The sequence below is a fragment of the Camelus ferus genome, chromosome X (genome assembly GCF_009834535.1).
Source record: "Camelus ferus isolate YT-003-E chromosome X, BCGSAC_Cfer_1.0, whole genome shotgun sequence".
NCBI lineage: Eukaryota > Metazoa > Chordata > Mammalia > Artiodactyla > Camelidae > Camelus > Camelus ferus.
This window is the reverse complement of record NC_045732.1, coordinates 77,889,962-78,023,892: the sequence shown is the minus strand read 5'-3', so window position 1 is coordinate 78,023,892 and position 133,931 is coordinate 77,889,962. Positions and strand designations below refer to the sequence as shown.

The 133,931-nt window shown below is 55.4% G+C and overlaps 11 protein-coding genes, 1 long non-coding RNA gene and 1 pseudogene across 28 annotated transcripts in view; 5 read left to right on the top strand and 8 right to left on the bottom strand.

The window, feature by feature from the left end:
- Positions 1-10,776: 10,776 nt before the first annotated feature.
- Positions 10,777-12,306, bottom strand: LOC116662038 (EKC/KEOPS complex subunit LAGE3-like). The gene is made up of 3 exons (XM_032475213.1): positions 12,004-12,306; positions 11,310-11,438; positions 10,777-11,119 (listed from the first exon to the last, which is right to left on the bottom strand). Exons 1-3 carry the CDS (start codon positions 12,216-12,218, stop codon positions 10,981-10,983), a joined length of 483 nt encoding a protein of 160 aa, XP_032331104.1. The 5' UTR covers positions 12,219-12,306; the 3' UTR covers positions 10,777-10,980.
- Positions 12,307-24,516: 12,210 nt separating this feature from the next.
- LOC116662036 (cancer/testis antigen 1-like) lies at positions 24,517-26,020 on the bottom strand. The gene is made up of 3 exons (XM_032475209.1): positions 25,541-26,020; positions 25,056-25,181; positions 24,517-24,847 (listed from the first exon to the last, which is right to left on the bottom strand). Exons 1-3 carry the CDS (start codon positions 25,879-25,881, stop codon positions 24,709-24,711), a joined length of 606 nt encoding a protein of 201 aa, XP_032331100.1. The 5' UTR covers positions 25,882-26,020; the 3' UTR covers positions 24,517-24,708.
- A 2,662-nt stretch (positions 26,021-28,682) lies between these two features.
- Positions 28,683-55,941, bottom strand: IKBKG (inhibitor of nuclear factor kappa B kinase regulatory subunit gamma). Of its 5 annotated transcripts, none has more exons than XM_032475198.1 (10): positions 55,778-55,941; positions 47,465-47,666; positions 44,189-44,400; positions 40,565-40,683; positions 38,087-38,239; positions 37,411-37,507; positions 36,219-36,362; positions 35,790-35,932; positions 35,556-35,617; positions 28,683-35,306 (listed from the first exon to the last, which is right to left on the bottom strand). In XM_032475198.1, the coding sequence occupies exons 2-10, from the start codon at positions 47,649-47,651 to the stop codon at positions 35,164-35,166; spliced, it is 1,260 nt and encodes a 419-aa protein (XP_032331089.1). In that variant the 5' UTR covers positions 47,652-47,666; positions 55,778-55,941; the 3' UTR covers positions 28,683-35,163. The 5 variants fall into 5 exon arrangements, with proteins under 5 accessions (XP_032331089.1, XP_032331088.1, XP_032331091.1 ...); XM_032475197.1 differs by lacking the exon at positions 55,778-55,941 and adding an exon at positions 50,915-51,232; XM_032475200.1 differs by lacking the exon at positions 55,778-55,941 and adding an exon at positions 50,915-51,232 and having other exon boundaries at positions 37,432-37,507.
- On the top strand, positions 51,380-64,207 carry G6PD (glucose-6-phosphate dehydrogenase). 6 transcript variants are annotated; one of them, XM_032475190.1, is made up of 13 exons: positions 51,380-51,597; positions 52,471-52,601; positions 59,565-59,602; positions 59,681-59,789; positions 60,255-60,472; positions 61,405-61,563; positions 61,669-61,794; positions 62,150-62,243; positions 62,445-62,631; positions 62,800-63,035; positions 63,127-63,203; positions 63,281-63,373; positions 63,460-64,207. In XM_032475190.1, the coding sequence occupies exons 1-13, from the start codon at positions 51,489-51,491 to the stop codon at positions 63,548-63,550; spliced, it is 1,668 nt and encodes a 555-aa protein (XP_032331081.1). In that variant the 5' UTR covers positions 51,380-51,488; the 3' UTR covers positions 63,551-64,207. The 6 variants fall into 6 exon arrangements, with proteins under 6 accessions (XP_032331081.1, XP_032331082.1, XP_032331084.1 ...); XM_032475191.1 differs by having other exon boundaries at positions 51,381-51,597; positions 52,474-52,601; XM_032475193.1 differs by lacking the exon at positions 51,380-51,597 and adding an exon at positions 51,693-51,864 and having other exon boundaries at positions 52,474-52,601.
- Positions 64,208-68,958: 4,751 nt separating this feature from the next.
- On the top strand, positions 68,959-76,785 carry FAM3A (FAM3 metabolism regulating signaling molecule A). 5 transcript variants are annotated; one of them, XM_032475208.1, is made up of 10 exons: positions 68,966-69,390; positions 69,493-69,562; positions 71,029-71,142; positions 71,745-71,768; positions 74,075-74,198; positions 74,333-74,391; positions 74,750-74,800; positions 75,015-75,099; positions 75,176-75,302; positions 76,135-76,785. In XM_032475208.1, exons 2-10 carry the CDS (start codon positions 69,550-69,552, stop codon positions 76,228-76,230), a joined length of 693 nt encoding a protein of 230 aa, XP_032331099.1. In that variant the 5' UTR covers positions 68,966-69,390; positions 69,493-69,549; the 3' UTR covers positions 76,231-76,785. The 5 variants fall into 5 exon arrangements, with proteins under 5 accessions (XP_032331097.1, XP_032331099.1, XP_032331098.1 ...); XM_032475206.1 differs by lacking the exon at positions 76,135-76,785 and having other exon boundaries at positions 68,959-69,390; positions 75,176-75,531; XM_032475205.1 differs by lacking the exons at positions 68,966-69,390; positions 69,493-69,562 and adding an exon at positions 69,620-70,348 and having other exon boundaries at positions 74,037-74,198.
- LOC116662037 lies at positions 76,603-80,453 on the bottom strand. Of its 2 annotated transcripts, none has more exons than XR_004318016.1 (3): positions 80,338-80,453; positions 78,506-78,656; positions 76,603-77,053 (listed from the first exon to the last, which is right to left on the bottom strand). It is a non-coding gene; the product is annotated as an uncharacterized LOC116662037 (long non-coding RNA). The 2 variants fall into 2 exon arrangements; XR_004318017.1 differs by having other exon boundaries at positions 78,506-78,659; positions 80,338-80,452.
- Positions 80,454-80,575: 122 nt separating this feature from the next.
- SLC10A3 (solute carrier family 10 member 3) lies at positions 80,576-84,496 on the top strand. The gene is made up of 2 exons (XM_032475196.1): positions 80,576-80,988; positions 82,699-84,496. The coding sequence occupies exon 2, from the start codon at positions 82,834-82,836 to the stop codon at positions 84,265-84,267; it is 1,434 nt and encodes a 477-aa protein (XP_032331087.1). The 5' UTR covers positions 80,576-80,988; positions 82,699-82,833; the 3' UTR covers positions 84,268-84,496.
- Positions 84,497-85,099: 603 nt separating this feature from the next.
- UBL4A (ubiquitin like 4A) lies at positions 85,100-87,932 on the top strand. Of its 2 annotated transcripts, XM_032475210.1 has the most exons (5): positions 85,100-85,233; positions 85,393-85,498; positions 85,713-85,927; positions 86,040-86,146; positions 87,768-87,932. In XM_032475210.1, the coding sequence occupies exons 1-5, from the start codon at positions 85,186-85,188 to the stop codon at positions 87,877-87,879; spliced, it is 588 nt and encodes a 195-aa protein (XP_032331101.1). In that variant the 5' UTR covers positions 85,100-85,185; the 3' UTR covers positions 87,880-87,932. The 2 variants fall into 2 exon arrangements, with proteins under 2 accessions (XP_032331101.1, XP_032331102.1); XM_032475211.1 differs by lacking the exon at positions 87,768-87,932 and having other exon boundaries at positions 86,040-86,225.
- Positions 87,933-92,500: 4,568 nt separating this feature from the next.
- Positions 92,501-94,239, top strand: LAGE3 (L antigen family member 3). The gene is made up of 3 exons (XM_032475217.1): positions 92,501-92,809; positions 93,125-93,253; positions 93,504-94,239. Exons 1-3 carry the CDS (start codon positions 92,595-92,597, stop codon positions 93,616-93,618), a joined length of 459 nt encoding a protein of 152 aa, XP_032331108.1. The 5' UTR covers positions 92,501-92,594; the 3' UTR covers positions 93,619-94,239.
- A 2,310-nt stretch (positions 94,240-96,549) lies between these two features.
- On the bottom strand, positions 96,550-112,320 carry PLXNA3 (plexin A3). The gene is made up of 33 exons (XM_032474855.1): positions 111,918-112,320; positions 109,438-110,061; positions 108,578-109,117; positions 107,864-108,046; positions 106,694-106,822; positions 106,521-106,621; positions 106,115-106,238; positions 105,880-106,036; positions 105,701-105,800; positions 105,447-105,561; positions 105,070-105,270; positions 104,785-104,881; positions 104,442-104,632; positions 104,217-104,362; positions 104,029-104,149; positions 103,785-103,921; positions 103,504-103,674; positions 103,134-103,227; positions 102,809-103,048; positions 102,588-102,731; positions 102,274-102,508; positions 102,021-102,163; positions 101,689-101,960; positions 101,522-101,588; positions 101,282-101,428; positions 101,039-101,198; positions 100,794-100,897; positions 100,486-100,582; positions 100,041-100,231; positions 99,567-99,736; positions 98,776-98,988; positions 98,413-98,563; positions 96,550-97,614 (listed from the first exon to the last, which is right to left on the bottom strand). The coding sequence occupies exons 2-33, from the start codon at positions 110,032-110,034 to the stop codon at positions 97,519-97,521; spliced, it is 5,634 nt and encodes a 1,877-aa protein (XP_032330746.1). The 5' UTR covers positions 110,035-110,061; positions 111,918-112,320; the 3' UTR covers positions 96,550-97,518.
- A 2,375-nt stretch (positions 112,321-114,695) lies between these two features.
- LOC116662294 lies at positions 114,696-114,831 on the bottom strand (annotated as a pseudogene).
- Positions 114,832-122,051: 7,220 nt separating this feature from the next.
- FAM50A (family with sequence similarity 50 member A) lies at positions 122,052-128,672 on the bottom strand. Of its 2 annotated transcripts, none has more exons than XM_032474980.1 (13): positions 128,455-128,672; positions 127,164-127,248; positions 126,965-127,064; positions 126,583-126,728; positions 124,342-124,418; positions 124,148-124,229; positions 123,918-123,979; positions 123,551-123,627; positions 123,184-123,238; positions 122,960-123,008; positions 122,793-122,863; positions 122,572-122,682; positions 122,052-122,464 (listed from the first exon to the last, which is right to left on the bottom strand). In XM_032474980.1, the coding sequence occupies exons 1-13, from the start codon at positions 128,563-128,565 to the stop codon at positions 122,456-122,458; spliced, it is 1,035 nt and encodes a 344-aa protein (XP_032330871.1). In that variant the 5' UTR covers positions 128,566-128,672; the 3' UTR covers positions 122,052-122,455. The 2 variants fall into 2 exon arrangements, with proteins under 2 accessions (XP_032330871.1, XP_032330872.1); XM_032474981.1 differs by having other exon boundaries at positions 124,163-124,229; positions 128,455-128,670.
- Positions 128,673-129,437: 765 nt separating this feature from the next.
- The window catches only part of GDI1 (GDP dissociation inhibitor 1), a 5,868-nt gene continuing 1,374 nt past the window's right edge, over positions 129,438-133,931 (bottom strand). The window contains exons 2-11 of the mRNA XM_032475699.1: positions 133,892-133,931; positions 133,651-133,750; positions 133,388-133,522; positions 132,727-132,925; positions 132,329-132,460; positions 131,671-131,770; positions 131,166-131,337; positions 130,720-130,864; positions 130,560-130,614; positions 129,438-130,469 (exon numbers count right to left, since the gene is read on the bottom strand). The exon at positions 133,892-133,931 is cut by the window's right edge and continues 68 nt beyond it. Coding sequence (XP_032331590.1) covers positions 130,317-130,469; positions 130,560-130,614; positions 130,720-130,864; positions 131,166-131,337; positions 131,671-131,770; positions 132,329-132,460; positions 132,727-132,925; positions 133,388-133,522; positions 133,651-133,750; positions 133,892-133,931 — 1,231 coding nt within the window. The 3' untranslated portion in view covers positions 129,438-130,316. The remainder of the gene's footprint in view (positions 130,470-130,559; positions 130,615-130,719; positions 130,865-131,165; positions 131,338-131,670; positions 131,771-132,328; positions 132,461-132,726; positions 132,926-133,387; positions 133,523-133,650; positions 133,751-133,891) is intronic.

Sequence of the window (133,931 nt, the reverse complement as noted above, 5' to 3'; positions counted from 1 at the left end):
CAGCAGAAGTTGGGAGCTCCAAGGGCCTGTCCCTCCACAGAGACAGTGAAAAAGTTAGCAAAGATGGTCAGAGTCAATGCTGTCAGAACTCATAAAACTCGTCAAGTGTTCCCAGCAACCAAGCAAGAAAGGGTGACTTAAAAGCAGTAGAACTTCCCGGTGTCTTAACTTTAGCCTTCCCCCAACATCCCTTCCCAGTACAGCAGCAGTCTTGAAGACGGCAGCCTACGTTCCCAATGTGATACTTGGCTCAGGAGGCAGGAGCAAAGAGCAGACTTTGTTCCCAAGGAATTGTTTCTGTCTGTTTGGACCTATCTGGGGATTCGCTGAAGAACTGACTCAAGACACTGGCCTTGGTTCACCCAACTCAACTCTCTCAGGGCAGAAAAGCAGCTAAGAGAGTGTTTCTTGAAAACAACGAACACGCCACTGCCTCTTGGGGCAAAAGATTATAGCTGGGACAAACAAAAGACACAGCAAACCTTTGGAAGAAACATTGGGTAAAGTTACCTTCGGGAATATTGGCTTTGAAAAGCTCCTGCTTATAATGTGGAATCTAGAAAGTCATGTGCATGCCTAGGGCCGGATTCATGCTCAGAAGGGACTTGAGAGTACTGTAAGCTGTCACCTCCTCCAGTTGATATTTAGGCTCAGAAAAACATACATAAGAAATGGAGACAAAGGCAGAGTTGTAAACAGACTGGCTAAGCATTGAAGGAGTGCCCCAACACAGAGCCAATCTGCAGAGACCAGGAGAGTATTTTATTCTTCATTTCCGTTCCTTTTCCCCCTCTCCAGGTGTTTAAGGAAATCTCTGCCAATCCACCAGCTGACCAAAAGCTTAAGGAACAGATACTTCAGAGACCACACATGATAAAACATAGTTTTTGGAAGATAGTTTAGGAAAGTCACCCAACCAATACGCAACCACAACCCACAGAAAGCAACAAAACAGACTCTGAGGATGGGGAAGAATCCAATTTCCAGAGTTACTACATTGTAATACTCAAGATGTCCAGTTTTTAATGAAAAATTATGAGGCATGCAGAGAAACAAGTAAATATGGCCCATTCATAGGAGGAAAATAAATTAGCAGAAACTCGTCATGAAGAGACACAGACATTGGACTTACTAGAGAAAGGCTAAGTTGATTTTCTTAAATACGTTCAAAAAGCTAAAGGAAATGAGGAGAACACTGACTCAACAAGTAGAGAATATTAATAGAGTGACAGAAATTATAAACAGGAACCCAACAGAAGATGTGAAACTGAATAGTACAAAAACTGAAATGAATAATTCATGATAAGGCTTCAGTAGCAGATACGAGCAGGCAGAAGACAGAATCGGTAAACTGGACGATAGATAAAAAGTGAAATTACTTAGTCTGAGGAGCAGAAAGGGAAACAGAATGAAGAAAAATGAACGGAGCCTAAGAGCACTGTGGAACACTATCACGCAGGCCAACATATGCCTTGTGGGGGTCCCAGGAGAAGGAAAGAGAGAGAGGGCCCAAAACGCTATTTGAATAACCAATGGCCAAAAAATGCCCCAAACTGATGAGAGCGTGAATCTACGCATCGAAAAAGCTCAATGAGCCCAGGGGGCGGGGGGTGGGAAGGGACAGACTGGGAGTTCAAAATGTAGAATAGATAAACAAGACTATACTGTATAGCACAGGGAAATATGTACAAGATCTTGTGGTGGCTGGCAGAGAAAAAAATGTGACAATGAATATATGCATGTTCATGTATAACTGAAAAATTGTGCTCTACACTGGAATTTGACACAACATTGTAAAATGACTATAACTCAATTAAAAAAAAATGTTTAAAAAGAAAAAGAAAAAGCTCAATGAATCCCAAATATGATAAAAACCAAGAGATCCATGCCAAAACATATTATACTCAAACTCAAAAGACAAATAGAGAATCTTGAAAGCAGAAGAGAGGAGCACTTTGTTATGTACAAGGGATCCTCAGTCAGACTGACGATTTATCATCAAAATCCATGGAGATCAGAAGGCAGTGGGGTGACATATTGGGAGTTCTGAAAGAAAACAAAATTGTCAACCAAGGATTCTCTATCTGGCAAAACTTCCCTCCAGAAATGAAGAAGAACTTAGGGCATTCCCTGACAAACGAAATCTGAGAGAATTCACTGCTAGTAGATCAACCCTGCGAGCAGTGCTGAAGGGAGTGTTTCAGGCTGAAGTGACAGGACACTAGACAGTAACTTGAAGTCATACAAAGAAATAAAGACCGTAAGTAAGAGTAAACACAGAGGCGAATATAAGAGTCAATCTTAATGTATTTTGGGTTTTTAACTCCTCTCTTTTCATAAATGATTAAAAAACCAAAAGCATAAAACAATGCTAATGGGCACACAGTGTATCAAGATGTAAATTGCAACAATAAACACATAAGAGGGGGAGGTGGAGCTGTAGAGGAGCATACTTTTTGTATACTCTTGAAGCAAAGTCGGCACTGATTCAACCTAGATTGTATAAGTAAAAGATGTTCATTGTAATCCCCAGGGAAACCACTAAGAAAATATACAGTGAAATAAAAGAGAAGGGAATAAAGATGGTATCTGGAAACTACCTATCTAACCCAAATTAGGCACTAATGGAGGAACTGACAGACAAAAAAGATATGAGACACACGGGGGAAGCACAGTGGCAAAAGGAAGTGCTCTCTCATCAATGACTACTTTACATGTAGGTGGATCACATGCTCCAGATGAAAGCAGGCTGGCAAAATGCACCTACAAAACACAACCCAACTACAGGCTGTGTACAAGAGACTCACTTTAGAGCCAAAAGCACAGACAGGTCGAAAGTTAAGGGATGAAAAAAATATTCCATGCAAATAATAACCAAAAGGGAGCTGGGGCGACTACATTAATATCAGATAAAATAGACTTTAAGCCAAAAGCTGTCATGAGACAAAAATCATATAATGATTAAAAGGTCAATTTGTCAAGAAGATATAACTAGTGTAAACGTATACACACCTAACAATAAGTCCCAAAATACATGAAGCAAGCACTGACAGAGTTGAAGGGAGAGAGCCAGTTCCACAATAATAGTTGGTGACTTCAATACTCTACCTTCAATCACGGATAGAACACCCAGACAGCAGATCAGTGAAGAAACAGAGGACTTGAACAACATATAAACCAACCAAACCTAACACACGTGTACAGAATACACCACCCAACAGCAGCAGAATATGTGGAATGTTTTCCAGAACAGGCCACAAAGCAAGTCTCAGTAAAGCTTAAAAGACTGAAACCATACATAGCACGCTCCGCAGCCACAATAGAACGAGACTAGAAATCAGTCCCAGGAGGAGAACTGGCAAAGTCACAAACGCGTGAAAATTAAGTGACTCGCTCTCAAACAAACAAGGGGTCAAAGAAGAAACCACAGGTAAGTTGGAAAACACATTGGGATGAGTGAAAACGAGAGAAAAAATGACATACCAAAACTGACGGGAGGCAGTGAAAGCAGTGCTCAGAGGGAAATTTATGGCTGTAAACACCTGCCTTAAAAAAGACCAGGCAGAAGACAAGGATGCCCACTTTCCTCATTTCTATTCAACGTTGTACTGGAATTTCTAGCCAGAGCAATTAGGCAAGAATAAGTATCTAAATGGGAATGTCAGAAGCATGATTATCTCTATTCACAGATGATTTGCTCTTACCTATGAAACCCTAAAGAATACACACACACGCGCGCACACGCACACACACAACTACTAGACCTATTTATCTAATTCAGCAAAGTTGCAGGACATGAGATCAACACACAAAAATCAGTTGAAATTCTACATGCTAACAATGAACGCTTCAAAAATGAAATCGAGGAAATAATAGCATCTATAATAGCAACAAAAAGATGAAAACATTTAGAGTAAATGTAACCGAAGGGGTGCAAGACGTGTACACTGAAAACTACAAAACATTGTTCAAAGAAATTAAAGAAGATGGAAATTAAATGAAAAAACTTCCCATGTACATGGGTCGGAAGACTTCATACTGTTAACATGGCAATACTCACCACGTGGTCTACAGACTCAATGCCATCCTCAGGAGAATCTCAGCAGCACTTTTTGTGGAAATGGAAAAGCTGATCCAAAAATTCACAGGGAACTGCACAGGACCCCAAATAACCACAGGATCTTGAAAAAGCTAGAGCAGTTGTGCACGTCATTTACTTAGACACGTATGGCTAAGAGTGTAGCAGGCTTTGGCATTAAATATAATTCTGATTCTTGAATAAGTATACAGAACATTATTATATGAACCAGTCAGTAATTCTACTCCTAGGTATATAACTAAAAGAATGAAAAACAGGTGTTCAAATAAAAACTTGCACATGAATAGCAGCACTACTCATAATAGCCAGCACAAGTCACGAGTGCATCAGCTGAAGAACGGATAAACAAAATGTGGTATAGCCGTACAATGGAATGTTATTCAGGCACGAAAACTAATGGACTATTCACACATGCTGAAACACGGAAGCAAATGTTGGAAACATCATGCTCAGTGAAGGAAGCCAGACACAAGAGGCCATATCCATATACTGTATGATTCCACTGATGTGCAGAAGAGGCAAATCCAGCGACACAAAGCAGATTAGTGGCGGCCAGAGGCAAGGATGGGGGAATAGAGAGTGACTGCTTAATGGGTACAGGGTCTTCTTGGAACTGATGAAAACGTTTGGAACCATGCAGAGGAGGTAGTTGCCCAACACTGTACTAAATATCACTGCAATGTACACTTTAGAATGGTTAATTTACGTTATGTGAATTTCACTGCAGTAAAAAAACAAACTCATGGAAAAAATTAGAACACTCTGCCCACTGAGGCTCCTGTCCAGCCCCCTTGCTCATTGCTGTCTCAGAAACGAACCATTCTCCACTCTTGCATTTATGGGGACGCTGCTACAGGCTCTCAGTCCCTTCTCTGTCCCACTCCCACCTCATCCAGAGACTTTAGTGTCCCCGTGGCAGACCGCTAAGCCACTGTAATCCGTTGACCCCAACTCCTCTCTGGCGTCCTCCTCTGGTCCTCTCCCTGCAGCCTTGGGAAGGTCACCCACACTGCGCCCATCAGAGTCTCTCGGGGAGTTGGAAGTGGAGGCAGAGCCACACAGAGATGGAAAGTGGTTGGAGCTGAGTCTCTGAGAGCAGCTCCTTGCAGAGCCAGTCTGAGTTCCTGCCACGAGATGCCCCCAGGGGTGCTCTGGGTCCTGTCAGCCCCTCAGTCAATTCTGTGCGCCCCTCCCTGTCCCTGCAGTGAGCCCCCTCACCTAGTCCCAGCTGCGTTCCGTCTCTTAACAGCCAAGGTGCTCCAACTATGCAGACTAGCACAGGTGGGTTTCAAGCAACAGACTCGGGAAATGCAGGGTGATTTGGGTGACTTGCACTTATTACTGGGTCAGGTTGGGGAAGGCCGAGCGACTCCCCCGTGCACACTGGAGGGGAGGGGGCAGTGAAGCCCGCTGTTTCCAGTGGGCGATGGGGCAGCCTGTTCTCGGAGGGGAAACTCAGGGGTTTGGGTAGACGCTGCCATGAAGCCATTTGTAACTGTGACCCCAGTGGACAGGCACTTCTGATGGTCTCAGGTAACCTAGAGCCTGGGAGGCACAGCCCCAGTCTTGACTTTATTGCCTCCCGACCCAGAGGGAACCTTACAGCCTCCCCGCAAGCTGGCCAGTGGGGTCGCTTAGTGCATGGAGCCAGCGTGTGGCGATGCCAAGAAAACCCAACTTAGAAAAGAACCCTGAAACCACTCAATTACAGTGGTAGTCGGATTCCCGCCCCACCAAGGCTCTGTCATGAGTGTAAGACACCAGTTAGCAAGGAGTGGGTTCCTCACAGTTGTCATGGGGATATTGGAGATGATTTGGAAGGCCCAGAGGACCACAGACACATCCAAAATGTCACCCAGCTGACGGTCTGTGACCTTCCCTCCCAGCATTCCAGAAGGTTTCCTTTGCAACAGGCTCTCTGACTCTGTCTCTGACTCTCCCTCTGTCTCCCAACCCCGTTCCCTACCTTCCCTACAGGATTCTCCAGCTCATTTCCACAGAGGCCATCCTGGAATCACCCAACCCATATCCGCTGGTTGGACAAATGTGCAAGAATAACCCCAGATGGGGGTTTAGGATTTGGTGGGGAAATCTGGATTATCCACTAAGCGGTGCTGGGACAGCCGACTAGCACTTTGGAGGGAAAACAAAGTTAGATCCCAATGTCATTTCTCACCAAAATACATTCCCAGGAGATTAAACACTTAAAGCGGTACAAGATGCTGCAGATGAACATTTTCATAATTTTATAATGGGCAGAGGTTTTCATGGGAAACAAAATCCAGAAGTTATTAAAAAAATGATCATTTAATCATATTTAAAAATTTTAAACTTGTACATAGAGCAGGACCATGAACAAAGGTAAAATGAAGCAACGTGAAGGAAAATAAAAGTGTTTTCCAATTGTGACAAAGATTTGATATTCTATACATGTAGAGAACACAGATGTATTTATAAAAACATTTGACAAACGTACATGTAAGGTTTCTTCTCTGGTTTCTGTAGCTGTGTTGGGCTATTTCACTCGGTACTGTTATTACGTGGCTGAACGCTGCAGTGGAGGACCTCATCTTGACACATCTATTTCACATCCAAGTGGAGATGTCTGTCTGGCAGCGGGATATGAGTCTGGAGTGTGGGGACACGTCTGGGATGGAGGGAAGAACGTGTGAGTCAGGACAGGGCCCTGAAAACACTGAGCCCAGATGAGCGAACCAGGCTAGGGGTGGGGGCCATGGGCCACTGTAGAGGGAGAAGCGGCGCCAGCACTGAGAGCCCTGGGACACTCAGAGGGGGCAGAGAAGAGGGGCAGCCGGCAGCGGAGCGGAGTCCGAGGGGGTTGGGAGGGCCCCCAGGGCTGCGCTCGGGCTGTGGCCAGGAGGAGAAAGTGCTGCACTGGGGGAGGATTTGGGGTTGAGGAGCAGCGGGAGGATGTCTGCTGAGGCTTCAGAGAGGTTGCAGCCCCGCCCACGTGCCCAGGGCCCCGGTGGGGAGAGGGAGGCAGAGGGGGACAGCACTCCTGCTGGGGAGTGGGGGGGCTGGGCCGAGAGGGGCAACCCCTCCTCGAGAGCCCAGCTCGGGCCCTCCTCCCCCAGGTGCTCACCGCTCTGGACCGAGATGCCTCTTGTCGGAAGCATAAGTTGCGCCAGAAGCTGGAACAGATCATCAGCCTCGTGTCCGGCAACAGCTAAGGGTGGCGGAACCGGTGAGGAGGGGGCTTCTCAGTCCTGAGCCGTCTTCGCGTCCCTCCCGGGAAGGGGGCGTCCCACGCCTGGGTCTCGGGCTGAGCCCTGGGCCCGGGGCGCAGGAAAGGACATCGGGCCAAGATGCCCCCGGCGCCCCGGGTCCCCTTCATTAGTGCCTTGCCTTGGGCCCTGTGTGGGGAGGGGTGACAGGACTAAGCCCCCCACCCCGGCAGCAGCAATACCCCCCGCCCTCGTGCGCAGGCGTCGTGACGGCCCCTGACCCCTTTACTATTTATACCCCGACCACCTATTTATTTAATTTATCTCTCCTCACCATCTCCATCTGTGAATCCCCGCCCCCAACGCCCTCCCCGGGGATGCTCCAAGATACACGCACCTCCTCTCCGTGCGCCCCCTGGCTCCCCTGTGACAGTCAGCCTTGGCCTGGCCTCTGGCCCCTCACCCTGGCCGAGGCTGCCCCCACCCACTCCGAGAGGGGGCCTGGGCACCAGCAGCACTCCGGGTGGGTGATGACCCCGAAGCTGCCCTCCGACGGTGGCTGTGCCAAGGGGGGGGGGGGGCCGAGGAAGCCCCTCCGAGCCTCTCGGGGATGGGACTGGAAACTCCTCCCAGGGCCCTGTTCTCCCTGAGCGCCTCGGGAGCTGTAACCAGGCTCGTCCGTCCGGGGCCTGCCCCTCCTTCTCCGGGCCCTACCTCCACATCCCTCCGTGTGGTCTGCGCGCGCCCAGACCCTCCCCCTCCGCTGCCCTGTCCCGTCCTGGTCCTGGGCCTGCCCGAGGGGCCGGGGCCGAGGCAGCAGTGCCTTACTCCTTTGCTCTTCTGCCTCCTCTGAGGAAGCGGACCCCCGTCCCGCGGGCCTGGACACCCAATTTGCTCCTTTTTTCCTTCTTGCATGAGGATTTCTTTGTTCATGTAATTTTTTTTCCCCTCCAATTAAAGTTGCGAGAATGCAGCCGGTGCGCGCCTTTGTCGGGGGGTGGGGGGAGGTGGCTGTTCCAGGCACGTGGAAGCAGGTGGGGAGACGGTTGGACTCTGGCTCAGCTGGACCCGCTGTGCGGGAGGAAGGGTGACTCACTGCAGGGTTTCTGAGGATTTGAGGAGGTCCAGGGCCCTGCCACTCCATCAGCAAGTCCTGGTGGCTCCATCTTCCAGGTCCATTCAGTCTGTTTCTTTCTCCCCACCTCCACGGCCCCCAGACGGGTCCAGGCCGCCCTTGTCTCTTACCTGGAAGCCAGTGTCCCCGTTTCTGCCCCAGCCGCCCTCGGCCTATTCTCGACATGGGAGGCACTGGGCTCCTGGTAAGAAACAGAGTGTATCCTGTCCCCACGGGGCTCAAAACCGTCCAGTGGCTTCACAGCACCCAAACGCCTTCATATCTGTCAACTCTTTACTGTCCCAAGTGCATTGCAATGACTGTGCTCCCAGCTACCATTTATTCCCCATGTGTTAGGAAGGGTGAAAGGAGACTGGGGCCGTCCGGAAATGTTCTGGACCAAGAGTATGGTAATTGACAAGACCTGGGTTTGAGGTCACGACCTGGTCATGGAGAGATTGTGTTTGTGACCATTCTGTTCCAGGCAGGCACTGTTCCAAGAGCTGGGGGTACTGCAGGGGTAGTAAGTAACGCAGAGGGCGGGAAAGGCGGGATGCAATTTTTAGTGTCACCATGAAAGCTTCTGCTGAGATAGAAGTGTCTTTTGAGGACCTGAAGGAGATCAGGAAGTAAGCCAGCTGGAACCCAGGGGAAGAGAGTTCCTGACAGGAAAGAGCCAGGGCAAAGGCCCTGAGGCAAGAGTGGGCCTGGCATTTTTGAAAGGCTAAGGACGCCAGCGTGGCTGAACCAGAATGAGCATGTGACAGAGTGGGAGTGGGTGAGGTCAGAGGGGAAATGGGCTGGACCACACCTGGATTCTCAGTCCACTCTAAGGTCTTTGGCTTTGTCTCTGAGCAAGAGTCCCTTTTGGAGACTTTTTAACAGAAGAGTGATGCGATCTGACATGTTTTAAAGTATCCCAGCAGCTTTGGTTCATCTGTCAGGCCAAGGCAGTAGACTGATTCTAGGCTTTGCTGGGTGAGGGAGGGAGGATCACACTGAAATCAGGCCCTCAAGCCCGGCATGCTGTAGATCGAGAGCTGCAAGCCAAGAGGATGCTGGAGATCTGCAGAGGGTCCCCCTTGAGTCTTCAGGGGACACCGAGCAACAAAAGTGTGTGAGGAAACTACCCCAGGCCTGGGAGAGGGCTGCCAGAAAGGGTGAAAGGTAGCTTTGTGCAGTGTTCCAGCAGGACCTAGGTGACCCCTGTCCCCAGTGGCCAGAATGGGAACCTTGTCATTCAAGAGGCATGAGGAAGGGCACTCAGAAGGGTACTCAGAAGGGTCTTGCCTCCGTTGTCGGAAGATAATTCTACACTAAAAGCTGCCCTAGTACCACGTAGCAAATCTTAAAAGCAAGATTCTAAAGAATCAAGTTGTTTCCAAGCAACCACAGCACTTGAAGATGAAGTCCAAGAATATGTTTAGAAATCCAAAAATATATAGCACCCAAGGTAAACTATACAAGGTCTGTTATCCAATCAGAAAAACATTTGATATGCAAATATTAACTAAAACCCAACCCACTGTAAAGAGATCAGTCAATAAAAGGCATCCAGATTGGAAAGGAAGAAGTAAAACTTCCCTTTATTCCCAGATAACAAGATCATCTATGGAGAAAGTCAAACGGAATCTACAAAAGAGTGACTAGAACTAATTTGTGAGTTTAGCAAGACTGCAGGGTATTTTAGAGGGAGCTAACTCCCGTGCCCAAACACTTAAGCAATTGTCCCAGCCCTTTTCTTCGCTGATCTGAAACAAGGCCAGTCAGCCACAAAATTCCTATCTTCTCATGCACACTCAGTTTATTTGGGCAGGAAACTAACTCAATGGTGACACAGACATGGGGAAACCAGAATTCTGGCGGGAGAGTGCATTTTCTGAAGAGCCACTGTGTGCTGCAGATCAAGAGTTTAAAAAAAAATAAACAGAAAAATAAACTTCTATCTCAGTATGTCTACCTTTTGGAATCTATCTTGAGGAAATAACCATTCACGCAAAGACATGTACAAAGAGTCCATTGAATCGTTACCTATAGTGAGAAAAAAAGAGCAATTTGAACTGTCACCAATTACATTATAATGCCTCTTTTATGCATCCATTCAAAAACATGGTTTGGAAGGATTTTTAGAGAAAGGCTCGTATGTTAAATGAAAAGAATTTAAAACTAAGAAAATATTCCAAAACGTTGATAGTATTTAGTGCTGGGTGGCAAGACTTAATTAATTTTCATTTTCTCCCATTTCCTACATTGTCTTCAATGGCCTAGTACTACTTTAGTATCTGAATCCCAGACCTCCACTCCCTCCAATCTAAGGAGAAAAGAAAGTAAATAAGCAGTTTCTGTAGCTGAAAAAACACTCAGACACAGAACAGTAGTTCAGTTTGATTTTCTGCAGTAACAAACATTTAATCATCTCCCTTCCCCAGCAACAAGGAAACAAAACAAATGGGCCCTGAGCACCCATGGGCCCATATAGGCCAAAAAGAAAAAGCAGACTCCAAGAATAAAGTGGTATCTACTGCGGGAATCAATGCCTTGGGAAAGGAAGCACTGCCTGGCATGGGACACAAGGTTGGGCTTCAGCCCCCTTTTCCTGGCAGAGACTTAGGGGGAAACAGGGGTCCAAAGCGCTGCATGTTCTGCACCACCAGGGAAAGCTGGTCAAGAAAGGAAGTGAAGGAAAGTCCAAGGAGGCGAGTATCTCGAGCAGTCCATCTCCTAAAAGTGAGGGGAGAGGAAAATCAAGCTGGCAGTGAGAACTCTTGCCGAGACCCGGTCCAGCCCACCCTCCCTTTAGACCCCACACTGAGCGGTTTCGCATCTCCATTAAAACAGTCCCCGGTCTGAGGTGGGCTCTTAGCGTATCCCGCACCCCCACCCCCAGCCCAGGGGCCCTTCTAGAACTGACACGACCAGGAAGCTGCCTATCACTGCCAGTTCCTTCCGAATGGCATGCAGATGAGGTTCCACACGAGGAGCCAGGGACCTGCGGGCCACCTCTGCCTCCATGGGAGACAGGAACGGCACTCTCATGGTGCTGCAAAAGTGGTTAAGGTTCCATCTGTCAACAACAGACCAGTCATCTGCCTGTGCCTCTGGTCTCGAGCCTCCAGGCCTGCTTTCCCCCCAGGCAGCCCTCAGACCGCTCACAGCCCCCCACCCCCACCCCCTGTGCCCAGTCACAGGAGGCCCCGGGGGCCTGTTCATCTCCTCAGTCCAACCACGGCCCCGCCACTGTCTCCCCAGCCCAGTCTCCTCCTACCCCCTCCGGCCTTCTTCTCTGCCTCTTGCACCCTCAGGCCGTCCCCCACCCCCAACACACACTCACTCTCACACACACACACACACACACACACACTCACTCTCACACACACACACACACACACACACACACACACACACACACACACACACACACACACACACACACGCCTGCGCGCGCGCGCGCTGCTCTGACCTCTGACCTTCCTCCTGATGTCCGGCCTTTCCCTTCTAGCTGCTACCAATCCCTACTTGCGCCCCTTCCTGAACAGCCTCACCCCTCGTGCTCCCCCGGCCCACTCCACACTCCTTGGCCACAGTCCGTTCCTCCTAAAAGATACAATTGATGAACTAGGATCCTTGGCCGTCTGGCGGCAGGCGCGGGTTCTCCGCCTCGCCCTCTCCCGAGAGGTGCAGCACCAGCACCACCGCCTCCGCGCACACCACGCTGACCAGCAGGGCCACCAGGAACACCCCGCTCATAAGGATTTCCGCGGCCACCATGGCCTCCAGCACCGCCCGCCGCTCCGCCCGCGCCGTCGTGTGGGGCCTGCATGGCTGCCGCGCCGTCCCCCTCAGACACCCGACGCGGAGACACCGCTCTCTCCGCCCACTGCTGGCCGACTGAGGCTCCTCGCGAAGCTCCGCCCCTTCGTGCGCAAAGATACCCAGTGCGCCTGCGCAAACTCACCTCAGGCGCGCCTCCTGGCGTGTGATTGGTTGCCGCCCAGCCCGCCCCACCGCCCACGGGCCGCCCCGGAGGCCCCGTCGGCTCGGCGGCGCTGGAGAGGCTGCGCTCCCTCACGAAGCCGCGCTCCCCCGAGTGCGCCTGCGCAAACACAGCTTCGCGAGGAAGCCGAGGGGTGTGGGCGGGGGTACATGTCAAACGCGCGTCAGTGAAGTGGTTTAGAAAATAAAATAAAATAAATTCTAATAATGGCCGCATTGAACACTGCTCCCAGATTTCTGGCAACTTAACACTCAGCTCCCCAGAGCCCGCATGAGGCAGCTCCCGCTCAGCACTGCTGGTCGGGTCCCTTCCCCTCCTCGCACATCTCCAGACAGTCCTTTCGTTAAACGCCCCTCGGTTCAACACTTTTAATCTTCCTGCTGGTGCCCCGACTAGCACTCCAAGGGTAGATGCGGGCATCTGAGCATTACTTGGGGCACCTCGTGTATCAGTCAGGGCTCATTTGCAGATACCTCAAACCTGTCCGGCGGGTTTTACCCAGGGAATCGAACACCGAACCAGGCGCTGGCTTTACACGGGGAATTGAACACACAGAACCAGGTGCTTACAGAATCATTTAAAGAGCGCCAAGAATGGAATGTAGGCTGAGCTCTGGGGACGACCCAGAGCGCCACAGAACTGACCTCTCAAGGGAGCTGGTACCCAGGCCACAAGGAAGGAGGAGAATCGGCAAGCTGCTGACCCCACCCGTGGTTCTGGGAACCCCTGCCTCTGGCGATGGTCCAAGTCCCAGGACGTTGGCTGGCTTCCAGAGCCACACTGCGGCGGCTAGACCCGCACGGGCCACAAGGCAGGAAGCCTTGGACCCAGGGGCGTGCTGCCGAACCTCTAACAATGGGCTCCCCAGAGGCTTCACGGACCTCCGTGGTGTACACACTCCCACCGCGGCCGATTTCGGGCTACCAACGTGACGTCACCGAACGCCGAGCTGCAAAGAGATGCCACCCGTCGGCTGTCCGAGGTGGCGAAGCGCACCACTGCTCTCACCCTGCCTCTCACCCCACACAGACACTCTGATGCTCACACGGAAACCCACGTCTCCGTGACTCCCGGCAAGAGCACCCAGAAGCAGATTTCCGTCTCACGTGGCCTTCCAGACCACATGTGAGTGCGACGAGCTGGCCAAACTTGACCGCATCCAGAATGCCAGTTCCAAAAGGGCCCAGGGAGATGCAGCTTTTATTTCTCCAACGTGTGCAGCAGAAGGAGGCTCACCACACGAAGGCTGGACCAGAAGCTGAGGGGCCAGGCCACAGAATCCACCACAGTGCTCCCTTTGACTCCTCCACATCTATACCTCTGCTTTTAATACGTAGTAACAGCAAACACTCACTACGTTCCAGATGCTGTTTCAAGGGCTTTAACGTGTGTTAATCCATCATGCAAGCTTTCCGACAACAATGCCAAAGTCAGTCTCCTGTCTACCACGATGCGTCTCTCCTCCAAACAAACACAAACACACCCACTGTCTCCCCGACACCAGCGGCTCACAGTCTTACCCTTCTCAGTGGGGCGCGCCTGCCACCTCTAGTTCATTCATCGTATCGTGGGGACAGCCTATAGGCCGTGGATTGAACTATGAAGTTAACTTCCACCAACTCATCCGCTATAAAACAGCAGAGGGAAGTTAGGGAGAGGAGGAGGAGACCGGCTAACGCAAACTTTTATAACGTATGAAACAAGAAATAAAATGGGCACAAGCATTACAGTCCTCGTTTCTGCAATTAGGCATGAGGCCAGAGGTGGTATTTTTCCATTTCTGCCGTGGACTATCCATTCCCTTGTACCTATTGCCCTCAGCCAGCATCCAGCTGATCAGCATGGGGTGCGCCAAGCCGTCATTCCTGAGGGGCTGAGCCCTTGCGGGTCCCGTCCAGAAGGACTTGCCCCCACCTTCCGCCAAATGTTACTGTCCTACGTAGTGGTACTAGGAGGGACTCCCCCAAATTCTCTGGGTCCCAGGCACGCCTTTCCCCAGCCCTGCTCCGTAGCAGCAGGGCTCTCCTCTTGATCATCAGGCTCCGTCACCCCAGCCAACACCACGACGCCCTGGCTCGTTGGTTCAGTAGCGCACGGAGCCCCAGATGGCCAGGGAAATGCCTCAGATCTAGGTCTGTGGAGCCTCTGTGTGCAGACTGCGATGGTGACTAGGTCTTGAGTAGGTCCATGGACGGTAGCGTGCCGTGCTGGAAGCCATGGCGGGAGGGAGGGCAGGTCCATACACAGAAAAGGAGTCTATTCCAGAGAGAAACACTTGCCACCCCCCTGCATGAGGAAGGGGTCTAATATAAGCAAACTTCTTCCAGGTAGCTGGCTGATTTCTTTGAGGGATGACTCCATATATGGGACTCTACTTTTGGTAGGTTGGGCACGCAGTAGTAATAGTACCCAGGTCAGCCTTGCTGAGGTGAAGACCATGTTGTTGAGTCCATGCATAGCTTCCACTTGTGTCCTCCACGTCCTCTTTTTTCACGAGCCCACCAAACAAGAATTGGGCAGCTGGGAAAAGGAGGTGACTGACGTCCACAGAACAGATCATCTTATCTACCTGACTATTGAAAGACTCCCCTGCGGTGGCTACTGCTTGGTGAGCATTCCCAAGGGATGCACATTTCCTCACTCTGTGGGCCCATTCCTGGAAATCCAGTTGTACGTCTCTTTCCCAGCCCACCTTGCTGTCAATTTTCCGGTCCTCTTCCTTCAAAGTCCTGACCATTTTAACAAGCTATCACATACTCCTCAATGACCACAGTAGGTACACACTTTTATCCACCTCCTTCCAGGCAGAGTGAACAACAAGATGCACTCCTTGAACTTGTGCCCATAGAGAGAATTGTGAAAATGTGTTGAATGTGGCTTAAGCGGTCAGCCCGAACTGACTAACACACACAACACACGCAAATAAACACACACACACACACACACACACACACACACACACACACACACACACATTTTGCCTTTCAATCATACTTAAGTGTACAACTGATTAGCATCAATTATACTCACAAGGTGGTGTAACCACCACAACTATCTGTTTCCAAAACCTTTTTATCACCTCAAACAGAAGCTCTTTAGCCATTAAGCAATAACTTTTTATTAGCATAGTCCCCAGCTCCTGGTAACTTCTAATCTGCTTTCTCTCTATGAATTTGCCTATTTTATATATTTTATATAAGTGGAGTCATACAATATTTGGTCTTTTGTGCCTGATCTTTTACTGTCTCTATAGTTTTGTCTTTTTAATTTAACAACGATAGAGTCATACACTATGTTACCTTTTCAGACTGGCTTCTTTCACCTACCAACATCCATGCGCAGTTTCTCCATGTCTTTTCATAGCTTGGTAGCTCATTTCATTTTATGGCTCAATAATAGCCCATGGTAGAGATATAGTACAGTTTGTTTATTCATTCACCTACTGAAAAACATCTTCTTTGCTTCCAATTTTGGCACCTATGAGTAAAGCTGCTATAAACATTTGTGTGGAGGTTTCTGTGTGGATGTAAGCTTTCAAATTTGTTGCATAAATACCAACATGTAAAGGTCTTGTCTGACAGGTTAAGAGCTTGGAAGTTGTCACTCCTCTCCTGACAACAAATAAAAAGTTGAATAAACTGAAAAGCAACAACTCTTCTTAGATCCAGCAGAGAACAGAGGTTACCAGGGAAACTGCTGCTCCAAAATCTGAAGAGATGGATGGAGAGAGAATCACAGCTTCCTAGGAATCAAAGATGCTGCTGGATCCTGGTAGGAACACTGAGACGATAACTGAGAAGGACTTGTAAAAGGACATCCTAGAGACACAGGCTCACTCACTAATAGCAATCACTTTTCTTTTTATTCTCTAGAAGAACTATTCTGGATAATTTGTTTTTAAATATATTGAAATGGGTTTATTGATTCAATTGTCTTACTATTTTTGACTTTTTGCTGTACCCATAATTATGTCTTTTCATTCCTAACATTTTATTGGTAACTTACATCTTTTTTCTTTATTGATTTTCCAGCAGATTGCCTTGTTTGTTTCTATTTTCAAAGATGCTGGGTGAATCTTTTTTCCTTTAAAAAAAATTTCTTTATTAATTTCCTTAATTTCCGTCTTTTAAGCTCTCATCTACTTTTTTTTTTTTTTTTTTTGGCTTCACTCAGTTCATTTTTAAAACACATAGATTTGAAGGCTTAACTAATTAGGTTTTAGTCATTGTTATTTTTCCTACTGTGCACAAAGAATGCTGCCTGTCATTTCAGTAAACAAAGGATGTTGTAGCCATCAAGCCATCAAGCCATCAACCACTGCAGCCGCCTCCAACAGTGCCCTGTGAGGGGAATCTAGGATGGAGAAAAACAGGATACTGGCCCCAGATGCATATCAAAGGAATAGTTTCAATAAACCCAGACTCTTGCATTCTTCATACATAGAAAAGCAATAAAAATCTTAACTTGAGATGTCTGTTTTTGTGATTAGCAGTAATCTTTTGATGTTCTAATACTTCTTTAAGCAAAAACTCCTATATATCATGGCTCCTCCCTTACCTCTTTGAAACAGTTCCTCAGAACTATCCAAGGTTGTTTCCGGGCTATAGTCCTCAGTAAGGTCCTCGAATAAACGTAAGTCTCAACTTCTAGGCTGTGCATTTTTTCAGTTGACCTATAACATTGTGTAAGTTTACGGTGTGTAATGTGATGATTCGCTACACACATACATTATGAAATGATTACCACAATAAGGTTACTTAGCACAGGCATCACCTCGCATAATTACCATTTCTTTTTTGTGGTGAGAACATTTAAGATCTACTCTCTAAGCAACTTTCAAATATATAATACAGTATTGTTAACTATACTCAACATGCTCTACGTTAAATCCCCAGAACTTCTTCATCTTATAACCTCCTGGTTATAACCTTTATTATGACCTTTGTTCCTTTGACCAACATCTCCCTATTTCCCCCACACCCCAACCTTTGGCAACTACTATTCTATTCTCTATTGCTGTAGGTTCCACCTTTTAGAATGCACATATAAGTAAGATCATGCAGTACAGTACTTGTCCCTCTCTATCTGAACTTATTTCACTTAGTTTAATACCCTGAAGATTCATCCATGTTGTAGCAAATGGCAGGATTTCCTTCTTCCTCGTGGCTGAATAATATTCCTCTGTGTGTGTGTGTGTGTGTGTGTGTGTGTGTGTGTGTGTGTCTTATCACATCTTATTGATTCGGTCTCCTTACTGTTATTGGTCTGTTCATATTTTCTATTTCTTCGTGATTCAGTCTTGGTTAGTTGCCTGTTTCTAGGAATTTATTCATTTCCTCTAGATTATCCAATTTGTTGGCATACAGTTGTTCATTGCAGTCTCTTATGACCCTATGGACTTCTGTGGTATCAGCCGTAATGCCTCTTTCGTTTATAAAATTTCATTTATAATTTTATTTATTTGAGACTTATCTCTTTTCTTCTTGTTAGTCTAACCAAAAATTTGTCAGTTTTATCTTTTCAAAAACCAACTCTCTGTTTTGTTTATCTTTTCTATTATCTTTTTATCTTTTTCTAGTCTCTATTTCATTTATTTCTGCTCTGATCATTATTTCCTTCTTTCTGCTAATTCTGGTTTGCTTTGTTCTTCTTTTTCTAGTTCCTTGAAGTGTAGAGTTAAGATTTTTTCTTTGAAATTTTCCTTTTTCCTTATTTAGGCATTTATTGCTATAAATGTGCCTCTTGGACCTACTTTGCTGCATCCTATAAGTTTTGGTATGTTGTATTCCCATTTTCATTTGTTTTGAGATATTTATTTCCATTTCAATTTCTTCTTGACGCACAGGTTTTTCAGGAGTATAGTATTTAATTTCCACATATATGGGAACTTTCCAGTTTTTCCTCCTATTACAGATTTCTAGTTTCGTATCATTGTAGTTGAAAAAGTTACTCGGTGTGATTTCAATATTTTAAAATTTGCTTTCTTTTGTGACCTAACATATGATCTATCCTGGATAACGTGTTCTGTGCATTTGAGACGAACACACATTCTAGCGCTGTCGGATGGAATATTCTGTATATGTCTGTTAGGTCTATTTGGTCTAAGGTATAGTTCAAGTCCAATGTTTCCTTAATGATTTTCTATCTGGATGCTCCGTCCATTGTTGAAAGTGAGGTATTAGAGTCCCCTGCTATTGCTGTATTGTTGTCTATTTTTTCCCTCAGATCTCTTAGTACTTGCTTAATATATTTAGGTGATCCAATGTTGGGTGCATGTATATTTACAATTGTTATATCCTTTTGATGAGTTGACTCCTTTATCATTATAGGATGACCTTCTTTGTCTCTTGTTACAGGTTTTGACTTAAAGTCTATCTTGTCTGATATAAATGTAGCTGTCCTTGCTCTCTTTTGGTTTCCATTTGCATGGAATATATTTTTTCATACTTTCATTTGAGCCTGTGTGTGTCCTTAAAGCTGAAGTGAATCTCCTGTAGGCAATGTATAGGCGAATCTTTTTTTTTTTTTAATCCATTCAGCCACTCAATGTCTTTTGATTGAAGAACTCAATCCATTTATGTTTCAAGTAATTATTGATAGGTAAAGAGTTACTAATGCCATCTTACTTTTTTCTGGCTGTTTTGTAGCTCCCCTGCTTCTTTCTTTCTCTCTTGCTCCCTTCCTTTGTGCTTTGATGATTTCATGTGGTAGTATGCTTTGATTCACTTCTCTTTATCTTTTGTGTATCTACTACAGGCTTTTGCTTTACGGTTACCATGAGGTAACTTACTTAAAACATCTTATAAATATAACAGCCCACTTTAAGCTGATAACAAGTTAATTGCAATGCATACAAAAACACTACGTTTTACTTCTCCCTCCCACATTTATGTTTTTAATGTCATGATTTACATCATTTTATATTGTGTTTCTATAACAAATTATTGTAGCTATAGCTATTTTAATAGTTTTGTACTTTAACTTTTATACTAGAGTTAAGTATTTAACACACCACTTCATTACAGTATTAGAGTATTCTGAATTTGACTATACACGTACCTTTATCAGTATTTTAATAAACTTTTATTTTACTAATTAGCATCTTCTTATTTCAGACTGAAGAAATTATTTCAACATTTCTTGTAAGACAGATCTAATGGTGATGGACTCCCTTAACTTGTGTTTGTTTGAGGAAGTCTTTATCTCTCCTTCATTTCTGAAGGACAACTTTGCTAGGTACAGTAATCTTGATTGGCACTTTCCTTTGGTGCTTTGAATATATCATCCCACTCTCCTCTGGTCTGCAAGGTTTCTGCTAAGAAATCCACTGACAACCTTATGAAGGTTCCCTACTATGTACGGATGTTTTTCTCTTGCTACTTTTAATTTTTTTTTCTCTTTGTCTTTGATTTTAGATAGTTTTGTAATAATGTGTCTTGGAGAAGATTTTTTGAGTTGCAGTTTTGGGGGGACCTATGAGCTTCATGAACTTGGATGTCCAAATCTCTCCCCACATTTGGGGCATTCTCAGCCATTATTTCTTTAAATAAGTTTTCTGCTCCTTTCTCCTTCCCTTCAACTCCTGGGTATCCAATAATGCATAGGTTGTTTCTCTTAATGGTATCCCATATTTCATGCAGGCTTTCTTCACTCTTTTTCATTCTTTGTTTCTTTATTCTCTCCTGACTGGATAATTTCAAATGACCTGTCTTCTACTTCACAGATACTTCCTTCTGCTTGATCAAGTCTGATGTTGATGCTCTCTATTCCGTTTTTCATTTCATTCAATGTATTCTTCAGCTCCAGAATTTCTGTTTGGTTCTTTTTTATGATTTCTATCTCTCTGTTAAGCGTCTCATTTTGTTCATGTGTTGTTCTCCTGATTTTGTTGAATTTTCTTTCTGTGCTTTCTCGTAACTCATTGAGTTTCATGAAAACAACTATTTTGAATTCTTTATTGGGAAAATTGCAGGTCTCGATTCTTTGGAGTCAGTTACTGGAAAATTATTGTGTTCCTTTGGTGATGTCATGTTTCCTTGAGTTTTTATGTCTTGCATTGCTGTCTTCACATTTGAATAAGCAGTCACCCCCTCCAGTCTTTAATGACTGGCTTCAGGAGAGAAATACATTTTATCAGCCCTGTTAGGGGTTCTGAGGTTTTCTTAGAGCTTTTCTATGGATACTCCTGCTCCACACTTCTTGTTTCCTCTTGAGGGGGAATTATTCAGATTACATGCCTTCTCTCAAAAGCCACACCGAGGGCTGAGAGTCATCTGTTCGTCTTCCCTAAGGCAGTGACAAATGCTCACCTTTGCATGCTTTCTCCCAATCCACAAAGCCTGGACAGCTTTCTGCACATGCTCCCTAGCTGTCTACAAAGGCTCACACTTGCTGCCCTCAGGTGCACGCACAGAGAGCTGAACATGAGGTAGGATGTGTGTGGGCGAGGTCAGCAGAGCATTAGGGGTACCCACAGGTGAGGCATCCCCAGCGGCTCATGAGCTGGCTTCCTGATTGAGTCCTTGATGTGGTTAGTACGATCCACATCCCTATTATACCTTCCAAGAGCCCTGGGCACTGTTCTTCTAGCTGCTCCCTGCCCCCTGGTCATGCAGCACACTCAGTATTCTTGATGGAATCAGAAAGAAGTGGGTCTGTTTGGCTGTATCCCACACAGCTGGAGAAGCCAGGTGCTCACTCACATGTTCTCCCTTTCCCCTGTGGGAGAAATTGCTGGCTAAGACGGCACTGAGCTTTGCTGCCTTGGTGGAGGGATGACACAGGTAAAGTGAAAGTGCTCCTCTTATCATCATTAGTGCATCCAGTCGTGGGTTTCTTTTGCTCCAACAGCATGCTGGAACTTCTCTGCTGGACTCCTCGACTTCTGCATAGGCATTCTCGTCTTTGGATGGGTGTCAAAATTGGTGGTGTTAACAAGGAAGACGGTAGAAAGCTCCTATTTCACCATTTTGATGACATCACTCCCCTTGTTTCTGATCTTACAAGAAAAACATTGTATTTTTCACTATGATGCTAGCTATAGTGTTGGGAAAGGCAGTCTCATGCATGCAGCCTTTTGACCCCCACTCAGCCACATAAGAATGGGCCTTTGGTCTGGAACACTTCCTTACCAAGAAATAAAACACCTTCACAGCCTGTGCTGGACCCATTGCCTTGTGTGGGGATATCTTTCCCAGTTTCAGACTCAATGTGTACTCCTTTGTTCTGCTTAAGTATGTGCAACATATGGCAACTAGCCAACCCCATTGCTGTATCTGTGTCCTGAAGGGAGGGGACAAGGGCCTTCGTTTATTCTGCAGCACAAGGTAAGTGCAGTCAGGTCAGTGGCTCTGCACAGGCTGCCAGGAGGGACCTGCTGGCCGTGAGAGGCCAGCACCCACTACTGAAGCTATCTTGCCCCGTTTCTTCTCCATGTGAGCAAAGTCCCGCTCCCTCCAGTGCTTGACTGCTTTGTGTTACCTCGGCAGCTCTGACACCGAGAGGTAGCCCTTCTAGTCCTAGTTTGCTATTTTGTCTTAAATCATGATTGGGTGCTGAATTGTGTCGGTGTGCTGTTTTGCACTTACTGAGATGGACATGTGGATTTTCTCCTTTATTCTGTTAATATGATAGGTTACATAGATGATGTTAAACCAATCTTGCATTTCTAGAATAAGCCACGCTTGACCATAGTGTATTACCCTTTTAAAGCTTTAAATATATATATATATATATATATATTTTTTTTTTTTTAAAATACAAATAGCAGCTTAGACAAAGTGAGGCAGCAGAGGAACGTGTTCTAGATGAAAGAACAAGATAAAACCCCAGAACTAAGTGAAGTGGAGCTAGAAAGGCAGATCATGTCGCAGCTCGGTTCAAAACTCCTCAGTGGCTTCACTGCACCCAAACTCCTTAAAATCTGGAACACCTTGCTGGCCCAGCTGTACCTCCATTGTGATACATTTACCTACCTCTAACCTCCCCCAACACCTGGTAAGTAATGCAAGTGAGGAGAAAGCAGGACACAACTTCACATAGGGGGACATTTCAGTGATTCAGGTGCAACTCTGGGTGAAGAGAGTTCCAGACAAGAAAAAGCCAGTGCAAAGGCCCTGGGGGCACGAATGGGTCTAGTTTTGCAGAAGGGGAAAGGAGCCCTGTGTGGCTGGATCCAAACAGGCAAGGGCGAAAGGGGAAGGGATGAAGCCAGAGAGGTTGCAGGCACCATCACATAGGACTTTGGGAGCCACTGTAAGGCTTTGACTTCAACTCTGAGTGAGAGGGAGCCCGCTGGAGGATTTGGATCTGAGGAATTATAAGACCTGAGAGGTTTTAGAGCAAACCTAGCAGCTTCAGCAGTCCATCTATAGAGCCAGAGCAGCAAAATGATTCTGGGTTTTTCTGGGTGAGGGAAGGAGAATCAGACTAAGGTCTCATCCCCCAGGTGAATTAACTTCACAATTCTGGGGAAGTGTGGGGAGTACTCTCTGGAAAGGACTGAGTCTTGTGCCCCTTCTCCAGCTTTTGTCCTTTCCTCCAGCTGCCCCTTGAAGTCCCTCCCTCTCTTCTTTGGAGTCTTACCCACAAAAACTGATTTGTCCCCTTTCCTACCATATGGCTTGATGGTTTCTTAGCAAGGAGCCAATCCCTTAGGAAGAAAATAGGCTCATTTCTCTCCTGAAGTAATAAAGGAGGGCAAAGTCCTCTCACCGCAGTAGTTAAATAAAAAATAACATTATGATCCCTCAACTCAATAATAGTCAAGATTTTTCTATTGCAAGTAGAGAAAAGAAAGAAAAGAAAAAAGAAAAGAAAAGAATCAAAAATATCCACACTGGCTTAAACCAAAGGGAGAATTTCTCAGTCTGTGTAACTCAAAGGTCCAGAGGTAGTTCTGTCTTCAGGCATGGCTGGATCCAGGATTTGATTCTCTGAGATTTGCCTTCTTCTGGCTCTAGCTTCCCCTCTGTCCATTACCAGGCTACCCCCTGCAGCCCCGAAAGTGTCACTAGTTGGATGGGATCACCATGGCGGGAGGAAAGCAGTGCTCCGATGGGCCAGGCCTGAGCCACATGCCCACTCCTGGAATCAGAGGTGAAGTCAATTCCATCAGAAGCATAGCTCTTGTTAGTAGAATGTACATCAGCAGGGGAAATGATGCAACTCGTTTAATCTGTTTTCATATCTGTTTCTTGCTCTTCAACTGCCATATGCTATTGCTCCAGGACGGACTTACCATGACTTCCTAAACGTTTTCCCCATTGATGTACATTCGACCCATTTTTCACAATGACAAACAATGCTGTAATTCACATTGTGGTCAATTCTGCCTTGTTCGCATATACAAGAGGTTTTGTGTGTGTGTGTGTGTGTGTGTGTGTGTGTGTGTGTGTGTGTGTGTGTGTGTGTTTCTTTTTTCTTTAATGATAGATTCCCAAAGGTGGGTTAAAGGAAACGCACACCTTTAATTTTAATAGAAAATGCCAGTGAAATGTCCAGATAGATTTTACTGCCACCCTAAGTAATCATGGGTAAGAGTCTTTGTTTCTAACTATAGCCTTCCCTAGCATTGAAGACTGGAAGTTAATTAAATTAATCCTACATTAAGATCTTCTCTGGTCCCACATAGTAAATCTTAAGATTCAAGAGGATCAAACTGTTTCCAAGTAATTTAACAGGATCCCAGAACAAAGTTCAAGAATAACTTTAGGGATGGAAAAATATCCGGCACCCAAGGGAAAATTTATAACGCCTGGCATCCAATCTCAAATTACCAGGCATGCAAAAAAGCAGGAAAATCCAATCCATTATGACAGAAATCAATCAAATGGCATTGGCTGGAAAGAAAGAAAGAAAGAAAAGTGCCTTTATTTACCGACAGAATGACTGTGTACGTAGAAAGTCCAACGGGACTGTAAAAGAGCTATTACAATTAATTAGTGAGCTCAGCAAGGTTGCAGGATACAAGATATTTTAGAGGGAGCTAATCACGTTGAATGGCAGGCCACAATTTTCTTTTTATTCCATTTTTACATTGTCTTCAGTTACATTGTACTACTTGAATATCTGAACCCCAGAACCTCCCCTCCAACCTGAGGACAAACGCAAGACTACCAGGAGGTGCAGTAGAATAGCAGTAGCTCAGGTTTATTTTCTGTAATTAACAAACGTTTAATTGCCAAACAAAATACATGGGCCCTGAGTGCGCAAGGGCCAGAAGAGGCAAAAGATCAGAACCCAATAACAAAGCGGCAACTACTGCAGAGAGCAGTGCCCTGGGGAAGGGTGCTTAGAGCGGGACACATCAGTTAGGTTAGCCCCCCTTGCCCTGCTGAGGCTGAGCAAAACTCGGGGGCACAAAGCACTGCATGGCCTGCATCACCAGGAAAAGCTGGTCAAGGCAGGAGGCGATGGAAGTTCGGAGCTGGCCAGGGTCTTCAGCAGTCAATCGGCTAAAAGGGAGGGAAAAATAAAATTCGTTAGGAGGAGGGGAAGCACATTCCTCCCCCTGTCCCCTCACACCGACAATCCCAGAGCACCACAGCACCACGTTTCTTCCTTAGACTTCACCCCTCCCTGGCTCCATGACAGCTCCACCTGGGCGGAGACTGGCTCTGGCCACCTGCCACCAGCCCCTCCCCGGCCCACTGTAGAACTGACACAGCCAGGACGCTGCCATTCACACTGAACTCCTCCTGAACTGGCCCTTGCAGTTCCACATTTGGAGTCAGGAACCAGTGGGCGATCTCCGCCTCCACGGGCGACGGGAACGGCACAGTGAAGAAGCTGGTGGAGATATGGTTAAGGCACCATCCACACGACTGATTTTTGCCTGCGCCGCTGGCCTCCTCCTCGCTGAGACCCGCCTGCCTCCCAGGCCGCCCCTTGGGCCATCCCCAACCTCCCACCCTATACACTTAGGCCAGCCTGGACGTCACAGCCCCTACCCTCTGGTTCACGGCAGACTGGTTTGCCTCACCATTGCCACCCTCTGTCAGCCCAGACCACCCCTGGCCCATACCCCCCAGCAGCCAAGAGTACCCTCCTTTTACACTTCAGGCCCTACTCGCCTGCAAGACCCCCCCAAACCACCTCCAGCCCATCCCCCGGCCACCCAGCCCGCCAGGGCTCCTCAAATAGGATACAACTGAAGCAGCTGATTACCCGGACCTCCAGCCGCGGGTGCTGCATCTCCACCAGGCCCTGGTGCCTGGGGTGCCCGCTCAATCTGGGGAATGCCACCGGCTGCACCATCCGCCTCTCCTGCGACACCGGGGCCTCCGGGAGCACCTGGGCCGTCGAGGTCGCCAGGGTCGCCAGGGTCTCCAGGGTCACCAGGGTGGATGGGTTCACCGGGGCCACCTAGGTCGCCAGGGCCACCTGGCGCGCCCTGGCCACCACCGGCTGCCTCCACTGCAACAACCGCGGCACCTGCGCCTGCATCTGCTGCCCTCACGGCTCCTCCGCCATCCGCGTCAGACCCCATCTTGGATCCTCCCACCGTCGCTATGAGGAGTAGCTGAAGGACAACGTGCCCCGTCACAAAACTCAACCCCTTCGCAAGCAGTGCAACTCGGGATTCTCAGGGCGCCTGCGCAGACAGACCCCTGGCACCGCCTCCTGGCTCGTGATTGGTTCCCGCCAACAGACCCTGGAGACCCCGTAGGCTCTCTAGCCAATGGGCGCTCCCTTATGAAGCGCCAGCCCGTAGAGCGCTGTGTAACCCTAGTGAGCCTGCGCAAACAGACACCCACACGGTCTGGTCCCTTTAGACTGGCCCTGCCTCGGGCCCAGACACCCCATAAGCTGCTTAGCCAATGAGACCTCCGAACGACGCTCCTCCCCTTCACGTGGTGTGGCTCGAGCGCCCCAGTGCGCATGCCCAAACAGACGCGCGCCCAACAAGGTCTGTGGGCACGTGGCCGTTTCCCGCCAAGCCTGCGCACCCAGAGCGAGCCCCGTGCACCTCGGAGTCTCTGCCGTGGTGCCAGCCGGGCCACCCTCATGTCTGACCAGCCTGCCGACCGCCGGTCCCCTGTCATCGAGTTCTGGGAGTGAGTCAGGCGCCTCTGGGCCACGCCCGGCCTGTCCCTCTGGCCCCCCGCCCACAGCTCAAGTCTGCAGGGGCGGGGGTGGGGGCCCAGCCCCGGGGGGATGAGCCAGGGATGCGGCGCGGCTGTGCCTGCCGGCCTGGGGGAGCGAGGCTGCCGTTGCCGCTGCCGCTGCCGCGCGTGCCGGGGATGGCGTGGGGCCGGGCCGCCAGGGGCTCGTGGGCTCCAGGCACACGTGCTGCAGGGACACCGTCCAGGCTGCAGGCTTGGGCCCAGGTGCACAGGTCGGAGCAGCTGGACTCAAGGGCTGCAGGAGGGGGAGCACCACGCCCGGGCCAGCTCCGCGTCTCTTTGCCCTCGGCCAGCACAGCCCTCATGCGCTCTCCCTCCCCCAGGAACAAAGTCTTGCGGCTCTCTGGGGGGCTGGAGGTGCCAGGGGCCCTCAACTGGGAGGTGGCCCTGTGTCTGCTGGCCTGCTGGGTGCTGGTCTACTTCTGTGTCTGGAAGGGGGTCAAGTCAACAGGAAAGGTACAGCAGGCGGGGGGAGGGGATGGCTGGGCGGGGAGGAGAAGGGACCGCAGCATGAGGGGTGGAGTGTCTCCGCCGGGGACCACTGTTGCAGTGGGAAGTGACTGGACCAGGGCCGGAGCCCAGGGAGGGGGCAGGGGGCAGGTACTTCCATCCAGGCCACTTGATCCCCGCCCCATGGCCTTCCAAATCCAGGCCCAGCAGCCTTCCCTCCCCAGGGGCAGAGGCCCAGGCAGTAGCTGCCCCTTCCCTGGGTGGGACGTCCCCAACCCACTGTCCCTCCCTCCCAGTTCCTCTCTATCCCTCACTGGCTCTGTTTAGGCGGTCTCAGTAAGACCTGGTCTATGCCTGTTCCTCTCACCTGCCTGTCTGGCCCAGGGGATCCAGAGGGGAGCCTGGACACCTCCCTCCCTCAGGGGCTCCCTGGCAGGTTGCAGAGACATATATAAGAATAGTTGTGCAATAGAAGAAGGCTCACTGTACAAAGGTTGGAATAGACCCTCGCTCCTCGGTTCAGTAGTGCACGGAGCCCCAGATGGCCAGGGAAATGCCTCAAATCTAGGTCAGTGGAGCCTCTGTGTGCAGACTGCGATGGTGACTAGGTCTTGAGTAGGTCCATGGACGGTAGCGTGCCGTGCTGGAAGCCATGGCGGGAGGGAGGGCGGGTCCATACACGGAAAAGGAGTCTATTCCAGAGAGAAACACTTGCCGCCCCCTGCATCAGGGAAAAGGTCCAATTTATTAATTTTTCTGGAAGTATATTACAGTTTGTTTACAATATTATATTAGTTTTAAGTGCACAACGTAGTGATTCAGTGTTTTTATGCATTACACTCCACGTGAAGTTATAAAGTATTGGCCCTAGCTCCTGTGCTATACAATATATCCTTGTTGCTTATCACATACAACTCACCCATCTAAAGTGAACCGCTGACTGGGTTTTAGGATGTTAATAGATTTATGCGGCCATCACCACAACCAATTTCAGAACATTCTCATCATCTGTAAAAGAGATGTACCCGTGAGCAGTCACTCCCCAATTCTCCCGAACTCCTCCATCCTAAAAACCACCAGCTGACTTTCCTCAAACAAAACTTTAATTCACGTTCAGAATAGTTATAATAATGTATTGGAAAATCTAGTGTTTTGGCATGGCCTCAACTGGAATTGCTTTTCCAGCCTTCCCTGCTACATCGGGTTGGGCCCTGGCCTAGGTATGTTACATGCATCATCTCATTAGTAACTGTGCAGCACACAGACGGCATTCTACCCGTTTGACAGATGAGGAAACTACAGCTCAGAGAGATTACAGAAGGGGCACGGGCAGGACTTGTCCGGGTGAGCCCAGAGTCGGTGTTCCGGCCTGTGCATAGCCAACATGGTCTACTCCAGAAAAATAAGAGCTATAGATGCTTAAATTCCCTCCAAGTTAAGTCACACGGTCCCTAAAAGAGGTTTTCAGTGTCATCATCTCTACCACGTTAACACAGTCATTTCTGTCAAGGTCCATTTGGCAGGACGGGGTGATGTCTGCAGAAACACGGACACGGGAATCCTGATGGACCTTCTGTAAATACGCACTGAGCGGCGCTCTGTGCTGAGCACTGTTCCAGAGGATTCTGCCCCACTGATACGGACAAGGCCGCTGCTCTCCCTCTCGTGGAGGGAGATAGAAAACAAACCAAAAAAGATCTGGAATTCAAACAGGGCAATGGATTTACAATGGAGGCTTTATTATTTTTTTATTGAAGTGTAGTTGCTTTACAATGTTATGTTAGCTTCTGGTGTACAGCACAGTGATTCAGTCATACATGTGCATGGTCCTTTTCATACTCCTTTTCATTGTAGGTTACTACAAGGTATTGAATAGAGTTCCCTGTGCTGTGCAGTAGGTCCTTGTTTATCTCTTTTATACATAGTAGTTTGTATCTACAAATCCCAAACTTACAATGGAGACTTTAGATGAAGGAGGTGATGCTTCAGCTTCAGGCTGAACAACAGAAATCAGCCATGCAGAGACTGGGGACAGGGCACACTCTCCATAGGGGGGCCAACAGGGACAAAGGCCTTAAGACACACTCGAGGAAAGGGAAAGGAGGTGACGTCAAGAACTACAAGAACTCTTGGCAGGAACACTCCATTCAGCTCCTGGCTTTCAGGGATGGCCAACACTGAATGCCTTCGAGCAGCCTAAGGTCACATCCCTGGGATGGCCCAGCCCCCTTGCGAGTTCCTGCCTGAGGAGACAGGGCTGGCAAAAGAATTCACTATTAGTTCTAGCCAACCCCTGACACAGCCACCACCACCCCCCCCCTTAGAGCCTTTCTGCAGACGGCTCCCACCTGTGAATCCAGCCTCTGTCCCTCTGAGATGTCTCTGTACCTCCTACAACCCAGCAGAGTCTTTCCCGGGGACCTGAGAGCCATTCCTTTGAGATGGAATCCTTGGAAGGACGGGAGCCTCGGTCTCCCGGTCTCCGGGCCGGATGGAACCCCAGCTCCCATGACTGCCACCCACCTCGTCGCATGGACCCTGACCCACCCTCTGTGAGTTGTCGCCTGAGCCCCTGCTTGCTGTCCCCCACCTCACTGTCCCTTTGGAAGACCAGCGTGTCTGCGCAGATCAGATCTGCGCTCAGCACCTCCCCTGCTGTCACCAGTTGCCAGGTAAAACCTGCTTTAGGCCTTTCCCCGAAGTCCCGCTGTGCTTCTCGCTGACACTGGTGCTGTGCTGCTGGCCTGGGAGAGAGACGAGGATGGCAGGAGGGCGCTCGTGTCTAGCGGGGACAGAGGCTCCGTTTAGCAGAACGAAACAGTCGTGCAGACGGACAGTGGTGATGGTTGTACAATAGGAATGTGCTCAGTGCTGCTCAAGTGCACGCTTAAAATGGTTAAGATGGTAAACTTGATGTGATGTGTACTGTGCAATTTTTTTAAAAAACAAACACCCATACCACAGAGTGTTTGGAGAACAGCTTCGAAAATCAAATTTCTAACTCAGCTTTTAAAGACTGAATTGCTGGTTTGGAACTCTGCGCTTTTAGGTTCACAGAACCGGAATTTGCTTTGGGAGCACAAGTGGACGGCAGTCCGGACACCCTGACACAGCCTCCCGAGCAGTCAGCGGCCAGCGTGTGCGCGCGGTTTGCTTTGGGCGACATGGCACAGTCCCCGGGGATGTGCTCCTAGAAGCCAAGCTCTGAGGAACTTGAGTCGCCATCAGTGCTGGCCCATGACTTGGTAACACAAGCACTTCCAGGACCAACCCCCGGGTCTGCCCCAAACCCACGTGCTGTGCGAGCACACCGGAGAGTATGGCTCAGGGTGCAATGTCTCACTTCTTCCTGATTTCTTAAAGCAGGGGCTTCTCCTCCCTGAATGAAACATGGGGTCTGCCAACCCTGTGCTTAGCAGAGCAGCTAATCCAACCAAGAGCCCTGGAACCCACGTCACGGAGGACCGTGTTTAGAGTGCCCGCGTCAGCCCCCAAGTCTTGCTAGACGCTTACAAAGTCACCTTTGCTCTCCATCCGATGTTCAGTTGATTGCGCTCAGCTGCTCTCCAGTGTGAGGGTTAGTGGGGGAAGTACAAGCGCAGATCAGTGTGCAGCTGTCTGAGTATCTAGACACTGCTAACCTCGACGGGGCCAAAGAAGTGTTTGCAAATTAAATGAGACAAGTCAGCGAAGGCCCAGGATGGCACGCCCCGGGAGCACGCTCCCGACTCCACACGCCTGGAGTTCTGGACACCCCGCCTCATGCTGTAGCACGTGCTCTGACTGCAGGTTGAGATGTCTGCTCTGGAGGCTTGTGGTTTCTACCTCAGCGAGTGCATCCCAGCTCAACCTTGGGCAAGGTCACGAGAGAGCAGCCCTCGCCCACGGCTTCACCCCTACCAAAGACTGAGACACTCCGTGAAGTGGAGGGAAAATGTGCAAACTCTTGCCTGCTCTCAGGGACGACTCAAGCGGAAGTCCAAACTTTGAGGTTCCCATTTCCTGGATGAGGGGCCTGAGGCTCAGAAAGGAAAAGTCACTAGCCCCCCATCAAACTGCAGCCGGGAAGGCCTCCCCGGCGAGCCCCCCTCGCCGCCCCAGGGCCTCGGCAGCCCGCGCAGGGACACATCACTTCTTCTCGCGCAGGCCTGTCCCCTCTCTAACGTGTCCGTCGTCAGCTGCCGACGGAAGGCCTCCTGGTCATGACGTTGGCAGAGCTGCAGCTGCATTTCCCAACGGGAAGGAACAGACTCGCTGCCGCCTCAGGCCTCCTGTAAAACGGGGCTAGACTCCCCGTGGGTAATGGGTTGAAATGTGTCCCCCCCGAAGAAGAGACGTGGGAGTCCTCACCCCCACCGCCTCAGCATGTGACCATGTATGGGGACGGGGTCTTCACAGAAGTGGCCCAGTTCAGGTGAGGTTACTAGGGTGGACCCTGCTCCCGTAGGACTGGTGTCCGTATTCAAAAGGGAAACTTGGAGACGCAGCCAGGCACGGAAAGAAGATGAGAAGACACAGGGAGAAGACGGCGTCTGCAAGCCGAGGGGACAGGCCTGGAACAGGTCCAGCCCTCAGGGCCCTCCCAGGGAGCCGACCCTGCCTGCACCTCGATCCTGGACTCCGCCTCTGGAACTGGGAGACAAGACACCCCTGTGGTTTGCCCCCACCCCGTCCTGGGGTGCTCTGTCACCAGCCACTAGTGCAGACAAGGCCCCCGAGCCCACCTATGCCAGGCCGACTGCACTGGGACGTATCTTTTCTAGGTATCCAAGTGATACGTGTAAATTCCACGCATCTAGACAAGACATCAGCACACGAGGAAAACTTCCTCACAGGTGATCCGAGCACCCACAAGCGTCCCGAGGGTGGCCGTCTGGGCACCTGCAGCTTTTACGTTTTTATTGGGGTCACACTTTCTACGTGATTTTGTCTATTGGCTTTTTCACACCAACATGCTACAGAGTGTGTTGCAGGTGACGAGGTGTCCACAGCACTGGCCACACGTGCCCATGTCATCCAGAAGCACGGCCTCTGATGTCACCAGGGTCTTTGGCAGCTACAGACGAGGGTGTGGTGAGCACTGGCACGGGGCCGAAGTCACTGTGAGTCCCCGTCTGTCCCAGTTAAGGACACTGAGGAGGCTTCGAAGTGCCCAGTCCACCCCGCCCGGCCACTCTCATGGAACGGGCGACATCCCAGGCCTGTCCCTGCACCTTGCCGGCGGGGCACCGGAAGCCTTCGCTTCTTGCTATTTGGACATTACTTTCTCTCAGGGAGGGAGAAATGCTTTCTTACTGAGCTCATCTGATCAGTCATCTGGATTTCTCCTCCACACGGCCGTGAAGATCGAGGGACCACAGCTAGCGAGGCAGGCTGTTTCCCTCCTGGGAGGAATCCGACCTCTGGTTCCGGAAGGCCAGCCTAAGGACAGCCGGCAAGAAGGTGGAATCCCTCCCCTCTGGGCGAACGACCTGGTTTAACATCCTTGGTCTCTAATGCACCGTCGGCCCGCAGAAGGAAGGAGGCAGGTAGCAGGGGCGCCCAGCCTCCAGGAAGAGAAGGTTCAAAAGGATGGTGGTTCCCAGCCGACGCCTGCTCAGGTGGCCCGGGGCCCCGGCAGGGACCTTTGTCAAGCTCCCAGCTGCTTCCACCGGGCAGCCGCCACCAGCCAAAGCCCAAGGAAGCTCCTCAGGGAGAGAACGTCCACCTCTCTCGCCGCTCCCGGGCGTCAGCCCCCCTCCAGAAGGGGGGGGGGCTGGGCACCGAAGGGCGCCTACGTGCCTGTGCCCCCCCCCCAGAAGCACAGAACCCGTCCCTGCACAGCCAGTGGCCACTGCCCAGGGTGTGCGCGGTCCAACAGCTCTGTCGGGCCGCGGCCCACCCCCTGCTCCTGCCCACGTCCGCTGGCCCCAGCAGTGTTCAGCTGGAGATGAGATGTCTTAAGAACAGTCCCCCAGCTGGCCAGGGCCCTCCCCACGCCAAACTCCAGCTTTCCTCACCACAGAGCACCATGGGCCTCTGCAGCCCCGTAGCCACCGTCACTCCGGGGAACAGGCCCTCAAACCGAGCTGCAGCTCCTGGGGACACCTGCCTTCAACTGCATCTGTCCTAATCTGTCGCCCCAGAAGATACCCCTGCTCTGGGTTGAATGGCAGCCCAGGGAGATGCACCCATCCTGACCCGCGGCACTTGTGACGGTGAGCTTACTTGGGCAGGGGGTCTTTGTGGGTGTGAGGAAGGTGAGGATCTCGAGATGAGAGCATCCTGGACAACACAGGGGTCCTAAACCCAATGCCTGGTGTCCTTGTAAGAGACACAACAGAAGACACAGGCTTCTGTGAAGAAGAGAAAAGGCCACGTAACCATAGAGGCAGACGCTGGAGCAGCATAGCTGCCAGCCAAGGAACTCCAAGGACAAGCAGCAGGAGCTGGGGGAGAGGCCTGGGACTGACTCCTGCAGGGCCTCCAGACGGAGCCAAGCCCGCCCACACCCAGACTTCACGCTGCTGGCCTCCAAAACCTTGAAAAAAGGAATTCCTGATGTTTTAAGGCACCAAGTTTGTGGTCATGACAGCAGCCCTAGGGAAGAACTCCATTCCCCCCAGGTGGAAAGAGCTCTTGTAGAAAAGCTGCAGGGTCAGGATGGAAGCGCAGCGCGTGTGAGCAGAAAACCTGCCTGTGCTCTCCTGAAGGACACGGTGCGATTAGACACTTGGGCTTCCGGACACGGAACAGACCCTCCCGCCCCAACAGAGGCCAAGAAAGCCCCCAGCCCAGGCTTGTTTTCAGAACAGGCTGCTGGCTGGGCTGTCTTCCAGCCTGAGACTTGTAGCCTGACTCTAGTCCGCCCTCTCGCTGCCCCAGGGCAGGGAGCCCTGGAGAAAACCCAGGGCTGGATGGGCGACACCCGATCCCCAACCAGGGGAGCCTGCAGGCGTGCGGGGAGGCCAGGGCACCGAGGGGCAAATGTCCTCTCCTTACTACAGCTGCAAGGGTGATGCCCACGGCCCTGACAGCCTAGGAAGGATCAAGTCCTGTGAAACAACAAGGCCAGGTCCCCTGGTGTTGATAATCTGCCAGAGGTTGCCAAGTGGCTTGTGTTGGCAGGGCCAGGGCTCTGGCGGCCAGTGCGGGGCATGGGAGATGAACCCGCCACAGCGTGCGGAAAAGGAAAGGAAAAGGATGTGTGTGGGAAGCGTCCGTCCATCTGACCAAGAGGTGGCCGCGACAACTCCAGAGCCCAGGCCGTGGAGGAACAGTGGAGAAATGTGACCGCACGAAGACAACAAACTCGAGTCCAAAACACACCGGAACCAAGACAGTAGGAAAAGATCACCGCAACTTCGACCACATGCAGGAGCAGGTCCCACTAACAACCAAGAGCTCCTATAAACCGAGGAGAAAAGACTACAGCTCAGCAGAAAAATGGGCAGAAGAAACGGGCGAGCCGTTCATACCAGAAGAACTGGAAAAGACCCTGCAAGCTTGGAAAGATGCTCAAACTCACTCTTAACAGAGAGCAGGCCCCAGCCCCCAGGCGGGACACCCCTCACCTGGGGCAAGGCTCCGGGGAACCCCGGGGAGGAGAAACCCCGCCTGGGGTGGAGGAGACGCGGGCACCGCCTACTACTCCCTTTGCACTGGTGCCGCTTCTAAGAATCCGACCCAAAGGCGCACGTGATCGATGCACGAGGGTCTTCACTGCGGCGATGTTTATGACAGTGAAAAGACTGATTGGCAAGAGCCCAAATGTCCATTAGTGGCAGACAGGCTGTCCACCGCGGTGCCGCGGACGATGGAACAGCACACTGGCCGTAAGAGGGCTCAGCACAGGAGCCTGGGTGGGAGAAGGGTCCAAGGGTACTGGCCATCTCAGCCTGGGGAGCCGTTCATGCTGAGGGCCCTGGCCTTGGTTCTTGACTCCGTCAGTGCGGGGGGAGGGAGGAGTTCCAGAGGCGAGCAGTTCAAGCGGACAAAAAGAAGAAAAGGAGCCGAAGGTCAGGCCTGGCTCGGGCTCCAGGTACCCGGGAAAGGGCAGACCAGCGGAGAGGGGTGCTGAAGCGTGAGGCCCTGCAGCTAGCTCTTGGGGCTCAAAGAAGGGGGCCCCCTGTCTGTCGGCCGGCCCACGATGCAACAGCAGGCAGGCAGGTGGGGAGAGCGGCAGCCCGGGGCAGCACACAGCTCCCAGTAGAGCCCTAGTCGATGCACTCCATGACGTGTATCTGCAGGGTGTCTATGTCAGGGGCCTGATACTGGCACTTGGGGCAACAGAAGTTGAGTGGCTCCTCAGGGGGGCTTCTCCTCTGGCTGGGCAGGGCCAGTTGAAAGGAGTGGTGAGCTGGGGGAGAGAAGAGGTGCCAGTTGGGGTGGGCTGTGTGTGTGCCCCGTCACACAGACTGCACAGAGGAGAGGGGCAGAAAGTCCTGGAACTCAGTGGGACCTTGGGATCTCGCCACAGCTCCTCCTTCAGCCCCACCCCGGGATGCACAGCGCAGAGGAACTCTGGGGAGGCCAGACATGACTGCCCCTCACAGAATCCTTCTCCCAGCACCCGCCCTGCCCACCCCTCCTCTGGCAGCCCACTCACTCGAGGCAGGGGCTAAGGGGGCCTGGGAGACCTCTACGTGTCGCTTCCTCATGTCTTCAATCCTTTGAGAAGAGAAACAGTCCAATGAACACACAGGAGTCAGTCTCTGGCACCAGAGATACAAGCTGATGGCAGGCCAGCCACCGGGGCAGGAGGCGGGGCGAGGCCAGCTCACCCACCCGGACAGGCCCCAGGCCCCGCCCCACCCCTCATGGGCTCCACTCCGAGGCCCACCTGGCCGATTCCTGGCAGCTGGTCTTTAACCTGCTGTACTCCCTCTGCAGCTGCTCCAGCTGCTCCTGCAGGAACTCCTTCTTCTCAGCCAGCTTCTCCCGGGCCTGCCTCTCAGCCTGGAAGTCCGCCTTGTAGATATCCGCCTGGCAACGACAAGAGAGGGGCAGTGTCCACCGTCTGTTGGCCACATACAGGACACTCCATGCTGGACACAGGGGCAGTGGCAGGGAGTGGCGCAGAGCCCGCTCCTGCCCTCCCAGAACTCATGGCATGAAGTCACCCCAAGGGCATCGAGAGGTCGAGAAACATCGCAAGAGGTTCAAAGAGCTTCTGAGAAGCCGCTGCAAAACAGCAGCAGACACGCCAGGTCCCAGTGCCAGCAGGCCCAGTCTGGTCACCCACATGCCGGCCACTGGGCAGAGCCCTCACCTGGGCTTTCAGGACTGGAACCGTCTCCATCACGATCTTGTGCTGCTCAGCCTCTTCCTTCAGTTTGTCGATCAATTCCTGTTTGGCCACCAGGGCCTCCTCGGCCTGCTGGAGCTGCTGCTTGAGATCTTCCAGCTGCGATCCCTAGAGGTGGGCAAGGGGGAGCTGACGGAGCCCCCAGGCCAGCTGCTACTCCAGGCCAGAAGAACCAAGAGGAATGAAACATCGGCCCTGGCCGGCCTGTACTGGGGTGATGCTAGCCACAAGACGCCCCTGTGTCCAGGGCACAGGAGAGGTGGAGGCTGGAAGACGTCTGCGAGATCGTCTGGCACACGCTCCCCACAAGGCTGACGTTACCTGCCCAGCTGGACAGCCCTCCTCTAACCCTTCAAGGGACAGGGGTCAGACTGCCTCCTAAGGCTCCCTGCTCTACACTAGGCTGGTCTCCCACACTGATGCTCCACCATGTACCTGCTAAGCTGAGACCCACTGGTCCTTCCACTCTGCCACCTGGTCAAAGGTCTGCTGGTCCCCTACAGTTGCCCCCTGCTCCCCACACACACACAGACCCACTCACACACAGATGCACAGACATGCACCCACCGCCAAGCCTTCCCTCTACAGATCAAATGACCACAGTTTTATAAGCAACTCTTCCTCATGTGGCCCAATTTCACGCTGTACCCTTATATCTCTCCTGGGTCTAGTGAAGTTTGACTACATCCTTCTGAAAACATGACCAGTAGAACCTGCACCCAGTACAGGTCCGAAGAATACAAACTAGAAATAGGCTCCCAGCCAACTTCAACGTCGGTATGGAAGCCTTCCCAGGCAAAGTCAAGCCAGGAGCCCAGCTGGGGACGCCCGGCAGGACGCCGACTGACAGGAGCATGTTCCTGCCCATGCAGGGAGCATCCCAAGGCCCCGCCTGGGTCGCTGTTGGCGGCGAGCGGCACAGCCATTTCCCGGCTCTGAGCGGTCACTCTGTGGCCCTGACAAAGCTCTAGGATGAGCTGCGCGTCCCTCCCACAACCCGACTCCGTCAGGCCTACTAAGGTAGAGCCTTGCGGGCCGAGATCCCTGAACCGGGGGCAGTAGGCCCTGGGCTCTTCTCCGCCCCCGAGCCACGGGGAGGGGGGCGAGGGGGAGGGCAGGCAGCCCCGGTAGCTGCAGCGGTGCAGCCTGCACTCACTCTGCTCCGCTCGCTGCTCACCGCGCCGCTCTTGATGTGGCTGTCGTACTCCTGGAAGAGCTGGTGATAGGCCACCTGCAGCTGGGCCAGCTTCCGCCTAAGGAGAGGGAGGCACGGCTGGTCCTGATCCAGAGCTGCTGTTCCTGCTTCCAACGCCACCCTTTTTCTTCCTGCCACATCCCCAGACCAGAATGTGGTTTCCAGGGTGGCTTTGAGCCTTAAAGGCCGTCAGGCGTGAGGCAGGCTTTGCTAACTAGTTAATGTCATTTTCCTTCAACTGAGGTTTTTGAAAAGTATAAGAAAGGTTTATAATAAATGGAGCTGTCCGGTACTCTTCAGAAAAGTCACCTTCGGGGGTGAGTGTAGAGCTCAGGGGCAGAGCGTGTGCTTAGCCTGCACGAGGTCCTGGGTTCAATCCCCAGCGCCTCTGTTAAGGGGGAAAGAACAGTCAACTTCATGAAAAACATAGAAAAGCAGGGTGACCATTCGAAAGACAACTCGAAAGGCAGGCCAACAAAAAAAGGATCCCAGATCGGATGCTGTTAACGTGCGGGCCTGAGGCTGGAACGTGGCTACGGACTGGAGAATGGACAGTGTCACCCAGCAAAGATGCGCCATTTGGGGGTGACCATGGTGGGGGACACAGTTGGACCCCCAGAGGGCAGAAGGCACTCACTTCTCCTCCGAGGCAGCCTGGCGCTCCATGCGCAGGGCGGCCTCCATGCTCTGGTTCTGCATGCGCAGCTGGTCCACCTGCACGCTGTGCCGCTGCTGCAGCGCCTCCCGCTCACTCTCCAGTTGCCGGGCCTGCTCGCTGGCTGCCCGGGCCCTGGCGGGGGGGCGGGGGGGAGAGGTCACAGGATCCCTGCTGCACAGGCAGACTGCCAGCAGCAGTCAGAGCGCCAGAAGCCGGGAGCGGGGAGAAGTCAGAGTGGAGTGTGACCTAGAGGGGGAGACCTCCAGGTGTCACAATGGAGGCACTGTCACTGGAGACAGGGACAACGGCAGGGCACCTGGTTGGGGGTGGCACATATGTGTCAAGGCAGGGGCCCACAAGGCCACCAATTGTGGACTGCGAGGACACCCGGGCCTTGGGTTCGGGCTGATGACACCCATCAGGGAAGCCCTTTTGAAGGGCTTGGTCCCGGGGGAGAGGAGCCCAGGGAACTGCCCAAGGAGTGCTGACAGGGGACCAGAGCAAGCCCAGTAGAGGGGGCTGGGACAGACTGGAAGGAAAGGAAGTAAAGACAGCCAGCAAAGACGAGCCTTTCTAGAAGGTGGGGGTGGGGGAGGTGAGAAAGGGGATGGGGCAGGGGGAATGGCCCTTTCCCTCCCCATCACTGTTCTAGAAGAGGCAAGGAGGTGGCTGGTCCACCTCAGCGGCTCATCTGGAGTCCCAGAAGTCCACACCCACAAGCACAGCCTCCCCTTGCCCACCGGGGAGACAGCCAGGGCCTTGACAGAGAATTCCTCTTGCCATTGGCACTGCTCCAGTGGGTGTGGATGCCAAGATGCCCAGGCCCCCAGGCCCCTGTCTCCACACTTACACCCCACACAGCTCCCTAAATCTCTAGGTGCACCCTTTAACCACGTCACCATGCTGTCCCCAAGGCCTTCCTCAGTCCCCACTGTGGGGCAACACTGGCTGTTTCTGCATGGGAGGTGGTGTTTACTGAGAATCTCCACTGGTCTCACCTGCCAGGCGCCCTAGAACAAGGAAATGGGCCCTTCCAATGTGACAGGCCTGGGCTTCAAAGAGCCACCATGCATACGCAGTTTGAAGCTGTTAAAACGGCCATGCCAGCCAAACAGTGAGACAAGCAAGAGCCTGGCCTGAGAGGCCCAGCTCAGCACTTAAGTGCTCGAGCACGTGGCAGAGGACAGGACAGGACGGGACCCAAGAGCCTACATCCTGTAGGGTCATTAATGGACCAAAATCGGCTGCAAAACTGCACTCATGGCATCAGGCGTCCAGCAGCTTCTTTTATGTGCACAGAAAAAAAGATATGCAGCAGAGACACCAAACTGTCTTCAGAATTACACGTGTGCCTTTCAGAAAGCTGGGGGCACAGAAGAGGGAAGACAACAGAATGTGGTCGGCCAGCCTTCCGTGTGCTCCTCCGGTGCAGCGTTTCCCAGGGGGAAGCGGGCTCCCGCCTCTGGTGATGGGAGGGGCGTCTACACCCCCCCCCCCGCCCCGTGGAAAGAATAAAACCATATGAGCATCTCAACAGATGCAGAAAAAGCTTTGGATAAAGTTCAACACCCACTTACGGGAAGTTCCTGCCGGCTCCTCTAGCCTCCCTCAGGAAGGTGTCCCCGACCCTGCCCAATGCGCCCTGATCCCCCACAGCCCTGGGAGAGCTGGGGCCACCCCTGTCAGCTGCACCCAGCCTTCTGGAGGGCAGCAGCTGGGCGCCCTGACGATCACACAAACAGCCACGCCCTCTGACCCAAAGACCCCGCTTAGGGGAAGGCACTTTGCAGAAGAGAGCTAGCGGCAGGCCCAAGGCTGGCAGCTTGGGAAGGGCTGGCTGGTGAAGTTGGCCTCATGGTGGTGCCCAGGCTGCAGGCTGGTGCGAGTCCCCTATGCTGACATGACATGTTCCCGACTGATCAGGATGGTCCCCGGGCCTGGACCAGTCACACAACAGAGCGCATGCCTGGTCGTGATTGGCCCTCAATGAAACCCGGGGCACCCAGTCTCTGGGTTCCCTTGGAGGCCAAGGGATGCATCTGCCGCTGCTGGAGAAGGGAGAGTGCTCAGGGGGTCCCTCAACGGAGGGAGACAGGGAGCCAAGGCATGGGGCTCTCCACCCCAGACCCATGTCCTCTGTCCTCGGGCGTCCTGGTATGTGCCCTTTGCTGTGACAAACCTCAGCTGTGGGGGCACTGAGCACACTTCCCTGTGGATCACAGGGGTGCTCTTCCCCCCACCCCACGAAAATGCTCCCTAAGGGAATCATCCCAATTCCAGCAAAAGGTCACAGAGCCCACAAGTGCCGCTGGGACCCAGGTCCCAAACCCCCAGTCCCCAGCCCCACGACTTACCTACTCCAACGGCCCTGTGCACTCCAGTCCGTTCTGTCCCAGAGGAATTCTCTGGAGGCCCCTCAACTGTCTCATTCTCCTCAGGCCTTCCCTCCCCACTCACCTGCTCTCCAGAGCCTGCCGCTCCTTGGCGGCGGCCTCCAGGCGACTCTGGCTCTCCTGGAGCTCCCCCAGCAGGGACGTCACCTGCGCCTTCACTGAGGCCTTGTCCTCGGCCATCTGCTGCAGGGGAGAAGGCCGCCTTCTGTCAGCAGGGCTTTCCTGCTTGCCGCCCACCCCGGGCAGCCCCGAGCCCCAGGGCCACCTGGAAGCGCTGGGACGCGTCACCCTGAGGCTTCTCTCCTGTCCTCGGTGCCCCCACTTCCCTCACATCTCACCTGTGGAAGCTTCTCCACCGTGGCAAGGCAACTGAGGCAGCAGAGAGGGACCAAGTCCCAGGAGCCCACAGTCCCAAGCCCCTCCTCACCCCTGCAGATGAGGCCACTAGAGACCCAGGGACACAAGTGCACAGAGATGCCCCGAGTCTCCAAGGACCGAGCCCAGAAGGAATCTCCCTGCCTCTCTGAGACTTGGCATCAAGGGAGGTAAGACTCAAACACGGCCACAAAGACACGTACTCCAATGCCCTAGGCCACTAGAAGGTAAGATGGACTGACACTGTTTCCAAAAGACCTCCACTGGCGACAGAATTCAAGAGTTGTCCAAACTCCGCATCGCCCAGACTCCCTCATCAAACTGTCCAGACCCAGGTCCCCTGAGACCTCAGGCAGTTCAAGCCGAGGGTCAAGCCTCAGTCCCCGCATCCCCGGCCCCTCCGGAGGAACCCCTAGGTAGTGACCACCCCCCTGCCCTCCTCGTCCCCACCCTGGGTTCACGCACGCGGGCACGCGCACAACACACCTCCCCACCCACCACTCCTGCCCTCTCCTTTTCAAGTCCAGTCTCAGGACCACGCCTCTTCTCCATGTCCATGCACATGAGGGTGATCTGATCTGATCTCTCAAGGCTTCCAATACCCTCTACAGGCTGCTACCTTCCAAATTTGCACCTCCAGGACAGGTTCCTCTCCTGAACCCCAATGCAGCTATCCAACTGCCTGCCCCACCTCTCCACGCCAATGCCTGTCAGCAGGCCCTGTCAGCTAATGCACCCACTTCAACCCACCACCGCACCCACCCGGGCTCCGCGTTTCATTCCTGTGGCTGTCAGAGCCAGGGCTTAAGACAACAGAAATGTGCCGTCTCCCAGTTCAGGAGGCCAGAGGTCCAAGATCAAGGGTGGGCAGGGTTGGCTCGTCCCAGAGGCTCTCGGGGAAGAGTCCGTCCTGGGCCCCTAGCCTGGCTTCTGGAGGAGGCCAGCATCCCTGGCGTGTGGGGCAACATCTCCACTCGGATACCTAATTCTCTAGACAAAACCGTGGAGTCCTTCTCGAGTCCTGTCTCTCACAGCTCACACCTAATTCATGCAGGAATCCTGTCAAAATGTATGCTAGACGCTACCTGATGACACTAAGCGGCCGTCACTAATGAGTGTAGGTGGGATGGTGGTGCAGTGGTCATGCTCCTTTCGGAGGCATTTCTTAGAGATGCACAAGGGAATATTTACGAAGGAAATGAGGTGATGTCTGGAATGTGCTTCAAAACAATGGGGTAACTCCTGGGTATGCAGCCAAAATAAATGAAAACACACATCCACACAGGAATGCTCATAGCAGCATTACTCCTGACAGCCAAAGAGTGGAAACAACCCAGCTGTCCAGTAAATGACAACGGAGTAAAGAAAATGTGGTCCCTCCATCCACGGGAATATCGTTAGACCATAAGAAGGAGCCAGGGACTCGTACAGGCTACAACATGGATGAACCTCAAAAACACGGTGAGTGAAGGAAGGGTTAGAGACCCTGCATAACTCCACGCAACGCGACGCCTCGAGCAGGCGAAGGCAGAGACAGAAACCAGATTAGCAGGGGCCGCGGGAGGCATGGGACCAGAGAGGATTGCTGATGGGAATGGGCATTCTTCTAGGGGTGATGAAAATGTTTCAGAACTAGAGAGGGGTAATGGTTGTACAACTCTATGACTATACAAAAAAGTACTGAATTCTGCACTTTAAGAGGGTGAATTTTATGGCATGTGAGCTTTATCTCAGTAAAGCTGTTCCAAAAAATTCCACACTCTGGCTGCACCAGGCTCTGCAGGGATGCACATTAGGGTGCGCCCCAGCTCCTGCTGCGGGCAGCATCTGCCACCCCCGCCGGCTCGCACTGTCAGTGCACAAGAGTCCTCTTAGGTGAGACTGATGAGTTGGTGGTGACCTGGATTTTCAGCTTGAAGAGAAAATGCCAAATAGTTTTCCAGAGTAGTGGCACCAAGTGATGCTGCCACCAGCAACATAAAGCCATGTCCCCGCCAATACCCATCACTGTCCGACTCGTCACCTGGAAATAGGGCTTGGGCAGTGGCTCTGATCCGTACTGTGACACCAGCGTCACCCTGGAGGAGGATGGGCTCTGATCCATTGATTGCTGAGGACCAGAAAAGACTCAACTCTATCCACATCCCTGCACTCAAGAGACTGGAGCAAACTCTAACATGGATTCAAGCAGCCTAAGGTCACATCCCTGGGATGGCCCAGCCCCCTTGCGAGTTCCTGCCTGAGGAGACAGGGCTGGCAAAAGAATTCACTATTAGTTCTAGCCAACCCCTGACACAGCCACCCCCCCCCCCCTTAGAGCCTTTCTGCAGACGGCTCCCACCTGTGAATCCAGCCTCTGTCCCTCTGAGATGTCTCTGTACCTCCTACAACCCAGCAGAGTCTTTCCCGGGGACCTGAGAGCCATTCCTTTGAGATGGAATCCTTGGAAGGACGGGAGCCTCGGTCTCCCGGTCTCCGGGCCGGATGGAACCCCAGCTCCCATGACTGCCACCCACCTCGTCGCATGGACCCTGACCCACCCTCTGTGAGTTGTCACCTGAGCCCCTGCTTGCTGTCCCCCACCTCACTGTCCCTTTGGAAGACCAGCGTGTCTGCGCAGATCAGATCTGCGCTCAGCACCTCCCCTGCTGTCACCAGTTGCCAGGTAAAACCTGCTTTAGGCCTTTCCCCGAAGTCCTGCTGTGCTTCTCGCTGACACTGGTGTCTTTATAAGAAGACGAGGAGAGACAGAGACACAAGAAGAAGGCAATGTGTCAATGGGGAGAGAGGCTGGCACAGGTCCTGCCCTCGTGGCTCAGAAGGAACTGACCCTGCCCGCACCCTGGTCTTGGACTTCTGGTGATTCCTGGTGGGGCCTGAAGCCGCATGTCTCAGCTTGACCTCCTGAGTGCGGGGACCCAGGAACTCAGGTCAGCTGGGCAGGTGCTCTGGGCCTCCAGGACCGACCCCCATCAAATCCCCGGACAGCAGCGCTCAGGGAGCGTCCCTGGTGACAGCAGCCCATGTGTGTTGTCACCTGTCGCTGCCGGGAGAAAGGGCACTGTCCCACGACTTGGCTGGCGGGAGGCCCGGGAGCTCGCGCCTGGTGTCTCCCGGACCTGCCCTCCGCCCCTTTTATCTTGGCTGGTCTCACCCTGTGTCCTCCCCAGTCTCACCCGGAACCACGAGAACAGCTTTTCTCAACTCTGTGAGTCCTCCTGGTGACACAGAGAGCCCGAGGGAGCCCCTGGGGACCCCCGAGCACAGGTACCCCAGGTTCTGGGCATGCAGGCGGCTGGTGGCCCCCGGCTACCTGCTGGCACCGCTTCAGGTGCTCCACCTCATGCAGGGCCTGCTCCTTCTGCCGGCGCAGGTCCACCTTCTCCAGGCTCAGTCTCTCCACCAGCTTCCTGGCCTCCTGGAACTTCTGCATGAGGAATTCCTTCTCCTCCCGCTGGCTGCCCTGCAGACGCTGCAGCTCCTCACAGCGCTCCCGCAGCATCTGGTTGCTCTGCCTGATAGCATCTGGCAGCAGAGGACATTACAAAGGGGCGGTGAGCCCCGCACGGCACCCTCCCCGGACCACCGCAGCCGCCCTGCCCCCCAGAGACAGCTTCGAAACACTTCCTTTATTTCGTGAAGCACTTTCAAAATCAATTTCGCAAATGCTGTGCCCCGAAATTTCTCCAACGAGCTCCTAAAGCATGCGCCAAATGTCACTTTCCTTGTAAGTGACTCTGAAATTCAACTGAACTCTGCTCGAAGTGGGGGGAAGGTGTGCCTGCTCTGGGGCGCTGGGGCACTGTCCTCGGGATCAGAAGGTCCTAACCCACCCGCAGACTGGGGGGACGGCCACCAGTACAAAATTCCCTGCGGCATTGCTGGCCACAGACTAGAGGCCAGAAGCCTTGGAGTGGGCCAGTCACCCCTCCTCAAGCCTCACTATCATCTACAGGTTCAACGGGACAATCACACCCAGCTCACGGGCTAAAGAGGGTTAAATGAAAAAGCAGACCAAGTGCCGGGTGCACAACATAAACTCCAGAAACAGCCCGTCTGCACGCAGTCAGGAGAGGCTGGGGAAAGGAGCGCCACACACCAGGGGCACCCCAGGCAGCAGAAGACTGTTAGGGGTGACAAAACTGAGCAGTGACACACAAAGGTTCTAGCCACAACAGAGCTACACAAGACAGGGGCGGGCAGCAGCTTCAGGTCACCCCCAGCCAAGGCGCGCAGCGAGCTGCCGGAGCATTCCGTTGCTGGAACTGCAGTGGCTTCTGAGCCTGGCTGCAGAGCCACCTCTGCACTCCGCTGTCCCCATGGGCCTCCTTCCCTCAGGGGAGCCTGGGGCACATGTTCCCCCACCAACCTCCACCCACCATCCTGCTGCGCCCCCGCCTAAGGCTCAGCTCAGCTCACGGGTAATTTCTGTTTTTTAACTGAGGTAAAATGCACATAACGCCAAATTCACCATTTTAACTGGTTTAAAGCAGACAGTCATTCTGGGGCTTCAGAGTTTTTCACAAAGCTTTGGGTTCATAGCTATCTCTTTCCAGAACATTTCCACCACCCTCAAAAAAATACCCCATATCCACTGGCAGTCACTTCCCCGCTGCCCCTGGTCCCTGGTGCCCACTGGTCAGTTTCTGTCTGCACTCATCCCTCCTTGGACATGGCACCTCCATGGACTCCTTCACCAGGTACACACTACTTCTCCCACAAAGCTTCCCCAAAAACATCCCAAGCAAATTCTATGTCCTCCCCTCTGCCCCTGCCTCTGCTGACACAATCACGAGCATCGTCGGGGGCAGACACCCTCGGGCCCCAGGGGTCTGGCCCAGGGCCTGACACACAGCAGTCTTATAGCAGAAACATGCGGAGCCCAAACTCCCTGCAGGGCAGCTGGAGGGCCGTGGTCCCTGCACAGCCAGCAAGCCACATTCTCACCCCTGAGCCCCCTTTGGCAGAACAGAGCTCTGGAATGTGAGCTACTGCTCCATCCCCTAACCTGGCTGCCAGCTCTATGTGGTCCCAACACAGTAAGACATTTGAGACATCTGGGGGTATCACTGGTTGTCCTAGCTGGGAGGCTGCTATCAGCATCCAGCAGATAGAGGCCAAGGATGCTGCCCAGCGCCCTACAGTGCCCAGGACAGCCCCAGACATCTGAGCACTCAGGGGAAAACCTGCCCTAAACCAGGGAAGTCCTGGCCCTCCACGCTCAAATCAGGGCCATCTCCAAAGCAGGCCAGCCCACCAAGAGACCAAGCAGCCCCTTAGTGGCAAGCTGACTGCACTGGAAGCCTTCCATCCTGAAAAGGGGGGTGATTCACCTTGATAGGAAGAAGGGACACATTCCAGGCACAGGTTTGGCCCCTACCCACAGGGCCTCAGGCAGCACTGGTCTCTGAGGCCTCCAGAGCATGTGACTCGTCAGCCCAGGGTCCCATGTAACATCCCATCACATCAGGAGGTGGGGGAGTGGCCCCATGACCGTGGCCTCCACTGGCTGTGTCACATGCCAACCTGCCAGCCAGCCAGGACAGTGGAGGGCTGAGTGAAAACAACAGGAACCAGGAAGAAGCCAAAGGAGCCACAAACCACCATCACTCTCCGTGACCCATCTAGGGAGCCTGTGCCGCCCACCGCCTAGGTCCAGTCCCCATTGGGAAAACATAAGTCTCACTGACTCAGAAGCTAGGGGCACCATGTGGGCCCCTGGGATTACTCGAACCAAAGGAGCAGCAGGCCAGGACAGGAGCCCCAGGGCACGAGCAGAGAACAAGAGGGAGTGGTCCCACGAGGCGACCAGCAACGGGTCACACCCCCCAGGGCAGCCACACCACCTGGGGGGCACGGTGCCATGGCGTCTGGGACCTGGAGAAGTTGCCCCCATACAGGTGAGGACGGGGAGGTCGAGGGAGCGGGGCGGATGGGATGGAGAAGGGGGGAAAGAGGGGGAAGGGGAGGAAGTGGGGAGGAAGGAACCTACTCGAACCACAGCCACTTGGGGGAAGGTGCAGCTTTAAGACAACCTTCAGTCTCTTCAGAGAGCTGCCTGCCCGGGGTCACCCCCAACCCAGAGGGGCCTGGACCTCCCTTTCCTGAACCAGCCCACTGGGCCTTCCGAGGGTAGGCCACGCCCATTCCCAGAATAGACCATACCTCTTTCCGGAGCAGGTCACGCCCCCTCCCAGCACAACCAGTGCTTAATGACTGATCAGTATGAAGATACAGGGGCCTCAGAAGGGTCCTTCCAGCTCCAGAGCTCCTCGGAGGTGGGCCTGCGCTGCAGCCCAGCCTCCCCCTCCGTCCACCCCTGCTTCGCCACTGGCCTTCCCTTCCCTTCCCCTCCCTGATGCTGGTTCCGAGAGGACTCTAAATAAACGTCTGTATCTCAGAGTCCACTTCCAGGGAACCCCGCGTAAAATAAACAGGGAGGGTGACTGAGCTTGAATCACTAACTGGCCCTCAGGCGCACGTCCACCCCAGGCCTAGGAAATGCAGAGGTGCAGGGGTGGGGAATACGCCTTCCCCAAGCAGGGCCGGGTCCCCTGACGTTTTACTCCACACCCGCTGTCTTCCTCACCTCGGAGCTCTTGATTCTCCTCCAGACAGCGCTGGAAGGTCTCCGGGGTGCCCTGCTCTGAAGGCAGGTGGAGCATGGCCGGCTTCCCCAGAGAAGACTCTTCAGCCAGCACGTCTGGGTCCCCTGCTGGGCCGCTGCTAGGCTGCACCATCTCACTCGGCTGACTCTTCCAGGGCGGCCTGCTCATCCAACAAGGCAAGCTCTGAAAGACAAAGCCAGCGGGGACCTATGCAGGATTCTCCTACCCTGTTGGACAAGGACGAGTTCCAGGGCCACGCCAAGCAGAGTGAGCAGTACTTTCCCCAGTGGAACAGGGTGCTGAAGTGGGCTTTGGGGTCTAAGAGGTGGCACGTATTCCCACTCCAAAGGGAGGTGCGGGCCCTTAGGCGGGGCTGGAAAAGGCCATGGGCCAGCACTGGCTGTAACTGTGCCGAGCTATCTCCAGGCTACAAACTCAGGCTAAGAATTTGACCAGAGGGAAAATTATGGAGATTCTTTTCGGAGGGAGGTGTCAGTGTGTGGGAATCCTACCCTCTACACACACCTCCAGGCAGGAGCGGAGGGTGCTGGCCCCTCACCCAGCACAGTAAGTTGAATGATGGCCCCCAATAAGATATGTCCACGTCCTGACCCCCAGAACCTGTGAATGTGCCTGATTTGGAAAAAGAGTCTTTGCAGATATAAAGAAGTGAAGGGTCTGGAGATGAGATCTTCCTGGATTATCCAGGTGGGCCCTGAATCCAATGACAAATGTCCTTCTAAGAGACAGAAGAGGAGAGACATAGACACAGAGGAGAAGCCACATGAAGACATAGGCAGAGACAGGAGGGAGGCAGCCACAAGCCAAGGGATGTCTGGAGCCCCCAAAAGCTGGAAGAGGCAGGAAGGACCCTCCCCTGGAGCCTGCAGAAGCACAGCCCTGAGACACACTGATCTCAGACTTCTGGTCTCCAGAACTGGGAGAGGATGCATCTCTGTTGTTTGAAGCCGCCCTGCTTGTGGACATCTCTTACAGCAGTCCTCAGACGTTAATATTCCTAGTAAGAAGGGGTTCGCAGAGACCACTCACAACCTGATAACTGTTTCCTGGAATTGAGGGGCCGAAGGGGACATCTGGTATCTGACGTGGGGTAGGGGTGAGGGAGCAGAGCTCAGTGGTAGAGTGCGTGCTTGGCCTGCATGAGGTCCTGGGTTCAACACCCAGTCCCTCCATTAAAAAAAAAAGACTGACTACACGTAGGAGGAGGCTCATCTCAATAGAAGTTTCCAGGAGTAGGCCTGAGCTACAGCCCGAAACCTGAATGCCGGATAAGCTCGGATGTTTCACTATGACACTGATATTTCACTGAACATCCATCCTACTGACCCATCAGCAGTAACTGACCAACTGCTGATCCCTCCCTCAGCTCCCAGAACAGCCCACACTCCCCACACATGGTGGTGCCCCAGGGCTCTGTTCTGGGATGTTTTCACTAACTACAGTCACTCCACTACTAATTCCTAATTCCACGCAGACTCCCAGCTTTAACCCTCATTTTCATGCCGATGATGCTCAAAATTAGAACTCTTTCCTGGACTCCAAACTCACACATCAAACTCAACATCTCCCCTTGGATAGCTAGTCAGCCTCTCAAACCTAACCTCCCTAAAACTGCCCTCGTGACAGTCCCCAAAAGTCAGTTCCACCTACAGCCTTCCTTATTACCAGCTGAGGGCAAATCCACCCACCAGGTATCAGGACAAAACCCTGGAGTCCTTCTCAAGTCCTCTGTCTCTCACAGCTCACAACTCATCCATCTGTCAAAATGTATCCTAGACTCTGTCTGATGACACTAAGCAGCAGTGGTAGAGCACGTGCTTAGCCTGCACGAGGTCACAGTGATACTGTGGTTGTGTTTCTTTCAAAGTCATTTCTTAGAGATGCACACAGAAACATTTACAAATGGCATCTGAAATTTGGTTCAAAATAATGACAGAAGGCGGGAGGATATAGCTCAACTAGTAGAGAGCATGCTTAGCATGCACGAGGTCCTGAGTTCAATCCCCAGTACCCCCTCTAAAAATAAATAAACCTAACTACCTCCCCCCTAATTAATAAAAATAAATAATTTTTTTAATAATGGGGGAACGCCTAGGTATCCACCTGAAAGAAAACACATGTCCACACAGGAATGCTCATAGCAGCATTACTCCTGACAGCCAAAGAGTGAAAACAACCCAAATGTCCATCAACTGATGAATAAACAAAATCCAGTACTTTATGCTAAGAGAAAGAAACAACTCACAAGAGACCGCATATGATTCCATTTATGTGCAAACATACAGACACAGAAAGACTAGTGGCTACGTAGAGCTGGGAAAGATGGGGTGACGGGGATGATGGCTAAAGTGTATGGGGTTTCTTTTTGGAGTGATGAAAATGTTCTGGAACTAATGGTGATGACTGTGCAAGTCTGTGAATATACTGAAAACCAGTGAACTATACACCTGAAATCGGTGAATTGTGTGGCATGTGTATTATACGTCAATACAGCTGTTTTTGAAAGTAATGGGAGAGAATTGTGAGGGGTACAAATTATACAAAGGTAGCCACGAGTTGATCACTGTTGAAGCTGGGACGTGGGTACATTAGATTTACTATACTATTCTTTCTACTCTCATACATCCTTCAAATTTTTTATAATAAAATTATCAGAGCAGCAGCCTCTCTCACCTGGATTACTACAATAATCTCCTAACAGGTCACCCTGCTCCTACCCTTGCCCCCTACAGTCTGTTCTCCTGACCGCGCCATAACAATCAGCCTAAAAGTGATTCTGATCACGTCCCTCCTCTCCTCAGATCCATACCCTGGTTCCTCATTGCCCTCCGTATAAAAGCCAAAGTCCCTACAACAGCCTACAAGGTCCTGCACTATCTGGTCCCCTATCACTTCCTCTCTAAGTATTCTCCCCTCGCTCACTTTACTTCAAGTACACTGGCCTCCTTACTGTTCCTTGAACATGCCAGGATTGCCCATTCATCCTCAAGTCACAGAAGTGATAGGAGATCCGACAGACATTAATCATTTTGCAAAGTGAGCAAAGTGAGGAACATGAGGTAAGATAATTTGGCTGCCAAACTATATTTGAGATCTTTTTATAGAACTTAACCACCTCAAATGCAGTCAAGTTAGATGAACAGAAAATGTCTACGAACTAGAAGAGTCATCCACGAACTAGGGGTGTGGTCACACTCCGTGGTGGCACGGGACGGAGAGACGGAAACAGTCCCGTCTGCCACCAAAGTAACCTGGATCCTGCACCGGCCCGCCTCGGCCGATGCTCTAGAAGCGGGCGGCAGAAACGGGCCGGGGCCCAACAGGAGGGGGAAGCCTGGTCGTCCGGGGGGGTCTCGTAGGCGGCGGAAAGCCCACCGGTGGTACCCTGTCTTCCAAGAAGAGGACCACACCTGTCAGCAGAATCGATCCGACGTGAGAAGGGCAGGAGCGGCGGGCACCGAGCGCTCCTCGGACCCCGGCGCTCCGAGAAAGTCCGGGTTCCGCAGTCGCCCTTCCCTTGTCCCGCTGCCAAATTCCCAGTTCCGGCTTCCGGTGTCGTAGCTGTGGGATCCGGAAGTAAAACACTCAAGCCCCGCCCCCACCCTGGAAGCCGGCGAGAGGTTCGAGGGAGGCTGCCCCAGACTCAAGCCCGAGCCCGCCAGCCTCGGCTGGCCAGCAAGATGCTCCCCAATAATATGCGTCGCGACCCACACTCCTCCTTGTCTGCCCGGCGGTGGCATCCAAGCACCCGGTGCTTGGCCGCCCTGCCATCCCGCTAAGGGCGGAGCCACGACGAAGCTGTCTAATAGGGCCGCTTTGACCTGAACGGGCGACCCGTCTGGCGAGGAGGTGGGGCGCTGCAGAGGGCCCCGCCCACAAAGGGGGCGTGGCCACGCTGCCGGCGGAAGTGGGGCCCTTTGCGAGGTCTCAGGACCGCCCGGAGCCGGCGAGAAAGCCAGACTGTAGGGGCGGGGCCAGGCCGGGATGGGGACGCGAGCAACCGGCGGGGAACTGCACGCGGACTCGCGAAGCATCGGGGGCACGGCGCAGCGGCGGCGGGGACAGCAGGCAGCCCGCGCAGCGCCCGGCGCAGGTGCTCGAGGGGCGGGGCGGGACAAGGGCGGGGGCCTCGCACCGAGGCAGGCCTGGGATGCGCGCGCACCTTCCCGCGCCCTCGGCCCTGCCCGCCCTCGCGAGGGTGGGGCCCACGGAAGCCCCGCCCGCGGGCCTCGTCTGAGGCTGGTCAGCTCAGCCTAGGTGCCCGCCCCCGCCGGTTAAATGAGCTGGCGGGGCGCAGACCCCGGAAACTGCCGGGATCTCCGGGGCTGCGAGGGCAACGGGCTGCGGCGGTGAAGCACAGGTGACTGAGTGGGCGGGTGCCGCGTCTGCGGTAGGGCGTGCTGTGCTGCGAGTCACTTTGATTTGCCATACTTGGGGACTGAGCGAAATCGAGAATGTTTTAATCGATCTCACTGTCCCCTGCATTCCTCCATTGGACCCCTGAGGTGAGTGAGATCCTGAGAGGGACAGGGACTTGCCGAGGTCTCCCAGCATGGTAGGAGTAGGGCTGGAGTTACACTCCATCAGCTGCACGGTTTAACATACTCCAGCTCCTTCTGCAGTTTCCGCCCGAATCCCGAGTGAGATGATCCTAGGCAGGTCTTGCGCTACTCCAGCAGGCTTTTAGTTCAGTCCTCCAGAGCTGAGGCTCTAAGCTGGAATGCACTAATGTTTTAGGTGAGTTTGTAACATACACCGTGAAAGAAGGCAGCCTGGGGAGTATGGCCAGAGCCCAGAGCCAGCAGTTTCTAACTCCTCCTAACCATCCTGCTCCCCAGCTATTCACAGCAGCGTGGTGTCAGTAATCGGGTGTCAGCTGGGTGAGAGACCAAGGACCGCTCCAGAAAGGGGCCAGCTTCTCACTGCTCTTCTGTTCTCATGCCTTGTCAATGAGTTTTTCTTCCAGCAGGAAACAGCATGGCAGAGCAGGTGGCTCTGAGCCGGACCCAGGTGTGCGGGATCCTGCGGGAGGAGCTGTACCAGGGTGATGCCTTCCATCAGTCAGATACACACATCTTTATCATCATGGGTGCATCGGTGAGTCTCCCACAGGCCCCATGTCCTAAAAGCAGCAGACTTAGAGCATGACGTTGCTTAGTCTCTTCTCGGTGCCTGCGCTTTCCCAACTGACTGTGGTAGCACCCCTCGGGCTCTGCTCGGTTGGACTCTCCCTCTTGGTCCTATCTTCCCAGCGCAGCCCAGTGTACACACACAGTGAGGCAGTTCTGAAATCTGTGTGCGGCGATTGACTGTAGACCCGTGTCCTGGAGCTGGGAAGTCCGTAGGGACTGTCTGGTTGGACCTCCTCCTCCACGAGATGCAGACAGGGAAAGCCATTCATTCTGGGACTATGTTTTCCAAACCTATTTCTGACTTGACAAGTGTCACGCAGTCAGTTAGTGCCAGAGGTGGCATCTGAGGACGGATCTCCACCTTGTACCTCTACTACATCCAGTTTCCCGGGGACAGACTCTCACCCTTGCTTTGAACAGTAACCTCTCTGCCCCAACTTCCCAGGCCTGCCAAGGAGTGGGACCCAGCCCCCCATTTCTAGCCAGTGGAACTGCCTATCTTTTCTGGTAGGAAAGGCCAGAGAGTAGAAGCAAACGCAGAAATCGAGCATGTTGACAGTACATGACGGGGTGGGGCAAACAGGAGAGGGAGGGAGGGTCCTCGGAGAGCCATGACCCCCAGACTGAAGCACTCTCCCCGCCGGCCATGTGGAAACCAGGTTTCGCAGGTTGCAGGGGAGCTGTCAGGGTTTCATGTCCAAGTAAAAGTGGTTTCCTCTTCTCACTTTTAACCCTGGACATGACCAAGAATCTGCTACCCCTGATGTGACCATCTTGGCCAGTAACTTCTTATATAAACTTTCAGCAAGAGTTCTCCCCAGCTAGTTCACTTGGAAAAGGAGAACAAGAAGGCTGGGCAAGAGGCAGTGAGAGGGAAGAGAAGGCCACCCCAGATTCTCCGCTGACCCCCTGTAACCCCAAGACTAAGGGGTGTCCAGGAGGAGCATATGGGGCAGGCTTAGACTTCACCACGGCCCGAGCCTGGTCCCCTGAGAAGAACCCTACTTGTGTCGGCCACCTGGGTCTCTGACCCTTGGGACCTTCGTCCAAGAAATAGTTTGGGGGAGACAGTAACTCGGGGTTATTTTGCCTCCTTCCCCCATCCCCATAACAGCCTGTGTCACAGGGCACTCCCACAGAGGGTCCCAGGTCCCAGTAAATGGAATGTGACCCTCAGCCCACAACTCTTAGACACCTCACTGAGAGCATCTAAGCTTGCTGTGTGATCTGGGGCAGGTGTCTTCCCTTCTCTGAACCTCACTGTCTCCTCGGGGCAACTGAGGACTTTTGAAGCAAATGCCAAGGGTCCTTGGGCTCTGCCGAGCTGATTCTGTGACTCCCGGCTGCCTTCGCCTGGGGCTAGCTTGGGGTTAGGCAACTTTGTATCTTTGCAATCAGGCGGTTCCCCTTTGCTCTTGTCCGCTCTGGGAGCAACAACCGGAGGCTTCCAGAGCAGACATGGGAAGTGGGCCGGGTGGAGTGGGGGAGCAAGAGCCTCCTGGCTTGTTTGTCTCTCCTGCTCAGTGGGGCTGGCATGGGGTGGGGGCCTCCCGGGCTCAGGCAGCACCTCAAACAACTCCCACAACATGCCACCTGCCCCAATGCCCTCTGCTACTTCCTCCTTCCTCCTTCCTGTCCGAGGGAGACATGTGGTGCTGGGGCACACCCTCCCGGAACCAGCAGGTTCTCCATTCATTCACCCAAGAAACAGCAGGCGTGATGGAGCCCCGCCCTCCCACGGGTCCCATGTGCGGGGGTGGGGCTGGGCCCCAAGGGGAGCTGGCAGCCCAAAAAGAGTTCTGGGTGGCACACGTGACCAAAGCCACCACTGGGCCTTTGTGTCCCCAGGACTCATGAGGAGGCAAGGCCCGCAGAGCCATCCGGCGCCACAGGAGCGCTCCCCTGCAGCAGGAGGAACAGCCGCAGTGCCCCGGGGGCAGGCTGGGCCACCCTCTGCCCCTTCTCGCGCCTGCTTCCTCCCTGAGGCATCCTGGTGCTGGCTCAGGGGGTTACCTAACAGACTTTGGTGACCACTGTCTCCCTCTCAGGACTGCCCCCAGCCAGGAAGGGAGTGCAAGTACTTACTGTCCCAGTCCAGAAAGCTCTGGAATGACAGCGCTGGGAGAGGAACTTTGGGCCTGGAGGATCGTGGCCTCCCCCATCTGCTAGAGGCTCCTCTTCCCCCAAGGGAGTGGAGAGAGGAGTTGGAGTGAGAGAGAGACCGAGTCCCCTCGGGCAGGACTGGCTCACTGCGGGGTCCTCAACGAGCCCCTCCCTTCTCTGGGTCTCCATGTCCCCACCCAGAGCACAGGGGCCCTGGGCCGGACAGGCGCTCAGTCCCCATCCCAGGGATGGGCCCTGTGAGGGATGACCCGGCAGCCTCAGCCCCTCCCCTACCCCAGGGATGTTTCTGGGCCGCCTGCCCCTGAAGCTGATAAGATTCTTGCTGTGTCATGATGACACTGGCTCACCCCCAAAGGCTGAGTGGCTCACGAGCCCCGGGTGTGGGAGGGAGTCCCAGCCTACCACAGCAGCCCCCCAGTCCTCTCACCCCCATGGCTGGGATCCAGCCAAAGCAGCCCACGCTCCAACCTGGGAGGCTGGGCAGGTCCTTGGCCCAAGTGACCCGAGGGGGACAAGGATGGCCCACCCCTGCCAGGCCTCCAGCTAGCAGCCCACCTCAAAGGTTCTCTGCTGCACCCTCCACCCCGAAACCCTCAGAGACCGACTGAGGGTTCATAAAACCGGAGACTGAGGTCAAACCCGGGCAGTGACGGGTGGTGGCCCAGGGTCCCTTTGCCCCAGCTGGGCCAGATACTGGTGGCTGGAAATCTTAATCAGGTCCTGCTGCTCCTGCTAAGTCACCACGTGCCCCCAGGCGGCTCCCTCCCCCGCTGTGGTCCTCCGGCGCGAAATGACCAGGTGGGAAGAGATGTGAGGCTCGCCCTTCCCCCGCGCGGACGCCTGCTCCTTCCCACACTCGGTTCTCAGGAAGGAGTCAGCCCAGGCTAGTGCCGCAGGCAGGCGTCCCAGCCGCCCACCATCCTCCCACCCCACCGGGCCCAGAGAGCAGCGAGCCCTGCTTCCCAGTGGAAGGGAGTAGCCCCCAGGCCCCCTGCCCCACACTGGTTCAGGTCCTACCTCATCTTGCCCTTGGGTGACTTGGAGCCCAACAGGCCTCCGATTGCAGAAACTGAGCTGAACCAGGCGAGCAGGTTCTGCCAGTAGCTAATCCCAAAGGAAATCGCAAGAGCAGAAAGCTTGGGGTATAGGGCACGTGACTCGGGACAGGAGCCTGGTCCCAGTTCCTCGACATCTGCCTGCTGGAATTTGATCAGAAGCAAACATGACTGGCCACGAGGAAGGCCAGGGAGGTGGTGGCTGCCGGCTGTGGTTCTGATTGTTTCTCCCGGGGGCTGGGCCCCAGCCAGCCAGCCTTCTCTGGAGCATGCAGGGCCAGCTGACCTAAGGTAACATGGGCAGAGTGTCCCACTGATGGCAGAAGCCAGAGGCAGGCCCTGACCAGTCACTAGGAGAAGTGCCACCAGCGGGGGGCTGCTGGGCGCTGAGGGACACAGGGGCCCAGACTGGGGATCGGAGCCCCCTTGATCTAGTTGTCTCAGAGGTTCGTGTGAAAGGTGGCAGTTACGATCGGGACCCACTCCAGAATGCTCGGCAAATCAGTTGGCAGACGGGGGCAAGGAGCACCACCACAGGGAACCCTGGTTTGGGAACCACCCACTTTGGGTGCTCAGGGTCCCGGTGGAGCCTGGAGATAGCAGACACTGACTTGCCTGTGTGGGCTGGGCGTAGGGAAATCTGGGCTGGAAGAGACACTTGGAGTTGTCCCCGTGCAGAGGTCGGCTGGGGCCCAGGAGACCAGAGGCAAAGCAAAGAACAGGAAGAACGCGAACATTCAAGTATCAGAAATGGACTGCACATACACCCACCCAGAGCAGGGATCCCCACCCAGGAGCCTTCCTGCGTGCCTGTCTCCGGGGTCAGAATTGCTTTGGTCACACAGCTTCTGCTTTGCAGTTGTTCATAGAAATGAGCTCATCCAATGGTTACGTGGCTTCTGAGGGGTAATTTTGCACTGAATTTCAGGTCCTTATACTTGGAGGCGGTTTTTCTGCCCAGGACGCGCCTGGCTTAGCGTGGGTCCACCCGGCATCCCGCTCTGATTACAGGGTGGCCACATGAAAGAGGCTACACACACCACCTCTTCCACGTGGAGTGGATGGAGGGTTCCTTTGTCAGGTCACAGAATGGAAGCAGGTTGGGGCGGCTCCTGCGACTGAACTGGGGCTCGGAGAGAAGGGATTGGTGATTCCTTGTAGTGAGTCTTCTGTTGCTCGGAGTTGCTGTGTGCTCATACCCAGTCCCCACCCTCTACTGAAATTTTTTTTTCAGTATTTTTGTTTTGACATTTTCAGGGGAGTAGTTAGGTTTGTTTGTTTGTTTGAATGGAGGGACTGGGGATCAGACCGAGGACCTTGTGCATGCCCAGCACACGCTCTCCCGCTGACCTAGGCCCTCCCCCCAGTCTTCTTTTTTAAGGGAGAATTGGTACACACTGAAACGCACACGTCCTCACTAAACAATTGGTTATGCAGCTTTATCACCAAAGAGGACGTTTCCAGAAAGTTCTCAGATGACCAACCCACCTCACCTCCCACTGCAGACAACAGCGGATGTAATTTCTCTCACAGCAAATCTGTTTTGCCCATTCAAAATTTTTGTTTGTTTTTTTTTGTTTTGGGGGGGTAACTAGGTTTATTTATTTATTATTGTTATGTTCTATTTAGGTGATGTACTGGGGGATTGAACCCATGACCCAGTGCATGCTAGGCATACACTCTACCACTGAGCTAGACCCTCCCCTCCGTCCCGCTTTGCCTATTCTAAAGCCTCACATAAATGAACTCGGAGTATTTAGTCGCGCCTGGGTCTGGGGCGCAGCATGATGGTTTTGAGAGTCACCTGTGTTAGGTGGGTCATTCCTTGGCGTTGCTGAGCCGGTTCGCGTTGTGGTGGAGAGAGCTGCTGCTCCTCCCGTGGGTGGATCCGGGCAGTGGGGTGGTTCACAGCTTGGGCCCGTTGAGGCCGGAGGCTGCCGTGAACGTTCATGTACAAGCATCGGCCCCACATCCTCTCCGGCGCCTGGCATGTTCATCTCTGGGGTCCCAGCTGTTCCGGTGGGTGTGAAGTGGGATCTCACTGTGATTTAACTTCCATTGTGCTGACAACTGATGCCCTTGACCACTTTCTCAGGTGTTTATTAGCCACTCATTTCTCTTCCTTGTGAACTATCTGTTCAACTATTTTGCCCATTTTTAGTTGGATTCTTTCCTCTTTTGCTATAGGAGTGGCTTATATATTCTAGATACAGATGAATCTGGTGAATGTGTTCTCCCAGTCTGTTCATCTTCTTCATACTGTTTAATGATGACCAGGCGTTTCTAATTTTGATGAAGCCTTAATTTGTCAATCACTTTGTTTCTGGTGATAGCTTTCTGTGTCCCATCTAAGAAATCTGTGTCAACCCTCGTATATTGACTTTTTTAACTCTAGCAACCTTGCTAAAATCTCACTAACCAGAATAATTTATCTTTAGCTGGGTTTGAGGTGGTTTTGTTTTGATGGGCAAACTGTCACCTATAAATAATGCCAGTGTCGTCTCTTCCTTCTAACCCTTACGTCATTGGCTGGGCTTCTAGGTGAGCATTGACTGAAGAGGTCGTGGCAGGCGCTCTTTTCTTGTTACTGATTGTTCAGAGGGGATTCTTCCATCATCTCCTGGCAACATACGGTGTTTGTGAGGCTTTTTATAGGTGCTCTTTATCAACGTAAGTAAATCCTCTTTGATTCCTAATTTGATAAGAAGTTTGATCATAAGAGAGAGTTGAAATCCCTGGAACACTTTTCTACATCTGGTAAGCTTAGCAAGCTTGCTAGATTTTCAAAACATCAAAAGGAATAGACAAAGATTTCTTAGAGCCTTTTCCCCTTAATCTGGTGAGTTTCAATGATTTTTTTTTTTTTGGTGAGTCCAACTTGTTTCTGACATATGCCATTTTTCACATTGCAGAATGGGGTTTGCTGATATTTTCCACAGGATTTTTGCATCTGCGTCTGTGTACGTGGATGAGACGGGCTTGGGGCCCATGTGCCTTTCTCAGAGGGTCCAGAACCGGGGCTCTGGGGGCCCCACAGAGCGGCATAGCCCCTGCTCCCTAGGCCCCTGTTCACAGGCAGCCTCTGCCTGTGCAGGGCCCTTGCTCCATTTGGGTACGATGGCTTTTTCTCAAAATTTGTCCATTTCACCGAAGTTGTCGGACTTGGAATCAGGTCATTCATACGACCCTCTTTCTGTCTTTCCTGCCTGGAGTTTTGTGCTAATTATTGGTCCTTTTTCAAAAGCAGTCTTGCTTTGTTGTTTGTTTTTATTAGTCTTTTTCAAACACCAGCTTTTGAGCTCTGTTGATCTTTTCCTTTGGTTGGTTTTCCATTTTCTTCATTTCTGTTTTTCATTGGTTCCTGCCCCGTGACTTGTTTGCTTTAAAATTTCCCCATCCTCTTTCTAACTTCTGAAACTGATGCTCAGCTCATCTGCTTCGAGCTGTCCTTTCTTGCTGCTGTGAGCATATAAGGCTTTGCTGTGTGTTTCTTCCACTGCCATTTGGTTCTAGAGACTCCAGGTTTCTCTTCTGAACCCCCAGGAGCTCTTTAGAAGCAGGCATTTGTTTGGGGTTCAGTTCCACCTGCTGCCCCTGACACCAGGGCTTGTGGGTTGAGGATTGCAGGGCCAGCAGGTTGGCAGGTGCCCCAGGAAGGCGCACTGCTGTCAGCTCAGGGTTGGGGTGAAGGGCTGGGTCTCCAAGGGGGTGTTCTCACCTCCTGACCTCACCTGTGTTCTCTGCCACAGGGCGACCTGGCCAAGAAGAAGATCTATCCCACCATCTGGTAAGCCCGTGCCCTCACCGCCCCGCTGCCTGAGGCCTCCCTGCCCTCCCACCCTCACCAGGGCTCCTCTGCCCTCAGGTGGCTGTTCCGGGATGGCCTTCTGCCAGAAGACACCTACATTGTGGGCTACGCCCGCTCCCGCCTCACGGTGGCTGACATCCGCAAGCAGAGTGAGCCGTTTTTCAAAGTGAGTGGCTCCCGGTGTCTGCGCAGGTGTCAGCCCCCTCCATCCCAGATGCCCTTCCCTGCCCCCACCGTGCGGGGAGGGCCCAGTCTGTCCCTTCCCATCCTTGTCCTCCCCAAAGCCATCCACAGGCCCTACCCTGCCTGTTGCCACCACTTCCTTGATGATCGCTGTTTCCCAGCCCCCTACTCGGCCTCGCCACGTCCTGCCCACTGTGCTGGGCTTTTCTCAGCATGCCGTAGTTTGGTAAAGTGACTGTGGAGAGAGATCTTTCTCAGGTCAAAGTTTCCAAAATCTGACTTCTGTCCCAGGGGGTGCCTACCGCCCACCCCAGCCCTGCTGTGGATGTGTTGAGCTGATGAAATGGGAGTGAACCCATTGTGGGGCCAGGATGGCTGACTTCGGAGGGAGCCTGCCCTAAATGTGGGCTTGTGGAGGGACCGACATCCTTGTGTCCGCGTTTCCCAGGCCACCCCAGAGGAGAAGCCCAAGCTGGAGGAGTTCTTCGCCCGCAACTCCTACGTGGCCGGCCAGTATGATGACGCAGCCTCCTACGAGCGCCTCAACAGCCACATGAATGCCCTCCACCAGGGGCCACAGGCCAACCGCCTCTTTTATCTGGCCTTGCCCCCAACCGTGTACGAGGCTGTCACCAAGAACATCCGCGAGACCTGCATGAGCCAGACGTAAGGCTGGTCTTTCGCCCTCCCTTCCTGCCTCCTAGGGGTGCCCTGCCCTGGCCGCTGTCCAGAGCTCCCGGGGCAAACTGGTCTAGGAGTCTGAAAAAGACGAATGTCCCTTGTTCTTCCCGTGAATTAGCTCTCCAAAGAAGGGGATAGGAGTAACAAGAGTTTTCTAAGAGCCTTTTTTGAAAATAGTACCACAAGTACTTACCATCCAAATCCTCATGTCTCCCTGAGGGTCCACCTCACTGGAAATCCATTTGTCCCTGGCAGCAGTCCCCACCAGAACCACAAGATGGCAGTGTTGCTCCACAAAACTCTCTCTGCCGATGGCTTAATCTCTGGCTTTCAGCATTTCCAGAGGTCCCCGCTGTCGCCACGAGGTGGCAGTGTTGCTCCAATAGGATCCTCCTGCCTGTGTTGCGCAGCTCCTCTGGCTCTGCATTTTTCACAAAGGCAGAGCCATGCCTGTTTCACTTTGTCCGGTTTTGAACACAGAATGCCACACTAGCTCCCCAGGAGGAATAAGGGGCCTTTCCCCACGTTGAAACCCACGGAGTTAACTGTGCCTCTGACATCCCTTCTCTTTTCCATGTCTGCCCCCCACTCCCACCGCCCACCCCACTTCCTGCTAGCTCCGGGGCCACTCTTAACCCAGGAGAGGACCACAGCATACCAGGAGGCATCCAAGGAAGTTCTGAGTGTGGGCGTTGAGGGCTGGAAAGGACAGAAAGTGTCCTCTGGTTTGAGGGGGCTCTGCCGGGGCCCGGCGGTGGGCAGCCCAGCAGAGCTTCACCAGGGCATCTCAGAATGCAGCAGTGGGGAGGGGAGGCTCTGCCCTCGCTCCCTGGGGTAGGGGGCAGGAAGGGGGATGAGGTTCTGAACCCCAGCCCCCAGGGAGGGTATGGGGGTGATGCAGCTCTGGGTTCCCACAGAGGCTGGAATCGCATCATTGTGGAGAAGCCCTTTGGGAGGGACCTGCAGAGCTCTGACCAGCTATCCAACCACATTTCCTCCCTGTTCCGTGAGGACCAGATTTACCGCATCGACCACTACCTGGGCAAGGAGATGGTCCAGAACCTCATGGTGCTGAGGTGCGGCTGGGGCCAGGACGAGGTCAGGGTGGACACTGGGGGTCCCAGCCTGCCTGGCTGCTGCCCCTCAGATGCACACCAGCCTCCACCTGGCCCCTCCTGTAGGTTTGCCAACCGGATCTTTGGCCCCATCTGGAACCGGGACAACATCGCTTGCGTCATCCTCACCTTCAAGGAGCCTTTTGGCACTGAGGGCCGTGGGGGCTACTTCGATGAATTTGGGATCATCCGGTGAGAGCCTGTCTCCCCTTCCTGGGAGATCGGCACAGGTGTGGGGCACCATGTCACCCACCACCCTGCAGGGTCACCTCTCTTTGTTCTGGGCTCCTCCTCCCACCCCGAGGTTGAAATTTGACAGCAGGAGTGTCTGAAGGGAAAGGTCGCTGTCTTCTTCCTTCTCTCGGGGGCCGGGCAGACCCTGGGAATCAGGAAGCATGTCTCATAGCTCGTTGCCAGAAAGCCCAGCTCAAGGCCCTGAGCCCCCGGAACCTGGCCCACAGGGAGGGGAGCCAAGGCAAGCTAGCTCTCTACTCCAGCCTTGCAACCGAGAAGTCCCTGACCAAGTTCCACCCACTTCCGCCCCCAGGGACGTGATGCAGAATCACCTTCTGCAGATGCTGTGTCTGGTGGCCATGGAGAAGCCTGCCTCCACCAACTCAGATGATGTTCGTGATGAGAAGGTGGGTGGAGGTCCTGCAACCTGCCCCAGCCACCAGTCTTGAGCACAGAGAGCCCAAGGCTGGGAGTCAAAAGTTGAAAGCTATCTGTCTGGCCGCTCACCCCTCCAGGAAGGCCACCCTGCAGGGTCACATAGCTTCCTCGTGCGCGGGCCTCTCCACCTCATGACCCAAGGGACCCGTCTCTCCCTGGATGTCTTTCAGGTCAAGGTGTTGAAATGCATCTCAGAGGTGCAGGCGAGCAATGTGGTCTTGGGCCAGTATGTGGGGAACCCCAATGGGGAGGGTGAGGCCACCAAAGGGTACCTGGATGACCCCACGGTGCCCCGCGGCTCCATCACTGCCACCTTTGCGGCTGTCGTCCTCTACGTGGAGAACGAGAGATGGGACGGTAGGTGACATCTCAGGGCCCGGCAGGCAGGCCTGGACTGCGCAGAGTGCGGGAAGGGCCAGACCCTGTGGGGGTGGGACCCTGCCACTTCGCCACCCACCCCCTCCCTCGCTCCCTCCTATATGTACGCACAGCCAGGTCCTGAGGCTGGCCTTGCCCCCACCCTAGGGGTGCCCTTCATCCTGCGCTGCGGCAAAGCCCTGAATGAGCGCAAGGCCGAGGTGCGCCTGCAGTTCCGCGATGTGGCTGGGGACATCTTCCAGCAGCAGTGCAAGCGGAACGAGCTGGTGATCCGTGTGCAGCCCAACGAGGCCGTGTACACCAAGATGATGACCAAGAAGCCCGGCATGTTCTTCAACCCTGAGGAGTCAGAGTTGGACCTTACCTACGGCAACAGATACAAGGTGGGCACCGGCCAAGGGCAGGAAGCGAGGCCTCGGGGGCAGGGCTTGGTAGGGATGGGGCAGGCATCTCACGGAGCCCCGCCCCCGGCAGAATGTGAAGCTCCCAGACGCATACGAGCGACTCATCCTAGACGTCTTCTGTGGGAGCCAGATGCATTTCGTGCGCAGGTGAGAGCCCACCTTCTCCCACCCTCCCTCCCTCCCTGTCCCCACCACCCACCTAAAGCCTCATGGTGTCCCCACAGTGACGAGCTCCGCGAGGCCTGGCGCATCTTCACTCCGCTGCTGCACAAGATCGAACGCGAGAAGCTGCAGCCCATCCCCTACGTTTATGGCAGGTATAGAAGGTGGAGGTGCTGGGCCGGGCGGGAGGGATGGGGCTCCGGGGCTCCCTCACATCTCCCGTTTGCCTGTCACTCCCCAGCCGAGGCCCGGCCGAGGCAGATGAGCTGATGAAGAGAGTGGGCTTCCAGTACGAGGGGACCTACAAGTGGGTGAACCCCCACAAGCTCTGAGCCCTGAGCACTGCCCCACTGCACCCCACCCTCTCGGCCCTACCTCTCTCTGTCCTTCCTGCCTTCTCACCCTCTGACCCGCATCACATTGGGAGGACTTTGGGACCACAGACCTCAGCCTCACATTCCCGGCCCGGGTGCAGACCCCCCGCTGCCCAGCGCCCCTGCTGCCCATGGCCCAGGTACATTCCTCCAGCCCCGCGCCATGACCACCCCTGGCCACCACTGCCCTGCCTGACCAGCTTCTTTCCGCGGGACGGAGCCACATCGGAAGGAGGGAGAAGCGCGGCTCCTCCGGCCCAGCACCTGGGGGAGGACTGGAGTTACCAGCAACAGAGGGTCCGCGGCAGGCCTCCGTGGGCCAGCTCCTCGGGACTTGGGGAAAGTGGCCATCACGACCACACTAGCCTCAGTGCCACTCAACATCCCTGGTCCCCCATTGCAAGGGACTTCCATGTTGCCCAGCCATCCTCCATGTGTCAGCCCCCCCACAAGTGTCCCTCTGCTGCCCCCAGCTCCCCCACCACCCTAAGTGCACTCCACGGCCCACCCCATCTCACCCCACCCACAGGTGGTGCCCTCGCTACTGGAAAAGTGGAAGCGCAGGTGGGATGCCCCACCTCGGCCCCTGACATTAAATCTACAGACCCGCTGGTCTCCTGCTTGTTTCTTTCTTACCACCTGTGACCATGGGGACCAATCCCTCACCTCTCCCCATCACCAGGTGGGCCAGGAATGTGTGTGCCCCTCAGCCCTGACCCCACATCCAGTTATGACCAAGCTCAGTGTCCCCCTCTGCTCTACCTCGCCCCATAGGGTCTTGTCACAAGACCAGCTCGGATGCAGGAACGGGTCATGTTCAGTTTCAGTTTCCACCCAGATGCTCCCACCCAGGCAGTGCCCCTGCCCCGCACCCGGGCTGCTCTTGAGAAGCAGAGAACCGGCATCCTCGGCACTCTCCTCACGTGTGTTTCCGGGGCTCCTGTAACAGGGCACCACAGCGCTGGGAGGCTTCAGACCGCAGAAATGTCTCCTCTCCCAGAGCTGGAGGCCAGAGGCCTGAAATCAAGCAGTGGGCAGGGCCATGCTCCCCACCAAACCTCCCGGGGGAGGATTTTTCTTTGTCTCTTCCAGCTTCTGGTGGTGGCTGGTCTCCTTGGCCTTTCTTGGCTTGTAGACACAGCCCTCCAGTCTCAGTGTCCATCTTTATGTGTCCTTCTCCCTGTGTTTGTCTCCTGTTTCCTCTTTTTATAAGGACGCCAGTCACACTGGATTAGGGGCCACCCTACTCCAGCAGGACCTCATCTTAATCCCCCTCGATTACCTCTGAAAATGCCCTGTTTCTGAATTAAGACCACATCCCGAGGTTCCCGGGCACACTCCCAGCAAAGGCTGCACCCCCAAGTGTCTGTCCAGCCCCCCCTCTCAGGCTCCACTCCTGACTGAGCACTGGAGAGACAGCAGCAACTGAACGTGTGGTCCCTGCACTCATGGCCTGGATTCTGGTAGACGCAGCTGACCGGGAGCAGAGTGAACGGACCACATGGTCTGGTGGTGGTACATTTTCTGGAGGGGACAATCCAGCAGCCTGGCACGTGACCAGGGAAGGATGGCTCAGTGTCCCAGATGAAGGTGGGTGGCAATGGGGCCAGGCCCTCAAGCTGTTAGCGAGAGCTGGCCCACTGTGGGTCCTCCCTCCAGCTTGGTCTGCGGCCCTCTGTCCCCACCCATCCCTCTGAAGGCAGCTTCCCAAGGCTTTTAGCTCCAACCCTCGAGGCCTCTCCTCAGCCCGCCGCTGACAGCCAGCTGTCTGGAAGCCCTGCGCAGTGCCCTGGGCTGGGGTGCCAGCAGGTGGGGGCTGGGGCTGAGCCGTGAGCTGAGGCTACCCCTCAGGACTCTAGGGGAGCAGTACGTAGACGGAGAAGAAACCCGAATGGTAGGCTGGCCTGTTCTATCCCATGAGCTGGGATGGTGAGTCATGGCCCCAAGTTCACCTGGGCCTAGATTAGAACGGGAGGAAGGAGCTTGCTGGTACAGGGACAGGTCAGAGACCCTTAAGGGTTAACTCTTCCACTGGAATCTGGATGTCGCAGTCCCTCCAAGCCCAGATCTGCACAGAGCAGCTGAGAATGCTCCACTGCACAGGATTAGAGGCCAGGCTTCCGCTTGGAGGCGGTGGGAGGGCAATGGTCTTGGTCCTCCCTCCTGGTGCCTGTGGCCTCCTGGAGAAGGGGCGGTAGCAAAACTTCTTCGAGAGCTGACGGGGTTGGCCTAGGGATTCACAGTGTGGCTACAAGCTCTTGCCCTTGACTCTTTGTGGTGCAGCCATGTGCCTGTGAGGGGCAGATGAGGCTTTGCAAAAGGCCCAGGATGACACAAGAGCCGTGGGCCCCAAGATGGTGGCCGGAAATGGGTAGAGCCCATCTTTGGAGTTGCGGCCATGCCTTCTCCCTGATTACCACCGGGGAGCACCCGCTACCTGCCCTGGGGAAGAGACATCCAAGACCCCCGGCCTTGGAACTTCAAATGAATCCTCAAAATTTGGCCATCAAGCCCTCAGGAGAAAAATCACATGAAGGTGTAGGGACCCTCCGTGACCCCACTGGGGTTTTCGTGCTTAGAGCCCCCTTACAGAGCCTCAAGGATGTCTGCAGACTTTGGGGGACCTAGCAGAGCTGTGTGCCGGGGACAGTCCTTCCCGGTACTCAGGTCCCTTGGGGAGCCCACTGGCATGGCATCACTGAGGGGGCCACTCAGAAGCATGGAGCCCGAAGCGGAGAAGGGACCTGGCTCCTCCTGGGCCCCTAACACTTGATAATGGTGTGTGAGCGAGGGGGGGAAACGTGGGGACCTCCCAATCTGACCCTGCTCGGCATGTCCCCGCTGTGACAGACGCATGAGCCCAGGCCAGGGCAGTCAACCAACGACTCCAATCTGGGTGCTACACTGTGGCGAGATGTGAGGGCCCTGGTGAGGACGCATGGCTGTCACCCGACCTCTGGGTACCTGTGGTAACAGAGATCAGGGCCCTGACAAGGAGCTATGACCTCAGCTCTAGGAACCTGAAATGAGGGAGAAGCATGAGGGGCCGGGTGAAAGCAGTCACGGGTCACCTCACCCTGGGGAATACATCCTGACACAGTCCTTAGGGCCTCACTGAATTGAAACAAAGTTCACCTCAGCACTGGGGCCCTCCGGTGGGGCACAGGGATGACGGGCTGGTGAGGAGAGAGACCTGTCACCTCACATCAGTGTGCCTACTACCCTGGGGCAGATGTAACCCATCCCAGGCGAGCACAGACACCTGTCACCTAAGCTCTGGGCGACGACGGTGGCGCTGAGGTATAAGGCCTTTCACCTGGCACTGAATCTCGACCCAGGAGATTGGGCCCAGCAGGAAGGCCCAGGCGACAACACCCCACAGCCCCCTCAGCTCCAGGCGCCTGCACTGCAGCCAAGGCATGGGGCCCAGATCTCGAAGAGCAACTAACGGCTCACTCTTGGCGGCCTAGAGCAGGGTGACGCTTCAGCGCCCAGGTGTGGAGAGACACCTGTCACTTCAGCTCTAAGCGCCTGACCTTGGGTAACGGCATGACGACCAGGCCAGGCGAGGGGTTTCAGCTGTCACCCCAGATCTGGGTCCCTACTCTGAGACAGGACCTGCCACCCCAAGACGCTACACACAAGTCTGTGACGGGAGCCACGTGGGGCAGAGAGCACTCCAGTGCCGCTGCACCTCTGTGTGGCCCCGTGACTGGGAGAGCCGAGGGCCCAGGCGAGCAAGTCAACTGAACACACAAACTTCAGTACCTACGTTGAAATGGAAAATGAAGGACCCCTGAGGCCATTAAACTGTCACCTCAGCTCCAGGTGCAGAGGCAGGGTGCCTGCACAGGGGCATGAGCCCGCGGTGTAGACCCCACGGTGTCTACACTGTGAAAAGGGAGTGAGAATCAGTTTAGGGCACCAGCTCTGGGGTGCCTCCACTGGGGCAGGCCCATGAGGACCCGAGGAAACACAGTGACCTGGCAGCTCAGCTACAGGAGCTACCCTGGGGCACAGGTGCGACGGCCCAGAGGAGACATCATCAGCCACCATCCACTGGGTGCCAGCACCGGGGCATGGACATGAGGGTCTCATCCTCTCTTTGTCCCCATCGCAAAACAGTCCCAGAGGAACAAGGATGCCCCACAAGGCACAGAAGACCAGGAACTGAATCCCAGGCCTCCGGCCCATCACTGCTATGGTGTCCCTTGGGTTGGTGGAGGTGCCTCTGTCCCCTCGGGGGACTCATTAAAACAACCTTTCCAAAATGCCTGCTCTGAGTGAGATGTAAGCACTGCCCTCTAAGAACAGCCAGGCTGGCGGACGCCCTGCGCCTGGCTGGCAGCCCAAGAGCATGAGTAGTCAGGAGCTTCCTCCACTGGGCCCACAACTACAAGCATTGCTGGGAGGACCACAGAGGAGGACATGGTGCCCAGAGTTTGCTGCCCACAAATACCTGAGAGTTTGGCAAATGGTCAGCATCACCCCTGATCCTCCACTCCATGACAGATTCCAAACACTAACCCCAGGCCGGGGTCCTGAAACTTAGTGCCTTGATCTTGGTGGGGAAAATGAGGGAGCGCTGTGTCTGCCAGTGTAGGAACTACTACTGAATGCTGACCAGAGCGCTGTCACTGCCTGGCCCTGTCAGCCTTGTCTGTATTTGGGGCTCTTTCCTCAGGAAGGCTTCCCCTAAGCGGGGTCTTTGGGTCAGAGGGCGTGGCTGTTTGTGTGATCGTCAGGGCGCCCAGCTGCTGCCCTCCAGAAGGCTGGGTGCAGCTGACAGGGGTGGCCCCAGCTCTCCCAGGGCTGTGGGGGATCAGGGCGCATTGGGCAGGGTCGGGGACACCTTCCTGAGGGAGGCTAGAGGAGCCGGCAGGAACTTCCCGTAAGTGGGTGTTGAACTTTATCCAAAGCTTTTTCTGCATCTGTTGAGATGCTCATATGGTTTTATTCTTTCCACGGGGCGGGGGGGGGTGTGTAGACGCCCCTCCCATCACCAGAGGCGGGAGCCCGCTTCCCCCTGGGAAACGCCGCACCGGAGGAGGGCACGGAAGGCTGGCCGGCCACATTCTGTTGTCTTCCCCCGTACACTCTTCAGTACCTCCAGCTTTCTGAAAGGCACATGTGTTAACTTTGAAACAATTTCTAGTTACGCCCCCAGATCCATCCGCCCGTTCCTAGGCTTCAGAAACCCGACGGCAGGGAGCGAGCATGGCCCGAGCCCTCAGCGCCTGGGAAGGCGGGGATCTCCCACCGCAAAGGGGAGGCCTCTGGGGCGGGGCCGAGTGGGGCTCCGCCCACCCCGCCGCCAGGCAGCTCAGCCTCAGCGGGCGCACGTCAGGGCGGGGCCGGGGGCGGGGCCGACTCGGCCGCTCCCACTCGGTGGCCGGGCCGCTGTGCCCCAGCCGACGGATGGCGGGGGTGGCGCCTGCGGGCTGTGCTCCCGCCCCGGGCCGCCATTGCCGGGCCTCTCGGGCCGCGCTGCGCAGCTCCCTCGCTCCACCACGCCGAGCAAAGCGGGGCGGCAGGTTTGACAGGACGGCCCCCGAAGGAGCTCGCGTCTCCCCACGGTCAGGCAAGTCTCCGGCCGGCCCAGCCCTCGTCGCCGGTCCCCAGGCCGGAAGGGGCGACCTGGGCTCTGGGCCTCCCACCAGAGGGGCCCGCCTCCGGCAGAACCACTTCCACTTCCCAGCCCCAAAGGCTCCGGTGGGCACGATCCTGAGCCGACAGGTTCCCGAGGCCCCTCCTGTACCGGCAAAGCTTCTCTCCGCGTTCCCGAGGAGCCTGGCCAGGTAGTTGGACGAACAAGTCGGTGCACCAATCACGCCCGGCCGGCAGCGGGGGCCCAGCACAGGCTCATCACCCAAACCTGCTCTTCTGCTTTGTTACCCCAGAGTGCACGGTCCCCACACAGTGCACCTGCCGGCGGCCCCAATCCAGCAGAAGTGGACATGAGGTTGGCAGGTGGGTGGCTTCCACAGTGAACGGGAGGGAGTTGGAAAGGAGACCCGGCCGGACGTCCAGGTGTCCGGAACTCTGTCTGGAAGGGCAGGGGTGGACCACTGGGTTTGGTTTTAGAAATGGAGGACTCCGCAGAAAGACTCATTCTGTGACCTTGAGCAGATCCTTTCACCTCTGAGGACTTAAGCTTCCCAAGGTGTGAGATGAGGATTACAATAGTCGATTTCTCCCAACTGGGATTACTGGCTGCCGTTTCCAAAATGAGTTGTGGTGGAGAGACTCCAGGGAGCATGGCAGCAGTGGTCTTGGAGACGGAGCTGACTAAAGTGGCCCTGGGGTTGGATATGAACCCAGTGCCAGCCATGCTGTCACCTGGACAACTAAGAGCTCAGGGCTGGGGCAGGCAAATAGAGTCACTGGTCTGTGGAGGTTAATTCAAGCCAGGTAACAGATAAGCAAAGGTGTAAAGACAGTGAAAGGAGGAGAGTGGAGACAGAGAGAACAGCCTGGGACAGAAGCCTGGGAAAGTCCAGCTTTCCAGGGGAGCGTGGAGGAGGGGCATCTAAGCAAGAAGCATCGAGGAGTGTCCAGATGGGGTTCGCGTGTGCCGTCCTGAACGCTAGCAGGACACTGGAGAAGGGTTTCAGCAAGAGGGCCCACGCAGCCGACCAAGAGGACAAGGAAGATGAGGGCCAACAGGGAACCCAGGACACTGACACCAAGAAGGTCACAGGCGGTCTTGGCCACAAGCTGTCCTGGGGGGTGTGACGGAGGCAAGGCCAGACTGGAGTAAGTTGGGGGAAGGTGGGTAAGTCTACTGCAAGAGGCAGCGTTGATGACTTGGGAGGGGCCGCCATGGAAGAGAAGGGGAGGAGAGACAGGTCAGTGGCTGGCTAGGTATGCGATTCAGAAGGAGGCCTTCCTTCTGCATTTTCACGGGACAGAAGATGCTGAAAACGGGAAAGTAGACAAGATGATCGCTATTATAAGAAACCTGCGCAGGGGGATGGGGGGAGGGCTCAGAGTTCCAGCTCACAGCAGGTGAAGGGAGGACTGACTGATCTTCAAAAGGAGTAGGAACCTCCTTCTCCATCATAACGGGAGGAAAAGAGGACAAGATGGGGGGGGGGACCCAAAATCCTGGCAGCCTCAGAGGCAGGAAGTTAGGGGGCTTCTTGAGCCCTCTTGAACAGTGAATGCTGGAAGGCCCCTCCACACCGGCCTTCACACCTGCCGTGGAGACCCAAGCTGAGAGCCTTGCAGGTGGAACGCAGTTTCCTCCTTCCACCTGCCAGGAGCTCCAGGCCCCCTCTCACACCTGGAAATGGCTACAGGTCCCCACCCTTGTGGTCTCCAGTCACTCCATCCCAAGGGGACGGGTTGAGCCATCAGGAGAGGCTGTAGGGTCATTTGGGAGCTCCCTGGCATCTGAGGCGGTCTGGCCCGTGTCTGTCTTGCCCTGCCTCCAGGCCCGCTCCGCATCGTGGCCCTGGTCATCGCTGTGGGCCTCACCTGGATCGTCGTCAGCATCCTCCTGGGTGGGCCTGGCAGTGGCTTTCCTCGCATCCAGCAACTCTTCGCCAGTGAGTGTGGGACTCCCCCCCTGCCCCGCTACCAGGCCCGCCAGGGCGGCCACCTGGGCCTGCAGGCTGAGGCTCAGGGTGGGGTTGGGGGGCCTGGGTTTTCCGCGCCATCCGGCAGGCCACCTCCAGCTGCCCTCAGCCTGTCTCCTGGCACCCAGCACAGCCTTCCCCCTGCCACCCAGTTGCTTTGGCTCCAAACACCAATCCCTACTAATTAGAATCCTTTGCTCAGGTGGAATCAGTGGGACCTGAGTGAGGCACGGCGGGGCTTCTCCTGAACACTGGGCATGACACTCCCTGGTTGCCCCTGCGGGATTTGCACTGGGTTTTCATACGGGGAGGGGACTCTACGCCTTGTTACTGGTGATGCGTCATCTAAGTACTTTCTACAATTCCAATTTACCCTTTTCCCGGAGCAGAGAGCTTTGCATCTGAACATCATTTAGACTTGAGCAGGAACGAACGTGCCAAGGTCAGCCTGGCTTAGACCCTGGCCCCTGAGCCTGACCCTCCACCTTGACTTCATGGCATAGGGCCAGGCTGCCCTGCTGCGGGCCCTGGGGAGCCTCCACGCTAACAGACACAACTCTCTGTCCCCACAGGCCCAGAGAACTCGGTGACTGCAGGTAAGGTTCCTGTCACCTCCCCACTCTTCCCCTGTACCTGCCCCTCTTACTACTTTTGTGACACCCCTGCCTGTCCCCAGTCCTCCAGGGCTTCTATTCTCCATTCATCCCTCCTCAAATGTGCCATCACAGCCCACTGGAGCTGCATGCATGCTGTGAACCTAGAAAACAAGTTACCTGCTTCCAGAATGCACTAGTGGGATAGGCACAGGACAGACATTCCCATCCCAAAAGGGAGGAGATGGAAGGAGTTACAGGGGTCATCAGTGCCGAGCAAGTCCAAACCCAGCAGGGCAAATGTCATTAGGTTTCAAAGCATGAGAAGAATCCCTGGGCCTGCGGGGTGCAGGGGGAGGGGGCTCTGGAATGGAGGGGACGATCCTGCCCACCCCCCTGGGTCTGTGCCAACTCTGGCCTCTGTAGCCACTGATCTGCCTTTGGAATCATCCTTCCTCCTTCCATCCTTTCTCTGTCTCTTTCAGTCCAGGCTGGCAGTGTTTCTACTGGTATAAAATTCTCAAAAACCTTGTTGATCTCCTGTGCAGTTTATAAGGGTCTAAGCTGTAAGACACAAGGGTCCTCCAGATCTTTCCTAGATAACCTCATCTCTCTGCTCCCACTTCTGCTGACATGGCTGAGCGGATCCCCAGGTCACATGCCTCAGCCCTTTACAGACTGTCGTCCAACCTGGGTGTTCTCTCCAGAGCATGCTTTCTTGTTTCCTGAAATAAGAGAAGGCTGAGAATTTTCCAGATCTTCACGTTCTGGTTCCTTTATGCTTAACAATTCCTGTCTCAATTTCTCTCTCTTCCCTCACACGTCACTGTGAGCAGCAAGGAGAAACCAGACTATACCCTCAACATTTGGCTTGAAAATTTCCTCCGGTAAATATCCCAGTTCAGCATTTACAAGTCCCACCTTCACAAAACACAAGAACACAATTCGGCCAAGTTCTTTGCCACTTTATGACAAGGACTGCCTTTCCTCCAGTGTCAATAACATGGTCCTCATTTCTGTCTGAGAGCTCCCCAGAACTTCAGGATTCACATTTCTAGAGCCATTTCAGTCACGATGGTGTATGTGTTTTCCCAGATGATAAAAACTTTCTGTACTGCTCCTCTCTCTTCATAAGCCCTCACCAGAATCACCTCCGATGTCCATATTTCTACCGACAGTCTCTTCAGGGCCTTTTCTAATATGCACATGGAAATCTACAGCCCCTACCCATTACCCAGTTCCAAGGCCATGTCTACATTTTTAGGGATTTGTTACAGCAGCTCCCTGCTTCCCAATATCAAAATCTGTGTCAATGTCCTGGGGTGGCCATAACAAAATACCACAAACTGGGTGGCTTAAACAACAGAAATGTATTCTCTCACAGTTCCAGAAGCTCCAAGTCTGAAATCTAGGTATGGAAGGCCACACTCCCTCTGAAGTCTCCAGGGGAGGACCCTTCCTGCCTCTCCCAGCTTCTGGGAGGTGCTCCAGGCTGGTGGCCACATCTCTCCAGCCTCTGCCTCCATCTTCACATGGAGTTCTCCTCTGTGTCTGTCTCCTCCCCTATCTCTTTTGTGTTTGTGTGATTTAAAAAAATGTTGTATTTATTATTGTATTATTTAATTATTTTATTGGGGGGTGAGGTAATCAGGTTTACTTATTTTTAGAGGAGGTGCTGGGGATTGAACCCAGGACCTCATGCATGCTAAGCACGTGCTCTACCACTTGAGCTATAACCTCCCCCCTCCTTCTGTCTCTTATAAGGACACTGGCCATTAGATTTAGGGCCTACCCTATTCCAGGATGAGCTCATCTTAACAAATTATATCTTCAAGGACTCTTATTTCCAAATAGGGTCACTTTTGAGGTACTGGGAGTTAGGATTTCAGCACATTGTTTGTGGGGACACAATTCACCCCATCACAGAGACCATCCTCCCCGCCCTCCCACCTCTGCCTGAGGGGACCCCGTGCTCTCCAGGGCTCCTGCACTGCCCTCGCTGCCTGCGCTCTGCTTCTGGCAGGGCCATAGCCCTGGCCAGCCCTCCTGCCTCCTTACTCTTCTCCCACCAGTGGCAGCAAAGCCTCCCTGGGGTCCTTATCACCTTGCCCTTGGCCAGCCCCAGTGGGATGCAGCATGTCCATGGAAGTGTCCGGGCCTTGGCCTGAGCCACGTCCCTTCCACTGACCAGTGCCTGCCTGCTCTGTGCTCTCTCGTTCCTCCCTATGGGCTGGTCCTGACCTCCCCCTCTCAGATCTCGGGTTCCCCCAGGGCCAGACCCATGGGTCACCCCTGCTGTCCCCACCCAGAGCCGCGGGCCAGGAGGTACAAATGTGGCCTGCCTCAGCCGTGTCCCGAGGAGCACCTAGCCTTCCGCATGGTCAGCGGGGCTGCCAACGTCATTGGACCCAAGATCTGTCTGGAGGACAAGATGTGAGCTCCTTGGGGTAGATGGCAGGGCAGGGCGGGAGGGGAGCGGTTACCAGAAGCTGGGTCTGCAAGGCCCCAGGGCCGTTCCAGGGAAGGCAGAGCAGACACGCCACTTGAAGTTTCTGTCCCCCTACTAGGCTCATGAGCAGCGTCAAGGACAATGTGGGCCGTGGACTAAACATCGCCCTGGTGAACGGTGAGCTCCCCGTGATGTGAGGTCAGACTTTGGACAAGAAACCAAAGCCGGGCCGCGACCTGCCGCCCTCCTCCAGGGTTCCCAGGAGGCCTGGGAAGAGGTCTGTTCGAGTTGAAGGCTCCGCAGAAGTGACCCAGTGAACAAAAGCATGTGACCTGGAGGGTCACAGCTGTCTGAACAAGGGACATGGTGGACACGAATATGGGGGGGGGGGCCTTTGAAAAGCTTCCAGATGGGCTGCACCCAGTGGCCCCTGCTGTGTCCTGAGCCTGGTCTGGGGGTGTCAGGGTGGTTGGGTGGAATCAGAGTCGCTCTGGCAGCTCACCCAGCTGCACCCCATCTCTCCATCTCAACCCAGGGGTGAGTGGAGAGCTCATCGAGGCCCGGGCCTTCGACATGTGGGCAGGAGGTGAGTCTCCAGCCTTCTTGGGTTCAGAAAAGGTGGGAGGAGGGACCCTGGCTTCTTATACCACTTTGTCCTATGCTCACCTGGAGACCCTTGCTGGGATGTGTCCCTGGCCCGATCCCTACTTTGGTGTCCTCATCTGGAGAGCAGGGGCTGGTGGGGGAGGGGTGCTCAGTGGTGCCTGATGCATCATGTCCCATGGTACCTGTGCCCCCAGATGTCAATGATCTGCTGAAGTTTATTCGGCCACTGCATGAAGGCACTCTGGTATTTGTGGCTTCCTACGATGACCCAGCCACCAAGTAAGTGATTGCCAAGGACGGCCTCAGCCTGGCCCTTCTTCGGCGATGGCTCACATCTCTTCCTTCTGTGTGGCAGGATGAATGAAGAGACCAGGAAGCTTTTCAGCGATCTGGGCAGCAAGAATGTCAAGGATCTGGCCTTCCGGGACAGCTGGGTGTTTGTAGGGGCCAAGGGTGTGCAGAACAAGAGCCCCTTTGAGCAGGTACCTGAGGAAAGCCTGGCCCCTCTGCTTCCCGGCCCAGGGTGGTCTGCCCGCCCCTTCTGCCTGCATTCTCTGAGCCCCCCTTCTGTTCCTGCCTCAGCCTTCCCTGAATTCCACCAGCACCCCCAGGGGCAGCCCTGGCCCCCTCGCTGTCTGTACAGGAAGGGCAGTAACTTTCATCTTCCCTGTTCTGTGTGGATTTCACCATAAAGAATCTTTGAATGGCAAAGCTTTTGCACTGGCAAGACTCACAGCTAAGGAACCCTCCTCCTGTACATCTTCAAGATGCTCAGGCCCATCCCATCTCCCGACACCCAGGACCCCAGTTCACACTGCACAGCCACCTCCCTGGCTGCCCTCTTGCCAGCTGTTCCCCATGCACCATCCTCACCTTTGGGAGGTTCCCAGCCCAGTGAAAGGCATGGTGCCTCCAAGCCCTGCTCCCCACAGCAGGCCAAGGCAAACAGGCCAATCCAGTGGTTTCTGGAAGGCTCTGGCTGCAAAAAGAGCAGCTCAGTCCCCAGAGAAGAGACACCCCTCTGGCCTTGCTCTCCCTGTGGGCCGGACGAGGGCAGGGACACACACGCTCCCTCCCTACCATCTCGGTGCGTGCCAGGCCCATAAGTTCAAAGAAGTTGACCCCCCCCCCCCCCCGCTGCCACTAGTGAAGCTATTGGCATTTTGAGATGAGAAAGTTGAGACACTGGGACAGACAGAGGGGGTCAACGCCCTGAGAGCGCTGATTGCCAGCAGCACAAGGGGACTGGAAGCTCTGTCTGTCTGCCGCGCCCAAGGGCTGAGACGGTGACTTCCTGCTCCCGCCAACCCACAGCACGTGAGGAACAGCAAGCACAACAATAAGTATGAAGGCTGGCCCGAGGCGCTGGAGATGGAGGGCTGCATCCCGAGGAGGACCACAGCCAGCTAGGCGGCCAAGCTCACAGATGGGACTAGGGAGGCTGCATGCTCCCAGCCTGGTCCCCGGGGCCAGCCAGGAACGTTCTCTTGCCCCAGCACATCGGGGCTCTGAGGCAGCGACCAGTGACCAGACCGTGAGCAGTGGTGTGGGCTGCACGGCCAGCCCTGTGGCAATTTGTCAGGAGACCCCAGGTACCTGTCTTCTTTTCCTGCAGTTGCTCCCCTGCTCATCCCCGACCCAGTTCCCAGGCACCTGCAGCCCCAAGTCTGGTGGCAGCTGCCCAGCCACTCGGGGCATCTTCCAGAACCTCTTCAGCCCAGAGTGGCTCACTGCTCTGTGACCTAAAGTGATTCGTTCTGGTGAGCCACACCTGGTGGCTGCTTGGGGAACCTGGCTGCCTCCAGCCTCACTCTCTGTGGGAAGGGGTGGCTGCCTTGGGGCCAGGCCAGCAGGGTGGTGAGTTGGCAAGCCTGATCACGGTCCCTGGCACAGCAGGTGGCAGCTCCTGTGGTTTGTCAGAGGGCCCACCTTCTAGATGACCTTTTAATAAATCAGTGGCCCCAACAGAATGAAGTGCATTCAGTGGGGAGTCAGGGGGGGTGTCCTTGGGGGAGGGAAACGTCCCAGAGGCTCAGCTGGCCTCCCCCCACCCCTATAGCAGGCAGCCTTTGTCTCCAGGGTTCCTGCTACTGACAGGCCCCACTGTGGCCGAGATGTGATTCAGGCGGTGAGTTGAGAGGCTCCCCAGCTGGTATCTGAGTCACCTTGCCCAGGGAAAGACGGTTCTGCCCTTTGCAGGAAAGTTGCTGACTCCCTCGGACACAGCACCGGCCTGCAGGGACAGGGATGGGGTTTAAAACCAATCCAGGTGCCTTCTTCTGATTCCCAGCCTCCCTCCAGAGCTAGCGGATCTCCTCATAGCACTCCACTTCAGATGCCTTTGAAATCCGGTCTGCAAAAGGCCAAGTCACGTGGGCTCTTTCACATTTCTCGCATTTCCCCTCATTGGGTGTGAACCAGCAAGAAACTATATGGAGTTTTGCTGGAAAAGTACATGGGAGCACAGAAGTGGTCTGGGGTCAGAAACAGGAGTGAGAGGCCCATGGATGCCCAGGAGGACAAGGGACAGGAAGGGGAGACGTGTGGAGGGCCTACATCACTCACCAGGGACTGGTGATCACAGCAGCTGAAACCCAGCCTGGCTCTGTGGCAGGAGCTTCATGTGTGTTCATTTTTTAATAATAAACTTACTTTTTTAGAGTAGTTTTAGGCTCACATCAAAGTTAAGCAGAGAGTACACAGCTCCCACAGACCCAACCCTCACTGACACATCCTCACCCAAAGCCCAGGGTAGATATTAGGGTTCTCGTTTGGTGTTGTACAGTCTGTGGGTCTGACAAAGCAATGATGAGTACATTATAATGTCATACGTGTATTCATTTTTTTCTACCTTTCATTATCGAAAATTTTCAATGTCCCCCCAAAGTAGAGAGAATAGTCTAATGAATCTCAATGTACCCATCAGGGCTGCCATAGAGATGGACACGTGTTTCATCTGCACGTGTTACCTGCACAGTCCTCACAGCAACCCCAGCAAACTGCCATCACCCTCGTTTACAGAAGAGAAATGGCCCCTGGTGCGCAGAGGGAAGTTTCCCTGGAGCTGGGAGATTAGAAGCCAGATAAGTAAGGCCCCACAAGGTTAGTAGCTTGCCCCAAATGAAACTGGCCTCAGCCCTTGGCTGCAGGCTGCAAGGTGCATGAGGTGCCTCTTTTAAACAGCTGCTGTGACCACTGACCTGCCCCAGACATTCATCACCTGCGCCCTGGGCCTAGCAATACATCACATGCTGGCGGTTGTCAGAGCCACACAGATGGAAACAGCAGGCCAGCTGCGGCCCCCTCTTGGCCCAACACAGGCTAGGACTTGACACTGCTGTGCAGCACAGCCCGCCCAACCTTCCAAAGCAGAGGCACATCTTTCTGGGTCCTGCAGTCCTCCCCTGCCAGGGTTTCTCCATATTTCCTTCCTTTTCTTTCTTTTCTTCTTTTTTAAATTAATTTTTAAATTTATTTTTGCTTTTTTTAAAAATTAAGAAAAATTTTTGAATTTTCTATTTGCTTCCTTTTCAAGCACATCATTTTCCCCAGGTAGGGGAGCAATAGTAGACGTCCCAGTTCAGCAACTCCAGCAAAAAAGAGCCCCCAACTTCCCAGTAGTTCCAGCCCAAGTTCCAGGGACTAACTCACCTTGGTCCACATTGGATTATGCATTTATCCTTACCTCATTCTGTGTAGCTCTGATTGGCCACATTCAGGCCTGTGCCCGCCCCAGAGGCCAGCGTTGGGGTCATAAACATGCAAACCATGTGTCCCGAGAGTGGATGAGAGATGGTGGACAGTTCCTCCAAAGAAAACTAAGGTGCTGTGACCTGCTGCTGGGTATGAAAAAACACGTCATCGTGACATTTCCCGGTAAACACCAAAGGCATCCCATCCTTGTGCTCAGAGATGCCTTCCGTGCACGCTTATTTATCACAGAGTGTTCCTGGAGGCCCCTGCCTGGAGAGCAGGAGGTAGGCACACCTGTCAGCATCATCGCTGTGACCCTGTTAATAATATGGTGGCAGGTCTCCCATCTGAAGTGCATTTCTGTAGTTTGGGCTGTCACTATCATTTGTTTCGTCTGTTCTCTCAGTCCAGATGACATCTCTTTTGGAACTGGATATCCTTGACTGGTTCCTAGACAACCCTTCCGGCTTATGGGGGTAAATTATTAATCCCCTAAACTAACTACAAACATTCTCTTGCCTTTGTTTTAGCCATGCCTTTTCCCTGCAGAGGCCTCTAAATTCCCTCATGTCAGACACCCCACCAGCCCACTCAGGCTTCTCAGAGGGCTGAAGGGAATGAGATAATGGGGAGCAGTCTTCTAATTACATTTGCTCTCCTTGACCTCTCACACCAATTCCTGTTCAGCTGGAATATAAAAATACAGGTTTCCTCAAGGGAGAAGACATCTTTTAGGTTTTCCATCCTCCGCTCTTGGGGCTGACCCATCTCCCTTCTCCCTCTGGCCAGTTTTACCCCGTCCTCGGACAGCACCACCCCCACTGCTCTTTTCCAATCTTCCGTCTTCAACGCAGCAGGTGCTAAGCTCCAACCTCATACCTGTGCCAGCCTGCTTCCATCAGGACCCCTCAACCCCATTAGAGAGGAACAGTATAAACTTTCCAGGACATCAAGTCCACACACACAAATGGCTTACACCTCACTGAGGATCAAGAACAGCCTACAGCTATGGCCTCTGAATGTTTTTGATAACTGACATAAACCCTCCTGAATGTGCACCCCCACCATATATGGCTGCTTACATACCATATGTGCCTAATAATATAAACTTTATAACACATACAATATTGCAATAAGTAAAATGTATTTAAATAAGTTTAAATTAATTACAATTTTTATTTGAATAATTAAATAAAACTAAAGATGCTATGGGTCTTTTGGAACATTCTCAATGATGTCTTGTGCCCCTCCTGGGGACAAGTACCTGTAACTTTGGGCACCACTGGCCTCCATCACAGCCCTTGACAAGAGGCTCTTCCAGAGCAGTGAGGAGCGACTGACCCGCTGCCTGACCAACTGCAGTTGCCCAGCAGCCTTTGGGAACATGCAAATGCCCCTCAATTCTACACTTGCTTACTGACTTCCCATGTCCATGTTCTACACCCTCACCACCTTTTCGCCCTTCCTTACGCCATCTGTTTGCATTCCTTTTTCGTGAAGCCTCCGGACCTTGCTAGTGGCCCCAAACAGTTTTGAAAGGTGGATAAGTCCACTAATATTACAGTGTGCAAATAGGCGCTCGGTCAATGCTTGAACGAAGTAAGCTGGAACCAGGCCAAGCACGGGCTCTGGAGTCCGACTCGGTCGGGCTCGGCCCTCGGGCCACAAGGCTGGGCGCTCTGAGCAGGAACGAGGCCGAAACACTGACCCTGGACTCCCACCACTAGCAGCAGTCCCCTGGCGTCCTAGCTCGGCTAACGGCTAAGCCTGTGTCCCGCTGCCCCCAGAGGTCGCAACGTGTCTGGGAATGACTGAGGTCCCTACCCGGAGCGGGCCCCCCTGGCGGCGACCACAGAAGACTCGAACCGGCGGCTCAGCAGCCACACGAGAACCTGCCAGATGCAAACCAACCCGAACCCGGAAAGCTTCCTGGCCCGCACGCGCACGCGCACAAGCTCGTCGCTCCCATATACGTCACATCCGGTTGGGACCGGCCCAAGCCGCAGGAGGTGAGCCAGCCGACGCTGGTGGGCGGAGCAGGTGCGAGGGGCGGGGCCTCGCCGGGTTGGGGCGGGGCCCTGGCGGGCCTTGCTTACAGGCGTCCGCCGGCCCGCCAGGCGCTGGCTGCAGCCCCGAGCTTCTGGGCCGCGGAGGCAGGTGAGGGCCTCGGGCCGGGAAAGGCAGCCGGAAGGAGGCTTCTAGCCCCGGCTGGGCTCGGCGCTGGCCTGCTCGGGCGGCCGGGACCCTGGGGAAGGGCCGCCGCCGCGCGTTCTTGAGGCCTGGCGTAGCCGCCAGGCTTAGGAGTAGCCTGAGGGACCCTGGGACCCCGCGACCCCGGGACCGTCGTGGCCGGTCGCCGACCTGCGGGTTTTGGGGCGGCAGCGCAAACCTGGCGGCGGCGCGCTCCTCGTTCTCCCTTCCCGATTCACGCCCGAGCTCTGATCGTGCCTGATCCGACAACTTCCGGACTCCCAGGTAAGGGAGGAGCCCCGGGTCAGCACTGCCAACTGACCTGACACCGCACACTCGGCCAGTGCGCAAAAAGAGGCCGGCCCGGTGTTCCCTCCCCTGCCTTGGGGTGCATCTGCTCAAACTTCCGGCACCTCAGGCAGAAATGGTGAGCATCTGGGCCAGACCCCTCACGCAGTGACTCAGTGACTCAAAGCCACCAGCAGTACTAGAAGGACAGGGTGGATGGCCCTTAGCCCCCTCTCCCTTCTGAACGGGTTCGCACCACCGCGGTGGTTTCAGTTCCGGGTGCCTTCGTCTTTTCCATGCGACTCCCCTCCACTTTAGTTATCTTACTCCCCCTGGTTTTCCTGCCTCCCTCTTCAGCGGTGGGACACAAGGCTGGATCATGGCATCCAGGATAAGTGACCCGAACTCCAAACCAGGAGAGGCCATGGCATCCCAAGGGGGTGGAAGGGGACTGTCCCAGGATGAGCCTTTTGCTTACCGGGCCCTCCACCACCTCCTTGCCTCTGCTTCCCAGTCTCAGATGAGGGGTGGGGTCAGGGCCAAACACTGATAGGATCTAGAGAAGCAGGAGCCTCTTCCAGGACTGGGACAATGCAAGGCATGAGTCAATCAGTAGTGACGAAAACCCACTGTGTCCCCACCCTGGCTGCCCCAGTTCCTGCAGGTGATGTGACAATAGGGTGCTGGCTGCCCGCATTGAGAAGTGGAAGGAGACAAACCTCCTCCTTTCCCCCTGAGGCACCCTGCCCCCCTAGAAACACTCATAGTCTCACTGGTAGTTCTAGGCTCTGGTAGGGGTGCATATGGGCATTGGGAAGGAGACCCTGGACTCTGAGCAGAGCCTCTCAGATGTGGCACAGCAGCTCTAGGAGCTCAAGTTCTGGGACTCCTCCTTCTGCCAGAGGGGTGGGAGCTCTGACAGAAGGGGGAGAGTCCCCCCAGGGAACATGTGGCCATACCTGATCCCTTCTTGCTGCCCCTTCTGACAACTTCCCAGGGGAGAGGGGATCTGGTCCCTCCCAGAACCCCCATCTCACCACTATCAGCAGGTAGGTTGAGCCAGATAGCCACGAACGACATTACCATTCACAACTCCATGTTAGTGGTGGACATCAACCCCTGGGGCCTGGCCACCCACTGCCCACACCACTTTACCAGCTGCTCTCTGCCTGGCAGATGACACTCAAATGCCCCAGCCTGCTCTCTGATGGCCTCTCAGACTTGACCCAAGCCAGTGTTTCCCATCAGCACGCTTTGCTCTCATTAGGCTTGTTTCCTTGTTATCCTGGGTCACCAAGGATTTCTTCCCGGTTGTGGTATTGCTGCAGCCCTGGGGTAGCTGCATCTCAGAGCTGGTGGGGAACAGGCTCGTGGTAACAGGATTGGGGGTGGCACTCCCAAATCCCTTGGTATCAGGACATCTCTGAATGGTCACCATGCTGGGCAACCCCAGGGAAACCAGCAGGTATCTATCCGCAGGCTGAACAAGAACTCCTATCTGTAGGTGGCCCCTCTGGGTGAGGGATGGTAAGCTAAGGCTGTGGTGATTGGGGAGGGGACAGCCAAATGGCACTCAAGAGCTAGCACTAGGCATTCCCTTTCCTTCCCCAGGCTGAGTCTCCTAGCACTGGGCTTCCAGATCCCCATGCTCCTGGGCTCACAGCTGCAGGCCCTCACCAGCCACCTCTCTGTGTCCCTTCTCCTCAGGAAGAGCTCTGCCATCAAGAGAGGCAGCACAGAGCCAGGCCCCACCCATGGACCCTCCTCAGGACCACTCAACAGCACCAGCAGGGCTGCTCTCCTAAGCTGCAGGGGGCCTGGGCTCACCGTCCTGGAGGAGCCATGGTATTTAGGAGGAGCAGGGCCAACTACCCATGGTGGCCTGGCCGGGGAAGGGGTGGTGGTTGCACAGGCCCCTTAGGTGTGCTCAGGGCCACCCTGCTGCTTGTCAGCTTGCTGTGGGAAGCCCGGGGAACAGCCAGTGCCAACCTCAGCACCGCTCTGGGCCACACTGTGCCCCTGCCCAGGGGCCGCTACTTGAGCATTGGGGATGGCTCTGTGATGGAGTTTGAGTTCCCGGAGGAGAGTGAGGGCATCATCGTAATTTCAAGCAAGTACCCAGGCCAGGGCCACGGGACCGGGCCTGGCCCCATGCTGAGGGTCACCTCCCTGGACACAGAGGTGCTGATCATCAAGAATGTGAGTGCCATAACCTGGGGCAGTGGGGGCAGCTTCGTGGTGAGCATCCACTCAGGGCTGCCCGGGCTAGCCCCACTCCACATCCAGCTTGTGGACCCCCGGGAGGCCCCGCCCACCCTGATTGAGGAGCGGAGAGATTTCTGCATCAAGGTCTCACCTGCGGAAGACACCCCCGCCACCCTGGGCACTGACCTGGTCCACTTCTCAGAGAACCCGATACTCTACTTGCTCCTGCCTCTTATCTTTGTCAATAAGTGTTCATTTGGGTGTAAAGTGGAGCTGGAGGTTCTGAAGGGGCTCCTGCAGAGCCCACAGCCCATGCTGCTAGGCCTCCTGGGCCAGTTTCTGGTCATGCCCTTCTATGCTTTTCTGATGGCCAAGGTCTTCATGCTGCCCAAGGCCCTGGCTCTGGGCCTCATCATCACTTGCTCGTCACCTGGCGGCGGGGGGAGCTACCTCTTCAGCCTCCTCCTCGGAGGGGATGTCACCCTGGCCATTTCCATGACTTTCATCTCAACGGTGGCCGCCACTGGTTTCCTGCCACTGTCTTCAGCCATCTACAGCCACCTGCTCAGCATCCACGAAACACTCCACGTGCCCATTTCCAAGATCCTGGGGACCCTGCTGTTCATCGCCATCCCCATAGCAGCAGGCGTGGTGATCAAGTCCAAGCTCCCCAAATTCTCCCAGCTGCTGCTACAGGTCATCAAGCCCTTCAGCTTCGTGCTGCTCCTGGGTGGCCTCTTCCTGGCCTACCGCATGGGGGTCTTCATCCTGGCGGGCATCAGGCTGCCCATTGTGCTGGTGGGCCTCACGGTGCCCCTGGTTGGCCTCCTGGTGGGCTACTGCCTAGCCACATGCCTGAAGCTGCCAGTGGCCCAGCGGCGGACAGTCAGCATTGAGGTAGGGGTGCAGAACAGCCTGCTGGCCTTGGCCATGCTGCAGCTATCCCTCCGCCGCCTTCAAGCCGACTACGCCTCCCAGGCCCCCTTCATTGTGGCACTGAGTGGCACCTCGGAGATGCTGGCCTTAGTTATTGGCCACTTCATCTACAGCAGTGTCTGCCCACTCCCCTGAGGCCCCCGGGTCAAGCTTTCGCCAGCCCCAGCCCCCAGCCTCTGCTCAGTCCCCACAGTTCTTGTGTACCAAAGGCCTTTAGTTCTCATGCACTATGCACTCAGAAAAATCCAGGCTTATTTTTTTTACCGGTTTTTTATTCTCCAGCTTTCAGTGCCAAAGAGGCCATGCTGAGTTAGGTAGGTGGGCACTGCCCAGAAAATATATTTCAATAAAAGAGAGAAGCAAGCTTGAGTCCCTTCCAGTCTTTGCCCTTTGAGGCAGGCGGGTGGGGAAGGAAGGGTGTGGCTGGGCAAGGGTGGGCCAGGGTGGAGGACTTGCTTGGGTGACACGGTGACCCCTGCACAGACTTCCTCTCGCAGCCCTCCTTTCCCCTCTCTAAGAGGTGGGCCTCTGCTCTAGAATGAGCGGTGTGCTGATAAGAGCAGAGGCCTGGCTCCCCTGCCCGCTCCCAAGCTGAGCTGCTTTTCTGCAGGTCGACCAGAAAGGAGGCGGTAGGAGGCCCGCGGGCAGTGGGACAAGCTTCGCAGGGCTGGGCCCTCTGTGGACTCCCTGGAGTCACAGAATCAGACAGGGAATCGGCGTCGGCGCTGACCTGCTCCGCCAGCACCCAGGCCCGCCCTCTTCGCGAGTCTCAGCTCCCAGCGTCTGGTTCCTCCGCCCCATCCGGGAGGGCTTCCCGGCACCGCCGCCGCGGGGAGCTGCAGCCGGGACGGACCCCTCGCGTCCGCGAGGCGCGCGGCGGAGGGCACTCCTCGGGGGCAGGGGGAAGGGGCGGGGCGGGGCGGTGGCGCCGGGCGCGCCCCTCTAGCGGCTTCCGGCGGCGGCGGGCGGTTCCGGCGCGCGCCCGGGGCGGCGGCGCGCGGCGGGGGGCGGTTAGGGTGCGCGCCGGCCGGAGTGGACGCCGCCGTGGCCGCCATGCAGCTGACGGTGAAGGCGCTCCAGGGCCGCGAGTGCAGCCTGCAGGTAGCGTCGCCGGGCCCCCGCCGCAGGGCCGGCTCGCGTAGTCGGGCCCCGGGCGCCCGGCCGGGCCAAGGGCGGGGACGGGGCGGGCCGCGCCAGGGAGGCCGGGAGAGCTGCCCCCTGCCGGCTCAACCTCTGCCTCCCCCTCCTCGGCCTGGCCAGGTGTCGGAGGACGAGCTGGTGTCCACGCTGAAACATCTAGTGTCCGAGAAGCTGAACGTCCCCGTGCGCCAGCAGCGGCTGCTGTTCAAGGGCAAGGCCCTGGCAGGTAACCGGGGAGAGGAGACGCCCGGGGAGCCACGTAGAAAGTCAGGGACGGGGCGTCCAGGCCGAGCCTGGGCAGCAGTGTAGTGGATGGGGCTCTGGCCACTTGACCCTCGGGGAGCCGGCATCCTCAGCCAGATGCTGCAGCGCTCGGCCTGGGCTCCTGGAGGTCATTCCCACCGCTGTGGGCCACAACGCCGTCAATCTCCCTTGGGCAGATGGGAAAAGACTCTCCGATTACAGCATTGGGCCCAATTCCAAGCTCAACCTAGTGGTCAAACCTCTGGAGAAGGTGTTACTGGAAGAAAGCACCGCCCGGAGACTTGCCGAGGCCCCGCCCCCAACCCCGGCCGCCTGGCAGCTCATCTCCAAAGTCTTGGCCCACCACTTCAGTGCTGCAGATGCCAGCAGAGTCCTGGACCAACTACAGAGGGTGAGAAGGGTGGCCCGGGACTAACACTTCCGGCCCAGCTGCTCTTGGCCCCTGCCTCTCACCGTGGACCCCCTGCTCGCACCTCTAAATCCTTCTGGCCTTCTCTCCTCAGGATTATGAGAGGTCCCTGAGCCGCCTGACGCTGGATGACATCGAACGCTTGGCTGGCCGCTTTCTACACCCCGAAGTGACAGCAGCTATGGAGAAGGGGTTCTCCAAGTAGGATTCTCAGAGTGTGGGGAGGAGCCTGGCCAGGCCACAAGCTGCATGTAGCATTAAATGTGTTCTCATGTTGCAATTTGGCTCATAATAATAATAGCTGGTGGGTACCCTGGTACCCGGCCCCAGCTCTTGTTAGGTGCCAGGCACCGCTCAAATCACTTGACCTGGGTTTGCGCCCACACTTTGCACAAAAGGTGAGACAGCCGAGGCCCCTAGCGGTGAAGTGGGGGAGCCAGAATCTAAGTGCAGCCAGCTTTTAGAAGTGCCTCAGGGGAAGCAGGAGTAAGGGGCTGTTTGGAAGGGTTCTGAGGAATGGGCATGGCATTTCCCATTTAGCCCACTGAGAAGAAACCCTCCCTTGAGCAATACTTTTCCAGGCCTGAAAGGGGAAGCAACTGGCCCCTGCTGCCCCTCCTGTCACCTGACCTCTGGCAGGTCCAGCATGGGCAGGAGGCCAAGTGACAGCCAGCCGCGGGGTCCCCTCAGCTACTGCAACCAGTGTGCACCCGACGAAGGAAAAGCAGGTGGGGGAGTCTGAGACGTCACCCAGCTCTGTGGTGTGGCCTTAGGCAAGTCCCTGTGCTGTGTTGGTCCCCAGCCGTTGACTCTGCACAGTGAGGGCCACTCCTTAAACCTCAGTCAGTTTCCTTTATCCCTCCCCCCGGGGAAAGAGTCTGCAGCGATCCTCCCCCTTGTGTCCTATAAACACGCTAAGGCCAGAAGCTGAGCGATGGCCAAGCGTGGCCCAGAATTGGGGTGTCCTGGCCCTTAATGTCACAGCTTTTCTCTGGCCACTCCTGCTTATCTCCTCCTGGACACAGGCAGGTCTCGACCCTTAGGGGTGACATGTGACTGGCTCCAGGTTATTTCAGCAAGGCAGTGCCAGAGCTAGGCCTCCGCCAGGCACCCACACCCTGTGCTCCCCTACAGCTCGGAGATGGCCCTGCCTCCACTCATGTGTACAGGAACTTTCCCTGGCACGCCAGTCGCTGCCTGAGAGGGGACCAGGGGACCTCAGGGTGCCAGGGAAGGGGCAGGAACACGGGCTGGTGCCACTGGTCCTCCCACCCTGCCTGGCAGGTGGGCACTAGAGACCATCTAAGCACCTACTCCTTGGAAGAGGGCACCCAGGGTCAGTTGAGGCTTGAAGGAAGCCGCGCTCCTGCCTGGGGCTCATGGGGTGAACGCTGGGTCCCTGGACTGGGAAGATGGACCGAAGCCTGATGGGCAAAGGCTTTGAAGGGCAGATGGAAGCCCCTGGCCCCACCCGAGAGCTGGGAATGTCCAACTGCAGGGCCCCTTAGGAGCCTTTGGGCTCTGGCACCTCACTCAGTAGACCTTCCTGCATGCACTCTCATTCATTTCCAGTCAGGAAACTTACATTGAAATTTTCAGTCACGCTAAAGGTGAATGTGAGGCTTTGACTTTGACCTGAAAGGAACTGTATTAGCTGGGCTGCTTTTGGTTTCCAATCCTTGATTTAACCGTAATGGCAATTGGTTTAAACAAGAAAGGAAACATGTCAGTTTACAAAACTGAGAAGTCCAGGGGTGTTGGCAGCAGATAAACAATTTCACCAAATACCCAGTTTCTTCCTACCTCCCTCTGCACTCTGCAGCGTCTGCTTCATCCCAGGCCTCCGCCTCAGGATCAGAAGATGGTTGCCTGCAGCCTCCACCAAATCCCTCGATCCCAGCCAGCAAGGAGCACCTTCACGCCCCATAGTGTAGCTTCTTTCTCAGATGCACCCAGCAAATAAACGCTGTCCTTTCACTGGTCAGAACCGGCAGTGCCTCCATCATTTGGCTGGGGCTGGGATGGGCTGTGGGAGGGAGAGGGAGATTCTCAACAAAAGCCGGGTCCTCAGGGAGGGCTGACTGGCCCAGTGCAGGGGAGTGACATGGACAGATATGCCTTTTGGACAGACCCTAGAGATAGATGGTTGAGTCCCTCGTGCTGGTGCCTCCTGGCTTGGGAGTGACAAAGCCATCTGATGGTGGGGAGCCATCTGCTGAGCAGCTGGACACGGGGGTCAGGGACTCTGGACATGGAGTGGGCTCTTCAGAGTGTGTGGTAGGAACCTCACCGGCCAAACTGACTATGAGCTAGGCCCACGCTGATTCAGCAGCCTTCTGTGAGGTTCAGGAGTTACCTGTGGACGCGACGTCCCAGGAGCTGTAAGGACAGATAAGATGGCTTCATGAAAAGAGGGGAGAGGGCTGGGCCTTAAGCAACTTCACCAGCTGCAGACACTGTAGAGGCCAAGGAGCATCCCTAGCACAAGGCGACAGGGAGAGCTTGTGTCAGAAGCCAAGAAGCCCCTCCAGGAGGGCAGGGATTGTCTAGTGCTGCCCAGAAGCAAAATGAGGGCAGGACAGAGCCTCCCCTGGTGCTGGTGACAAGAAGGTCATTGGTAATGTGGGGCAAGAAGCTGCTGTGAGGTGGGGAGGGGGAGAGGCCATGGCAGTGACTGGGGACCCCTCCTGCCAGAAGCTTGTCTGCTAAGGCAGGGCAGGGATGGGCAGGCCAGGCCAGGGGACAGAAGACAGGAGAGGGGGAAATGCTGCAGGGTGAGAGATGGGAGGGCCTAGGTAGGAAGGGGCCCGGGAGGAAAGGAAACTGGGCACTCCTGTGAAGATGGAATGGGCACGGGATGACCCTGCCTTTGCCCTTGGATGCTGGGGGTGGCCCAGAGGCACCTGCAGGCCCGAGGTGCTGAGACCTTTCAACGGTGGCTGGAATGGTTCCCTCAGGCACTCCGCTTCTTGAGCCCATTGTCTGCCTCGGGGGTGGATGCCGACCCACCCATTACCTCCTGTCCCCTGGCCCCTGTCTGCCCCTTGTGGAGGGGCCTCGAGACAGTTCCCCAGGGATATGGTGTGGCTTGCAGTGCCCACTGTAATCATAGTGCCACTGGGAGACAGCGAGATGAGTGAAGGGCCCAGCTCTCACAAACGGTCTGGCACCTGGAACTAAGATGCTTCTGCTGTCACTTCCCAGGGGCAGAGGGGAAGGGGTGGACTCCACCGAGAGCAGGGTTTCCTTTGGGGTGGGGATCGTTGAGTTGGAATTGCCTAGGTGACAGATGAGCTGTGCCCACAATTTGCTGGCATCTTGCAGGTTTTTATGCAGCCTGGGTGAAACTGGGCCATACCAACTCCAGTAGGTCCCGCAGGACCGATGCTCAGCCAGGCTGGGCCCCACCAGGAGCAGATGCGACAGCTGTGGCGAGCCTCAAGTATCTGGGCCTCGAAAAGCCTGCAGGAGAGGCAATAACCCCCAGCCCCCTCCAGGGTGCAGCCTGAGTGGCCTCCCCCATCCACACAGCCCTCTTGGGGTGACCAAGTGCCTCTGGAGTTCCTCATCTCTTGTCCTCTTCTGCCCTCACTTGCCTGCTTTTTCTCCCACTTCATTGCTCACGCCTTCTCTGGTTCCTTTGCTTGTTCTTCCCCACCATGCCCCACCTCTTAGTGTTAGGGGCTCCAAGGCTTCCCTCAGACCCTTTCTGGCTTGACATCACTCCGTAGGGCAGCTTGTCCCGCTTCATTTCACTTCTGGGCTTCACTCCTAGAAACTCTCTCAGGAGTCTCAGGGCACATCTTGGTGATGTGACTCTGAGATAGCTCCCGGCTGCCGTGCAGACACCTCATTTCCATCCTTTTATCACACATGCATTGAGCATCTGGAACAGATGCTGGCAGCAACGGGACTGGAAGATACAGTGCCTTCCCTCTCAGCACTCACGTCCACACCAAGCAGCCCCTCAGCAACCACATTTCCCCTGGACAAATGGCAACAGCACGTGGCCAGGCTTTCAACGACAGGAAGTGGGAGGCGACCTTTGCCTTTCCCAACCTAGGATCCTCCATTTCTCCAAGGAGCTGTGGTTCCTTTCAGTGGAGAACGGTGTTGAGAACCAAGGTCTGGTACGGGGTGCGTTCATTGCTACTGGGGTGTCGTTGTTTCTAGACTCTTGCACTGGACAAAACTCGCAAACATTTTCTGAGTTCATACTGCAACCCCCAGTTCCAACCCAGCTTCACACTTCTTTGTCACCTCCCCTCATCCCACAGCCATGTTCCCCACAGCTCGATCTGTCGGTGTACTTGCTCCCTTCCTCTACCGGATAGAGTCGACCTTAAAGTGCACCCCGGACAGCTTCACAGTCATCTCAGCACTGTCACCGCCACCAACAGACACACTGAGAGTAAAGCCAATGCTGTCTGTCCCTGGAATATACCCCGTGAAGGGAGCACAGAGGGCTGAGTTTAAAAGGTACCAGACTTATTTTCTCTCTGTGGTTCTGTTATCGATTGGACATGCAGTTAGGCTCATTGGCTTTTGTTTTTATTCAGTGTAAGCACTTGATTTTTTTCACTCTTTCAAATATACTTTTGAACATATAAATCATTTACATGGTTCAAAGTCAAAAACTGCACAAAAAGATGTATTACAGGAAGTCCCATACCCATGTCACTTTCATCAGTTTCCAGGTTCTCTGTCTGTCCTGTATCTTTTTCCCCCCCAATAAGTACGTGTGTCTGTGTGTGTCCTTTGCATTCTGATTTTTTTTACACATAACAACACATCCTGGAAATCAGTTCATTTTCACTAGAGATTTTCATGGTTTTCTACTGCTGCTTAGGACTACTGTACCATAATGAATTTCACCAGCTCCCTGCTGCTGTGGGGCATGTGCCCTGTACCCAACAGTTTTCTATTACGAATTATGTTATAGTGAGTAACTTTGCGCATAGGTTGTTCCATATGTGTGAAGGAACCGCCTACCTGTGGGAGTGCTAGGCCCAAGGCAGTGGTTGAGTCTTGTACTTAATACTGTTTCAGCTGGCAGGCAACACACCACCTATTGCATAAACTGCACTGAAAAGGTACCATCAACAACGTAGACGTGAACAAAACAAAGTTTTAATTTCAGATTATTAGAAATGCAGCAAACTGAAATGGGCAAATGTGATGAAGTGTGCCTGGGGATAGTGTGCTAGATTGGTGACCCCGAAGGCCTCTCAGAAGCGACACTGGAGCCAAGATCCTAATGACAAGAAGGAGCCAGCCATGGGAAAGTCTGGGGACAGAGTCTTCCAAATAGAAGTAAGTGGAAAGGGCTGGGGGCGGGGCACCCTTGATCAGGAGCAGAGAGAAGGCCCCAGAGGCTGCACAGAATGAGGAAGCAGGCAGGTGGAGATAGAGGGTGGAGGAGCTGGGAGCCAGGTCACACCCGGCTTTTATAAGCCACAACAAGGAGTTTGGATCTGATTCCAAGGGCCAAGGGAAAGTGTCTTAGGATTTTAAGCAGGGACACGGTGTGACATGACTTATGCTAGACATTCAGAACGGATTCTGCTGTGTGGAGGACAGGCTGCAGAGGAGCAGGCATAGAGGAAAACTAGTCAGAACGCTGTCAAAGGGCTCGGGGAGGTACGGGGGCTGCCCCTGGGAACTAGCAATGGAGAGGGAGGGACGTGGGCTGATTGAGGGCCTACTTTGAGGGGAGATCCAACAGGATTTGATGATCCAGTTCAGCTTCAAGTCCTTCCTTGTGATTACAAAGGAGGACAATAGAAAAGTAACAGGCCTATCAGCATCGGAAATTTCACGTCACTTTAAAACCTTATTTTGGATGAAAAATGCCACGTAAGGTCGCTCTCAAAACCTTGCCGGGAGACAGAAGAAAGAAGTTAAAATCACCCACGATGGCGTCACACAGAGAGAACGAGTAATTTTACACCCTGGCATGTTGTCCTGGGATTCCTATACGCATCCACAGTCACTCACTGAATTGGGATCCCAGCGATTTTCGTTTTGCACTCTGACGTTCCACACAGGACATTAGCCCTGTTCCCCTGCCACTACTTTAGTTCAGGCCCTGTCATTTCTCTCCTTGCCTCTGTGCGGGGGTCCCCGCAGGCGGGCTCGACGTCCACGCAAGCCACTCAGTGTTCTTCCTAAAAAGCAAACCGGTCGGCCCGGCCGGTCGGCTCCTTTACCGCCTGCTTTGGTTTTTCCGCTCACACCTGCGACGGAGGCCGGGTGCAGAGCGGTAGCCCTCCGGGGCTATCCGACCCCACCCCCCTCCACAAGTCACTTCCACGTCCATGTGGAGTCACATGTCTCGGGGACGTTGGGAACGGACAGGGCGTGAACCGGGCCAGGCACCCGGTGGCCTCACACGTGGTCTGGCGGGGAAGGGGGTGGGGTCGGCAAGGGTGGAGGGGGCTGCGGAGGGACCGCTTGCGCAGGCGGGCGGGGCGGAGTCAGCGCGGGGGCGGGGCTTCACGGGGGAGCCGGGGTTTCTCGGCCGCGGGCGGGGCGGGGGTCAGCGCTGGGGGCGGGGCTTCGGGAGGGAGCCCGGGGTTCTCGGCCGCTGGTGGGCGCGGCGAGCCGACCGGCGTCCGGAGGGCGGAGTCGGAGGCGGAGCGCGGCAGCCATGCAGGCGGCGGGCGCGGAGGCGAGCGCAGGCGGCGCGGCGGGCGGCGCTGGAGCCCGGGACCGTCAGGATGGCCTGGGCAGCCCCGGAGGCGCAGGGGTAGCAGCCGCTGCAGCCGGCGGAGCTCCGCGTGTAGCGCCAGCACAGCCCACTTCGGGGCCGGGCGGAAACCCCATGTCCACGGCCGGAAGGCCGAGAAGCCGACTGCACGAATTGCATCCTGCCCGAGGGGGCAGCGGAGAATGGGCTGGGGGCTGCCTGCTGTGGGAGGTGGGACAGAGGACCAGATGAGTCAGGGGCAGCCAGGGAGCGAAGGGGAGAAGGGGGACTCGGGCTGCGGGGTACGGGCCAGGCACGGCGGGGGGAGAAAAAATGAGAGCAGGGGGCACCGGGGTGGCTGGGGTGCATTAGAATGGGCCAGGAGTGGGATGGAAGCGGCCCCGAAGGGGCTGGGGCTAGTCAGGGGGGGCCGGAGACAGGGCCCAGCGCACAGAAGCTACGTGGATGGTGCCTTAACCGAATCTCGCCAGCGCCCTAGACGTGCCTTTCCCGTCCACCTTGGAGGCGGAGATCGCCCGTGGGTCCCTGGCCCCAGATGCCGAACCCCACCGAGGGGCGGTTCGGAAGGAGCTCACAGTCAGCGGCAGCCTCCTGGCGGTGTAAGTTCTAGAAGGGGCTGATGGGGAGGGGCGGCAGGTGGCCGGGTCTGCCCGGAGGGGCGCTCGATTGGCAACGTGGGGCCACTCAAGGGTTGGGCCTAGGGAGGTGACCCGGTGCGCTGCACCCAGCTCCACCTGAGGGGCACTCTAAGGGAGATGGCAAAGGGCGCAGGGTCATAGACGAGCAGGGCGGGGACGGTGGGACTTAGCACCTCCCTCCAACTGGGTTTTCTTTTTCCCTCCCTTTCAGCCGCTGGAGAGCTGAAGATTCCCGCCTCCTGCGAATTTCCATCGTCAACTTTCTGGACCAGCTAGCTCTGGTGATGCGGACCCTGCAGCGCTTTGGGCCCCCTGTTTCCCGCTAAGCCAGGGAGGGGGAAGGAGGTTAAGGTCAAACCTTGTGTCCCTTCCTAGACAGCGCATCCTTCCTAGGGGGGTGACCCCCACAGTAGTAGCCGCTTCACTGTGGGGCCTCCTCTTTTGCCTGTACTGGCGCTTGGGCGCTCAGGGTCCCCTTGGTTTGTTTGGTGCTTAAATGCTTATTAACTACAGAAAATAACACTGAGCTATGATGCTGTGTCTGAATTCGTTTTCAACTGTGGCACCTCCAAATGTTCCTGCCTTTGTCCTCTGGTTGGAGGGGAGGTTCTGGGATCCAGATTTTCAAATAGCACAACGTAATTGAAGACAGTTTAAGATGTGGAAGAAGAGAGGTCCTGTCACCCAGTATTAACTACTGTCACCATTCTGGAACATTTCCTTAGTTTTATAGTTGTATTTATGTACCAAATGTATAACAATAATATATATTTTGCAAGCTTAGCATTTTTCCTGATATTTTTCATCTAACGTGAACTTTTTATCCTAACAATTCTTCGAAAGCATTATTGAAGGGATACGTAAAAGATAACATTATTGAGCATTTAAATCACTGTCAATTTTTGACATGTTATAAGTAAAGATTCAGTGGAATTCTTGTGTATAAATCTTTGCATGAATGATTCTTAAGATAGGTTAAAAGAGGTAGAATTGGTTAAATGTTTACAGTTCTCAATCTGAAGTGTGGAATTGCTCTCCAGAAAATGTACTGTCCCACCAGAATGCTGGTTGCCCACATCCTTGTCACCACTGCGTCTCCTCGGCAAAATTTAAAAAAAAAAATTGGGGGGTGGGGGGTGGGTAACTAGGTTGGTTTGTTTGTTTCTTAATGGAGGTACTGGGGATTGAACCCAGTACCTCGAGTATGCTAAGCAGGCACTCTACCACTGAGCAAAACCCTCCCAACCTCGGCAAAATTTTTTAAAAACTTGGTTTGCTTGAGAAGAGGAAACAACCCGGAAACACCACAGTAGGAGCTTTGTGGCTCACTGGCCTGCTCTCAGGCCAGTGAAGGAAAAGTGCTGGGACCATGGTTTAAGCCTTTAGTTAGAAGGAGGTGGCTCCTGGGAAAAGATGTCATATCCTGCAGCCTTGCTAAACTCACTTATTCTAGTAGCTCTTTTGTAGCTGCCGTTGGGTGTTCCCCGTAGGTGATCATGTCTTCTCGGAATGAAGGCAGTGTTACCTCTTCCTTTCCAATCTGGAGGCCGTTCAGCGATGAATTTCTCTCCTAGTTAAGGGTTGGATTTTCCTGCTCTGTATCCCCTGGTAGTTTTTGATTCAGTGTCAGACACTGAGCCTTTGCCCTTGGAGTCTTTCAAGGTCTGCTGCCTGGGACCAGAGCGGCTTTCAGTGGAGGAGCCATCTTTTGTCCACCCTTCTGAGCCCTGGCCCGATGCCTGTTGAATGGCGAGGTTTGCCCTTCTGGCCGGCGGGGACAGCTGCAAGTCCCTGTCTTGCTTGAGCGCTGGGCAGTTACCTTTCATCCACTGGGGTGGCCCAGTCCCCGGCCTCAGTTTCCTCAGGAGCCTGTGCTGCTCGGTGGTCTGTGTGTCCTCCCGTGGGACCCTCTGCCCGGGTGCAGGGCTCCCTCCTCTCCAGTCCTCCGCCCACCAGGCTGGCCCCAGACCCAGGGAGCCGGCTGGACTCCGTCTGGAAGGTCTCTGGGACAGTGAGCTGGGGCCAGTGCACGGCTTCCCTCTTCCTTTCTCGTCTCCCAGAGAGCCCTGACTGTCCTTCCCCGCCCGACAGCCACCCTCTTCACAGCCTGTGTTTCATGTATTTTGCCTGGTTCTAGGGAGTTCTTTCAGGTTAAGTGGCAGGGCAGATCCGGTCCCTGTCACTCCACACAGGTGAACAGCCTGCCTTACAGAACCTGGAGCACCCTGACGTGGGCTGGAGGGAGGGAGGTGCTGTCGGTGGGGATGGTGGCGGTGGTCGTGATGTGACGACGGTGATGGAGAGTCTCACCTGACCGCGTGCAGCAGCTGTGGTGGCTTCAGTGAGGTTCTTTTTCTTTCTCCCTTTTTAAAAAATCGTTTTTTAAGACCTCGCTTCTTGATGGGGAGGTGAGAATTTAGCTCTTTCATGCCACTGCCCCGTTTCCCCTCCCCCTCCTCCCCAAATGGTTTTGTTCTCTTCATTTACTGGGGTTTCTTTTTCCCCTGAGGTTAAAAATGACCTTGTTTTCTTCATTGGCTTAGTTTCCGTAACCACATAGTGGTTGTTTTAAGGCCATCTTCCTCGGCGAGTTCTCTCCCCTTCCTGTCTGGTTCTCTGTGGGCCGCCTGCCTGCACAGCTTTGTCCTGGGACGTCCCTTGGTCAGGGCTTGACTCCTGATCCTGAACCACACCGCTTTCGCTGTATTCTTTTACCTCTTTGTGTTTACTTGTTTGTGTTTGAAGTCAGGTTGAGCCGGGTCTGACTTCCATACTGTAAATTAGGAGTTTCAGCAAACACAGAGTTGTGTATCCACCACCATGGTCTGCTGCCGTGACTCCACCCACGGGTGGACCTCACAAGCTGCTGGAGGCTTTAACACCTAAGTCAGGTCACAAAGCTCCTCTGTTCCAAACCCCTCAGGCTCCCCTCTTACTCAGAGACAAAGACAAAGCCGGGGCAGAAACGGGGACACTGGCTTCCAGGTAAGAGACAAGGGCGGCCTGGACCCGTCTGGGGGCCGTGGAGGTGGGGAGAAAGAAACAGACTGAATGGACCTGGAAGATGGAGCCACCAGGACTTGCTGATGGAGTGGCAGGGCCCTGGACCTCCTCAAATCCTCAGAAACCCTGCAGTGAGTCACCCTTCCTCCCGCACAGCGGGTCCAGCTGAGCCAGAGTCCAACCGTCTCCCCACCTGCTTCCACGTGCCTGGAACAGCCACCTCCCCCCACCCCCCGACAAAGGCGCGCACCGGCTGCATTCTCGCAACTTTAATTGGAGGGGAAAAAAAATTACATGAACAAAGAAATCCTCATGCAAGAAGGAAAAAAGGAGCAAATTGGGTGTCCAGGCCCGCGGGACGGGGGTCCGCTTCCTCAGAGGAGGCAGAAGAGCAAAGGAGTAAGGCACTGCTGCCTCGGCCCCGGCCCCTCGGGCAGGCCCAGGACCAGGACGGGACAGGGCAGCGGAGGGGGAGGGTCTGGGCGCGCGCAGACCACACGGAGGGATGTGGAGGTAGGGCCCGGAGAAGGAGGGGCAGGCCCCGGACGGACGAGCCTGGTTACAGCTCCCGAGGCGCTCAGGGAGAACAGGGCCCTGGGAGGAGTTTCCAGTCCCATCCCCGAGAGGCTCGGAGGGGCTTCCTCGGCCCCCCCCCCCCCCTTGGCACAGCCACCGTCGGAGGGCAGCTTCGGGGTCATCACCCACCCGGAGTGCTGCTGGTGCCCAGGCCCCCTCTCGGAGTGGGTGGGGGGCAGCCTCGGCCAGGGTGAGGGGCCAGAGGCCAGGCCAAGGCTGACTGTCACAGGGGAGCCAGGGGGCGCACGGAGAGGAGGTGCGTGTATCTTGGAGCATCCCCGGGGAGGGCGTTGGGGGCGGGGATTCACAGATGGAGATGGTGAGGAGAGATAAATTAAATAAATAGGTGGTCGGGGTATAAATAGTAAAGGGGTCAGGGGCCGTCACGACGCCTGCGCACGAGGGCGGGGGGTATTGCTGCTGCCGGGGTGGGGGGCTTAGTCCTGTCACCCCTCCCCACACAGGGCCCAAGGCAAGGCACTAATGAAGGGGACCCGGGGCGCCGGGGGCATCTTGGCCCGATGTCCTTTCCTGCGCCCCGGGCCCAGGGCTCAGCCCGAGACCCAGGCGTGGGACGCCCCCTTCCCGGGAGGGACGCGAAGACGGCTCAGGACTGAGAAGCCCCCTCCTCACCGGTTCCGCCACCCTTAGCTGTTGCCGGACACGAGGCTGATGATCTGTTCCAGCTTCTGGCGCAACTTATGCTTCCGACAAGAGGCATCTCGGTCCAGAGCGGTGAGCACCTGGGGGAGGAGGGCCCGAGCTGGGCTCTCGAGGAGGGGTTGCCCCTCTCGGCCCAGCCCCCCCACTCCCCAGCAGGAGTGCTGTCCCCCTCTGCCTCCCTCTCCCCACCGGGGCCCTGGGCACGTGGGCGGGGCTGCAACCTCTCTGAAGCCTCAGCAGACATCCTCCCGCTGCTCCTCAACCCCAAATCCTCCCCCAGTGCAGCACTTTCTCCTCCTGGCCACAGCCCGAGCGCAGCCCTGGGGGCCCTCCCAACCCCCTCGGACTCCGCTCCGCTGCCGGCTGCCCCTCTTCTCTGCCCCCTCTGAGTGTCCCAGGGCTCTCAGTGCTGGCGCCGCTTCTCCCTCTACAGTGGCCCATGGCCCCCACCCCTAGCCTGGTTCGCTCATCTGGGCTCAGTGTTTTCAGGGCCCTGTCCTGACTCACACGTTCTCTCCAGCCAAGAATACAATCCTGAAGCCCACACCTGCCTTCCCTGCTTACTGACATCAGCCACAAACCGGGCAATGGGCTGACCCACCCTCCTTCTGGCCCCACCCCATCCCCGTCAGCCCACCCCTCCCCATGCTCCTGGCCCTCAACTTTTGCCCAGCCAGAACTTTGTGCTCCAGCCCGTGGCTTCTCTCCTGGGTTCATCAAATCCCAGCATCTACAGATGGGCTAGCTTAAGGGCCTGTTCTGGGGAGGAATTGTGAGTCATCTGAGAGGTGGGTCCCTGAGGCCCACCAAACACCTGCCATTGCCACTGGCTGCACCCTCAGAGCCAGATCCTGGGGTCCCATGGGGGTGGCACGCACCTCCTGGCGGTACTTGGTGACATAGAAGTAGAGCTCGCTGAGTGCACTTAGGACATTGAAGTCACTGGCATGGAGACGAGACTGCTCCACCAGATAGGCGTCCATGTCCTGGTCACTGATGGATGCCATCTTTGCTATGTCCCGGTAGTACCTGTTGGGACCCTATGTAGGTCACACCTGCAGGTGCCACAGAAGCCAAAGCCCCGGCCCTGGTGGCCAGGCCAGCCTCTGGGCCTTTCTCCTGAAGCCAGCCCACCTCACACAAGCCTGCCCAGGGAAGGCAGCTCCTGCCCCCTCACTTAGCAGCAGTGTCCCCGGGGCTTCCTGGCCCCACCTCCCGCCCCACCACAGGGTAGGGCCCACCTCTCCACCCAGCTCTTGTAGTTGGGGATGTCCTTGGCATAGAGCAGCTTGTTGGAGGGCGAGTCCTTGCCCAAGCGGTGCTCAGACGTGGAGCAGGAGTCCATGAAGGTCTGGGCCACCACCGACAGGCAGGCGTCCGTGATGCTGCTCTTGTGGATGTCGAACACGAACTGCGGGTTCTTGATCACGTTCACCCAGAAGCGCAGGGGCAGGCTGGACAGAGGGACAGATACCCGCAGCTCCCCAGTCTCACCAGGAGCACCCTCCTGTCAGCGCTCACCTCCACAGCCACTGTCTGGCCACGTCTGGCCCACAGGCAGCAGGAGCGACTGGGGCCACTGAGAGCAGCCTTTTCTTTTAATTTTCTGCCAGACTTTAAGCAGTGAGAAGTAAGAGTAAATGGCCTTCTGTCCTCAGTGAGTCTCAATGCCTCCTACCCCAACCCTCCACACAGCGACCACCTGGACTTGCTTCCAGCATCTCTGCTCTGTGTCACCAGTATCACAGCCTCAAAGCCCTGGAGGGCTAGGGGCCACCTCTGGGTGCTGGCCCCACTACTGACACCACACCTGCCCAGTTGCCCCACAGAGCCCCCACCTCCGGAATCATGCCCATGTGCTCTACTTGCTTGCTGGCCCCACTGATGCCAGGCCTCTGTCCTCTCCTGCCAGGATGACTGCTCCAGCCCCCATCAGTCACCCTGACTGTAGTCCCTGAGTCTTGGCAAAGCCCTCAACCTCTTCTGCCCACCCATCCCCAGAGGTCCTGCAGCGGCCTAGCACAGGCAGTACCAGTTGCTCTTCCAGGTGTGGCGCACATCAGGATCGCTGATCTGCCGCTGGTCGGCCTGCTCATCCAGGAAGTCAAACATGTACTTGATGGCCAAGGGCAGGGCCGAGCCCCGGTGCGCCGTGCTGAACACGGTCTCAAAGAGATCGTCCACGAACTTCTGTAGCGTGCCCTGCAGGGGTGCAGCGAAGGCACAGGCTGAGAGGGATCCAGGGTGGGATGTCCCCACAGCAAGACAGATGGGAACAGAGAGATTCTGCAATGAGCAGGGCTTCCCTGGCTGGCCAACAGCTCAGGGAGAGGCTCGGCCTCCAGCCTGGGGTGGGTGGGAGTTCCCGTAGCAAAGGCCTTGAAAAGTCCATTGTGATTTGAACAATCTCACGGTCCTTTCCCCAGGCAGCCCGGCCAACCCCAGGGCCCAGGCCCAGCTAGGAAGTATCTGTGCTAAGCCACAGTGGTGCAGGGCCAGCCCGCACCTTGGTGGCCAGGAGCCGCGTCAGGTAGATCTCCGAGACCATCTTGCTGCCACGGTCTCCCTCTCGGTGATCGACATGGTCGTGGTTCTTCACCAGATGCCACAGCTTGGTGCCTGTCTCCTGGTCAGGAGTGATCATGGGCGCCCGAGAGCGAAGGCTGTCGGGGCTGCTGGCCGTGCGGAGCAAGCTCTCTGGGGCAGAGATGGGTGCCCCTTAGGGCTCTTGCCCTACTCTGGCCACGGGTCCCTGCAGGCCGAAGGGGCCCATCGGCTCTCACTGGCCCACTGCCCTTCAAGGCTCTCAGGAACTGGAGACCTTCCGAGAGCAGGGTCCAGGAAGGCTGCCAGAGCCCAGCTGACCATTCGGCCAGGGCACTCCCAGTGACAGCTGACACAGCCTTGAAGGGCACAGGGCCAGCAGAGATCACCCCACGGAGGACACCTACCATAGCGGCTGAGGGAGCGGGTGAAGGTGAAGGAGTTGGCCATGTTATAGGCTGACACTTGTTTGGGCACCAGGGCCACCAAGGAACCATCTGTCACCTGGAGACCCCGGAGATAGAGAGGGGGCAATGTGGGAGGCTGGGACGCCAAGGGGCCTGAGCCACCATCTATCCAGACCCGGCAGGGCCCATGCAGGGCAGCTCCCAATGCTCCCCGAGGAAGGCCTGGGTGCGGGGGTGAGAGGGGGAGCAGCAGGGCCGGGCCATGGCTCCCGGGGGCCCTGGCAGTGAGGGCACCTCCAGCTCCTCACCTGGTAGTGTGCCAGCGAGTTGACCCTCTTCCAGTCATACTCGATCTTGGTGGTGACATCCTCATCCTGGAGAATGATGCGGGCCATGCGGCCCTGACGCCACTCTGTAGGCCACAGACAGCTCTGGGGTCCTGCATAGGATCACCTGAGACCCCGGGCCACTCCCCTCAGGGTACAGAGCTCAGCTGGGGAGCGCAAATGCCAGCCAAGGTAACACGGCCACAGGAGGCGGGCAGAGGCCTCACCTAGGTCCATGTCCTCGGCTTTAGGGCGCTGGGAGTATGGGATGCCCTTGTACACAGCATCCAGCAGCTTGTCTTTGGCCTGGGTGATACTGTCACAGTTGAGAACCTTCACCGGGACCTGAGTGCTGCCCTCACTCTCCGGGCACACACAGTGCAGGGTCTGTGGGCCAGGGAGACCACAGGGAGGGTTCTGGGTGATGTCCCCTTGGGCCCGGAGCCCTGCCCACTTAGCCACCCACTCACCAGTGTCTTGTAGTCGATCTGCTGCCGGATGAGCTTGTCCTCGCTCAGGGAGTAGCGCGCCTCGCCTGTGATGGCATCGATGGGGCCCTTCTCCATCTGCTGCTTGATGGCACAGTACAGCAGGAAGAGCGGCTCCCCGGCACACTCCTGTGGGCGGGCAGGCAGGCACACAGCTTGCTGCCTGCCTGACAGCCGGCAGCTTCCCCACTCACCTCCCAGCGGCCTGCCCTCTCCACCTACCTTCAGGAATTTATGCAGCAGGAAGGTGAACCAGTTGGTAAGCATCTTCTCAGCCACTGACTCGGTCCTAGGTCGAGAGAGGTGCTAGGGCCCCAGCCAGGCAGGGCCAGGCTACAAGGGTGGGGCCTACCCAGGGCAGGGCTGGCAGGGGTGGGGCGGCCAAGTACCTGCGCAGCAGCAGCTTAGGGTGGTTCTTGCTCTCAAGGTTTTTCTCTATGAGGTCCGCCAGCAGTTGCTTGAGCAGCCCTGTGGCGTAATCGAGGCGGCTCTGCAGGGCCACCATGGTGAGAGAGGCCACCGTGCCACGGTCGCGCATGGAGAAGCTGCGCTGGGCCTCCAGCGTGTGGATGAAGGTGAGCACGAAGGCGCGGCTGTGCAGCAGCTGCCCAAAGAGACGCAGCGCCTTCTCGACGTTGGGGGGGGGTCTGCGGGGGACAGGCTGTCTCAGAGGGGCGGGGGTGGCCCTGGGGGGCACGGGCAGGTCGTGGTGGGGACTCACGTCCAGCTCCTTGAGCACCGGGTGGGCCTCAATGCCCGGGAAGAGCACACGCACAGCGTAGGTCCGGTAATCCAGGAATGGGATCTGCACCCCATCCATGTGGTTTGTCAGCTCATTGATGTCCGTCTGCAGCTCAGCAAAGGCTGGGGAGGGGAGGGCCGAGGGTGGTGAGAATGAGCAGAGCAGGAGGAGGGAGGAGGGAGGAGGGAGGCCCCCCACCCCCCACCCTGCACCCCCACCCCCACCCAGGCACCTTCCTTGCATTCCAGGGCCACCCGGGACTCCAAGTTGTCCATCTGTAGCTGCAGCCGCTTCAGCGTGCGGTCTGCGTCCTGAGTCTTGCGTTTGTAGGCGACCAGCACCGCGGTGATGGCCAGCAGCAAGAGCCCACCCCCCGCTGCCAGCCCCACCATGGCTGGCAGGGTCAGCGCCCGCTCGGCCGTGATGTGCAGGGTGCCCAGCCAGAACTCCAAGCCGCCCACCAGCACCTGCGGGGACAGGCTCGCCGTGAGCTGACCCTCACAGTACTCCCAAGCTCCCCTGGTGGCCTCCCTCCCCGCTACCCACCATGACAGGCTGCCGGCCTGTCTGGCGCGGGGAGTCACACAGGAGTTGCGTGTCTGAGACAGTGAGCGCACATGGCTGGCCCCCAATCAGCACCGTGTAGTTGAGGCGGGAGCTGCCAGCTGCTGCAGGGATCAGATTCTTGCCCTGCGGGTAGAGGGCTGGGTCAGCCAGGGCTCCCTGCCTCCCTACACTCCTGTCCCTGTGCCCCACCTCGCAGGCACCTTCAGCACGACGTGGGAGCCCGGTTTGACATCCAGGACACCAGAGGGCCCCAGCGGCTCGAAGCTGGGGTCGGGGTAGTAGGTGAAAGAGGACCGGTTGAGGGAGCGGGCGGTCTGCACGTGGTCCAGCAGGAAGCCAAACTCATCTGGGTGCTCGCCCTGGGCCTGCAGCTGGGGCCGCCCCAGGAAGATGCCAGGGGCCTTGCACAGCATGGCAGTGTCGTTGATCACGTGGCACGTCTGCAGGGATGAAAAGGGGCAGCCTGGCACATGGGGCCACAGGTGGCAGGGCGTCAGGGGCAGGAGGAAGGCAGCTGGCACTCACATTGGTGGTCTCGATGCCCCGGTACTTGGCCCGGACCCGGGGCTCCTGAACCGTCAGCAGGTGGGTCCCACTCACAGTGATGGCTGTGCTTCCACTAGGGACAGGGGTGAGGGGCCTCAGCCTTCCTCCCCACTGCCCCCACCCTGCCCATGGGGGCCCAGGACCTCCCCATTTGGGTCCACCGGTGGGTGCCCAATGCCGTGTGCTCGGGAGGAGCTTGCCCTCTCTGCCGGTGAGGGCTCAGGCTCAGAGGAGGTGTATCTTGATGCCTGAGGCCTCAGTCACGGGGCAAGGCCCCAGGACAGGAGCTTGCGGGCCCCAGCCCCAGCCCCCTCTATGCTAGGTGGGCCCTGCTCCCCTGCGGTCTTACTTGATGATGCTCCAGGTGGGTTCAAGGCGAGTGACGGTGGGGTCCTGGGTGTAGGTGTAGAGGACTCCAGGACTGGAGATGTTGGCGCGGTCAATGGCCAGGGTGATGGGAGCCTGGCTTGGGCCCAGGGTGGAGATGGGCGAGATGCACACAATCGCCTCAGCATCTCTCCTACATCAGTGAGTGGGGCACTTGGAGGCGGTGGCCCAGGGCTGCCACCCACTGGCCCTGCCGGTCCCCTATCCAATACTCAGCCCCAGGCTGGGATGGCCTTGGCCCACCTCACGAACTGGCACTCGCCATCTCTCACAGTCACTGTGACCCTGCTGCCGGCGTCCAGAGAACTCCCGGAGATGGTGAGTCGCGTGCCCCCTGAGGCTGGGCCCCGACTGGGAGTCACGCGGTTGAACATTGGTGTCTGTGGGAGAAGCAGCCCTGAGGCGGGGGGAGGCAGCTGGGGCTGGGTCTGGGCCGCACCCCCCTCAGAAGGGGCTGGAGAGGGAAAGGGGTGGGCTGGCTACGCACCACGAAGCTGTAGAGCTGCTCAGACTGTGTGCGGAAGTCAGCCGAGCAGTCACCCACGCAGAGCTCTGCAGGCCCGGGTGGCGGGCTGGGCACCAGCGACTCCTCCATCTCACACACGATCCTAGGGGACAGAGGAGGTCAGGTCCGGCGCGGCGGGCGGGGCCCCAGGGCCATGGGGCTACACTCACCTCTCGGCACTGATATACTCAGCAGGGATGGAGTTGCAGCGCACACCGGCCACCCGCAGGCCCACCTCTCGGGAGGTGAGACCCAGGTTCTCGCCCACAATGGTGATCCGGGTGCCTCCCTCCTTGGGTCCCATAAGCGGGTGGATCTGCAGAACAGGACAGGAGGTGAGAGGGTGAGCCGAGACTCATGGGTACCCAGAGGGTGGCGGGTAGCGGGAGACTGACCTGGGCGATGCGGGGGTGGCTGCAGCGTGTACCCTTCTGGTTTGGGTGCATCCAGTTGGTCTTAGGGGACGGGCAGTGGGCCCGCAGCTGGCACCTGTGTTCCGAGACGCACCAGCCGCAGTTGAAGCGGGGGTCAGCCTTGAGGCAGAGGCCACAGCTGGGCCGCTGTGCCCAGCACTTGTACAGGAGGGCTGTGGGCACAGAGGGCACTGCTGGCAAGCAGTTACAGGGAGCCAGGGGCACCAAGGGCCTGGACCAAGGGTCCCCCTGCCAGCCCGGGCCCCAGCTTCTGCCTAGTCTGCCCCAGAGGAGGCAAGCTCCTCAGCCCCAGCTCACTCCTCACCTCGGAAGGTAGCAGGCTTGTCGATGGGGAAATCTCCATCCCAAACCACGGAGAAGTCCAGCTCAGTATCACCATACTCGTCACCTTCATAGGAGTACTGGGGGGAGGGACCCGTGTGACCCCAGTGAAGGTGCACAGACCCCTCAGCTCAGGAGTCCCAAGCAGGAGACTCAGGAAGTCTCCTGCCGCAGTCACCTGAGGCTTCTAGACCAAGTTGCTGGGCACAGATCTGCACCATGCCTGGACCTGCACCACCCAGACCCCCGAGGGCGGCGGGGGCCTCACCGAGGCATTCTGGCACTGCACGCTGCTGCTGTTGAAGCGGATGGCGGGCACCCGCTGCTGCCGCCCCTGCACCCGCACCACACACTCATAGCTCTTCTGGCCTGACTGCGGCTGTGGCAAGTTCTTGGCCCGTAGCGTGAGAGGCTGCATGACGCCCACGGGGATCAAGAGGTCCCCACTGGGCAGGATCTCCGGGCAGCCCTGAGGGGAGAACGCCTGTCAGCCGCACACAGATTGCTGCCGTCCGGGCCCAGCCAGGCCAGCCCCACATCGAGGAGGCTCCTAGACAATGATCAAAGGCAGAAAAGGCAAAAAAGCCAGGGGCCCGCACGCGCGGAGCCCAGTCCCCTCACACACGCGTGTGGCGCCCGCCTCACCTCAGGGCTGTGGACCCTGCCCTCCTGGAAGGAGCACTCGTTGGGGTGGCTGGTACACACGTGGCGGTACTTACACCAGTGGCAGGGGTAAGGGCTGCCAACGCAGGACATGCACCTGGAGGGGAGAGGCTTCAGAAAGACCAAGAAGACTGGCCTGGCCCCCGACCGTCCCCCCTGTGGGACACACAGGGGACCCAAGGCACAAGCAGCACATGGGTACATAGAGACGTGAGGCCACGAAGGCCAGCACTCACGACTGGAGGACGCTGCAGTTGTAGAAGACAAAGTCGGCCCCCGCAAACCTCACACCGGTCTCCTTGGAGAGCAGCTGCAGCCGCACAGTGCGCGTGGCCCCTGCAGCGAGCCCAGGGGTGGCCCTGAGTGAGCCTAAGACAGAGGATGCCCCCGACCCAGGCAGCCCCAACCCACTGACCGTGCCCCCGGGTGAGAGCCCGGAGCTCCTGGAAGGAAGGTGAGGGGCAGCGTAGCTCCCCGGAGGGCAGCAGGATGGCCTCGCTCTCGGTCACCTCCTCAAAGGCACAGCTCACGCCGGCGCTGAGGTCTGGCACATTGTGCACAGCCACGGTCAGCTGGGGGAAGCGGAGGACTCAGGGCAGGGCGTGCCCCGACTCATGCACACACAGGCCGCACACCCCAACCCCGCTCACCTGCACCCCAGGCGATGTCACTGACACGTTGTTGGGCCGGACACGCACCTGCACGCACTGGCTCAGCTCCTCAGCAAAGCCACGCGGGGCTGAGGTGCCTGGGCAGGCTCCCTTGCGGCAGCATCTGCATGGGGTCAGGCCAGAACCAATCCCACAGCTGCCCCAGAAGGACACAGAACAGGGGTACAGTGGGGGCCTTGGGGAGACAAGGGGGACAGCCAGCACCACCCACAGTGCCAGGCAACCACGTTCCTCAGCGTCATCTTCTGGGGCCCCAGGGACATTACTCAGGGCAGCAGTTCCATTCATTAGCTAGAGAAAGTAGACGGGGAGGGAGGGGGAGACCACAGGGGCCAGCAAGCCCGTTGTCACCACCCGCCGGCCCGCCCTGCACGGCTGCCCTCACCTGTGCTGCAGCACACACCAGCCGCAGTGCGGGTCTCCAGAGCCCAGGCAGGCTGGGCAGCTTGGGTACTGCTGGCAAGTCTCCACTGGGAGCCGGCTCACCTGGGGACAGACACATCAGCGCCTGCCCCACCCCCCAAGCCCGCCGCCCGCCGCCGCCCGCCGTGGGCCCACCTGCTTCTCACTCAGGAGGTAGATGTGCCGGTGGTCAGGGCTGAAAAGCAGGTCTCGGAGTATGGGGCTGCCGTCCACCACGGGCACCGTCTCGTACAGGTGTGCCTCCTGAGAGCCATCGACCCGCACCTGGGCCGCAAGACCAGCATGGAGGAACAAAGCAGCCTGAGGCCACAGCCGCACCCCAAATACCCAGGCGTCCTCTTCCTGAGCCAGGGAACTTTCCAGGTTGTAGTCAAGCTGAAGCTGGGGCCTGGCGGGGTTCAGCACTCAACCTGCCCCCCAACATCCCACACCCCACAGACAGGGAAGGAGGGCTCAAAGACTGCCCCCTGGAGGCCCTTGGTGGGGACAGCCAGCCAGAAAAGTCTCTCAGGAGACAGAGACAGAGCGGTGGGAGTGCTGCCTAGAGTGGGGTGACGGGCTACAGGGCTGACGGCTAAAAGGGGAGGGCCTTCAGGGCAATCACTCCCTCATAGAATGAGATAGTAACTGTGGTTGTGTAACTGCAAACAGTGAAATCACTAAAATGTGTGCTATAAATGGGAAATGTGTGACGTGGAAGTTACACCTCAATAAAACTGTGACAAATGGAAAAGAAGGACCAGGAGGGGAGCAGACCAGGCCCCAAGGACACAGTGGCTCCCTACACAAGCCTTCCCTGAGCCCCCCAGTCCCCCAGGGGCAGCTCCCATCTCCCGGGTGAGCAGGAGGAGAATTTGGTGCTTGTCCTGACTCCTGTCCCTTCAGAACACAGGGGAGCTCCCAGTCCTGGAAGGGAAGCAGCTGTGGCCCTGCCTGCACTGCCGCCCCAGTGCCAAGAGGAGACAAGAGGGCAAAGGAGGTTAGGTCCACATTTGTTCCCTCGCTTATTCAAGTGAGGACCCAGCAATGACAGCTCCTGCCCTCCTGGCAGAGAGACCCAGAGATAGTCTGGTCTGACCCCAGGGCCACAGGAAGCCAGCAATTCAGGCCACAGCGGGCAGTGGCGCTGGGGAGGGTGGGTGGCCCCTCATGGAGCACAGCTGGGCTCCTGGGGCTCCGCCTAGGAAGTGCCCCTCCCCAGGGCCGTGCCCTATTCAGGGGCGAGAGGGCTCACGTGTAGGCTCTTGACCCCAGCCCTGTCCCACATCTGCCTCAATCCCCACACGTCAAGCTCTCTGGGCCCACCTTCTTCAGACTGCCACTGCGAGTGCCAATGAAGACCACTGAGTGCTGGTGGTAGGTGTAGGCGGCCACACTAGCCATGCCGTCAGCACTGTCAGCCAGCAGGGGCAGCCCCTCAATCACGTGCAGGCCGCCCAGCGGCTGGTTCAGCACCAGTCCACAGAAGTTTCCATTTATCTGCATGGGCTGGTGAAACAGGAAGGGTACCCGTGAGTCAGAGCCCAGGGGCACCAGCGGGACAGAGGCCCTGAGACCCCATGTTCTGGAAGGGAGCAGATTCTGGAGCTCACACCTCACCAGCCAAGACCACCTGTTTGACCTGGGACCCCACAGGAAACTGGGGGCTGAGGAGGGAGAGCAGGCAGGAGCAGGGAGAAGAGAGACCGTGGGGGCACCCACCAGAGGGAGCAGGAGGAACAGGCTTGGGAGGGTGGAAGGGCAGGAAGAGGAAGGCGGTGGTCCACAAACAGATAGTGCCCCCCAAGAAAGATGGTGGGTGGGCAGGCTGGGGAAGAAAGAGAGGCAGCAGATGCAGGGGATGAGAGGGGGTGGGGGATCCCTGAGAGGGAAACATGGGTGTTCCAGGGTGAAGATGTCATTCCCAAGGGCATGCCAAGCCTGGGACAGGCTGGTGAGCCGCCGGCTGCCAGCTGCCACACCACCGCCAGGGTCGGCCAGCCGACCTGGGGCCGGGGGTTGGGGTGGGTGAGGGCTCACGGTGTTGATGCAGGGCAGCTCCTTGTTCAGCAGCCAGGGCAGGGCCAGTGTGCCCTCCCCACGGTAGCAGGACTGGATGCGGCGCCGGATGTGGGCGTTGATGTCACTGAGGGTAAAGAGGCAGAGGATGGTCTGCCGCGGCGGGCTGGCCCGGTTCTTCTGGCCCTGGGAGAAGATGGTGAAGAGGACGTCTTCGTTGGCTGGCACGCCCAGGGCCTGGGCCAGCAGCAGGCCAGGCTTGGCTAGGTGGGCACTCTGCACCAGGCGGTACTCCACGCCGCGCCACGAGCAGCCGATGGGAAATTCCACATACGAGTAGAACTCCGAGTCCCCCGAGCACATGCGCACAATCTTGGATGTGAAGAATTTCTCGCCTGCCGTGTCGAGCAGCGTCTGCTGCGTGTCTAGCTGCAGCGTCAGGAAGTACACGAAAGAGGCGCTTACAAAGCCATAGATGTAGTAGATGTCAAAGGCTGGGTACAAGGACAGCGTGTCTGAGGGGATCTTGATCTGAGAAGAGACAAACTCATCCTGGTACACCTAGGGAGCAGAATGGGGAGAGAGAATGGAACAAGGCCTGCGTCCATGGCCAACCTCCTGCTAGCCACACTGGGTGGTCCTCAGCATCTGTCCCCCACCCCTACCACCCCCACAATCACGGGATCCCAGGCCAGAAAGGCTCCAGAGGGCCTTCCCATGGCCCAGCCTGTCCTCCTGCCTTCAGCAGCTTGTCCCCTCTGGGAGCCAGCACAGGTGAAGTCAGGAGGGAACTCGTGCTCTTCAGGTAGGTGGGAAGAGAGGGGATGGGGGGAGGGCAGCCAGTCGCCAGAGAGGGTGCGCAGGTAGGCAGGCTCACCCACCAGACTGAACATGTCGGCGCCGTCCTCGTCACCAATGAGCTTTCGGGAGCTCAGGGTGGGGAAGTACTCAGACTTGCCGTCCACGGAGGTGCCCACGAACAGCTTGCTGGGCCCCTGGCCCTGCTCCACAATGACGCCGGCCATGGAATCAGGCTCCTGGGCCCCTGACAGGTAGTGCTCCTTGCGGTGGTGGGGCTCGCCCAGCTTGAAGAGGTCATCCAGGCGCAGAAACTGGCAGATGCCTTGCCAGATGCTGCCGCAGGCCACCAGGCGGCGGGCCGCATAGTCTATGAGCAACAGCTTGTTCACATTGTCCACAGGCGCCAGGCGGTGGGCGCACACACGCATGCTGGGAGGCGGGTAGCAGTGAGCATTGTCCTCGACAGGCCCCGTGACGTGGACCCGCAGCTCCGTCAGGTTGGGGGCCAGCTTGAAGATGCGGTTCACTGCGCCCACAAACACCTCCCCCGTCACCCGGTGCACAGCCAGGTGGGTGAGTGTGGTGTCTGTCACTGAGAAAGCAGGGAAGGGCCTGCTGCTGTCCAGGGCACCCCCCACAGCAAGGAGGAACAGCGGGAGGAGGCGGACAGCAGGCATGGCTGGTGGCTGCACCCAGGGACGGGCCTGAGGAGAGACAATGAGTGTGAGTCAGAAGCCCCCAACCCAGGATGCCCACCCTCTCCCGACCCTGCCTGGTCTAGGGCCCCCGGCAGGCTGAGAGCCATGCCACAGAGGGTAGAGGCCACTCACCCACCACCACACCAGAGCCCCAGACGGTGACCATGGCTGATGGAGAGGAGGGGCCTCCAGCAGGGCGCACGAGTGAGCAGCAAGCGCGGGCAGGCTTGGGGGCCATCAATCATCCCCCACCCACTGCTGGAAAGGAGCCAGGAGGCCTCGCCTCAGCTGGGCCACACCCAAGGGGGCAGCAGAGCCAGATGCCAGGAAAGGCAGGGTGGGAGACTCTCCTGGAAGGAGAACCCAAACACCAGATCACAGAGCTGAGGGTGGACGGCCGCACACAAGAGCAACTGCACACAAGAGCAAATGGCAGGCAAGCCAAGGCCAGGAACACGCCCCACACCCTAGTTGGGGGAAGGGGAAAAGGTAGGGAGAGAACAATCGCAAATGCGGGGGACTGTTAGGACACAACCCCGGGGCAGAGGGCAGAGGCATCAAAGCCTGAGACCAGAAGGGACCAAGGGACTCCACATCCACGTTCCTGGCCCCAGCTGCCTCCTCACCCCAAGGGCCTCCCTCTGCTGGCTGACCAGGAGCCTGCTATCTGGCCTCCTGGCTGCAACACAAAGCCAAGTCGAGCCTGCCCCCACAGCCAAGCACGGAGATGGACATATGTCAGGCTCTGCTTGGGCACAGCCAGACAAATGCCCATGCAGCCCTACACAGCTCTCCCTCCAAATCCAGAGGTCAGCTGGAGAAGGGGGGATGCAAGGGGGCCCACGTTGCCCTATGGAAGGGGTGCAACATTCTCAAATACAGCCAAGACCTTGCGGAGATGGGGGCGGGTGGGCCACAGGAGCAGTACTGGGCTTGGCTGGGTCTTCACTCCTAGGCCACACCCAGGCCTCAGCCAGCTCCAGGCAGCAAAGACAGCAGAGCAGTGTCGTGACAGCCAACGGGGCAGGGCTCAGCAATACCCTTGCAGTGCCCAAGCCCCAAGGGACACACAAGGTACCCAGCTTGGTGGGGTGCAGGGAACCAAACCAAGGGGGCACAGAAAAAAGAAAATATGCATATACTAGAACAAGACGCAGACCCAGCTTGAAACTGCAAAGTTTCAGCTCAGACTGATCATCTCTCCAGGGCTCTTTTGTCAGGTCCGCATCTTGGACCCCTGGATGCAACAGCCAGAGAAGAAAGGAAGACAGAGAAGGCAGGCCTCATGCCACCCTCACCTCCTCCACACCGCACACGAATAAAAGCCTAAGAATGGGGATAGGACAGGTCGGGAGGGAGACCTGGAGAGGCAGGATTTGCAGCCCAAGTGCCTATCCTAAACCTCAGCCTGTAAGTGGAAGTTTGGGGCATCAAAGGCACACCCAATCTCTCTGCTATAACCCTGCCAGCAGAGCCCAAGGATGGGAGCAGACTCTCGTAGAGACCAGGTTCTAGCGCCGGCTCCCCAATGCCTTGCTCGGTGCTGCTGGCCCAGCTCGCCCTGCCCCCACCAGGGGCACCCCCCTCGGCAGACCCACGGAAAGCCTACTGGATGGAGGCGCCACAGCAGCCCTTGCAGGAGCCGCTCCTCCGCCACAAAGGGTCCCCATTAGGCAGGGGGCTGGCCACGGACAGGCCGTCCCTACTGGCGCCGGGCACGAAGGACCAGTCGGGCCGGCGCCGGAGAGGCAGGGACAGAGCCCGACCCTTTCGAGGACGAGCTGACCCCCTCGGCTGCTGGAGCCCCCCAGCCGCCCAGCAGGCTGGCCCTGCACAGGCGGCGGGGGATGGTGGCCACCTACCTGTCCCTTCGCCGCCGCTGGCTCCCGGTGGCCGGCTGCGGGCCACGTGGACGCGCCTTCGAGCCGCACACCGGCCCCGCTCGCGCGCCCCCGCCGCCGCGCCCCACGGCCTACACCCCGCACGCCAGCGCCGCCGCCGCCCACACACTGGGCCGGCCCGCGGCCGCCGGGGCCTTTTAAATCCGGACCGTACCACCGCGTCGAGCAGGGGCGCCCAGGGAGGGCCCAGCAGGAGGGCTCGCGGGCTGGGGCTCCTTCTCCCCAGGGCCGGGGAGAGGCCCAGGGCGCCGCCCGTGCCTCTCTGAGCGGCCGAGGTCCCGGCCCAGCGAGCCGACTCCCCCGGCGCAATGGCCGCGTCCGCGGCGCGCGCCTTTCCCCCTCCCCCCGGCCCGCTGCCTCGGGCAACCCTGGGACCCGCGCGCCCTCACGCCACACCCCCTAGGGCCCCGGGTGCGCGCGGCAGCCTCGGGCACGCGCAGACCCCTTCCCGCCCCGCCCCGCCCGGCCCACGCGCTCCGAGGCGCGTCCCGGGCCACCTGCTGCGGGTGCGCGGCCTCGCATGTCCCGGCCCTACAGGCGCGCACCGGCCGAGGACCCGTGGGTCCTTGTTCAGAACACTCTCCCTGTGAGGGTCCGTAATCCGGAGGGCCCGCGCCTAATAACCTGCAAATATCCAGCCATTTACCCCTGGCCCCTTCCCCAGCATCCGCCTTGGCCCTGAATCTGGGCTTTGCATTCCCTTGGTTTCTTTTTCCTTTTCTTTCTAAACAGCTTTATTGAGATGTGATTCATCTACCATATAAGTCACTCATTTAAAGGGTAACATTCAATGACTTTTAATATGATCACAAAGTTATGCAACCATCCCAACTATCAATTCCAAAAAGTGTTCAGTCGCCCGGAAAGCAAACCCCCATGTGCCCATTAGCAGTCACTACCCAGTCTGTCCCTCAACCACCCCCGTGCCCCTCCTCCTGCCCCAGCCCCTGGCACCCAGTAATCAACTTTCTGACTTCAGATTTCCCTGTTCTGAACTTCTCATGTAAATGAATGAACATCTTTTGTGTCTAGATTCTTTCATACTGAGCATACTGTTTTCAAGGTTCATCCATATTGTAGCAAGTTATCAGGACTCCATTTCTTTCTGGGGCCAAATAATACCCCATGACTTGGATATACCACAATTTATTTTTCCATTCATCAACTGGTGGACATTTGGGTTGTTTCCATCTTTAGGCTGTTGTGAATAATGCTGCTACAGCATTTGTCTTTAAGTTTTTGTGTGAATACCTCTTTATTCCCCTTCCACCTAGGAGTGGAACTGCTGGGACATGTGATAACTCCATTTTGAACATTTTAAGAAAAATGGCCAAACCGCTTTCCAAAGTAGCTGCACCATTTTACATTCCCATCAGCAGGTGTATGAGGGTTCCAATGTCTCCACATCCTCACCAACACTTGTTGTTACCTGACTTTTTGTTTCCAGCCATCCTAGTGGGTTTGAAATGGTATCTCGTTTTGTTTTGCATTTCCTTGGTGACCAATGAGGTTGAGCATCTTTTCATGAGCTTATTGGCCATTTGGATATCTTTTTTGATATACAAAGAAATCTGAAATGTCTATTCAAGTTCTTTGCCTATTTTTCTTTCTTTTTAAAATTTTTTATATGATTTTTAAAGGCTACACTTCATTTACAGTTATTACAAAATATTGGCTATATTCCCCTTGTTGAGTCTTATCCATTCAATTGAAGACCTTAAAAGCAAAAATTGAGGTTTCCAGGAGAAGTAGATATTCTGCCTCAAGACTGTAACAGAGACATTGTGCCTGAGTCTCCCTCCAGCTTTGCTGCTACAATTGCGTGAGCTAATTCCTCAAAATAAATTGTGTGTGTGTGCGTGTATGTGTGTATCCTGTTCTGTTAATCTGGAAAGCCCTATCTAAACAGATGTCTTTCCATTTATTTAGGTTTTCTTTCATTTCTTTCAATGTTATTGTGTACTTTACAGTGTACAAGTTCTTGCATTTCTATTGTTAAATTTATTCCTAAATATTTTATTCTTTATGATGCTACTGTAAATGAAATTGTTTTCTTAATTTCATTTAGGATTGTTCATTGCTAGGGTATAAAAATACAATTAATTTTTCTGTCGTGATCTTTTATCCTGCAACTTTGCTGAATTGGTTTATTAGCTCTAATAGGTTTTTTTGGCAGATTTATTAGGATTTTGCACATACAAGATTATGTCATCTGAGAATAGAAATAGCTTTACTTTTTCTTTTTCAACCTGGATGCCTTTTATTTCATTTTGTTACCTAATTGCCCTGGCTATGCCCTCAGCCAAATGTTGAATAGAAATGGTTGCTTTCTTTTTAATTTTTATGATTGGAAATTATTTCAGGCTTACAGAAAAGCTGTAAGAACAGTACAGAAAGCTCCCATGTACCCTTAACCCAGATTCATATTTTGTCCCATTTGCTTTCTCATTCTCTCTCTCTCACATGTGTGTGCATATATTATATGTTTATTATATATAAAAATATTTTTCTGAAGTATGTCTAAGTAAGTTGCATACACCTTGCCCCTTTACTACTAAATATGTCACTCTGTATTTCAAAACATAAGCATAATTACTGTATAATTACTATAGGATCTTTTGGGGGGGATTTATCTATTCTGGATATTTCTTTTTTTCATTTATATATATGTACTGTTCATTGTTTCTAAGAACAGTTTAGAGCTTTAGCTTTTTTTTTTTTTTTTGTAGGGGAGAGCGTGAACGACAAATAATGCAGTCGAGTTTCCCACATTTGGGGAAATCACAGGGGTCAGCACATCCGAACTGCAATGGATGAACCTTGCCCTGGGAAAACCACCTTCATGATCATGGTATCTCCCCAGCCAGGTAAGTATTAGCTTTTTAAACCTACATAGTTATCAAAGGAATAAAGCCAACCGCAAAATAAAAATCAACAGAATGCAGTAATCCAATCATAAAGGACAGTCAAATGGGCTTACACGTATTCAAGAAATTAATTATCTAAGTTATAAATAATAAGTAGTTCATTTCTGTCCTTATTTTTAGATTCCACATGTAAGCGATTATAATTACTATAGGCTCTTACATAATCACAGTGTGACTATCAATGTCTGAAATGTTGCTGTTGATACAATAACATTATTTAATCTATGCTCTTACTCAAATGTCATCAATTGTGCCCATAATGTCCTTCATAGCTTTGTTTTCCTGATCCAGGATCTAGTCTAGGATCCCACGTGGCATTTAGTTGTCACGTCTCTTTGGTCCCCTTTAATCTGAAACGTTCCTCTGCTTTTCTGGGCCTTGCATGACATGAGCCTTTCTGTAGAGTGCAAGCCAGGTCTTTGGTGGGATGTCCTCACTTTTGGGTTTGTCTGCTGTTTGCTCATGGTAGGACTCGGGCTGTATGGTATCGGAAGGCTGCCAGGCCATCTGGCCAGGAGGCTGGGCCCACTCAGTACTTCTCATCAGGAGGCAAGTGTTATCATTTTGTCCCTTCGTTGTGATGTCAACTTTGATCATTTGGTTAAGGTGGTGACTGCCAGGTTCTCAAGTGGACAGTTACTGTTTTTTCCCTTTGTAACTAAAAAGTGATTTGTAGGAAGATACTTTGAAACTAGGTAAATATTCTCTTCTTCATCAAAATGTCACTCAAACATTGATAGTTCTTGTCTGAATCAATGATTACTCTGATGGTTACAAAATAGTGATTATTCTCCCTCCACGATCGCTCCCGCATTCGTTCGTTGGCATTCTGCTGTCAGGGAGTGTGCCTCTGCTACCTATGTACTCCCTATCACTGTGCACTCATGGAACTTGATTTTAATCCATTATTGCTAACTGTTCATTTTGATGATCAAATTATCTTGTACTTTTCTTGCCCCAGCCCTGGACTCAGCAATTTTTCTAAGGAGCCCTAGTTCCCTGTTAGGGAGCATAATATTTAGAAACCAAGCCAGTGGTGCTCATTGCTACTGGAGAGTGTCATGCTCTTAGGCACTATCAGTGGACATAGCTAGGATGTGTATGTATGTCCATGTGTGTATACACACAGGTTTTATACAGACACACACACACAGAGGTCACGTATATATACATATACATATACATTTACATATACATATACATATATATATACATACATACAATCCTGACTACATACTGATACCTCCCATCCCAATTCCACAGCAAAAGTTCCGAGCCCTTCCTTAATTCCCCAGTCTACATTTGTATCTCCCTTCAGCATTAGGAGACCTGGCTTACAATATCATCAATATATTCACTCATTTGTTTAATCCTCCAATAATCCATAGAGAGCATTTTCAGGATAGCAAATCCCGAGGACAAACAAACTTACCAAGAGAGGTTTGTGATTTCTTTACAAGATTTTTGTTGTTTGGTTTCTTTTGTCTTAAAACTACAGGCATAAAGTAAAAAATGCTGTATTTAAACGTTGCTTGGGTAGCTTTTTTTTTTAATTGCCCTTTAATACAGTTATGTTATTCATTTGAAATACACTTGGGACTGCTGTTTGTAATAAATTTTAGCTTCCCCCCCATCCCTTTGATAATTTTTAGTATGTAAAATAGTAACATGTGTCCAGAAGTCAAAACTACATAAGAAGAGACACCCAGGTGAACATCACTCCTTCCTGTATCCCTACCACCCGGTTCCCTCCCACTCCTTAAGGTAACCAATTTCATTAATTACCTTCTTTTTCTTTTTTCCTTTTAAAATGAGCTTTATTGGGGTATAACTTGCAGATGGTAAAATGACCACACTTTAAATGTACAGTTCAACGAGTTTTGAAAAATTTGTACCTCTGTGTGAGATATAGACCTTTTCCATCAGCCCAAAAGCCCCTCTGAGTTCCCTCTGCAGCCCTGGCCCCTGCCCCTGGCCCCACATGGGTACCAATCTGCTTGCTGTCACCAGGAAGATGGTGAGCATCTTTTCTCTTGCTGTTGCCATTCCTGTATTGTCTTTTGTGACATTGTCTATTCAAATCGTTTTTTAAAAATTAGGATGTGTGTCTCATTTTTATTGATCTGCAGGAGTTATATGTATGTGTGTGTGTATATATACATATATATATATATAAAAACATATTCTGGATACAAGACCTCTGTCATAAAAAGATTTCTTTCCTCCAAGCCAGTGGCTTGTCTTTTCATTTTTACAATAGTATCTTTTAAACAGCAAAAGTCTGGATTTTTGCTGAAGTCAAATTTGTCAACTTTTCCTTTTATGGTTATTTTTTGTATCCTGTCCAGGAAAACTTGGCCTAGGCCAAGGTCACAAAGATTTTTTTCCCATGTTATATTTAGATTTTTTTTTTTTTGAGTTTTAGCTTTCACTTTTAGGTCTACAACCCATGTCAAGTTCATTTTTCTGTATGGTCTCAAGAAGGTGTGTAAGTTTCCTGTGGCTTCTGTAACAAAGTCCCATGCACTGAGTGTCTAAAACTTCTCTCTCAGTTCTGGAGGGCAGAAGTCAGAAATCAAGGGGTGGGCAGGGCCATGCTTCCCTCTGCAGGCTCTAGGGGAGTAACTTCCCTTGTCTCTTCCAGCTTCTGGTGTTGCTGGCACTCCTTGGTCTTCCTTGGCTTGTAGACACAGCCCTCCAGTCTCTGTTGTCACATGGCCTTGTCCCTGTGTCTGTCTCCCCTCTTCTTGTAAGGACACCAGTCATATTGGATCAGAGCCCAGGCTCCTCCAGTATGATCTCATCTTTTTTGTTTGTTTGTTTCTTTCTCTTTTTAAAAAAATGTGGGGGGGGCAGGTAATTAGGTTTATTTATTTATTTTTAATGGAGGGACTGGGGATTGAACCCAGGACCTTGTACATGCTAAGCACATGCTCTGCCACTGGGATTTACCCTCCCCCTGATCTCATCTTGATTTGATTACATCTAAAAAGACACTGTCTCCAAATCAGGTCACTTTCACAGGTACTGGAGGACAGGACTCCAACATATCCTTCTAGGGGACACAATTCATCCCCTAACCTCAGGGTTAAAGTTGATCTTATCCATACAGACATCTGTCTGCTCCAAAACCATTTCTTAAACACCAAAAATGTAAAGACTTTTTTCTGGACTCCTAATTCTATACCTGTTCATGTGCATGCACCACGCTGCCCTGACTGCTGCACCTTCATAGTAAGTTTTGAAACCAGGTAATGTGAGCCCTCCAACTTTGTTGTTTTTTCACTTTTTTATTTTTTCAGAGGGAAGTAATTAGTTTTTTTTAATTATTTATTTTTAGAGGAGGGACTGGGGATTGAACTCAGAACCTCAAGCATGTTAGGCATGCGCTCTACCACCAATTTATACCCTCCCCCTCCAACTTTGTTCTTTTTCAAAATTGTTTTGGATATTCTAGGTCCTTTGGATGTCTATATATTTTGAGGATCTTCTTATCAATTTCTACAGAAAAGCATGCTGGGATTTGTGGTAGGGCTTGCATTGAATTCATAGATCACTTTGGGGCGTGTTACCATTTGGAGGCAGAATTCAAAGATGGCCCCAAGTGTCCTGCCTCCCAGCGTACAAACCTATATCATCCTCTCCCTTTGAGGCAGAGCAGAACCTCTGCACATGATGGGACCACACTCCCATAGTTAAGTTACTAATCAGCTGACTTTGAGTTCATCAGAAGGGAGAGCCTCTGGGTGAGACTGCCCTAATCAGGTGAGCTCTTAACTGAGACTAGACCCTTCCTAAAGAGGGAGATTTGAAGCATGAAAGGAGGTATGGTGGGCACCAGGTAGCAGGTGGCCTCTAGGAAGTGAGAGCATTCCCTGGCCAACAGCCAATGAGGAAACAGGGACCTCAGTCCTACAGTCACAAGGAACCTGAATTTTACCAAGAAGCTCATAAGCTTGGGAGAGGACCCTGAGCCTCAGATGAGAAGGCAGCCCAGCCGATCCTGATGGCAGCCTCATGAGATCCTGAGCAGAGGACCTAGTTACATCATGCCCAGACTTCTGAACTACAGAAACCATCAGATGATAAATGTTTTGTTTTGTTTTATTTTCACATAGACGCTGTGTCTCTCATGTTTATTTCAATCTACTAGTTTTTGTTGCCATTGCAAATGAAATATTTATTCACATTCCATTTCTTGGTGCTTTTCACTAGAGCAGAAAAGGCTGGGTTTTTGTTTTTGTTTAACATGCATCATATTCAGTCACATCTAGCCACTTTACATTCCACCCGTGGCAGAATTCTAGAATTCTGGTGCCCCAATCTTGGCAGCATCCCTGCTGTCTGATATGACAGGGTGCTCCCAGCTCATCCTGTACACTTGCCGGCCTGGCCTGGGACCAGCCACATCTCCAAGAGGCACTGGGTCTTACTGGTAGGAAATGGTCTTTAGGGACCATAATCTGGGGTCTGCGGGTGGAAACGAGTGTTGCTTTAAACTGCTGAGTTTTTGTTAGTCAGATGGCAATAGAAACCTAATGCAGTCATCCTGACAGTATTGAGTCTTCCGATCCATGAACATGGAATGTCTTTCTGTCTGTGTAAGTATTCTTTAATTGTACAATACCACTTGTATGAAATTTTCAGAGGAGGTAAATCTACGCAGACAGAAAGTAGATTAGTGGTTGCCATGAGCTGGTGCGGGGTGGTAGGTGTCATAAGGAGAGACTAGTTAACGGGTACAGGATCTCCTTTTAAGGCGATAAAAATATTCTGGGAGTAGACACAGCTGCTGGTTGCACAATACTGTGAATGTACTAAATGCCACTGAAATGTGCATGTTTAAATGGTTAATGGTTATTTTTATGTTACGTCAATTTTTCCTCAGTTGAAAAAAAATTAAAAATAAAAAACAAAATCCCACACTGAGATACCACATGTCCCAGCTCAGGTTGCATATGTCCCCGCATGGTGAGTGGCGGTAGTACCTGTGGGCATAGCGCAGGGGAGCCAGGACTCTCTCACCTGGTGGTGGGGCTGCCAAATGGGGGAGAGCACTGGGGAGGGGAATTTGCCAATATCTGGAAAATTCTTTCTGTGGCTTAAAGAAAACGAGGGGGCTCTGCATGCACAGATATGGAGAGACACGTAGGAGATTTAGATGTATTGCTAAGTGACAAATGCAGTGACCCAGGCACTACCTCTGACCTTCCTCCTTTCCTCTCCTCCTTCCTCCTTCCCTCCGTTTCAGCCCTGTTCACCTCCAAGGAGTGCACCAGTGTCTTCACACCTGCTATTCTCACTGCCTGGAACAACCCTCCCCCACTCTGGAAAGCCTGACTTCTTGTCACTCCTGTTGGCTTCAATGTCACCATGCAAAAAAGGCCTCTTCATCTGGCTTGTACATTTTTTGTTTCTCTATTTGTGATTTACATCCACACTCATGCACACCCACCCACCCAGATGGGAACACATGCATATAGACACACATGTGCACATCTCTGTACACTGGTCCCCAGAAACACTGGCGACCACTGACTGACCTGATGACCTCCTGGAGTCCTAGAGCATCAGATAATACCCATCCCCACAGCTCCTTTTCTCTGCACCCACCCAACCTCTCCTCTAAACTCCACATTCATGTGGATTCAAGGTCCCAAGGAGAGGGTCCCCAGGGGGAGGTATAGCTCTGGTAGAGTGTGTGCTTAGCATGCACAAGGTCCTGGGTTCAATTCCCAGTACCTCCATTAAAAAATAATAAAATAAATAAACCTAATTACCTCCCCCTTCAAAATAAAGTAGCAAAACTAAACCAAGGAGAGGGCCCCTAGCGCTAGACAGTCCCTCCTGGCAGAAGCTCTGGCCTGTGCTGGCCTCTAGGCATGAGGCAGGATGCCCTAGACCACCCAGTGCTGGCAGCCAAGCAGAACATCTGCCCCACCACAGCCCTTCCTTAGGATCAGAGGCTCCTCCCTTGGGCCCCCCCCCCCCAGGAGTGTCTTTTCTGTCCCTTCAATGGCCACAAGGAAGTGGATCTTCTTCCCTGACAGTCCCCTAGCCCCTCGACCCTGATGCGAAATGGCTCCCTTCCTCCCAGCCTGACCTACCAGCAACTCAGGGTTGCTTTTAAACACCAGGCCCCTTCCCTGCCAGGACCCACAATTGGGCTTCAAGGGGCTTGTTTTCCAGAAATCGTCCACCACTGGGTGAGCCACCTGAGGGGCTCCCTTCACCAGGAAGCCTGCTCTTTGGTGGCTTCTCAAAGAGGGCAGCAGGAGGTTGGCACAGGCCAGATGATCCCTTCTCCAGGTTTCCTGGAACCCAACAAAAGGCCCCATTGAGGTCCTCAGAGTTGTCCCCAACATCCAGGACCTCAGGTGAGGCTTGGCCACCCCTCTCTGCTATGCCCCAGGCGCTCTGGCATCCCATCCCCTCTCCCACATGACCACAAATGGTCCTGCCCTAGATGCATGGTGAGGGAGCTGGAGTGAGAGCTCTTATCTGCCACACAGGCCTCCCTGGGCCCCAGGTGAACAGGACACAGGGCCCTGCCCACTGGAGGAGGAGGGCACAGGAGCTGCTGTACCCAGCAGGGCCCACCACCGTCAAATCTACACATTTGCTAGGGAGGTGGGGCTAGACTCAGAGCTAGGGTGCACCCCGCCAGCCAGGGCCTGTCCCCTGTCCCCTGAGCTAGGTGTCAGGCAAGGGGAACTGGGGGAGTTGACTGCTGAGGTGGGGGCAGGAGGCAGGGGCACACACCCTCAGGCCAGATTCCCCATGTGGGGCTGTGAGCAGAGCCAGCCTAGGTGGGGTGAGCAAGCAGTGAGTACAGGGCAACCACCATGCCTTCCCGGGCCGTCACCGGGGAGAGATGCTGTGGTGGGGGACATCGGGTGGCTGGGAGCCACAGGACAGCCATGGCCCTTGTGGAACGGGCAGCTCGGAGACACAAAAGGAGCCCAGGGGCCCGGGAGGGAGGCCCGAGGAGGAATGTCCCTCCTACCCACAGTGATGAACTGCACCACTGTGCCCGCGCCCCTGTGAGGACCGGCTGCCTTGCAGATGCCCCCTCCTACCTCCACAGACTCAGTTTCCCATCCAGTCCCCTTCCACCCTCCCACCCCTGCCAAAAACAGTTTCTTGGAAGATACAAAGAGCAGAAACATCATATCATTCCATTTATGTGAAACTTCCAGAACAGGCAAATCCATCCAGACAGAAAGTAGTCTGGGGGTGCGAGGGGCTGGGGGGTACTGCTAACAGATGTGGGGGCTCCTTTTGGGGTGACTCACAACAGTGTGAATGTACTAAATAACCCTGAATGGTACACTTGCCAGTGGTCAAAATGGTGAATTTCACATTATGCGAGTTTTATCTCGGTAAAAAAAATTTTTTCAATGAAACAGTGCAGGTACTCCAACTGACATGGACGTTTCTTTATCATAAAAGAAAAAAGCAGTAAATGACAGCACCGGGGCAGCAGATGATCGGCCCGTCCTGTCTCAGAGAGAGGGCCAGGCGCCCGGAGTCCTGGAGCCGTGGGGAAAGGGGGACCATGCACCTCCACCTTCACCGGATCTGTGGGGAGGAGCAGGGGGTGTCGTCTCCGTCTCTGGTCTTCTCCGGGCGGCGCGCCAAGCCCTGGCCAGGCTGCCTCCCGCCCGCAGCTCGAGGGGCTTCCTTACCGTGTACTTGTCCCACTTCTTCTCGGGGTCGTAGGGCTCCCAGCGGCTGGCGGGGAAAATGTGCTTGTTCTTCTCATACCAGCTCCTCAGCACCACCTTGCCTGCGTGCGACTGGGGAAGGGAGAAGGGCCAGGCTCTGCGGCTCAGGGCCACCCAGCTCAGGGCCACCCGGGGCTTGCCTTCTCCTCCCCAACCCGCCCGGCGCCCCCGCACCACAGTACCTCATCCTTCTCCACTGTGGCGTCGCTGAGCAGCCGCACATCGTCGTGAACATCGAAGTTAAAGAGAGGCCCTGCAGGGGAGAAAGGGTCAGCCCACCCTCATACCTCTGCCCTGCGAGGCTGGGGGCCAGTTTCGGGGAAGGGGGGGCTGCACCAGGCGCACTCACCACTCTTTCCTCGTGCCTTGGTGACAATGAAGTCGTAAAAGCTGTGGTGCTAGGGGCCAAAGGTGGGAAAGTGACTACTGATGACCCGTCTCAGCCTCTCCTGCCCGCCCACCCACCCAGAGCGAAGTGGGGGCTCTCCCTCAAAGCTCTGAGGCACGCCGAAGCCTGTGACCCTCCCGCTGCCACCCTGCCCTCCCGGGGCTGCAGGAGGAGAAGGGACTCACGTGGGGTATGATTAGGTCCTCCTTGATGTACATGAGCTGCTCCACTCCTGCTGACCTGAAGGAGAAAGGCAGGAGGGTGTGGAACAAAGATGCTGTGAGGCTGCCTGCAAGGTCCGGTGCACCCGGAGCTAGCGCCCCCGTCCTCCACCTCTGGGCTAGAGAAATGGGGCAGGTGCTCCCAGCTGAGGTCCCCATGGTGAGAGGGATGGAAAGGGAGCCTGACCTTCCTCGCAGGAGCCCAGCGCCCAGCATGCCATGAGCAGCAGCCACCACTGCGGTCTCTGGCACCAGGACTGAGACCACAGCTGCAGCCGCCAAGGGCCCCGTGCACACACTCAGACACGCCCAGACACGCCCAGGCATCCACCTGAGCTCACTGAAGTCTTTGCGCAGGATCTCCAGCGCCTTCTGCAGGAACTGCTGCATTGTGTTGCCCTTTTTCATCTGCAAGAGCGGCCGGAGGACAGGTGTGCAGGGAACCAAGAAGTCAGGAAGGGAAGATGGAAACCTGGAGAAGGGTTCTCAAGAAGGCAGTGGCCTGCAGGGGTCCCGGAACCCTCATGACCCCTACAGGGGACCGAGCCCTCTTCCCTGCTCTCCCCAGACTCCCCAGGGGCCACCCACACAAAGGGACCTGCGGGTTTTATCAGGATTGAAAGTCCCTTCCCACTGAATGCAAAGCAGGCTGCACCCGAGAGGCATGTAGAATGGGGTGCAGGCCCCACACCGCCTACCTTGACTGTTCGCCGGTGTCCAGAGCCATCCCAGTAACTGAAAGTGATTTCGATCTCCTCGCCTACAAAACAGAACTGCCTCTTGGCCTACAGACCCAGGGGTCCCTGCTCCCTGCCAGCTCCCTGGGGCTCAAAGCACTGCCCAGAGGACTGCGGCAGGAGAGCCTGAGCCGCCCCCAGCCCTGGCCTCCCGCTGACCTGGCGCCCCAGCGCCGGCCCGCATATCCCACCCAGGGAGCTCTCACTCTTGATCTTCTCCTGCTTGGCTTCCCACTCCTGCCGGAGCTCTTCCCGGAGCCGATTCTCCTCCTCCTGCAAGAGGAAATCGGGCAACGGAGGGAGGCCCCGGGCTGCTGAGGGCACACGCCAGGCCCCGCTCCTTAAGCAAAGGCCTCTGCCCCGCACAGGGTCAGGCTGCCTTTACCTCCCGGTCTCGGTCAGGCAGGAAGCTGGTGTCCACATCTGGGTTCTTCCCCAGTTTCCTCTTCTTTGTGGTGACTTCTGAAGCAAAAGGAAACACAGGAGTCAGCTCTTCTGGGGCACCCTGGACCTTTGTCACTCAGGCCTCAGCTCAAACGCAACCACCCTGGACACTTCTTGGACAGTCCTGGCTGGGACGCACCACCCTCTGCTCCCAGCCACAGTGGCCTGCGCAGTCTTCTTCATAGCACCTACGGAAACCTTTATAAAAAGCACCCTTGGCAAGGAGCCTTCACCTTGGTCTCCACCAGCAAAAGCTGAACAGGAGACGGGGTACCTCGTTCTTCCCATCAGCTATGACCTGGAGTGCCTCAGGGGACGGAAGGCCTCAGTACCAGCGTCTGATGTAGAGAAGGCCCTTTGCACTGAGGGGCAGGGCATCCACAGAGGGGTGGATGCTCAGGGAGGGGCCCCTCCATGCCAGGAGCTGTGCTCTCATGGTCACATAGCTGATGTCTCATCTGCTCCTCAAAACAACCTCCAAAAGGAACGACATTTCTTTTTACCAGGTGAAGAAATGGAAGCCCAAAGTCCCATGGCCACCAGTGCCAGAGCCAGTTTCCCCAGTGAGGATGCAGATGAACTAGAACAGTGATTCTTCAACTGGATGGTCTTGGCACCCTGGACACTCAAACAAGGACCCAAGAAAATGAGAGCACCCACTCCATCAGCTGTCAGAGGGATGGCGTCATGCCACGTCACTTGGCCTCTGGAAAACTCCACCGCACAGCCATGAAAACATAAGAGTGCGACAGGCTGAGAGTATCTTAGCACGATTATGAAAACAGTTTTGACCTTGCAGACCCCCCTGAAAGGGTCTCAGAGACCCCCAGGGGTCCCTGCAGCACTCTTTGAGAACCACGGACCTAGAAGATGCCCCCACACACCAGGGCAGGGGTTCCAGAGCCTAGAGAATTTACAAAACTCCCACACCAGCTACCCATGGTTGGGCCCCCAAAACAAAGCTCCCAAGGGAGGAAGCGCTCACAACGCCCCAGTGACATGTGCAGCTCCCGCTGAACGCAACTGACCTGCCAACGGTGATGTTTCAGATGCCAAATGTTGCTAGATACTCACTTTTACTAAACAGTACTAAAGGGAGCCCCGGGTGCTTCCCCTGGGAGGCTGGCAGGCACTTCCTCCTGACAGCAGTGGCTGTTGCCATCAAAGCTATGACAGCCAGCCAGTCCCCAAGCCATGCAGCCATCCCCTGTCTCGGTTCTTCTCCATACCATTCCCTGGCCATCAGGCTTTCTAAACCAGCCCAGGCCTGCAACACACCCTCCCAAGTTCTCAAGTGTGTCCACTCCTGCCTGCTCCGCTTCTGGGCACGCTCATCTCTTGACTGCACACACTCCCCCACCCCCTCATCTCTCTGGGTTCTAATGAAACTCCCCTCATCCTGTCCCATCCCTGTCCTCCCCCGCCCCCATGGGGCGCTTCCTCTGAGCCCTGGGCTGGCCTGGGGCACCGGCAAGGTACACGCTGACCCGTCTGACTCCCACGAGGACAGGGACAGTGGCCGGCTTCTGGCCATCCGCCTCGGCTGGGAGGCAGGTGCACGGCACACAGGGGCCCCATGACGGCTTTGTCCTTGCTCAGCAGCCTTCCCGAGTTGTCCCTGGTGCCCCTTGTTCCATCGGGCAAGACCTGCACTGTCCAACTGATAGCCACTTAATTTCTGCAGTTGTGTCAACTTCCACTGAAATTAATCAAACAGAATGAACAGTCTGGCGCCCTAGTCACACAAGCAACATGCTCAGTGGCCACCCAAACATGAACGTTTCCATCATTCTGGAAAGTTCTACTGGCCAACCTGGTCTAGATCATCTCTTCTCCGCTGTCCATCCTCTGTGGCACGAATGAAGAGCAGCTTCTAGAACCTTCATGATCGGGCATCAGCCTGTCTGGCATCCTCTTGCACTGAAGACCCCACACCCCTGCCCAGAGACGGCATACTGGGTTCTGACGCACTCTGCCACTGAGAGCAAGCCCCCCCCCCTCAGCTCTGCACACTGCGAAGACGTCTCCCTTTCTCTCCTGTCCGGACTCAGGAGGTTTGAGACCACGAATGCAGCGGCCGATCGGCACTGGGCGGTAGATGTCCTTCTTCACTCTCAAGCCAGAATCCAGGACACAGCTCTGCCAGCAGGACCCTTCCCTGGTCCCCCAAGCCTGCACTCACCTTCCCTTTCCAGCTCCTCCTCATACATGACCACCTCTTCCTCCTCCTCGCCTGCCTCCTCTTCTTCCTCCAGTGTAAAGGACAGGCTGGAGATCTTCCGCTTGGCCTCCTTCTTGCGCTCCTTCTCTCGCAGTTTCTCCAGCTTCCTGCCAAGGCACAAACGGCCATCACGCACACCCCAACCCCCGAGGCCCCTCCCCTGACCCAGAGCCAGAGGAGTCCTACTGCCCTGGGGCACTCCCAGTTCATCGACAGGGCTCTGATTATGAAACAGGGTCCCCCCTTCAACGTGCAGGAGCCGCCTGTCCCATCCCCATCCCCGCCATCTCAGCAGGAGCTACATCTTGGGTGGACAGCTGCTGGCTGGGAGGAGAGAACCCACAGCTGCAGCTCCTTCGACTGCTCCTTCTTGGCCAGCTGCTTCTCCCGCTCCTTCACCAGTGCCTGCTGCTTCGCCTTCATGTCATTCAGGGTCACCAGACCTGCGAAGTGAGCAGACATGGGGGTGAGAGTTGGTCACCCAGAGCCAGCCAAGCAGCAGGCCTCAGGCCAGGGGAGGGTACCACTAGCATTCTGCTCACCCACGGTGCTGGACTTGAGCTCTGCCTCCACGGCGTCATAGTGTGCAGAGAACTTCTTGTCAATGTTGGATTTCATGATGTTCTCCTGTCCCGGAGAGAGAGCAGCGGCGATGGCCACCATGGAAGTGGGGGCTTGGGTTCTAGTCACAGATCTGTCCCTGGACTCACTATGATGTGATCATGGGAAAGACATTTCTCCTTTCCTTGGTTGGTGGAAGGTTCCGTGGGGGCTGTGAGAGGCTCTTCCAGTGCTAAGGGAGCCAAACGGGGCCATTTCCCCACTATCTCTGGCCCCTGCACATCTCCCACAGGAAAGCAGAGCTCACTCGGTGGCCTGGAGCCATGGGTCCTACCTGCCTTCGGTGTTTCTCATACCCAGCCTTTAAATTGAAGCTCTGGAGACCCAAACCCAGGAGTGACAGGAGGGAGAGGAGAGTGGCCGAGGGGCCTAGTCCCTCACTGAGCAATGTTGCTCTGTCTTGGCCTCAAATGTTGCCAACAGCTTCCCATGAGGCCTCCTGGCTCCAGCCCAGCCCCATCTCGCTTGGTACCACGTAGGTCCCTCTCTGGCCAGCAGCCTCCAAAGAAGGTGGCCAGCAGAGAAATGTACCTCTGGCTGGCCACAGAGTCCACAGAGAGACAGCAGGACTGGGGCACGAGTGTGAACCGAGGCAAAACTGGGCCTCGGTGTGCAACCACTTCCTTGGGCCTGGCTTCCTAAGGTAGGAGCCTGCTCTCCCCTTGCGCCAAGTCTGTGCTCTTTCATGGAGTCTCCCCCAAAGGCCCAAGCAGAGGGCTCCTTCCTTCCTGACTGCCCACCACCGTGGGCCACTCACTGAAGCCCTTAGTGAACCGCTAGCACCGCAGACGCTCCTGCTTGCCTTTGTCCGGTGAAAAGGGCTCTGGAATGAGCCTCAGTGGCCAGAGGCCTGCCCTTCCTGGTATCCACTTGATCTGGGCAGAGGCCTGACTCTCAGGGCTGAGGGGCCAGAAACAGGATGCTCTGTGCCCTCAAGGGTCGCCCCAATGCCAACAATGGAATTACTGACTGTGGCTCCCTCCATTTGGAGGCTTGTCACAACCTAGCTCGTCTCAGCCTTCTGGGCCCATTTTACAGATGAGCAGACTGTGGCCGGCTCACTGCTGCCCCTTGCTGGAGATCAGCGAGCAAGGGTCCCACCCCGGCTCGCCGCCCGCGCTCTGCGCCCGCCGCCCGGGGTCGCGCGGGGCCCCGGGGAGCCAGGGCGGCGGACTGCGCGCATGCTCCGTGGCGCCCCGGCCCGGCCCGCACCTCGGCGATCCTCTGCTTCATCTGCTCCATCTGCTCGCGCTGCTTCTCCCGCTTCTTCATCAGGTGCATGGCGCGGCCCGCCTCGCTCGCTGCACCCTTGTACTGAGCCATGGCGGCGGCGGCGACAGCGACGGCGACAACGGCCCAGCCGAATCTCAGGAGCCGCGGCGGCGGCGGCCGTGCAGTCAGCTGACGCCCGCGCCGTGACGTCGGCCACCAGGGGACGCGCGGGCGCCCCGCCCCGGCACGTGACCCCCGGCAGCCCCGCCCCCGGAAGCCAGCCCCCCCCCCCGCATCCCGCCCCGGGAAACCGGAGCCTGGATGCCGGTCCCTCGTTTCCTTAGTTCCCCATCCGTTTCTCAACGATAACCCCTGGCCTGAGCCTGGGTCCTCAGTCCTACTTCCTCCTGTTGACCCCAGGACTGGGCCCCGGGGCCCTTCACTTTATTGATGTTGATCCCGACCCAAGGTCAGAGCCCCTCAACCCCCTTGCTGCCTCCCCACCTGAAGTCACCACGGTTCCCCCTGCTTCCTTGACCTCGACTCCCCTCCCAAGACTGGGCCCCAGTCCCTCATTTCCGCAGACCACGAGGCTGGGCCTTAGTCCCCTCTCCCCCCTCCTTCTTGACCTGAAGGCAGGAATCCCGCCCCTTTGCTTCCTCCACTTCAACCCCCACCCCACCCCAGGCCAGACCCCTCTCCCCCATTTCCCACTGATCCCCAAGGGTTGTAGTCCTGGTATCAGCACTGATTCCCTGGGTGGCCTTGGGCAGGGTGATGTGACCTGTTTCCTCTGTATAGGCCCTTTCCGTTCAGGAGCTCTGCAATTCCCTGATAAAGAATGTCACTTTTTTTTTTACAGCCATCAGCAGCAAAACTAAGCTACACACAGTCCCAAACTTGGGTAGGAGAGCATGATGGCCCAGGGAGCCAAGACCTGGCCCCTTAGGCAGCTTTTGGGAAGTAAAACTAAGTATCTGGGCTCAGGTTTCAACACAGTTTTATTGGGAGGTTTTTGTCTTCTGTGAAATACACTAGAGGCTGGGGAAGGGGACACATTCACTTTTGCAAGATAAGGGTTTCCCACCACGAAGGGAAAGGAACAGGGCGGGCAGGGCACACGGGGTTTGGGTCCATTTTCCCACCTCTTTCTGCTTTGCTCACGTATCTTTTCTCTCAGCAAGTACCAGCGGACACAAAGACAAGAAACAAAAATAAGATCAACCTCCAACGGGGCCACACCAAGTCCTCTCCCTTCCTAGGCTATGCCAGGGTGGCTAGGGTCAGGAGGGTCAGGCCAGGGTAGCCGCTCCATAGCCTGAGGCCGCACCACAAGGTGCGGCTGAGGGGCACAGTGCTCCCTTCTTAGACACGGTGGGCTGAAGTTAATAAATTAGAATAAATTACAGGAGTTGGATAGGGAAAGGAATGCAACTTTGTGCTGGGAGGGCCCCTTCTCTCCAACACATAAGAGTTGGTGGGGGGAGGCAGGGGGCATCTCCAAAGGCCACTACAGTGGGGGTAAGAGCGGTGGGGGCAGAAGTAAGCTTTTCCTCCATGTTCTTCCCAAACAGAGCAGAAGAATTAGAGGTGGGGGGAAGAGACACACGCAAGGAGAGGAACTCTCTTTTCCCAAGATAAGGAAGGGCCGAGAAAGAGGATACTAACCAACCCCCATCTCCCAAACCATCACTAAGGTTAAGGATTTGGTCAGTGAATCAATGAAGTGGGTGACAGGAATGTGGTGGGGGAAGCAGAGGATGCTGGAAACAGGGATGCCCAGCCACGCGCATCTCCCCAGCCCTCAAGAACAGACTCGGATTGGGGGAGAGGGCCGCAGGGGCTGGGGCGGGAGTCAGCAATCACTGGTCAGCTTCTCCAAAGACATCATTCTGTTTGCGCTTCATGTTCTCAAAGTCAAAAGCGGAGCCTGTCATGCGCTTGTAGATGTCTTTGATGTCATTGCAGGTTGTCTCAAAGTGTGTGGTGGCATCATAGGAGCAGGAACAGAACACCTGGAAACAGCCAGAATCCGGGGCCCGAGGTGAGCTGGACAGGGGCCCTGAGCACACAGCCAGGGGCCGTGGCCAGGACAGGCTGCTTACCTGGCTCTCAGAACCATCATCAATGGGCTCATACAAGTCACTGATGGCCACAAATCTGAGGGACAGATGGAGGGGATGAGGCAGGTCTCACCACCAGCCTTGCCCTCCCCGATCCCCACCCTCTGTCTCCTTGGCTCCCTTCCTCCCCCCAGCCCCTCACTTCTGGTCAATGGGCTCCAGCAGCTCCAGGGCCGGCTCGACCTCCTTTTCGGGCTCTGCGGTCTCCACAGTGGTGCTGGCGATGGCGATGTACTTGCCCTGCGCGGCCACGTTGTGTGCGTAGGAGATCATGCACACGTAGATGTCTGCCAGCCAGAAGGGCTCCGTTAACACGGGCACATAGGGGGCTCCTCGGGGCTGGGCTTAATTCAGGCCCGCCCACCCCTCCCCAGCCCCACAGAGTGGACAGCATCGAAGCTGCTGCCCTCACGGAAGGGAAGAGTCCAAGCCACCCAATTCTTAGGGCCTCCAGTCGCAGGGACTGTGCTGTGGGTCCCTGTTCTTCTCTGGAGGGATCAGGCAGAGAGCCAGCCCCAAGGCTGACAGGGAGAGGCTGAACCCCTCAAAGAGAATGCACTGGGCGAAGTCACGTGGGGCTTGGCCTACCTGACTTCCTATTGACCTGGTTCTGAGGAATGATGATTTGGCAGGAGTTGGCGTCATTGGTGTTCTTGATGGGGTGGCTGAGGATACAAATGATACGGATGACCTGGCCGGCCTTCCGCACGCGGTCTGGAATGTAGCTGGGGTCACAGATCAGCTGCTTGCAGCGGGCCACCTGTGAAAGCACCAAAGGCCTTGTCCATATCCAGCCACACCCTGAGGTGTTCATGGGGCAGGGCCCACAGAGAGGGCTGGCAGCTCTGGCAGGCGAGACCACCACCCTTCCCACAGCTACAGCTTCCTCCTGTACCTCAGGGAGCAGCCCTGATACGCACAGACGTCTGCCAGGAGGAACAGCTATCTAGTCTCCTTCTGGAGTTCTGGCTCGAGGCCCTCAGGGCTGAGTAGCAGCAGACCCCACAGAGCCAGGGTCACTGGGAAGAAAGCCTCTAAGGAGAAGACCAAGCCCCGCCCAGGCCATCGGGCCTGCACCTTGGGGAGGGCTCACCTCTCCCTCGGACTTCACGCCCACCACCTTGCCATTCTCCATGATGATGTCGTCCACAGGCTTGTTCAGCATGTATGTTCCCCCGTAGATGGCACTCAATCTGGGACAGGGAGAGTGAAGGTGAAGGCGCCCTCCCAGGGGAACTGGAGACCAGTGCTACTGCCCTGACTCCCACCAGCACAGAGGTGCTGAGAAGGCTGCCCCAGGCCAGCAGAGCTCAGAAGACCCGGTGGTTCTTCCCAGCTGTCACTGCCACAAACTCAGGACTGACTGTGAAGTGCTCCTTCCTCTCTGGAGCCTAAGCCCAGAAAACTCTGCATGGGGCTAGGACAAGGGTGGCATGAGGGTATGGCTCCTCCCGGAAATGTTCTGGGGAGCGGAGTGAAGGGCACCGGAGAACCCCCATCTCAAGGTTTCAAGGTGCTGAGCCCAGTCTGAGTGTTGCCTGACTCAAGCTGGGAGCCAAGCAAGCCTGTTTGTGGTTCTTCGACTCCAGACTTTGATGCCCTGCTGTGGTGCCATCACTTGAGGGTAGTGTGAAGTAAACCAAGACCACGATGGGAAAGTAGAAAATGCTCCAGAGATGCTCGAGGGGGCAGTTCCTGAACCTGGCCTCAGTCCCACTGGTACCGCCAACTGAAAAAAGCTACGCCCTCACCTTGCAAAGCCCTGGGGCAGCTCGCCAAGGCCGTAGAGCGGGTAGAGATAGGGGCTCTTGCCGTACCGGGCCAGAGACTCGCTGTACAACTTGATACGGTTGATGGTCTCAAGACAGGGCTGGTCCAAGTAGCTGGGGGAACAGGGTCAGAGGAGGCTCCAACAGCAGGACCCCCCAGTTCACCCCAACCAAGGCACCAGGCCAGCCTTCCCACCACCCTCAATGGCCTGGAAAAGACTCTGGGTCAAACGCAGGGAAGAGACAGAAAAGGCAACAGGTGAGCAAGCATGTGGCTGAGAAGCAGTGCACGGGGCGGGCTGAGGGAGCAGCAGGCAGGAGCGGGGCAGGCAGGGTGCAGGCTGGAGGAGGGGGGGTTTGCCAAGCCAGCTGCCCCTCACTCATCAGTGCGGTAGAGCGCCAGGGCGTGGCCAGTGAAGTCGATGACATCCTGGCCCAAGTCAAACTTCCGGTAGACATCTCGCATGCTGGTGCTCTGTGGGTCGACGCCCTCGAAGGTCTTGGGGTCATTCTCATCAAAGTTTGCCACAAACACCAGAAACTTGCGGAAGCGCCGCTTCTCAAACATGCCCATCAGATCTGCGCAGGTGACATGAAAAGAACCTTTGCACCACAGAACATGAACCTCTCCTCCCCGCCAGGCGGGCTGAGAAAGCAGGCACCCTAGCTCCCTCTCTGAGCACCATGTGACCTGAGGTTAACTCCTCTGTGCTGCTCGGCCTCAGCTTCCCCATCTGCACCATAAGCCGGTGGGGCTGGACAGGGTCTGAGGCCCTCCTGGCTCCGACACTTGGGGATGCTTCACTGACCAGGCGGAGCCCCGTCTGTCAGAGGCTGATGTCTTCCAAGGCCGCCATATCCCCTCTGCGTGTGCGCTTCCCTCCTGACAACCAGTGTGAGGCACGGCCCAGGGCAGAAGAGGGAACACAGAGTAACGGGCTTCTGGGACTACCAGGGGGATGTGATATTGGGCAAGGAGCCCCCTGCTCTGAACGGCTGCCCCCTCTCCATGATTCTCTGCCTCAGGGGACCCACACTCACTGGAAGCCAAGGCTTCAGTCTCGGTGGACGGCACCTTGTAGATCTTGCCCCCTTTGTAGACAAAGCTGCCCTCCACCACCTTGAAGTCCAGGTAGCGCGTCACCTCCGTGTACAGCAGCATCTTCACCAGCTGCCCTGCGGGAGGTGCAGCGGAAGCGACATCAGCATGGCTCCCTTCAGGAGCTCTAGCTGGTCTGGAGTGTGACCCCCCCCCCCGTGGTCGTCCCAGTCACCCCCTACAATAGCTCCTTTGTCTCCCTCACCATTGGCCATGAGGAATTTGGGGATCAGGTCAACGTTCCAGTCTCTGCCCCGGCCCATCGCCTCAGGGGGCCCCTCCAGCAACTGGAAACGCTTATACAGCTACAAGCAGGAGAGAGAAAAAGAGATACCTCAAAGACCACCCCCTCCCTCTCCCATCCCTCTGCCCACAGAAGCTGGGGAGCAGCTTGGCACCCTAGGCCAGAGGTGCAGGAGTGATGCGCCCAGGCCCCAACAGCCTACCTCCTCCAAGGGTGTGATGGACGAGCTCTCGCCCCCGTAG

Excerpts from the sequence above, each read along its gene's own strand:
- FAM50A (XM_032474980.1), bottom strand. The coding sequence starts at position 128,565 with ATGGCTCAGTACAAGGGTGCAGCGAGCGAGGCGGGCCGCGCCATGCAC. Across the intron at positions 123,628-123,917 it reads GACACCGGCGAACAGTCAAG|ATGAAAAAGGGCAACACAAT; the intron begins GTAGGCGGTGTG and ends CCGCTCTTGCAG. Across the intron at positions 122,683-122,792 it reads CCACAGTGGAGAAGGATGAG|TCGCACGCAGGCAAGGTGGT; the intron begins GTACTGTGGTGC and ends TCCCTTCCCCAG.
- PLXNA3 (XM_032474855.1), bottom strand. The coding sequence starts at position 110,034 with ATGCCTGCTGTCCGCCTCCTCCCGCTGTTCCTCCTTGCTGTGGGGGGT. Across the intron at positions 104,633-104,784 it reads CAAGCCTGCTACCTTCCGAG|CCCTCCTGTACAAGTGCTGG; the intron begins GTGAGGAGTGAG and ends CTGTGCCCACAG. Across the intron at positions 103,675-103,784 it reads GGCGAGTGCCAGTTCGTGAG|GAGAGATGCTGAGGCGATTG; the intron begins GTGGGCCAAGGC and ends TCACTGATGTAG.
- LOC116662036 (XM_032475209.1), bottom strand. The coding sequence starts at position 25,881 with ATGGGGTCTGACGCGGATGGCGGAGGAGCCGTGAGGGCAGCAGATGCA. Across the intron at positions 25,182-25,540 it reads GGTAATCAGCTGCTTCAGTT|CTTCTTCACTGTGCCGTTCC; the intron begins GTATCCTATTTG and ends TATCTCCACCAG. Across the intron at positions 24,848-25,055 it reads AATGGCAGCGTCCTGGCTGT|CCGATTGACTGCTGAAGACC; the intron begins GTCAGTTCTACA and ends CCTCCCTTTTAG.
- LOC116662038 (XM_032475213.1), bottom strand. The coding sequence starts at position 12,218 with ATGCAGGCCCCACACGACGGCGCGGGCGGAGCGGCGGGCGGTGCTGGA. Across the intron at positions 11,439-12,003 it reads AGGATCCTAGTTCATCAATT|CACCATGAGAGTGCCGTTCC; the intron begins GTATCTTTTAGG and ends CCACTTTTGCAG. Across the intron at positions 11,120-11,309 it reads ATAGGCAGCTTCCTGGTCGT|GAGATGGACTGCTCGAGATA; the intron begins GTCAGTTCTAGA and ends CCTCACTTTTAG.
- IKBKG (XM_032475198.1), bottom strand. The coding sequence starts at position 47,651 with ATGAGCAGGCCGCCCTGGAAGAGTCAGCCGAGTGAGATGGTGCAGCCT. Across the intron at positions 44,401-47,464 it reads GGAGAATCAAGAGCTCCGAG|ATGCTATCAGGCAGAGCAAC; the intron begins GTGAGGAAGACA and ends CTCTGCTGCCAG. Across the intron at positions 35,618-35,789 it reads AGCTGCCAGGAATCGGCCAG|GATTGAAGACATGAGGAAGC; the intron begins GTGGGCCTCGGA and ends CTCTTCTCAAAG.
- UBL4A (XM_032475210.1), top strand. The coding sequence starts at position 85,186 with ATGCAGCTGACGGTGAAGGCGCTCCAGGGCCGCGAGTGCAGCCTGCAG. Across the intron at positions 85,499-85,712 it reads CAAGGGCAAGGCCCTGGCAG|ATGGGAAAAGACTCTCCGAT; the intron begins GTAACCGGGGAG and ends TCCCTTGGGCAG. Across the intron at positions 86,147-87,767 it reads ATGGAGAAGGGGTTCTCCAA|CGTCTGCTTCATCCCAGGCC; the intron begins GTAGGATTCTCA and ends TGCACTCTGCAG.
- FAM3A (XM_032475202.1), top strand. The coding sequence starts at position 70,245 with ATGAGGGCCAACAGGGAACCCAGGACACTGACACCAAGAAGGTCACAG. Across the intron at positions 71,143-71,744 it reads CATCCAGCAACTCTTCGCCA|GCCCAGAGAACTCGGTGACT; the intron begins GTGAGTGTGGGA and ends CTGTCCCCACAG. Across the intron at positions 75,100-75,175 it reads TACGATGACCCAGCCACCAA|GATGAATGAAGAGACCAGGA; the intron begins GTAAGTGATTGC and ends TCTGTGTGGCAG.
- SLC10A3 (XM_032475196.1), top strand. The coding sequence starts at position 82,834 with ATGGTATTTAGGAGGAGCAGGGCCAACTACCCATGGTGGCCTGGCCGG.
- G6PD (XM_032475190.1), top strand. The coding sequence starts at position 51,489 with ATGGGGACGCGAGCAACCGGCGGGGAACTGCACGCGGACTCGCGAAGC. Across the intron at positions 61,564-61,668 it reads CAGAACCTCATGGTGCTGAG|GTTTGCCAACCGGATCTTTG; the intron begins GTGCGGCTGGGG and ends CCCCTCCTGTAG. Across the intron at positions 63,204-63,280 it reads CAGATGCATTTCGTGCGCAG|TGACGAGCTCCGCGAGGCCT; the intron begins GTGAGAGCCCAC and ends GTGTCCCCACAG.
- LAGE3 (XM_032475217.1), top strand. The coding sequence starts at position 92,595 with ATGCAGGCGGCGGGCGCGGAGGCGAGCGCAGGCGGCGCGGCGGGCGGC. Across the intron at positions 92,810-93,124 it reads AGAAGCCGACTGCACGAATT|CGCCCTAGACGTGCCTTTCC; the intron begins GCATCCTGCCCG and ends GAATCTCGCCAG. Across the intron at positions 93,254-93,503 it reads AGCGGCAGCCTCCTGGCGGT|CCGCTGGAGAGCTGAAGATT; the intron begins GTAAGTTCTAGA and ends CCTCCCTTTCAG.